This window comes from Aethalodelphis obliquidens, unplaced genomic scaffold, assembly GCF_003676395.1.
Source record: "Aethalodelphis obliquidens isolate GAN/ISIS:26980383/991018 unplaced genomic scaffold, ASM367639v1 scaffold9, whole genome shotgun sequence".
NCBI lineage: Eukaryota > Metazoa > Chordata > Mammalia > Artiodactyla > Delphinidae > Aethalodelphis > Aethalodelphis obliquidens.
The window spans coordinates 39,804,127-39,922,396 of record NW_020837953.1 but is presented as its reverse complement, the minus strand read 5'-3'; the positions used below and the strand labels follow the sequence as shown (position 1 = coordinate 39,922,396).

Here is a 118,270-nt window from a genome sequence, read left to right as displayed (position 1 = left end):
AGGGGAGCATAGGCAGCACAGGCAGGACCAAAAGCCCTGGATGGGGGTGTGTGGAGGGATTAGACGAGGAGGAGGCCTGTTTTCCTGTAGCCCTACTACGCCCATCTTGAAGCATGTTGTCCCTCTCCACTCCCCCTCTCCAGGGGCTCACTCAGGGGTGGGCAGGAGAGGGTGGAGCATGCCCAGGCACTCTGCCCGCCCAACAGAGTTCCTGGACAAAGCAATATGGCACAGTGAAAAGGCCACGTGCCTCGGAGTCAGATGACCCGACGTTGAACTGACACTTCTCAGCTGCGCACTTAACCTCTCTGAGTCTCAGTTTCCTCCTCTGTAAAATGGGCATGATAATTGTGCCTGCCTCACAGAGCTTGAGTGGGGTTTAAGTGAGGTGCCTAGTAGCACAGTGCCTGGCACGTAGTAAGTGCTTGATAAAAGATCACTGTTGTTATATAACACCCCCTGGACCATCCCCAAATGATGGCTCTGCATATATACTCCTGATTTCTGCATTCAGATAGGGGACAAAGACCCTCTGAGACCCAGAGGTCAGATTTGGGAGGAAGGGAAGGGAAGGGAAGGCTGTCCTGGCAACTCGCAGGTCATATCCTGCTGGGCTCAGTTGCATAAGGTTGACCCAGGAGGAGGCTCCTGCCCAGAGAGGAGTGAGAGCCTGTCTTTCTTGTAGAGATTTACAACTTGGGCGGCACTGGGCCCGCCTAACTCATGCTTTATTCAGAATCAGGAATAAGTAACTGCAGGAGGTTGCCCACCCCTGTGGTCTCCTGCCCCTTCCCCGGCAGCCCCGGAGGGCGGGAGTGTCAGGTGGGATTGCTGGGGCTCCAGGGTAGGGTGGCCGGAAAGGAATTCTGGACGACTGGACCGAGTCAATGGAACTGTCATTTCCTGTAGGGTCAATGTCATCCACATCTCCTACAGCGGAATGATGGTGAGTGTGAGCTGTGTGCTGGGCGTGTACCAGAGACACTTTACACGCATCATCTCATTTGCTCTTCATGACAGGCTAATAGGTAGTTGCAATTATTAGCCTCACTATATAGACAAGGAAACCGAGGCACAGAGAAATGAAGGAAACTGCCTGGGTCACAGAGCTATGAAGTGGGGGTGGCAGGTCTGAGCCTGGACAGGTGACCTCCATAGCCTGGGTTCTCAACCAGCCACTCCAGTGGTTCTCAAATTAGAATCACCTGGAAGGCTCTTAAAAACTAGCAGGAAAAAAAAAAAAGAAAGAAAAGGGAATTCCCTGGCGATCCAGTGGTTAGGGCTCCGTGCTTTCACTGCAGAGGGCCCGGGGTTCAATCCCTACCCGGGGAACTAAGATCCCACAGGCGTGGCCAAAAAACAAAACAAAACAAAACAAAAACCCACCTCAAAAAAAAATGAAAACCTAGCAGAGTCCTCCTCCCCCTTGGAGATCCTGTCTGGATGTTGGGATGTTGTAAAAAGCTGCCCGGTGATTGTGCCTTGTGGCCAGCGTGGAGTAACAGCGACCCCTGCCATATTGTCCTCCTAAGCATCTCTGCCCCACCCCTGCCCCGGTACCCCTCCCCCAGTCTGGAATCAGCAGTTTCAGGGGGTCGTGGTTCCCCTTTTGTGGCAGCCACTCAGGCTGTGGTGGCACCTTCAACAACCAGACAGTTCCTGCTACAGTCAAATTTTCTTGCTGGGCCAGAGGTTCTTAAACAGAGTGCACACAAGATTTCCTGGAAGAGTCATTAAAAATACAGATTCCTGGGCCCCCAACCCCTCCAGCCAGGCCTCCCGAGGCCAGATCCCTGGGCCTGGGCAACTGTATATTGTAAAACTTCCCAGATGGTTCTGATGCACACCTGGGTTGAAACCCCAACCCTTTCCTATTCATCGTGGCAAAAACTCCTGGATACAAAGTGAACGTTTATCAAGAGGGTGTCTTTGAACACATTCTGGTATATTTCACACCTTGGACTGTTACACTGTCATTTAACAAGAACCAGTAGGAAGTATCCCAACTGACTTGGAGAAATTTCCACAAAGTATCGAGTAAGAAAGACGAGACACAAAATAGTTTGTGCAACACAAAATAGTTTGTGCATTATGACGTAAGCGTGGTCACTGTGACCTCAGAGCCACGCCCCCCCCGCCCCCCGTGTGTGTATGTGTGTGTGTGTATCGATTGATGATTATACGATCATGGAAAAAAACATGGACCGGTCCACCCCAGATGTTAGCATGGGTGTGGCACGGAGCAGGAAGAAGCCAAGCAGACAGGCAATGGCTTAAAAAAAAAAAAAAAAAAAAAGCTAAAAAGTAGGGTGCGTTTTGGCCACACATGTGATTTACTTATTTTAATTACATTGGTGTGTATATGTATAAAAGCTTTTTATAAAAAAATAAAAATGAGCTGTGTTTTGGGCCAAAGACCGTGGCAACCCTCGGAAATCAAAGTCCAGGTCGAAGTCCTGGAGAGAGTATAAAGGACAAGATAGCCCTTGTCACAGTACAGACCACAGGGAGCCTTTTCCTCCATGGAGCCCGCAGTGACCCAGCACCAAGTGATACTTGGATCAGGAAGGAAATAAATGGGACATGGGGCTGGGAGCCACAGGGGATCTACCTTCAACAAGAGGTCAGGGAGGCCTTCTGAGGAGGTGGCATCTCAGACTGGGTTGGAAGGCTGGGAAGGAGCCAGGTGGAGAGAGGGGACCGTGCCAAAGTCCTGAGTGGGGACTGGCCTGACATGTTCTAAAACCTGGCCAAAGGCCTCTAGGGAGGGAGCGTAGGAAATGAGGAGAGTGGCGTGGGTGATGGTAGAAGAGAAGGCAGGTCCCCATCTCTGGGGTCTGGTAGGCCACAGTGATGAGCTTGGCTGTCACTCTGATGCAGTGGGGACCCCTCTAAGCAGGGTCTACGTTGTTTTAAAGATTGCTCTAGACGTGGAACAGTTTAGTGTGAGATTTGGGGGTAAGGAATGGGATGGGAGCAAAGACACAGGTCAGAGGGCTGCACGTTAGTTCAGCCAGAGAAGTGACCCTGTTCAACTCTCCATTTGTGTGAAAACAGGAAGCAGTAGGCTTGCTGATGGACAGGAGGTGGGAATGGGGAGAGGCAGGGTCAGCTGCCAGGTTTCCAGACTTATTACTTATTGATTTTTTATGAAGTAGATCAAGGGTACAAAACAGTTTTTATGATGTTTCTGAATGATTTAAAGGATAATTAGGAAGTGAAAAGGCTGTGTACTCAGCACTGATTTCCTTAAGAAAGAGAACATTCCAAACCCCTCCGCAGTCCTGTGGGTGAGCCTTCGCACGCCTCTCCCACACCCAGGGGTCTCGCTAATCTGAATTTTGTGTTTATCATGACTTTGCTTCTCTCTATAATTTTACCACCTATCTCAGTATCTCTGAACGACCTTCTCTGGCATTTTGCCTGCTTTTAGAATGTATATGCATAGAACAATATTTGTTGTGTTATCCTGTGACTTGCTTTTTTCACTCACCTCTGTGTTGGTGGGATTCATTCATGTTGCTGGTCACCATAAGCCATTCCTTTTCACTGCTGTGTAGTATTCCATTTTGTGAATGAGATTCATTTATACCTCTTTCTGTCACAGTGTCTTGGGTTCTTCCTACACTTGCTGTAACAACGTGGCTCTCACCATTCTTGGAGACGTGTCCTGGTGTACACATTCATGAGTCTCTCTAGAACACATTCCTAGAAGGTGTTTAGCTTTATTAACTGGGAGAATGGTGATGCTGTGGAGGAAAAAGGGATAGGAGCCGTTTGGGAGGAAGTAAGCATTCAGGGAGGCCAGTTGCTCTAACAAATAGACTATAAAATGTGTAATGGCTCAGACACTGCCTGTGTTTATCTCCTGCTCAGGCCAACAGTCTAAGGTGGTTCAGGTCTGAATGGTAAGTACGCGTGTTGGGGTGGAGTGGGGGAGCTCTGCTCCACACCGTCCCTCAGGGACCTAGGCTGATGGAGGTTCTGTTGGCTTCACTCTGGGCATTGACCTTGTGCCCCCAGAAAAGAGAAGAGAGAGGGCAGAGAAAGCACACCAGTATCTGAACCACCTCAGGCCGGAAGGGCCCCACATCACTTCCGTTTACAGTCCAACAGGGAGAACTCAGTGGCCACGTGTGGATGCAGGGGACTCTGGGAAATGTAGTCGTTGGCTGGGCAGCCACCTCCAGAGTCGGGTCCACGTTATAGACGATGGGGAAGGAATTCCTCGTTGATCCCTAGCCACCCCGAACCCAGAGGAGAAGGAATTCCTCGTTGATCCCTAGACACCCCGAACCCAGAGGAGAAGGACACTGGGCCAGGAGAAAAACGTCGTTCATGGCGAGAAGCTTGCCCGGGCTCATCCTTCAGTTTTCGGACCAAGTCTCATTTCTATTCACTTCGTGTCCTACCCTTAGGGATGCAGAGCCAGCCTTCTTCTCACAGTGGTGGCCAGACAGCCAGGCCCACCCCTGTAGGTTCCTCTCTGATCCCTCACCCCATCCCGGGCCCATTCATGTTGTGGTTCTGGGTCTCGCTCGCTGAGCAAGAGACACTGTAAGCAGGGTTTCCTGGAGAGAGATTAATGAGTCAAGGGTTTCTGCAAGGGAAGCTGACAAAGGGCCTCAGGAAGGGCCTGGGGCCTGATGAAAGCGTGTTGGGAAGTGTCTCTTTCTGCCTTTTCTGCTTCCCTATTTGTGGCCATGGAGCAATTGGTGTGCCAACACAGAAGTAGGTTGAGATTTATCTGCGAAACTGTCCCTGCCATTGCTCATGAGGAAGAGCTCTGCAGATAGGAAGGAAACAGGAGTGGACTCTCAAACATATTTTCATTTAATCCAGTGAATATTTGTTGAGCACATACTATGTACCCAGGCAATAAGTGACAGTGACTGTAGCACAGTTCAGAGCTTGGGCTCCGGGGCTGGGCTGCCAGGGTGTGCATCCTAGCTTTGCCACCACCAGCTGTGTGACCTCGGGCTGATTGCTTAACCTCTCTGAACTTTACTTTGCTCATTGGTAAAATGGGGATAGTGACGGTACCCATCTCAGGGCGGTGTTGTGAGCAGTGTGACAGATCCGGGTAGGTGATTGGCATAGGGCCTGGCACTCAGCGAACTGCAGCTAAGTGACAGGGAGAAAGTAACTTGAAGTAACTTACCCGAGTAAGCTAAAAAGACAGGTATGTTTGGCTCCAAAGCCTCGTTTTTTCTGCACTGCCGCCTAAGGAGTCTCTTGCCTGCTTTTTTCCTTTTTTTAAAATTTTCTTTTTTTATTGGAGTATAGTTGTTTTACAATGTTCTGTTAGTTTCTGCTGTACAACGAAGTGAATCAGCTATGTGTGTACATATATCCCCTCCCTCTTGGACCTCCCTCCCACTCCCCCGCCCATGCCACCCATCTAGGTCACCACAGAGCACTGAGCTGAGTTCCTTGTGCTATACAACAGATTCCCACTAGCTATCTATTTTACACATGGTAGTGCATATATGTCAATCCTAATCTCCCAATCCGTCCTACCCTCTCCTTACCCCCGCCATGTCCACATGTCCATTCCCTACGTCTGCGTCTCTCTTCCTGCCCTGAAAATAGGTTCATTTCTACCATTTTTCTAGATTCCACATATATGCATTAAGATACGATATTTGTTTTTCTCTTTCTGACTTACTTCACTCTGTATGACAGTCTCTAGATCCATCCACGTCTCTACAAATGATCCGATTTCGTTCCTTTTTATGGCTGAGTAATATTCCATTGTATATACGTACCACATCTTCTTTATCCATTCATATGTCGATTGATGACATTTGGATTGTTTCCACATCTTGGCTATTGTAGATAGTGCTGCAATGAAGATTCGGGTACATGTGTCTTTTTGAATTATGGTTTTCTCAGGGTATATGCCCTGTAGTGGGATTGCTGGGTCATATGGTAGTTTTATTTTTAGTTTTTTAATAAACGTCCATACTGTTCTCCATAGTGGCTGTATAAATTTACATTCCCACCAACAATCTTGCCTGCTTTTTTCTGATGATAAATATTTTTTTAAGATAAGCCGGACAAGGACTTTCCCGGTGGTCCAGTGGTAAAGAATCCGCCTTCCAATGCAGGGGACACGGGTTCGATCCCTGGTCAGGGAACTGAGATCCCACATGCTGCAGGGCAACAAAGTCCACGCGTTGCAGCTACTGAGATCGCACTCCTCAGCGAGAGAGCACGTGTGCCGCATACTACAGAGCCCATGCGCTCTGGAGCCTGTGCACCACAACCAGAGAGAGAAAACACACGTGCCACAACTAGAGAGAAGCCCGCGCACTGCAGTGAAAGATCCTGCGTGCCCCAGTGAAGATCCCGAGTGCGGCAACTAAGACCCCACGCAGCCAAAAAAAAAAAAAAAAGAGAAGCCGGACACATAAGAAGTCAGGTGACAGCAAAGCCTTCATTAAGACCACAAGTGTAAGCACTTGCTGCCCACTGGGGGTGGGCAGTGGTGTCTCCCGTTTGCCCACTGCGATGTGTCAGTGGCCACTCCCTTACGATCTGAAGCTGAAACAAACATTGGGCACGTTTTCATGAGGCTCAGGGTGGGAGAGGGGCTGGACTCTATTCCCCCAAGTCCGTCCCATCAGTTCTGGGCACCTGTCCTGGGTCTCCTGGTTGGGTAGCAAGGATTTGGGATGGTTGCTGACAGGATGTCAGGGCGCAGGAGTCCCCCTTGGAGTTCCTAGAAAGGAACGCATGCTTGGAAAGCCGAGGGTGAGCGCTGTCGGTGTGGGTGCTCATCTGACGTGTGTGTCATGAACCAGTGGATGCAAACGAAGCGCGATTGATAACTCCCTGAAGCAGAGCTTCTTTGAAGGGTTTAAGGCCAGCAGTAAAGTTAGTTCCATAGTTTCTTTTTTGAACCTGTCTTGGGTCTTTAAATGAGTCTCAGCATCTTGAGAAACAGCATCTCAGTGTTAATTATAACAATTGGAACATCTTAATTACCTTAATCGCAGAAATTATAGCTGTCCTGGGCAGTTTCCAGGGCTCGGGCGAGCAGGGACCTGAGCAGGGCTAGGCAGGGAATCATTCAGAAAGGAGTTTTCATGTGAGTAACATGACCGAAGAGGCTCCTGGACAGCTCAGTCATTATACTTACTTATTCTCTCTTTTTTTTTTTTTTTTTTTTTTTTTTGGGTTTGTGGGCCTCTCACTTTTTTGGCCTCTCCCGTTGCGGAGCACAGGCTCCGGACGCGCAGGCTCAGCGGCCATGGCTCACAGGCTTAGCTGCTCTGCGGCACGTGGGATCTTCCCGGACTGGGGCACGAACCCATGTCCCCTGCATCGGCAGGCGGATTCTCAACCACTGCGCCACCAAGGAAGCCCCTTCTTCTCTATTTTTAATTTTTTATTTCCTTGACACATTTCTCAAGGGACTCCAGGCCACTTATAATAAGGAAATATTCAACAAGCAGGTGACTAAAAAGTAGAGAAACATAAAGACATCAAAGCAGGAAAAATCTCGGACCTAAAGGCCACGGGAAAGGACAAACATATCTATGACCATGAGGATCGAACTAGCACCTGTGGTTAAGCTCAGAGTTAGGATCTGAGCTTCCCAGCAGCCCATGCAAGAAGGGAACCAGAGTTAGGCATCTGATTCTCATTACTGGAAGGAAGGCAACATGCCAAATGATTCCTGCCACACACAGACCTTTGTAAAAGGGTGTGGAGGAGTCAGGGTCCTCGACGACCTTGTAGCAGCAAAAACCTGATAAGAGACCGCCTGGGGCAGGGCCTCTGCTTACTCATCTGTAGAATGTGAGGACTGCTTGCTTTTTGGGTTCTCTGAGGACTAGGCCAGCCCCTGGCAGGCCGTAAGCACCCAACCAAAATTCATTTCTTTACTTTCTATTCCCACTCACTCCCCACAGGATTAGTGCCTTACTATAGTTATTGGTTCCTTATTATCTAGCTATTTAATCCTCATGCCTACTTTATATGGGCACAAGTATCCCTATTATGTGTCCAGCTCAGTGGTAGATTCTGGAGATATAGCAGTGAATGAGCAGATGTGGACACTGCCTTTAGGGAGCTCACAGATCAGCAAGGAAGCGAGGCAAACAGACAATGGCAACCTGGCAGGGTAAGTACGATTATAAGGACATAATAATACTTATTATTATAAGTATTATTTTTATTTATTAATTAATACTTATTATTATAAGGGCATAATAATACTTACCCTGGCAGGGTAAGTACGATTATAAGGGCATAATAATAATAATCGGCATATAATAATAATAAGTATAATGGCTTCCATTTTTTAGCCCTTAATCTGAGCTGAGTACTATACATGACAAGAACAGCATGAGAAAGGAAATCTATAGACTCAGCAATGAACCCAGAAACAAAAATATTCTAAGTAAAACGCTTAGCAAACTGCATTCGAAAAGGATACAATATCAGATTATACAATACCAGGTTAAATTAAATGGATCCCAGGAATGCAAGCTTCATCTCAGAAAATCAGTTCAATAGATTAACAGGTCAAAGAAAAAAAATTACGGAATTTTCTCCATAAATCAGAAAATAACAGTTGATAAAACTTCCATTTATGATTTTAAAATAAAAAACTAAGAATAGGGCTTCCCTGGTGGCGCAGTGGTTGGGAGTCCGCCTGCCGATGCAGGGGACACGGGTTCGTGCCCCGGTCCGGGAAGATCCCACGTGCCACGGAGCGGCTGGGCCCATGAGCCATGGCCGCTGAGGCTGTGTGTCTGGAGCCTGTGCTCCGCAACGGGAGAGGCCACAGCAGTGAGAGGCCCGCATACCGCAAAAACAAAACAAACAAACAAACAAAAAACTAAGAATAGAAAGGAACTTCTTTAACCTGATAAAGAATATCTATCATGGTGGATCTCAAAGGGCATCAGCATTGCCAAGGAACTTGTCCAAAATGAAAACCCTCAGGGTTCACCAAGACCTACGGAATCTGAAACTCTGGGGTTTGGGGTAGGGGAGTAGTCTGTTTCAATAAGCTCTCCAGGTAACGCTAGTGCTGGTAGAGTTTGACAACCAAGAAACCCACATCAAAAACTATACTTAATGATGGAATATTGAAAGCATTCCTTCTAGGATCAGAATAAGACAAGAGTGTCCGCTATCATCACTTTTATTCAGCACTGAACAAAGAAAGTTCATGTAGTAGGTAAGGCAAGAAAAAGAAATAAAAGTTTTAAGGATCAGAAAAGAATGATTATATATGTAGAAATCCAAAAGAATCTACAAGCTGCAAGAATCAATAAGAGGGTTTTGCAAGACTATCATTATAAAACCAATACAAAAATCAATTGTATTTCTATATACCAACAGCAAATAGAAAAAAATTTTTAATTTAAATATATCACTTATAATTGCAATAAAAAAGAAAAACAAAATAAAACAAAGAGCAAATCTAACAAAAGATGTGTAAAACCTTTATGGAGTATACTATACAACTGTACTGAAAAACATTAGAGAAGATCTAAATTCATGGAGAGAGTTACCATGTTTATAAATTCAAAGCTTAATATTGAAAAAAATGCCAATTCTCCCCAAGATCTGTAAATTAATGCAAACCCAATTAGAATAGCTACAGTGTGTGTGTGTGTAGAACTTATAAGCTGATTATAAAATGTATATAGAAGTATTAAGAACCAAGAATAGCTAAGTCACTCCTGAAGATGACAAGGTGTGAAAACTTGCTCTACCAGCTGTTGACTTATTATAAAGCCATAGTAAATCAAGCAATGTAGAATTTATGCAGAAATAGACAGACCATTTACACAGAACAGAGGCCCAGACATTTTATTATTGCATGGGAGAAGTTTTTTATAAACCCTATATACTGATCTGTCACCACTTACATGTATTACAGGTATATTTTCTCCCAGGCTGTGGCTTTTCTTTTTACTCTCTTAATCTGTCTTTTAGCCAATAGCAGTTCTTCACTTTAGTGTAACTAAGTTTATCCTTCCTTTCCTTTATCATTTTGTTCTTTGTGGACCAGTATCTAGGATGTATAAAGCACTCCTACCATTCAGTAAAAAACAGAAAAAGAAAAAGGGAAACAAACTGCTAGAAAAATAGGATAAAACTATGAAGAGGGCCTTCACAAAACAAAAAACACAGATTTCCAATAAACAGATGAAAAAGATATTCAACCTCATTAGTAATCAGGAAACTATGAAGGAAAGCCATAGTGGTATAATAGTACATGCTCACCAGATGGGCAAAAATAAATAAATACATAAAATAAAACTGTTAGTGAGGATACGGAACAACAGAACCCTCGTATATAAATTGCTGATGGGGATAAAACTGGTACAACCACTTTGAAAAATAGTTACTACCCCGCACGTTAAAAATGCCCTCACCCTACGCCAGAAACTTGACTCCCTAGGTATATACCTAGAGAAACTCTTGCACTGGTACCTGAAGAGACATGAATATTCATAGCAGCATTTGTCAAATTATCCCCAAACTGGAAACAATGCCCATCTCCAGTAGGATGGATAACTCAATTGTTGTATAGTCATATGGTGGAATATTAGAAAGCAATGAAGATGAACCATTTACGGCTCACGCATCAACATGGATGCATCTCACAAACACCACGTTAAGGGAAGGAAGCAAGTCACAGAGGAATAAAGTGTGCTTCCATTTACGTAAAGACCAAAAGCAGGCAAAACTAAACAATAAAGTAAAAACCATAAAGAAAAGCAACAGACTGATGATGGCAAAAGTTCGCATCATTGTTTGCTCTGCACCTGGGGGAAGGAGTGAGGGAGGTGTCCTCAAACAGTTTCAAAGGTGCTGAAGGCTTTCTATTCCTCAACCCGGGTGGTGTTTCCACGGTGTTCTCTTTGTTGTTATTCCTTAAAATGATTGCATGTTACAGGCTCCTCCAAATGCACGATACATTGTGCAGTTTGAAGACGTGCACACGGATATAAAGGCAACCACGGAAAGCGTGCATGAGTGGCTCAAGTTCATCAACACGTCTCACACTGGCCGGAACAAGAGCAGACCCCGCCTCCAGTGGCAGATGACGGATTTGCCAGCCCTCGGGAAGGGCTTCTGGGGGTGGGCTGCAAGCAGGCCAGCTGCTCCAAAGCTCAGGGAACAGGAGGGCGTCCACAGACGGGTGGCCAGACTACAATGTCATCACTGAGCCCCCTTTCCCCGGAAGAGTCCCTGAGCGCGTGTAGAGGGCAGCTGTGTCATTAAAGCCCTGACCATCTCCGGGTCGGGGAGGGTGCGGGGAGTGGGGGTGGGGAGAGAGGAAGAAAGTGTCTCTGGAGATGGAGATCGTCAAGCAGAATCCCCAGGGGTCTGTGAACCCATCAAACTGTGGGCAAAATATTCCATATACATTTTTCAGGGGAAGTGTGTCCCCAGCTGTGCCCTGCTCCTTGAAGGGCTGAGGACACGGCTCCTGTAACAGATGCTGTCGGTGCCCCCCTACCCCGTCCCTCTTCAGTTCATGGAGGTCCAGCCCGCGAGTGCCAGCACCTGCACTCTGCTTGAGGTTTTCTCTGGCCACCAGAGCCCGCCCATCAAAGTGCAGGGAACTAACGCCCCCCAGGAGCAGCCCTTAACCAACGACTGATGGGACTGGGTGTATTAATACCCTGGCCCCGCTGCTCCTGGGAAGGCTCGCTCTGGAGCCTGAGCTCCGCACCACTTCCCAGGGCTGCCCGGTGGGTTAAGCTCCAGTTACCCGCAGGTGGTGACCAGCTCGCTAATATGCCTTCACTGATTCTTCCCTCCCTGTCTCACTTTCCCACTCCCTCCCAGTGTATCCGGCGCCTCTCAAATAAACAACTTACACTCAGATCTTTGTCTTAGAGTCTCCCCTGGGGTAACCCAAACTAAGAAGCCCCAAGAAGATGAAGAACGCTCACAGGGAGTCAGGAAGAGAAACTCCCATCTTGGTTCTGCACCCACTTGACCATGACCCTAGGCCAGTTACAGCTCTTCCCCAAGCCTCACTTTCCCCATCCGCAAGGGAAGGAAAGCTAAGGGCATCTCTATTGCTTCCTTTAAATGCTCAAAAGGGTAAGTGACCATATGCGTTAAGAACACCCATCCTACTTTCAAAATGACAAAATTGTGATGATGGAGAACAGATAGCTGTTGCCAGGGGTTTGGAAAGGTTGAGGGGTAGGTGGGTGGGTGTGACTATAAAGAGATAGCCCCAAGGGATATCTTTGCAGTGAAGGAATAGTCTGTATCTTGACTGTGGTGATAGCTAGAGTAATCTACACGTGTCATAAAATGACGTTAAATACACACACATTGTGCTCATGTCAATTTCCTGGTTTTGACATTGTGACTATCAAGATGTGACTATTGGGGCAAACTTGTTTAAGGGTAAATGAATGGGGCTTCTCTGTACTATCTTTGCAACTTCCTGTGAATCTTCTATTTCAAAATAAAAAGTTTAAAAAAGTAAAAAAAAAAAAAATGGAGAACACCTGTCTTAAATACTGGATGGTATCACATACATGTGGAATCCAAACAACAGAAAAAAGTCCATTGCATAGAAATGGAAAATAGAATGGTGGTTGCCAGAGATTGGGGGAGTGGAAAATAGGATGATTTAGGTCAAAAGGTACAAATTTTCAGTTATAAGAAGAATAAGTTCTGAGGATCTAATATACAGCATGGTGACTATAGTCAGTAATACAGTATTGCATAGTTAAACGTTTCTGAGAGTCGATTGTAGGCGTTCTCACCACATACACACACACAAGAGTTAACAAACGTTAACTGTGTCGGGTGGCGGATGTGTTAATTATCTTGATCTTGGTAATCATTCTACAATGTATATGCACATCACATCCTCATGTTGTGCACTTTAAATGTATACAATTATATTTGTCAATTACTGCTCAACAAAGCTGTTTTAAAAGATACGGAGAAAAAAGGAACAGCTGTCCTAAACTATGTGTTCTGTGATGGTTAATTTTACGTGTCAACTTGACTAGGCCATGACACCCAGATATCTGGCCAAACTTCAGTCCAGATGTTGCTGTGCAGGTATTTTTAGATGAGATTAACATTTAAATCAGTGGACTTTCAAGTAAAGCAGATCGCCCTCCATAATGTGGGTGGGCCCCATCTAATCAGTTGAAGGCCTTAGGAGAAAAAAGACTGACATCCTCCAAGGAAGGGGGAATTCTTCTAGCGGACTGCCTTCAAACTCAACCCACAACATCAGCTCTTCCCTGGGGTTCTCTCCTGCCTGCCCTGCAGATTTGGGGCTCACCAGCCTCCACAATCATGCGAGCTGATTCCTTAAAATCTCTCTCTCTCTCTCATGTGCACACAGTGTATATATATATATATATTTTTTTTTTTTGAGAGAGAGAATCTCCTATTGGTTCTGTTTCTTTGACTTTTGTTTCATGTCCCTTGAAGGCAAGGACCCTTCTATCTTCTGTGTCCCTAATAACTAACACAACACCAGGCACAGAGGTGTGCTCAGCAGATGTCTGTGAATGAATCTAAGTCAGCAGACCAGTGTGTCTGTGGTCTTTTAATTTCCCTCCTAATTGGCCAGTAAAGCCTTGTGGTTAAGGCTTTGCCATTGCTCGATCTGGGTTTAGGTCCTGATTTCTTTTACCACTAGTGTGTGATCTTTCAAGTCCTTCAACCTCTCTGAGCCTCAGTTTACTTGCCTACACAACGAGGGTGATAACCCCTTCCTCCTGGGGTTGATATGAGGATCACGTGAGTTGGTGTGTGTCAAGGACTTCACCTGACGCCTGCCTGGAGCCCGGGACCTGCTAGTTGATGCTATTGGTTGGAAGCACAGGACTGGAACATTCTCTGCACAAAGGCAGTTAAGAAGACGTATATTGGGATACCATACTTGAAAGCAAGATATCCCAGAAAAATCGAGGCTTTTTCCCTGGATTCCTTAAGACTTGGGAAGGGGACTTGGCACATAGTGAATGCCTAGTAATTGCATGAAAGGATGGTGCACAGGTAGTATAATGCAGCCACTGGAGGCCCTGCTCAGTGAAAAACAGGACGAGAGCCCTAAACGTGAGGACAGTGGCAGCCCCAGGTCTCATCATCCTGCATCATGGCTTCTGAGCCCTGGACTTTATAGGACAAAGAGGCATGTTAATGTTATACTCACAGGGCCCTTGAGTGGCAGCTGAAGATGTCCCGGCAGCCCTCCTTAGTAAGAGGGATGCACAGTGAGGTCTGGAGCACCCAGGATGAAGAGAGCTAGAGAAGGCAGCCACCAGACAGGCAAGCGCTACCTAGACCTCGGCAACACCATTCTCCAGCCCTGCCTGTCAGCCTCCCATCTGGGTGTAAATCCACTGAGCAAACAAATCCCGGAAAAGATCGTCACCCAAGCCTGGCTGAGAGGAATGTGAGGCATCAGTGTTATTTTAAACCAGCGCCTGGTTCAAGTCTGTATGGCAGGGCTTCCCTGGTGGCGCAGTGGTTAGGAGTCTGCCTGCCAATGCAGGGGACACGGGTTCAGATCCCTGGTCAGGGAAGATCTCACACGCCGCGGAGCAACTAAGCCTGTGCTCCACAATTACTGAGCCTGCACTCTAGGGCCCCCGAGCCACAACTACTGAGCCCCCGTGCTGAAACTGCTGAAACCCGCGTGCCTAGAGCCCGTGCTCCACAACAAGAGAAGCCACCGCAACGAGAAGCCCGTGCACCGTAAAGAAGAGTAGCCCCCGCTCGCCGCAACTAGAGAAAACCCACGTGCAGCAACGAAGACCCTTGACCCAGTCAAGAATACATAAATAAAAATAAATAAATTTATATTAAAAAAAGTTTGTATGGCAGTGTTATTTTAACGTAGCTCCAGGTTCAAACTTCTAGTTGCTGCTGGAGAGATGCAATCATAATCTAATCAGAAAAAACAAAGCGATGAATTTGTGAGGTGATGAATTGCCTGCAGGACTCCGGCTCCTGGCTCTGGTCCTTTCCCTTCCTAATATCCTTCCTGAACAAAATTGCTCTAAAACAACGAGAACATGGGTGGCAGATTGGATGGCAAACATCTGGAACATTTTTCAGTCTCATTAAGAACTAAACACAAAATACCACAATCGAAATAGCAGAAATGAAAACAAAAACAAAAGTTGCTGGGAAAGCCAGGATGAAGTGAGCAGTTGCGTGAATTGCTTATATAGATGTGATTTTATATAATCCTTTGGAGAGCAGTTTCACATATTAGGAATTCTACGTCCAGGAAAATAGACAAGGAAGTAACCCTATTCAGAGACAAATGTTTATTTGGAATTCATAATAACAGAAAATGAGAATAACGCTTGGTCAAAATGTAAAAGCATTTGGGAATGGGTAGGAAAATTGTGGTACCTCCATTTGATGGATTTTATGAAACTTGCAAGGTCTTTACGGTAATATGATAAATACCTTTTTGTTAGGTGAAAAAATCTGGCTACGAAAGGAAGTGACCTGTGAAATGGCAAAATGCCAAATGGGTAAGTGGGAGTGGTTGTAGCAATCATTACCTATGGAAATGGTTTAAATTGGGCACGATTTGCTTTGAATACATCTTTTAAATGTATGAAAAAAGAGGGAAAAATCAGATTTATATGTACAAGATAGAAAGTTGTCTGAGACCTACAAAGTGAAAAAGGTTGAGCAACAGTAGGTTTGGCATAATCTCATCATCTATAATGCTCTAGAAGAAATTCTAGAAGGATCCACACTTAATTGGTAACAGAAGTTACCAGTGGGGAGTGAAATGAGGGGGTGTGGGTGAGGAGGAGTTTCTCTTTCTATTTAAAAAATATTACCTTTGGTATAGGAACTGGAAATTTTAAAAAAACAAATAAATAAAGCTATATAAGAACAGAAAAGGATCCATAAGATATGAAATTAAAAATTCTATATATGAAAAAAATGGAAGGAAATAAAATTATTTGCTAGAAGTGACTGATGGAATCAGGGAATATTTTTATATGTTTCCTCCAACTAGACTTTTCCCCCCCAAACTTGTTATTATCAGCCACTTGTAGTAAGAAAGGGGAAATGTCCCATGAACTTTTTAAACGGAGACTATGGAACTCGGTAATCCTGCTATGTGAAATACGGTAGGGCATCTTGGGGGTATCCATCAGCAGGATACAGAGCTCCAACCCTGGAGGCATTCTGAGTTTCTTCCAGCAGCTACAGAGAGGACCTTGACTATGGGGGTAGGGGAAGTGTCCATTTTAAACTCTCAAATAATGACCTGGTTGCTTTCCCCAAAGATGAGAAGAATTGATCCTTTGAATGAGTCCCTGCCAAGGTGGGGAAGCCTCCTCCTCACAAAGAGGGAAGCAGATCGGGCCCTTCTTCTCCACCATCCAGACCAGATACTTGATTGCTGCCAGCACCCAGCAAGCCCCTCTTACATGTCTGCTGCATGCCCCTTACATCAAACCATCCAGTGCTGAAGGAAAAATGGCTCGAGCACTGAGCCTGCCTGGGTCCAAATCCCTGTTCAAATCCCTGGCAGTGCCAGACAAGTGCTTCAGCTCTGCATTATCCAGCTGGATGTAATGTAAATAACTATAAACCAGAAAGGAAGAGAATGAAAGAACGTGGAATTCAACGAGGCAGCAAAGCAATTAGTTGAAAAAAATTAGCCTCAGTCCCACAGAGGGTTCCAGACTCAGAGCAAGTGAAAGAATTATCTTGAAGGTATAACTTGAAACTGGATAAACTGTCACCCCCCTAAATGACATGGACTTGGAGTCCCCTGTTGTCATAGTGACTAAAAACCATGGGCTCTGTGGTTCTTCTATGGCAAGGAGAGAATCATTTTATGTCTCATGGCCCTGCCCCCAAAACACATCTGGTTGATATTTTCTTGAGATAGTAAAACTGTTCCTATATTTTACAGGAGGCCAGCGGGGGAGTCAGGACTTTCATGACTACCCAGTGGCAATGAGGTTACCCATTTACACACACAGTGCTAGTGGAGACCGTATGGAGAGTAATAACAAGGTATCCTTATGCCTTCCAGCCAGGATGGTATCAGCTGAGGTCAGAATTCCCACTATCATCCTCCACTACAAGAGATATACTTAAGTGTACTGTAGATAAATCAAAATGAAATCCGCAAAAATATTCAGGTAACCCTCAAGAAGGCAGGAAAAAGAAAACAGAAACAAACAAATAATAAAATGACAAATTTAAGCTCTAATATATCAATAATTACATTAAATATAAATTGTCTAAATGCACCAATAAAAAGACAGAGATTAGCAGAATGAATTTTAAAACTATATGCTGTCTACAAAAAACTTACTTCAAACGTAAAGAAATAAGTAGGTTTAAAGTGAAAGAATGAAAAAAGATATACCATGCAAATACTAACCAAAAGAAAGCAGGAATAGCTTTATTAATATCAGATAATGTAGACTTCAGAGCAAAATATTTACAGGAGACTGAGAGGGACATAAGATAATGCTAACAGTTTCAGTCCACCACAAGGCATAGCAATCCTAAACGTGTATGCACCAAACGAAAGAGCTGCAAAAGGTGTGAAGAGCTGATAGAACTGAAAGGAAAAACAGACAAATTCACAATAATAATTGGAGACTTCAACCCTCCTCTCTCAACAATGGAGAGAACAACTAGATGACAAGGATGTAGAAGACCTAAAAAAACTCCATAACTAACAGAATTGAGCTGACATTCATAGAACACTCTACCCAAGAACTTCAGAATAAACATTCTTTCCAAGTACCTACAGAACTTACACCAAATAGATCATATCCTGGGTCATAAAGCAACCTCAACACATCTAAAAGAACTGAAATCATACAGAGTGTGTTCTCTGACACAGTGGAATCAAACTAGAAATCAATGACAGAGAAATAACAGGAAACTCCACTTGGAAACTAAACAATGAACTTCCAAACAATCAATGGGTCACGGAGAAAATCTCAAGGGAAATTTAAAAATACACTGAACTGAGTGAAAATGAAAAGACAACATATCAAAATAGGTGATGCTCAGCAGAGTTGAGAGGGAAATTTATAGTACTAAACGCTTACACTAGAAAAGAGGGAAAATCACAAGTCAATACTCTAAGCTCCCTTCTCGAGTAACTAGATGCAGAATAGCAAAAGACACTCAAACAATCAGAAGGAAGGAAATAAGATAAAAACAGAAATTAATGAAATTGAAAACAAAAGTAATAGAGAAAATCAATGAAAAAATCTGGTTATTTGAAAAGATCAATAAAATTGTCGAACATCTAACAAGAATTGACAAATTAAAAAAGAGAAAAGACACAAATTACCAATATCAGGAATGTAATAGAGATATCGATACAGGCCCCGAAGACAACCAAAGTATGATAAGAGGATACTACAAACCATTCTACACACATACATTTGACAACTTAGACGAAATGGACAAATTTCTTGAAAACACAAATGAATACAGCTTACCCAATATGAAACAGAAAATTTGAATATCCCTACACCTATTAAGGAAGTTGAATTCATAATTTTAAAACTCCCCAAAAAAGAAATATCTTGGCCCAAATGGTTCGCTGGAGAATTCTACTAAACATTTAAAGATTAAATAACACCAATTCTACATAGTCTCTTCCAGAAAAATAGAAGAGGTGGGAATATTTCCCAACTCATTTAAAGAGGCAAGTATTACCCTGATACCAAAACCAGACAAAAAACAATACAAAAGAATCCCAAACTACAGACCAATATCACTTGTAAATATAGACATAAATTCTTAACAAAATATTAGCAAATAGAATTCAGCAATATATAAAAAGAATTACATATTTTGACCAAGTGAGGTTTATTTCAAGGATGCAAGGCTGTTACAACATTCAAGACTGTTGGTACAGGCAGTCTCATGTGCACAGTCTTTAGGCTCCCCCTAGACCACGTAAGAAGAGGCCCTGGGCCTGGAATACGTCCTTACTAAGAGATAATGAGCGCACAGAGCCTGTGCCAGGCTTGTCACCTTGCTCAGGAATATTTTCCCTATTTTAGGCTCAATGAGCATTCTGTTAAAACATGTGCCCAACGGCTCTGAGGCGCACCCTCAGCTTTCAGTATTTCAGACTCCTTGAGGGAGGGGGAGGTGTTCTTCTCCTGAGGCACAAGAGGGGTGCACTCAGGCCAGTTGCCCTGTCATGGCTGCCGGGGGCACCTGCTAACCATGAGGGACTGATGAACACTATTGCAGCCGATCCCGCTCTCTCTTCTCTATGTGAGTAAAAGCATTTCCATCCAGTGCTTGACTCGGTTGTGTTTCCATGGCAACTTTGATACCAAGGTGCAGTGGACAGAAGTGTTTGGACTTCTCTTCCTGGTGCCTGGCATTGTGATGATCTTGCTATCCTCCAAGTAGTTGGAGTCTTCTCCCAGCATTGGTTGCTGGTGTCTGGTGTTCTGTTCGACAATAAGTAGTGTAACCCACCATTTTAATAGGCTAAAGAAGAAAAATCATATCAATGGATGAAGAAAGAGCATTTGAAAAATCCAATAGTCATTCATGATTAAAACTCTTTGCAGATTAGGAATAGAGAGGAACTTCCTCACCTGATGAAGGGCATATACAAAAAATCTACAGTTAACAACATACCTAATGGTGAAAGCCTGAACACTTTCCTCACAAGACTGAGAATGAAACAAGATGACCGTTCTTGCCACTGTTATTCAACTTAGTACTGAAAGTTCTAGCAAGTGTGATAAACCAAGAAAAGAAATAAAAGACATACAAATGAGGAAGGAAGAAATAAAACTGCCTCTATTTGCAGAAGACATGATTATTTACATAGAAAATCCCAAGGAATCTACTGAAAAACTCTCAGAACTAATAAATGAGTTTAGCAAAGTCATGGGATACAAGATTAATACCTAAAAATCAATTGAATTTTGATATACTAGCAATGAACAGGTGGACAAAATTAAGACTACAATACCATTTACAATCGTTCCCCGAAAATGAAATACTTAGGTGTAAATGTACAAGACTTGTATGCTAAAAGCTACAAAAGGCTGATGAAAGAAGATCTAAATAAATGGAGAGCCATACCATGTTCATGGATTGGAAAACTCAACATAGTAAAATGTCAATCCTCCCCAAACTGATATAGAAATTTAATGCAATTACTATCAGAATCCCAGAAAGATTTTTTTGTAGATATAGGTAATATTACTCTAAAACTATATGAAATTATGAAGGAACTATAATAGCTAAAACATTTTTGAAAAAGAAGAATAAAGTGAGAGCAATTAGTCTACCCAATTTCAAGATACAGCTTTAGTAGTCAAAACTGTGTTTGGTTGGTGGATAGACACATAGATCAAGTAAATGAAATAGAGGACACAGAAACAACCCACACAAGTATGGCCAACTGATTCTCTGACAAAATTGCAAAAGCAATTCAATGGAGGAAGGATAGTCTTTTCAACAAATTGTGATAGAGCAAGGATGTATCTTAAAATAAATGGTGTTTTCTATTTAATAAAATACAATATTTCTTGTACACCTACTCTGAGCCAGACACTATTCTAAGCACTAAGGGTATAGCAATGAACAAAGGAAAGTTTCTGCTTTTGTGGTGCTGACATTCTCATGGTCATTTTCCCCAGGAGAAATCCTGGATGCTAGAAAAGGAAAGTGGGCACCTGGGGTCAAAGATAGGGTAGGAGCCAGCTCCAGAAAAGGAATGCAGGGGCATTGACCTTCCTCTTGCTAGGTCCCCTTCTCCTTCTCAAAGATGGCATAGTGGAAGGTCACAGGCTTTCAATGCAGACAGAACTGTAGTCCACCTCCTGTCTCTGCCCCTGAAGTAATGCTCACTGTCAATGACTAACAGGACTTCCCTTTATCACGTTGTTGTGGGGTTCACATGAGTGGGTGCAATAAAAACAGTGCAGGGCAGGGCCTGGCACATCTTAGAGTCAGATGTTGCTCTTGTGTGCCCAAATCCTTCCAGAGCCTGCATGGGTTATATGAAGGAGAGCAGGGAGAGGTGCTCGGGGCAGGGCAGGGCTGTGGGAACAGAAAGAGAAGAAAGTGCAGACACAGGGCTCTTAGATGAACACCTTAGTAAGAAGGGGAGACTTGCCAATTTTGGCCAGTCTGGATGATCTAGATACACTCCCAATTTTCTACTTGAAGTTATGGAGAGGCTGGGGTTCTTTGTGCTCAAAGGGACTTCAGAGCTCATTGGCCAAGGGACCTGACCAGGAGGCAGCTGCACATTGCATGGAGTGGGACAAGGGGTAAAGTTCAATCCAAATGTCACCACTTCCTGTCTGTGCAACCGTGGGCAAGTTACCTAACCCCTGCAAGACTCAGTTTCCTCATCTGGAAAATGGGGAGAGTATAATTCAGACAAATTTTGCTGTGAGGATTAGAGATGATGCAAGTCAGCAGCCTGGCACAGGTAAGGGCCACACCAGAAAGCAGAGCAAGTTAGACAAACCTGGGTTTGAAAGCCACTTAGAAGCCATGTGGCCTTGAGCACGGTGCTTCCTGCCTCTGCAGGAATGAGACTATAAGCCCGCCCACTGGTTTATGGTGAGAATTAGAAGTAATACAGCCCAGGGACTTCCTGATGGTGCAGTGGTTAAGACTCCATGCTCCCAATGCAGGGGCACTGGGTTTGATCCCTGATCAGGCAACTAGATCCCACATGCACGCCACAACTAAAAGTTCACATGCCACAACTAAGGAGCCCACATGCCACAACTAAGGCCTGGTGCAGGCACTTCCCTGGTGGCACAGTGGTTAAGAATCTTCCTGCCAGGGGGAAGGGTGAGCTGTGACAGGGCGAGAGAGGCATGGATATATATACACTAACAAACGTAAGGTAGATAGCCAGTGGGAAGCAGCTGCATGGCACAGGGATATCAGCTCGGTGCTTTGTGACCGCCTGGAGGGGTGGGATAGGGAGGGTGGGAGGGAGGGAGACGCAAGAGGGAAGAGATATGGGAACATATGTATATGTATAACTGATTCACTTTGTTATGAAGCAGAAACTAAAACACCATTGTAAAGCAATTATACCCCAATAAAGATGCTAAAAAAAAAATCAATGAAGAAAAAAAAAAAAAAGAATCTTCCTGCCAATGCAGGGGACACAGTTTCAATCCCTGGTCCAGGAAGATCCCACATGCCGCGAAGCAACTAAACCCGTGCGCCACAACTACTGAGCCCGCGTGCCACAACTACTGAAGCCTGCGTGCCTAGAGCCCGTGCTCCACAACAAGAGAAGCCGCCACAATGAGAAGCCTGCGCACTGCAATGAAGAGTAGCCCCCTCTCACTGCAACTAGAGAAAGCCCGCATGCAGCAATGAAGACCCAATGCAGCCATAAATAAATAAATTTATTTTAAAAAAATAGTATACAAATGTATGCAATAAAAACGGTTTAAAAAAAAAAGACCTGGTGCAACCACATAAATAAGTAAATAAATATTAAAAAAGAAAGAAAGAAAGAATAGAGCCCAAGGACCTGCTGGCAAGTGTGGCACGTGGTGGGTGTCTGATAGATGGGAGTCTGTGTTATCACCTTAGTCCTTGTAAATCTGTTTTAGACAAAGCCTAATTAGCCTCTAAGAGAGAGCCATGGACTTGAGAGGCATTGGATGAATATTTGTTGGGTGAAGAGCTAAATAAATGAATCTGAGCGTTATCTATGAATGAAGAACACTCAAAGAATGGCCCGGCCATCTCCTCCAAGCACAACTTTGCAGCATACTCAGTCCTGCAGCCTCTGGGAACGATCCCTGATGCCAGTTCCTTTGCCCAGAATGATGTCATCACATTCACCTGGAGGAGGATAGCCAGGCTGGTCACTGGGGCATCAGTTCAGGTGCCCAGTGACCTGGCCCCAAACGCCCAGAGAGCATCAGGCAACCCTCAGCACAACCTGGCTTCCTCCTGGCGAGCAGCTGGGCTGGCGTTTCTGCCTTTCAGCAGAAAGAGAGGGCCCCTTCCTCTGGGGTTTCTGGCCTGGATTCTGAGCCAGATACCCTCATGTGCAAAAGGATTTGCTTCCCAAACCCCAAAGCCCCCTTCAGGCTCTGAAAGGGTAATGTCTTCTGTGAGGGTAACGGCCAGGCCAGGGCCAGGCCAGGTTCTCAGGGATCCTCACAGGAAACTGCCCTCAGGGGTCCCACCGTGGGTCAAGTGCTGGGCTGGGTGCTGGGTGCTGGAGAACACCATGGTCTTCAGCCACAAGGGTTTAGTGAGCACCTACTACAAGTCAGGAGCTGTTCTAGGCACTGAGGGTGCAGCTGAAACTGGCAAAGGCCCTGCTCTCATGCCTAGTTGGGGCACAGACATTTAAACACACACACACACACACACACACACACACACACACACACACACACACACACGATGACAAGCTGTGGCAAATTTCAGGAAAAGAACCAAATGCTCTGCAAGAGAAAAAAGAGAGACAAAGGTAAAGCCACAAAGTCCCTGCCAATAACCACAGACACGGGCACACGGAATGCATCACAGAGTGGTTTATGATACAGAAGATCTGTAAACAGCCTTCACGCCCAGCAGTGCTATGGACTGAATTGTGTCTCCCCACCCCCAATTCATGTTTTGAAGCCTCGGTGGTCTCACTATAATGTGGGCATTGTGATAGGACCCACTTCATGGGGACGTTGGTATGAAGCAGGATTGGAACTCAGGCCTGTCTAATCCCACAGCCCGGCTCTTAATTAATGAGGCAAATGCCTTGTTTCAAAGCCGGAGAAAACAAAAAACACACATGCAATCTCCAACCCCCAAGACACACTCTGTTCACTCCAGATCCCTGTGCGCGCCTCCTCTGGGTGTCCCCTCTGGGACTTGTCCCTCCAACCCCTCACCCATCACCCGACAAGCAGGCAGAGCCTAGCACCAGTGGCCCACACCCACGGCTCTGCGGCTGAGTAAGCGTTCCCATGTGTGCAGGGAACTCTGGCTTCAAGCTCTGCCACATACTAGCTATGGTGCCTTGGGCCCATCACCTTTCTTCTCTGTGCCTCTGTTTTCCCTTCTGTAAAATGGGTAGTAATAACAAGCCCATACAGACCTTGTACTGCCATAAGAAGTAGATGTGTTAAAGTCTGAAAAGCTCGTGTCACGTGGACAGGCAGCTGATACATCTCATACCCCCAAGAGCAGGATGCCTCTGGTTCAAATCCTGGCTCTACCACTTTCTAGCTGTGTAACCTCTCTGTGCCTCAGTTTCTTCTTCTGGAAATTGGGGATAATAATTGTACTGACCTCAGAGAGATGCTGAGAGAATGAACTGAGGGAATTATAATAGTACCTACCTCACAGGCTTGCCTTATTGAGTTATTCCACAAGACGGCCAGAGAAAGGTGCCTGGGACCCAGAAAATACAGAAGGGTGGGATGTCACGTGGGTGACCCAGCCCGGTGAGACCTGGCCCAAGCCAGATCAGTCTTTGAATGTGTAGCCCGGTCTGTGACCTTGTGCCTAAAATCTCCCAGCCTCCCCACTTTTCTTGTCTTCTCCTCTCTGATACCCTGTTTGGCACAGTGAAGCAAGGTTGGATGAATCCAGGAGTTCATGGTCCCAGGCAGGGATGGGGCAGTGGGCATGAGGCCTCAGAATTTCACCCCTACCCCCTGATCCCTCGGCTCTTCCCAGGAAACTAACGATCCAGGCTGCCACTGATTCTGGCATCAACACCAAACAGGGTCCCGGTCTGAGGGGGAAGCTCCAGGGCAGAGGAGGGGCTGAGAAGACATGCCAGGGACCTGAGTGGGGAGAGGCTGGGCCACAAACCACAGGTGCTGACTCATGGCCTCCGCTGGGCACTGGGCGCTGTGAACGAACCAGCCCTGGGGCTTTCTACAGCCGGAGGGACGAGCTGGCCAGATGATGGCCCAGGGTACAGTGAGCCAGTGGCCCCAGAGCAGCCCACCTATGCCGTGTGTGTGCTGGGCACCGAGACGCAGCTGGATGTCTACGGGTGAGCAGGGGACATTCTGGGGTTGGGGGGAAGGTCTGGTGATGCTGGATGAGCAGGTTCTGCTGACACAAGACGTGTGTTTGCCTCAAGCTTCAGGCTCCAGCCTCTGCAGCCACCGGCAGGGGAGAAGCTAGAGAGCTTAGACCTGAGTGGCCCTGGGATGTGCGTGGACTCAAGGCAGTGAGTTCATTGCCATGAACAAGTGGGTCTTCCCCAGGGCCTCACCACAAATGCATTATTTTTATTTTATTTTATTTTTTTAAAGAAGATGTTGGGGATAGGAGTTTATTAATTAATTAATTAATTTTTGCTGTGTTGGGTCTTCGTTTCTGTGTGAGGGCTTTCTCTAGTTGTGGCAAGCGGATGCGCGGGCCTCTCACTGTCGCGGCCTCTCTTGTTGCGGAGCACAGGCTCCAGACGCGCAGGCTCAGTAATTGTGGCTCACGGGCCTAGTTGCTCCGCGGCATGTGGGATCCTCCCAGACCAGGGCTCGAACCCATGTCCCCTGCATTAGCAGGCAGATTCTCAACCACTGCGCCACCAGGGAAGCCCAACACAAATGCATTATTATAGGGCAAACAGGACCATATCCTTTCACCATTGAGGCAATGGGAGCTCAGAGAGGGTCTGTGACTTACCGAAGGTCACACAGCAAGTGTGCCCTGGAAGCAAGGCTGGACCCTGGACTTCATAGCCCAGACCTGGATCCCCCTGCAGTTGTTGCCCTACACCTCTTGGCCAAGCCTCCCTCCGTGGGTGGGTAATAGCGTGGGAGTGATGAGACAGGCTGTGGCATGGAGAGGCCGAGGAGGAGACCAGGCCCTGCTATTGGCTAGCTGGGCTGCCTTGGGCAACTGAGCCTCAGTTTCCTCATCTGTGAAATGGGGATTATACTCACTTCGTAGGGTGCTTGTAGGGATTAAATGTGAAAACCATAAAAATGTTTGTTAAGTACTTAGCACAGTGCTGGGCCTACCCCTGGTAGTTGTTCATTCATTCATCCATTAATTAATTCATTCAACAAATACCGATTGAATATCTATTATGTCCAAGCCCTGTGCCAGGCTCTGGCTAAACAAGATGGTCTAGAAACGCTCTTGGTGGGCGTGGTTGGGGTCATTGCTGTTGTCAGTAATAGTGGTGGCAGCCCCTGGCTTCCTCCATCTGTTGCTCCACAGATGCTCCAGGCTGAGCGTCTGCGGTCCTAGAATGGTGCCCACAGGGGTGTCTGGCACATTTCCTTGGAAGTGTCGCTCGCTTCCAGCCCCCAGCCAGCAGTAGGAGAACAGCAGAGACTGAGAGGGTGAGGAGTAGAGGAAGAAGAGGCTGACGGTCATCGGAGGCCACCCGACTCCCAGGAGACAGCCCTTCCATCAGTGAGGCATCGAGCTCTGTATTCAAGCGCCCTTGTGATGTGTGGTTTCTCACACAATAACGGCTGATATTCACATCACACTTGGTGCACACAACTCATTCAGCCCCCTTAGGAGGTAGGCAGTGCTGTAATTCCCATTTTGCAGAAGGGAAAGCTGAGGCTCTGAGAAGTTGAGTAACCCACTGAAGCCACACAGCTAGTTAGTAAGGGAGCCAGGATTGAAACCCAGGCAGCTTGGCTCTGGGACCCTCCTCTCTGCCGCTCCATCCCTGGACCAGCCCTTCCTGTCACTTCTTGCCTGCCCTTCACAGCAGCTCCCTGCCAGCACCCACGTCTTAAGCAGCCACCACCCTCGCTCGGCCTGAATTTCCTTCCAAAAACACAGATGGGCTTGGCAACCCCCCCGCCAGCACTGCCTCCTTGACCCCCTCCCAGCACAAGCTTCCGTACCTTTGCTCAAGCTGTGTCCCTGCAGCTGGGCTCAGAGGTCCCAGGGCTTAGAAAGACAAGGTTGTAGAGGAACAGACCACAGGCTATGGGTGCCTTTCCAGAGCTGCTCTGACAAGCTCTGCTTACGATTTTCATTCTGAGTTTGGAAGGTACTTTGTCTGCAATGGGAAATACACTGATTATATTCAAACAAAATTCCGCTGACCTGAGATGAATACTGAAACCTGTCGAGGGCTTTCTGTGATGCTTGCAGCTGGAGTCAGGGAGGGATCATGACTCCAGCTACCACGTGCCAGGCCCTTCTGTTCCTGGTTTCTAATCCTCACAGAAGTTCTGCAAGGTAAACACTATCGGCATGCCCATTTTAGAGAGGAGTAAACTGAGGCCTCAAGAAGTGAAAACACCTACCCAAGGTCACCCAAATTAGAGGTGTCCAAGCCAGGAGATTTGAACCCAGGACATTCTGACCCCCAAACTCCCCCTGCTTCCCCAGCACACGCTGCCTCCCAGTGCTGTGGGTCTGGCCTTGCTAGGCACTGCTGCCTGGCTGGTAGAGCTTCCAGAGCTTCCAGAGGGCTTGAGAGATCCAGAAGGGGTGGGGGGTGGGTTCCAGGAGGTGGCAACCACGGAGGACCGTGGGCATTCTGGAGCTGCAATCACTGGGGTACTCCTTTTCCTCTGGCGCCTCCTTCTCAACAGGAAACCACTCAGTGTGACAGTGGGGAGCAGGGCAAGATTGTTAGTGTCTCTGAGCCTCAGTTTACTCATCTGTAAAATGGGGAAATTAACACCCACCCTGCTGAGTTGCAGTGAGGATTAAATTATACAACGCCTGCCGAGAGTCTGGCAGAGTGGTCCCCCTTTTCCGTAAGGATTGCATGTGTTGTTGAAAGTGACAATGTTGCAGACGCCGCTGCCCATCTGGTGGTCGTTGTAAGGAAATGTTAGACGCAGGAGCTGAAGGAATGATGTCATTTGTCTGGGGCTCAAGTTCTTGGTGCTCCCTCTATGGAGGCTATTGGAAGTGACTAGAAGATTCAGCTCTGGGTTATCTTATAATAGCACACACGGGTCCCCCAGCCCCCAACACAGTAAAAACCCTTGTGTGTTTATGAAAGTCCCTTGTTTGGGACCTGAGAGGGTCTGGAAAACATCCTAAATCAAATCCCGGTGGTGCCACTTCCCAGCAGGGCCTTACCTCTCTGAGCCTTGGCTTCCCATCTGGCAGAGAGGATGGGATGGCTGTAGAGCCCCAGCAGGTGGCAGACCCATCTGTCCACGCCCTCCTCTCGGTTCTGGAGAGGAAGCCATGCCAGGCGGAGCAAGCCGAGGGGAACCGCCCCGCAGGCACGTCCTGCGTCCCGCTTTGTCCCCCACTGTCTCTGTCTCCAAGTCTCTGTCTCCCCCTTGTTCTTTGAGCCGCTTGCTCGTTCTCCTGTTGTAACAGACACATGGCGTGTCCGTCTCCCATCCCCATCCTCCTGCCACGGCACCTGGGCGGCTGGGGGCGCCTGGCTTCCCACCCCGGCTTTGTGAGCCTAAAGGCAAACAGCTGCGCGTGGAGCAGAGAAGGAGCCTCCGGGCTTTGGCAGAGAAACCAGGGCGAGGAAGGTGTAGGGTCAACTGAGGCACTTGAGCAGAGGGGCACTGGTTCTGCTGTACCATCCCTTGGACGTGAACTGTTCTCCAGCAAGGGCCACGCATTCCTTATTATTACTGTTACCATCATGTCCCTTCATTTCTGATATCATTACCTAGCTACTGAAGAGGGGCGAGCACCACACATGGGCCCTTCAATCTGCACAACATCGTAGAAAGCATCATCGGAGTAAACATTATTCCCATTTTACAGAGAAAGAAACTGAGACCAGAGAGGGTCAGTGCCTAGGCCAAGGTCACACAGCCTGTCAGAAGTGGCCCAAGCCCATCGCCACTCTCCAGCCCTTTGAGGCTGCCTGCTGTTCCCGGGCTGGCCTGGGAGAGGTTTCCCATGGGCAGCTGAGCCCCTGCGTCCCTGCTAGTCTGCAGGCAAGTGTCTGATCCCAAAGAGCCCAAGCCGGCTGCAGACACCACATCCACAGGCACGTGCCGTAGCCAGCTGGTGTAGACAGACTGGCCCCTGGGCTATTTGATGTGGTGGCAGGCATAGTTTGTATACGTCGTCCACATTGACCCTGGCTGTCTCCCCGACCCAGACAGTCAGTGCCTCCCAGGGACGACGACCCAGCCATCCTGCTACCGGGCCACTATTGTGCTGGGAGCAGTTGGGGGCAGGTAGGAAAGCCAGTGCCGGCACCAGGGAGCACACAGGGACGCCTGCTGTTAGAGTTTAGCAGAAGTGGAATGGTGTCTTTGTCAAGGACTGATCCTGTATTGGCTATCTATCACCATGTAACAAGTTGCCCCGAAACATGCTGGCTCAAAACAATAGCGTTTATGATCTCACAGTTTCTGTGGGTCAGGATCCAGTGTGGCTTAGCTGGGCCCTCTGCCCTGGGGGCTCAAAGGCTGCAGTCAAGGTGTCAGCGGGGCTAAAGTCACGTTGAGGCTTGACCAGGGCAGCCCTGCGTCCAAGCTCAGTCATGTGGCTCTTGCAGAATTGTGCTCCTCGTGGGCTTGTGGACTGACGGCCTCAGTTCCCTTCACGTGGCTGGCAGGAAGCCTCCCCCAGTTCCCTGCCATGTGGGCCTCTCCATAGCTCACAGCATGGCAGCTGGCTTCATCAAGGTGAGCGAAGGTGAGAGAGAGAGAGAGAGAGAGAGAGAGAGAGAGAGGAGAGAGAAAGAAAAGGAGGTGGGGGAAGAGGTCTTTTGTAACAGCCCATCACTTTTGCCATTTTCCATTGGTTGAAAGGAAGTCTCTGGGGAGACTTCCTACACTCAGGGGCAGGGAGTTACACAAGGGCATGAACACCAGAGGTGGGGATCATTGGAGACATCTCAGAAGCCTGCCCGCCACGTACTTTTCCCGTATTTCCCTAATTCTCTATAAGGGATACCTACAGCTTTTGATATGGAGACAAAGAACTTTATTACAAAAACAAAAATGAAAAGTGTAATCATAAAATCCACGTCTTGTGACATTGTGGAGTGAGGGCCGCCTCTCTCAGTTGTTTCCACTATGGTTTGAATCTGCCCCAATTTATCAGCCCTTCTGTCTGTGAGGATTTCACTGTGGGTCATTCACTGTCACAGAAAGGGCTGCTCTGAACATCCTTGAACGTGTCTCCTGGTGTACGTGTGCAAAAGATTCTCCAAGAGTGGAATTGCTGGGTTTGGGGTGGGCTAATGTTTGACTTTACAAGATAACAGCAAGTTCTTTTACAAAGTGCTTAACTTGACACTCCCATGAGCGGTGTGTTAAAGTTGCCGTTGAACCATATAGTCTACGATGTTGTTTTTTACCAATCAAATAGGTGTAAAACCCTGTCTCAAGGCTTTAATATTTCATTTCCTTACTTATTAGTGAGGTGGAGCTCCTGTTTAGATGTTTATCATCCACTTGGGTTTCAATTTCTGTGAAGGCCTGTTTGCATCTTTTGCCCTGGGCTGTTTTTTCTACTGAGTTGTTTGTCTTTTTCATGTGGAGTAGCCTAAGCTCTTTAAATATTACGGATGCTAAGGCTTTGTAGGTTTTATGCTGTGAATATCTTCTTCTCAGATTATGCTTGCTTTTTCACTGTATAGAGTCTTTTGATGAACAGAAGTTATTTATTTTCATCTAGTTGAATTTATCAATCTTTTCTTTCTTGTTTATGGATTTTGTGTCTTGTTTAATTACGGGCATTAAGATGTCTCCAACAACTTTTGAAAGATACAAATGCTCATTCATGATAAAAAGTCTCAGTAAACTAAGCATAGAGGAGATCTTCTTCAACTTGATAAAGAATATCTACAAGGGCTTCCCTGGTGGCACAGTGGTTGAGAGTCCGCCTGCCGATGCAGGGGACGCAGGATCGTGCCCCGGTCCGGGAAGATCCCACATGCTGCGGAGCGGCTGGGCCCGTGAGCCATGGCTGCTGAGCCTGCATGTCCGGAGCCTGTGCTCCACAACGGGAGAGGCCACAGCAGTGAGAGGCCCATGTACCACAAAAAAAAAAAAAAAAAAAGGAATATCTACAAAAGACTTACAGCTCACATCACACTTAATGGTGAGAAGCTTGAAGTTTTCCACTAAAGTCAAGAACAAGGCAAATGTGTTCCCTCTCCCCACTGTTTTCCAACACAATATGGAAAGTCCTAGCTAATGGTTAAGACTAGAAAAGGAAATAAAAGGGATACCTACTGAGAAGAAATACACTTTTTTTGTTCACCTATGACATGATGATCTATGTAGAAAAACTCAAGGAACTGACAAAAAAACTTCTGGAACTAATAAGCAACTATAGCAACGTTGCAGGACACAGTCAATTGCTTTCCTGTATACCAACAATGAACAAATGGAATTTGAAATTAAAAACACAATGCCATTTACATTTGACCCCTCCCAAATTAAATACTTAGGTATAAATCTAACAAAATATGTATAAAGTCTGTACAAGAAAAACTTCAAAACTCTGATGAAAGATATTAAAGAAGAAGTAAAAAAATGGAGAGCTATTTCATGTTCAAGGGTAGGAAAACTCAATATTGTCAGTTCTTCCCAACTTGATCTGTAGATTCAGGGCAATCCCAATCAAAATCCCATCAAGTTATTTTGTGGATATCAACAAACTGATTCTAAAGTTTATATGGAGACACAAAACAAAGAAAACAAAACAAAACAAACAAAAAACCCCAGAATAGCCAACAGAATATTGAAGAAGAACAAAGTTGGAGGACCGACACTACCTGACTTCAAGACTTACTGTAAAGTAAATCAACTATATCCGAATAAAAATTATTTTTAGAAAAAGACTTAACTGTAAAGCTACAGTAATCAAGACAATGTGGTATTAGCAAAGGAATAGACAAATGAAACATGGAATAGAATAGAGACCAGAAACCGTGCATAGATATAGCCAACTCATCTTTAGATGCGGCACAGAGGATTTTTATGGCAGTGAAACTACTTGATATGGTACTATAATGGTGGATATATGTCATTACACATTTGTCCAAATCCACAGAATGTAAAACACCAAGAGGGAACCCTAATGTAGACTGTGGACTTTGGGTGATAATTATGTGTCAATGTAGGGTCATCAATTCTAATGAATGTACCACTCTGGGGGAAGAGGTTGATAATAGGGGAGGCTATACAGCAGTTGGGGCAGGAGATATATGGAAATCTCTGTAACTTCCTCTCAATTTTGCTGTGAACCTAAAACTTCTCTAGAAAATGAGCTACTTTTTTAAAAAAAGATGCAAAATTCTGTCTTTCTTAAGTCTTTAGTACATGATGTGAGGATGGGATGAATTTAATTATTTATTCAATGTATTCATTTTCCATATGGATAAGCAATTGTCCCAGCACCATTTATTACACAATCTTCACTTTCTCCAGTTATTTGCAAGACCACCTCTGTCATAGATCAAGGAGAATCTCTCTTAAGTTGCATCTGTCATTTTCTTTACCTAAGCCATTACAATGCAATCCATGACTTCACAGTAAGTCATACGTGGTAGAGCAAGTCCCTCACCTTTTGCTTCTTTTTCTTACAAGGTACTTTGACTATCTTAGCCCCTTGGTTTTCCAAGTAAACCTTGGAATCAACTTGTCAAGTTCAAGTAAAACCCTGGAATTTCTCTGACCACATGAATCTATTTGGAGAGAATTCATACCATGATGATATTAAGCCTTCCTAACCATGTTCATGGTATTTCTTTCTTCTAATTTGGGTCTTCTCTAATGGATTTCAATAAGGTTTGATCATTTTCCTCCATAAAAGCCTTACACATCTTTTGTTAGGTTTATCCTAGGTACTTTACAGTATTTCTTCCTAATGTAAATTATATGCTAATAGTGTGGTTTTTGCCTAAAAATTAATTTTGTCTGATATTACTATATCCATCCCAGCTCTCTCCTGACTAATATTGGCTTAATGTATCTTTTTTCCTTTTTTTTTTAAAACTTCATCTTTCCTGGATCCTTGTATTTTAGGTTCACCTCTTATAAATAGCATGGAGCTGGATTTTATTTCTTTATCTAGTCCCAAACTCTCTTTTAACTAGTAACATTATTTATATTTATTTTGATCATTTGTATATTTGAGTTTGCTTTTACCATTTGCTTTTTAGTTTTTGGTTGTCTATTTTTTTCTATGTTGTCTTTTTCTCTGTAATCACCGTTTTGAATGGAATTATCCATTCTTTTAAAAAATTATTGCATTTTCTCCATGTATAGAAATTTATAAACTCCATTTCTTTTCTTTTGGTGAATACTTTTACATTTCTAGAATTCAACACTATCTTAATTCTCTCTTCGGTTGAAGACCTCATACCACTTTAACTCTCATTACCTCTCCCAGTTTACATTCTGCTCTTTTTTTTAATCTCACAATTTTGATATTTTTATAAACTTTTTTTTATACAGACAATATTTTTTAGATTTACCAAAATATTTACCATGTTATTTGTTCACCATTTTTATTGAATCCAGATGATTCTGACATTAGGTATCTTCTTAAAGAATGTCTTTAGAAGTTGCTTTAGTGAAAGTGTGTTGGTTTTAAAACATCAGTTTTTCTTCATCTGAAAATGTTTTTATTAAAATATAATTTTTTATGTACACAAGTCTACGTTAATAGTTATGTTTTCAAGATACTTTGAAGATATTATTCAACTCTCTTCTGGATTTCATTACTGCTGTTGTGAAGTCTACTTTCAATCTATTGATAATTATTATTCTTTTATAGGTGACCTGACTTTTCTTCTTTCTGGATACCTTTAAGATCTGTTTGTCTTTGGTATTCTTTTTTTTTTTTTTTTATGCGGTACACGGGCCTCTCACTGCTGTGGCCTCTCCCATTGCGGAGCACAGTCTCCGGACGCGCAGGCTCAGCGGGCATGGCTCATGGGCCTAGCCGCTCCGCGGCATGTGGGATCCTCCCGGACCGGGGCACGAACCCGTGACCCCTGCATCAACAGGCAGACTCTCAACCACTGCGCCACCAGGGAAGCCCCATGTCTTTGGTATTCTTAACCACAGTGAGATATGTGTGTGTCTGTGTGTGTGTCTGTGTGTGTGTCTGTGTGTGTATGTGTGTGTATGTGTGTCTGTGTGTCTGTGTGTGTGTCTGTGCGTCTGTGTGTGTATGTGTCTGTGTCTGTGTGTCTGTGTGTGTATGTGTGTGTCTGTGTGTGTCTGTGTGTGTCTGTGTGTGTGTCTGTGTGTGTGTCTGTGTGTGTATGTGTGTGTGTGTGTGTATGTGTGTGTGTATGTGTGAGTGTATGCAGAGAAGGGAATTCTTGGCAAGTTCCCTTACTTTTCACATCTCAGCAATGTTTTGAAAAGTATATTCTAGGGCTTCCCTGGTGGCACAGTGGTTGAGAATCTGCCTGCCAAGGCAGGGGACACAGGTTCGAGCCCTGGTCTGGGAGGATCCCACATGCCGCGGAGCAACTAGGCCCGTGAGCCACACCTACTGAGTCTGCGCGTCTGGAGCCTGTGCTCCCCAACGAGAGGCCACGATAGTGAGAGGCCCGCGCACCGCAATGAAGAGTGGCCCCCGCTTGTCGCAACTAGAGAAAGCCCTCGCACAGAAACGAAGACCCAACACAGCCAAAAATAAATAAATAAATAAATACAAAAGTATATTCTAACCATGATCCAGTTGTTTTGTAGGGAAGGTCCTTCAGAGTCCTGTTTGTACTGTTCGTGCGATTCTTCGTATATGCACAACACTGTGTGTGCGTGTCTGTGTAATATAAACCTCGGGTACACACGTCACTCTATGCATACATCTGTGTGTGTGTGTCTTTTCCTAGTTCAAGCGTAACCTCTCCAGGTCAGGGGATTTTCTTTCTGTTTCTCACTACCTCCTGACAACCTACCAGTACTTACTCCCAGGGTCAGGGTCAGTCTGGCTGCCTTCTGGTGTCCACACTGGTGGGGAAAGGAAGAACAGTGGGGAGAGCAGTAGTGGGCCAGGCACTGCCTCACCGTGTCCCCCTGTCCTCCCCATCTGTCTCTTCCACAGCTCTGCCCCCAAGGACTGCACATCCCTTAGCATCAATGCTTCCCCAGGAGTGGTCGTAGATGTTGCCCACCACCCTCCAGCCAAGAAGAATCTCACAGGTTCCTCCAAGTGGCCCCTGGACCCTGGGCTGGAGGTGAGCCTGAAGATGAGAGCTGCCAGCGATAGCACAGGTGACCGGAAGGTGAGTGTGGCAGCCGTGGGCTGGGATGTGTAGGAGGAGGTCAGCAGGTCATAACAGGTCAGCCACTCAGTCGACCCAGAGCCCCAGCCCTCTGCAGGCTCTGGGGAGAATCAGTTCTTTGTCTCTCCCAGCTTCTGGTGGCAGCTGGTATTCCTAGACTTGTGGCCACATCGCTCCAATCTCTGCCTCCGTGGTCCATTACCTCCTCCTCAACCTGTCAAATCTCCCTCTGCCTCACTCTTATAAGGACACTTGTCATTGGATTTAAGACCTGTCTGGAAAATACAGGATGATCTCATTTCAAGATTCTTGATTACATCTGCAAAGATCTTTTTTTCCAAATAGGGTCACATTCACAGGATCCAGGGATTAGGTGGTGGACGTATCTTTTGGGGAATCACCATTCAACCCGCTGTAGCCGCATTGACTATAGATGGACTCAACAGGACCCTCCAGGATTCCCACAGGGATCTGGGACAACAGCCACTTGTTCCCAGCAGGACAGGCCAAGCAGGATACTTCCTGGGGCAGAGTTGTTGCCTGCTGTAAGAATACAGACCTTGGGCATCAAAGCCGGTCAGCAAGGGTGCAATCAGAGAAAGCTTCCTGGGAGAAGTGGCAAGCTGATGGATGGTATCAATGACCTGCTTAAGAGAGGAAAAGAGAAGCGAGAGCTCTACACAGGGGATGTGGCCTGTGTGCACGCTCTGGATAAGAGAGGGTGAGATGTGTGTTGGAGAAGCTGAGGAAGAGCTGTATGGAAAGAAAGGAAGGTAGGAGGGAAGGTGAGGGAGAGAGGGAGCCAGTATTAGAGAGTTTGGCATCAGAGACCTCATTCTCTTAGGACAACAGGAAGCCAATGAAAACCTTTCATCCAGGAGTAACAAGACCACATATGTATGTTAGAAAGACCCACTGGCTGCAGTGTAGTGAGTCAGTTACATCTAGGCAGCAGACTGGGGGCAGGGCAACCAGTCAGCAGGCTGATGCCGTGGTCCAGATGCAAGGTGACAGTGGCTGTGACACTTCCCTGGATTCCCACTATCTGCAGGAGAGGTCGAGACACCTCAGTGCGACCCTCAGGAGCTCCCCTTCTTCTGGTGGCAGCTCTTTGGTTTTGCTTTGGGGAACTCCCCTCCATCAACTTGCTTAGAAGTGTGGTTCCTGACACTCTGCCCTCCTCTGGCCAGGCTGGGCCAATCAGATGGGTTCTTCCTGGATTTTTAACCTTGGGCAGTGGGAGTTGGTGTTGCCACTCTCCCTCCAATGCCTCTTCCACCACATCCCCATCTGCTGAACTCCTGACACCATACAGGCAGAGGAAGCCGCTGCCTCCCTGGTCTCCCAAAGGACCCTCTTCTGTACATCATAGTCACCTGAGTGTTTTGCTCCCCTTCCACTTCCACCAGCTGGGGTGCTCCTAACAGGCTGGGAGCCTGATCCTTGTCTCCTCAGCACGCTGCTCTGAGCTGGAACATAGCAGGCCAGTTAGTGTTTGTTGAATGACTAAGGGAAATCATTAGTGGTTGGCTTCTGTCCTATAGGTTCAGATTTCATACTATGGACCCGAGACCACTCCAGTTGAAGTCCTGCTCTACATCCCTGGGGTCGGTAAGTGACGCCAGGGACCTTGGAGCACCACCCCTCTCCCTCCACACACACACCCATGCAAGGCATCTCTCCAGGAGAAACTACACCCTGAAGCTTACTTTAGGCTGAGCAGAGAAAAGGATAATTTCTAGCCAGTCATGCATCTGGTAGTTCATAAGTATTCCTTCCCCAGTCAGTGAACCCAGAATAGAGCTGGGGAGAGAGGGCATTTGCAGGAAGCTTCAATTACATCTCAATATTTGATTTCTCAGCTTAGGAAGTGGTACGTGGATTTTCAACATACGAGTCTCTATACCTTTTTGAAACCTCAAATATTTATGAGAAAAAGTAGATGATGAGACTGTTTTTTTTGTTGTCGTTGTTATTTTTTGCCGTACGTGGGCCTCTCACTGTTGTGGCCTCTCCCGTTGCGGAGCACAGGCTCCGGATGTGCAGGCTCAGCGGCCACGGCTCATGGGCCCAGCCGCTCCGCGGCATGTGGGATCTTCCCGGACCAGGGCACGAACCCATGTCCCCTGCATCGGCAGGCGGACTCTCAACCACTGTGCCACTAGGGAAGCCCGTTGAGACTGTTTTATGCAATAATATAGACCAGTGTTCCCCAAATTCCATTATTTACATCCCATCTTCACCATTTTTGCCACATCAGTGATCTGCTTGTACTCGTATTTATTTATTCTTCTTCTTTAAATAAAGTACATTTTTAACTTGACCTCATCTGGGACAATAGTATCATAATATTATTATTACTATTTAAACATACGTTAAATATATGAACAGCATGTGAAAGCTCCAGGTTTCTTTTCATTAATGAATTTCATTCATTTATTTCATTAATACACATTTTCATAATAATAATTATTATTGTTGTTGTTATCATTATATAGCACTTACTCTATGCCAGGCAGGGTGCCAAGACTTTACATTTAAACCTTACAACAATCCAATGAAATTGGCACTAATATTACCACATTTTACAGATGAAGAAACTGAGGTACAAGAGGTAAAGGGACTTGCCCAAGATTCCACAGCTGGTTAGCAAAGGAGCCAGGAAGTTCTGGCCACCAAGCGCTATGCTCTATGGCCCAACATCGATACATGGCTATGGATATGTTTAAAATGTCATCTAGGTCAATCTCATTCTGTGAGCTCACGGGGTCGCTACACAATGTCATTGGAACGACCATATAGTCATGCGCTCTGATGAGAGGGGAAGGATTCAGAAGCGAACATATGCTTTCTCAGCCATGCCATTTGGACAGAGCAGGGTACGTTTGGGGCTGTGGTTTGTCCCCAGTGCAGTCACGGTACACAGAACGAAGAGCCAGGTGGGGTTGGAATAACCACTGTGTCCCCTACTCCAGTCACTGGGGCTGGAGTTGGGGCCAGAGGCCTTTGAGAGCCTGGCAAGGTGTCCTTGCAGGGGCTTCGTACCATACATCCATTGGGGTGGCCGGGAACTCTTTCTGAGACCCCTGGGGATGGCCAGACATGCAGGGTCTGGTTGGCAACACAGCTGTGGCAGGTCCTCCATGAGAGGAGAATGTGTGTGGTTAGAAGCCCCGGCTCTGCTGTCAGAATTGCAGCCAGACTTCTTCTTGGGAGACTTGGGGGTGTCTTAGAACCTGTGTCTCCTCTGAACCAGTGAGAAAGAAGCCTTTGCGCAGATAGGTCTCCTGGGGAAAGGATTGTCCATCTGGGACCAGACTGAGTGCTCCCACCTTGCACCCTCACTATCCCTCTCCTCTTACTCCCCGGGATTTCAGAAATCTCCTTGAGCGCGGACTTCACTCGCACTGGCAAAATGAAGTCCACCGGAGGCAGGAAGGACCAGGTATGGCTCGACCTTGTCCGGCGCCCCAAATGCTCCCGTAACTCCACTGGCTTCTCCTAGCGCGCCCCCTGGTGGTGATGAGGTGAACAGCGGTCTGTCTCACGTATCCATGTTAATAGTAAACGAAACAAATTTAAGAACAGGAAAAAAAAGAAAATTAAAATCACGAATACCATTACCGTTTTGGTTTACATAGGTCCCATCTATTCTACAAAACTAGATTTTCATGATTGTGGGTTCAGAGAATGTGTTGTCCCACAAACTGGAAACTAGACTCACCCAGTTCATGCACAGCAGAGAGAAAATTTGCAGGCAGGTCTCAACTCTGGCTCAAAAATTCCCTATACTATGGGGAATTCCATGGCGGTCCAATGGTTAGGACTCCACACTTTCACTGCAGGGGGCACGGGTTCGATTCCTGGTCGGGGAAATACGATCCCGCAAGCGCAAAGCGCAGCCAAAAAAAAAAAAAATCCCCTATACTAGACTTTAGCTACTGGTGGGAGAGGTTCACATGAGGTGAATAATAAAGAAAAGAGGCAGGGGATAGAGGAGGGAAGGAGCCAGGTGGGGAGAGGGAATGTATGTTGCAGAAATATAGGGTGATGTCGTACGCAGGTGATGAATCGTCTTAACTGGGGTCCATGGATAAACCTCAGGGTGTCCCTGAAACCCCAAAGCTGCCTGCACATTTTTGTGCTGGTGTGCACTGTATTTTATTTATTTATTATTTTGGCCACACTGTGTGCCTTGCCGGATAGTATTTCCCCAACCAGGGATCGAACCCGTGCCCCCTGCAGTGAAAGCACCAAGTCCTAACTGGACCGCCAGGGAATTCTCCATATGCTGGTGTGCACTTTAAGATGATATGACCTGTCAAAAATTAATATCCCTTTGTGGGGTCAGTCAAAAGTGGGGGGAGGAATTACAGCTCTGGGAGTGGAATTCATCCTTGGGTCCCTCCCAAAACACAGTCATTCCCCGGGGGAGAATGCTCTCCTACAAACAGAAGACGTCATCACTATTAGATTCCTGCTGGGAGGGGCTGCTAAATTTGCTTTCATCTTTGGGCAGACAGTAACCAACTGCTAGGAATAGTGCCCACACTTCGGTGAAGGAGTAATTAAGAGTTCTCAGAAGAGGAGCTATTTAGATTTGAGTCTAGACACAAATATTTAGCGCAGTTTTGTTTGCTAATCCAACAGTTTTTAAAAGCTGTTGAAATCAATTTTACTGTCTTGGACTCCTTTTTTTAAGTGGATGAGTGGAATTTGTTTATGACTTTCGGGGCAGGCAAAAATCCACTCTTGGGACCAAAACATTACCTGATGTGGGAACAAAATGTGTAAATCACAAAAGGCTATTGAGGTGCTAGGGCAAGGTGGCTGGGCTTTCCCAGGAGTTGGAGGGACATACACAGGTTCCTAAGTGTGCCCCGTCTCTGCTGGGTGTCCACAGAGGACCTGGACCTGGGGCCCTCATGGGCAGGGCGCCATCCTGCTAGTGAACTGTGACAGAGACAATCCCAAATCTTCCACTGTGGACTGCAAGGATGACCAGCTTGACAGCCAAGGTAAAGACCCCCCAAGAACCAATGGGAATAGAGCATTGCCTTTTTGTGAAGCTTTTGTCCTGAGCCTTGTAACAACCCTCGGAAACCAGGGTTATTGGAAGCATGTTCTTTTTAGCATGACTGTTATGTAGGTAAAGGAATGGACAGGGGTCCTGAGAGGGCAAGTAACCTGCCCAAGGTCACACAGCAGCCAGGGAAGAGCTGGGAGCAACGCTCAGTCTCCCAATGCCTCCTCCAGGGCCCAATTTCCATCCCCAGCCCTTAACCAACCCAAACTTCTGCTCTTGGGTCAAACCTGGGGCCCAAAATAATTCAAAATGAAAGCCTGACTAGAGCCCCAAATTCATGCCAGAGCAGCCCTGAGCCCCAGCCATAGGCTGGGCACTGCTCGGACCAGTTCAGAATTCTTAACTCATTTGATCCTTCAGCTCAAGTTTCAGAAGTATGTATGGTCCTCAGCCCCACTTTACAGATGGAAAAACTGAGGTATGGGGAAGTGAAGCAATTTGCTCTGGGTCACACAGCTAGTAAGTCACAGGCTCAGGATTTGAACCCAGGCATCCCAACACCAGGGCAGGTTTAGGGGCACAAGTTGGGCGCAGGGTCCCTGCTGGCACACCTCTGAGGCATGGCCAGGGTGGAAGACCTGCACTGGAGGAGGGCGCCGAGGGGGGCAGGATTATTTGGCCCGGGCAGCAGCTGCCGCCTTCCTGGGGAGTTGCTAGAATGGCCTAGAAATGGATGCATTTTAAAGTTGCATGGAGTTGGCCTGGCCTGATGCCAGGGAGCAGCCTCTACACGCTGCCTGGCACACAGTAATTATCAAACAGCCCGGGCGCTATAATACGCACTTTACACATACGACTGCACCCTTCCCTCCGTGTGGGCTCTGCGCTTAGCCCTGTGTATTTACGAGGAAGCAGAGGGACGGAGAGCTGAAATACCTCCCCAAGCCCACAGAGATCCAGGGTTCAAACCCCGCCCACTCCAGTGCCCTTGACCACGTGACTCTTGTCCAGCCTCTGACTCTCGTCCATCTTCAATCTCCCCAAGCCTTTGCCGGCCACTATTCAGGTTGGCTCACTTCGCACGCAGGCCCCGGGGAGAAACCTTTCCACTCATTCACCCCACAAATAATTATTGAGCACCTGCCTTGTGCTAGGCATTGTTCTAGATGCTTCTCGGAGCTGGGAACAGAGCAACAAACAAGATAAATGTGATTTCTGCTTTGGCCAGCTTACATCCTAAGTTCATCCTAGCGGGAGAGGACCAAAACCTTGAATTCCTTTAAGTCTAAAATGAAAAATATTGTTTAAATACTGGAAAGAGCATAAGGAAAATAAAGCAGGTGACGTGATGAAGGGTGGTCTTGGGTGGGGGGGCGTAGTCTCAGGGGCCTGCGTCTCAGGCCATGCCCTTCTCATTCCAGACCTGAAGGACATGTCCTTGGTGACCCTGAGACGAAGACCCCCAGGGACTTCAGCAAGCACCAGCTGGTGCTCCATGTGGCCAAGTCTGAGATGGATAAAGTCAGGTGTTTCGAGCCAATGGTGAGTCGCCCTTGGCCATCACCTTGGTGTTCCCTTCCCACCCCAGCCAATGGGACTCAGCCCCTTCACACACACTTCAGTGAATAATTCCCGAGCACCTACCCTGTGCCAGGTTCTAAGAACTGAGGATGCAGCAGTAAGCACGATGGACATCTCTGCCCACTGCCTTGTAGAAAGGGCACAGACAAAATGCAGCAAACAAGATGATGTCTGGTGCTGGGTGAGCACTGAGAAGGAAATGACCTCCCTCCCAAGGACTGTTGTAGCTGTTCTTTGTGTGTCTGTCTCTGTCACACACACACACACACACACACACACACACACACACACACACAGGACTGTTGTGTACAGAGGTTTTTGAATCCAAGCTGACTGCACATCAGAACTGTAATATGTAATAATTTGTTCCCCAACAACCTGGTGATCAGAGACATCAGTAACTTCTCAGCGGCTTGCGAGCACCTGCCACTGAGTGCCGGGCTCGGTTCTAGGCAAAGAACAAAACAAAGTCTCTGCCCTCATGTCACTTTCATCTTAGCGGGTTGAGAGCAATGATATGTAAAATCATTAAGTAAAGTGTCTAGTGCCTCAGATGGCATTAAATGCTACACAGAGGGATGCAACAGTGAAAAGGAAGAGAACGAGGGGTGTGGGGAAGGGGGGCTGGGGAAGGCTTCCCCCAGAAGGTGTCATTGAGCAGACAGAGGTGTGGGAACACCCAGGGGAACAGCACTCCTGGCAGAGGGAACCACAGGTGCAAAGGCCCTGAGGTGGGATGTGCCCATGGGCTTGAGGAATGTAGGGAGGCTGGCTCGGCTGGAGTGTGTAATGCAAGGGTTGGGGGGGGGGGGGATGAGGGTGGAGAAGAAAGGCCAGAGGGGAAGGGGCTGGGTCAGGGAGGCAGGAAATGACTGTGGCTTCTAGTCTGTGGGAGGTGGGGGGCCATCTGAGGGCTGTGCAGAGGCGCAACTTGATCTGACTTCCATTCAAACCTCAGCGATTAGACTGACATTGGTTTGGCCACAAACCAACTCCTTGCCTCTATGGAGGTATCACCTCCTCCAGGAAGCCTTCCCTGACCTCCCAGAACTTACTACTATCTGTAATTTTGACTGTCTTTGCTCCTCCCTACTTACCCAGGAGATTGTGCACTCCCTGGGGACCAGGACAGTGACTGTCACCCTGGTCTTTCCAGGTGTCACCTGAGAGCAGGTGATAGGGAGTGAATGGATGGATGAATGAATGAATGAACTATAACGTATATTGGACTTTCTGCAAAGTTGTGAATGACTCAGGCACCCTCATCGCTCCATTCCTGGACCTCCATCGGGAGGGCGAGGGCGGGGCCTTTAGTCCCTTCCTCCTAAGGGGAGGCTCCTGCCAGATCCCGCTGTGAGGGATCCTTAGGGGTGAGATGCCACGGCCTTGGGAAGGCATCACACACCAAGAAGACAAGGTCTCAGAAGTAGGGACGCAGACCTGAGCCTCCCTTGCTCTCTCCCAGCAGACAGACAGCCCTCCAGGTACGGCATGATCCTGGGGCCACGGCACCCCTCTCACCCCCTGGAGCCCCAGGGTGGCCATCACAGCACAGACTTCTATGTGGAGGGCCTGGCTTCCCCAGACGCCAGCTTCCCAGGGCTCGTTTCCCTCAATGTCTCCCTGCTGCACATAATAACTGTAATATGTAATAATTTGTCCCCTCAGAGGGCAGCCTGTGAGTCTTCTGCACCGGAAACCCCTGGGCACTCAGTTAAAATGCACGTTCTGGGCCAGCCTCTGAACCGCTGGGTCTCGACTCTGGGGACGGGACGAGTTGCCGGGGAGGCTCCTGCAGTCTGAGAGCCCCTGCTAACAATGCGGGGTCACAGGGGGACCTTCCCCTCTCCTCTTCCCATTGCTTTGGGGCAGAAGGGGTGAGAATGTAACCCCATGGTCAGGACGCAGGCTGGAAGCCAGCAAGGCCTGGGTTCGAACCCAGATGGCGTGACCTTGAGCTCTGACCTCCTCATTCTGTCTCCTCCTCGGTGGAAGGCTGCCCACTAGCTCCCCTCCTGGGTTGTTACCAGAGTTCAGTGAGCTATGCTTGCTAAGAGCAGAGACACAGGGTGAGCTGTGGTCTCTGTCCAGGCTCCAGGTGCCTTGGAGCACCCACCGTGCCCCTCCCCTCCTCCATCCAGCCCTGAGGTCCTGCTCCATCCCTAGAGACACCCCAGGGGGTCCAGCTTGCCCCCTCAAGGCCAGCCAAGGCCACTGGCTGCTGAGTCAAGGGCACTAAGGAGGTTGTTTTTTCTGTTCTTTTTAGGTTATTTGCAAATGAGGATTTCCTGAAGTCAGTGGCTGCTCTGGCCAAGAAAGCCAGGTGCAGGCTGAGGGTCTGTGCCAAGGAGGAGAGCACGAATGACCGGTGGATGCAGGTGCGTGGCCCGGGCACACAGGAGGCGCAGCCCTGAGGGTCAAGGGACACGGGGACCTGGGCTCCTAGGGCTCGGCCGAGCACCTGGCTGGTCACCCTTCCTCAGACAGGCGGGGAGTTAGGAGCCTCTGAGGGTCCTCACAGACGGAGCGCTCAGGCAAGTGACTCCACTGACATCTACTGTGGACACGTCACGCCCGCCGTGGTCACCAAGATGACCACCTTCCTGCTTGAAAACTCTCAGACAACTTCAGGAAATTGAGGAAATGCTGCAAAGCTCAGGGGGCTGGAGCTCAACCATTCCCCCTAGCAGCCTCCCTCCAAGCCAGCCTTCCCGGGCTCGGCCACCAGGCCAGGCCACACCCCTGCTCCAGCACTTTCCATGGCTCCCATCTCCTCCTTCTCAGCTTGCCTCTCAATCTGGCTGTCCCACACCGGCCACACTGGATCACCATTCTGTCTCTGTGCCAGGCTCCCCCTCCACCCCGTCGTGCCATGAGCCCCCTGAGGGCAGAGAGGGAGTCTCATTCAGCTCAGCACCGAGAACCTGGCATTGGGTGGTGCTAGTGGGCAGTTGGCGGGCTGACCGAGCCTCCGTGCCTCTCCTTCCATGCTGCCCGCCCTGCTCCCACCCCATCCCATAGCCCTGTTCCTTCTCTCCAGCCGCCCTCCCCATTCCCACCCCCACGTCCAAATCAGTCCCGTCATATCCCAGCTCGAATCGCCTCCATAAATGTCCTCAATCCTTCCAGCGGGAATTCATTCCTCTTTCTTCTAAACCTCCAGATAATACCCTCTCTTCCTTTCTCATCCTTCCATCTGTGTTAAATCAGGTTGAACCAGAAGAAATGGCTGATATGCCACCATTTTTTACCTCCAAGAATGGCAATTTCGGATGGTTCAGCTAATAGTGATGTGTCCAAGATCACGCCTGCCTGCTAAAATACAGGCAGGATGTGTACCCCATTCATTTCTGCACCCTCCCCGTCTCTGCCCCATGGGCTCGGCTGGGGCCTCACCTGCCCTCCTTTGGGGCGGAGCTACTGCTGCCCTCCAGCCTCAGCTCAGCAATGCTCTTTCTCTCTTTTTTTTTTTTTGCGGTACGGGGGCCTCTCCCTGTTGCGGCCTCTCCCGTTGCGGAGCACAGGCTCCGGACGCGCAGGCTCAGCGGCCATGGCTCACAGGCCCAGCCACTCCGCGGCACATGGGATCTTCCCAGACTGGGGTACGAACCCGTGTCCCCTGCATCGGCAGGCGGACTCTCAACCACTGCGCCACCAGGAAAGCCCTCTTTCTCTTTTTTTAAAATTAATTTTGACTGGAGTATTGTTGCTTTACAATGTTGTGTTACTTTCTGCTGTACAGCAAAGTTAATCAGTTACGCATATACATAAGTCTTCTCTTTCTTAGATTCCCTTCCCTTTTAGGTCACCACAGAGCATTGAGTAGAGTTCCCTGTGCTATAAAGTAGGTTCTTTTTAAGAACTCTCCTCTGACCCGTCCCAACTGAATCAGGAGTCCCTCCTCCGTGTTCCCGAAGACCCCTCACCTCCCTCCCATCACCTCCTAGCACCGGGTGGTGAGTGCCCAGCTCCTGGATCCCCCCTTGAGGACAGGCTCGTACACCATGGGTCCCTGGCATCTGGCCGGGCACTTACCAGGAGCGAGAGTGAAGGGCACGCCATTGATTCCACTACACGTTGGTTCAAATACAGGACAGTAAGCTCTGCTTTCCCGGAGCCCCTCCTCTGGAGTTGAATGTCCCACGTGCGTTTGCCCTTGACGGCAAGGGGGAGCGTGTGGATGGTTCCACACCCCCATCCCTGCGCTGGGGGTTGAGACCCAGGCAGCGCACGTAACAGCCTCCCCTGCACTCTCTCTTCACAGGATGAGATGGAGATCGGCTGCATCCAAGCCCCACACAAAACGCTGCCCGTGGTCTTTGCCTCCCCAAGGAACAGAGGCCTGAAGGATTTCCCCATCAAATGCATGCTGGTACGTACTAGGCGGGGATGGGCACCAGTGCTGAAACCCTTGCCTTGAGGCCTCCTTCCTCCTTTTCTGTCTCCCACCCCCGCCTGCTGCTGAGCATCCTGCAGGTGTGCGTCCTGCCCAAGCAGCCACCACACAGGTGGCCGGGGCGTCCTGCCCAAGCAGCCACCACACAGGTGGCTGCGGGGCATTTTTGTGATGTGATGAGATCTGGCTCTTCCCTTCCCAGAGCACTTTCTGGCCATGAGCTCACTTTGTCCTCAGGAAAACCCTGCCGAGGACATTAGTCCTCTCCATAGATGCTCTTGGGACTTCCCTGGCGGTCCAGTGGATTAGACTTCACGCTCCCACTGCAGGGCGCACGGATTCAATCCCTGGTCGGAGAGCTAAGATCCCACATACTGTGCAATGCGGCCAAAAAAAAAAAAAAAAAAAGATGCTCTTGCTGGAAGGTGAGGGTAGGGCCAGGACCAGAACCTTCCCCAATGTCCAGCTGGAGGCTCTGTCTTTTGGGTGGGAGGCTGGTCTTTGGGGGGCTCCCTCTGGGACATGGGGGTGTTCAGGATCAGAGTGGTCACTTCCTCGGTGTGACTTTATCAGCCAAGGTCTCTACGTGTGTTTGGGGGGTGGGGCGAGGGTGACATATTAGTGAGTCATGCTTGACTAACCTGGCAGTTTCGGGCAAACTCAGCAAAGAACAATAATAATAATAGTAATAATAATGGTTACATTTATTGAGCACGCGTTCTGTGGCATTCAAAGGGCTAAATTCTTACATGAGCTGACTCATTTAATCTAACAACCTCTAAGGTAGATGCTATCACTAGACCCATTTTTTTTTTTTTTTTTTTGCGGTATGCGGGCCTCTCCCTGTTGTGGCCTCTCCCGTTGCGGAGCACAAGCTCCAGACGTGCAGGCTCAGCGGCCATGGCTCACGGGCCCAGCCGCTCCGCGGCACGTGGGATCTTCCCGGACCGGGGCACGAACCCGTGTCCCCTGCGTCGGCAGGCGGACTCTCAACCACTGCGCCACCAGGGAAGTCCTAGACCCATTTTATAGATGAAGAAACTGAGGCTCAGAGAGGTGAAGCAGCTTTCCTAAAGTCACACAAAAAGAGAGTGAAGCTAGAATTCAAACTGGGCCATGAGCACCCTGCTCCCTGCTTTCCCAGTAAGACCCCAGGCCTGCGATCTGAGCCTGGACAGCCCCCTAACCTCAGGCACCAGGGAAAACAAAGGAAAGAGTGCGGGGTGCAAGGTTTGCTGTGGTGAATGGCTTTCCAAGGAGCACCCTGTGCCCCAAGGGGAAAGGAAGCAGCCCTGCCCACGCAGGAGGCTTTGAAAAGAAACTTGAGTTTAACTCGCTTGTTCTCCTGTGCTGAGTGGTGACAATGAGGGAATTTAGTTGGGGTCACTGGTGTCTCTCTGCCACAGAATCAGGTTAATCCTGTTTCAGGAGCAGCAGGATGAATTTGCCAGCTGTGCTGAGACTTTGGCCCTTCTCGCTGATTTCAGTCCTATTGTGTTCCGTGGCCATGTCTCCAAGAGTGAGGAAGGCTAGGCTCTCTGACGTCACAAGCCAGCTGCCAGGCCCACAGACAGACACCACAGCACAGGTGTCCTCACCCAACCCACAGACAGCCTCGGAAGAGGGGGGCTGCGACGGTCTCTTAGCCACTCTCGTCTGGGGTATTCAAATCACTCAGGAAAAGAATTGGGATCAAAGTCAAACTCCTCGAAAAGGGAACCCTCTTGCACTGTTGGTGGGAATGTAAATTGATGCAGCCACTATGGAGAACAGTATGGAGGTTCCTTAAAAAACTACAACTAGAACTACCACACGATCCAGCAATCCCACTACTGGGCATATGCCCTGAGAAAACCATAATTCAAAAAGAGTCATGTACCACAATGTTCATTGCAGCTCTATTTACAATAGCCAGGACATGGAAGCAACTTAAGTGTCCATCATCGGATGAATGGATAAAGCAGTTGTGGCACATATATACAATGGAATATTCCTCAGCCATAAAAAGGAATGAAATTGAGCTATTTGTAATGAGGTGGATGGACCTAGAGTCTGTCATACAGAGTGAAGTAAGTCAGAAAGAGAAAAACAAATACCATATGCTAACACATATATATGGAATCTAAAAAACAAACAAAAAAAGGTTCTGAAGAAGCTAGGGGCAGGACAGGAATAAAGATGCAGACATAGAGAATGGACTTGAGGATATGGGGAGGGAAAAGGGTAAGCTGGGACGAAGTGAGAGAGTGGCATGGACATATATACACTACCAAACGTAAAATAGCTAGTGGGAAGCAGCCGCATAGCACAGGGAGATCAGCTCGGTGCTCTGTGACCACCTGGATGGGTGGGATAGGGAGGGTGGGAGGGAGGGAGACACAAGAGGGAGGAGATTTGGGGATATATGTATATGTATAGCTGATTCACTTTGTTATAAAGCAGAAACTAACACACCATTGTAAAGCAATTACACTCCAATAAAGATGTTAAAAAAAAAAAGTCAAACTCCTCGGCAGGCAACGGCCCCATCTGCTTCTCCAACCCCGTCATGGGCCACTTTCCCTGTCCCTCACCTGGCTCCAGCCCCACTGGCCCCCCACTGACCTCCTTCCTGTTCTTCAAATGTACCCAACTTGTGCTTGCCCCAGGGCCTTTTCATATGCTGTTCCCGCTTCCCAGTTAGCTTCCCGGTTCACATGTCTGGCTGCTTCTCCACCTTCAGGTCTCAGCTTCAATGCCCTCCTTAGTGAGGCCATCCTGGTACTGAAGGACACATCCATGCCCCTGGCATTCTCCACTGTAGCACTGCTGGTTCCTTCTGTTATAAATCACCGGACTGTTTACTCTCCATCCTCTGTCTCCCCGCTAGACTGGAAGCACCACAAGGGCATGCCTGGGCCGTAGTGCCCATCACTGTACACCAGGCACTTAGCATGCAGCTTACACGTGGTGGGTGTTCTCCCACAAGACAACATCAGTACATTTTAAACCGGTCAGTGGAACACCAGTAGCACTTGCCATAAGTAGAAGCATTGAACCTTGAAGTTAAAGAGAATGAAAACAAAAGAGTGCTATTAAATCCAGCTCCACACAAATGACTGCAGAAACTCCGAACCAGGTTTCACCCTCCGCTTGTTAAGACGGGAGGTTAGCGGGTGTTAAGGGTGGATTTGCATCACCCGCTCTGGGACTTTCATCTTTGATGAACCAGAAAGACTGGAGGAGAACTTGGCCACATTCTAAGCCTGTGCTGGAATCTGTAGCGAGTAGCACATGTGAGCATCTCCTGCACATCTTGTTCTGGGTTGGGGGGCCCTTCTCCAGACCATGGATACCGCTTCATTCGCCTGCAGAAATCCAAGCCTGCAGCCTAGGTAGCTTTCTTCTCATGGCGACAGCCAGGGCAGTGACTTGGATGAATTTGCTATTCATTCATCAAATGTTCTTTGAGCACATACTCTGTGCCCAGCCCTGTTCTAGGCACTTGGAATCTATTGGTGAGCAATGCCAAGGCCCCTGCCCTCATAGAGCTGACATTCTAGCCCAGAGAGATTGACAAGGAACAATATGTTTAATGAATAAATACATTACGTTATATGTTGGGAGGTGAAATCAAGTACTACAGAAAAAGAAAGAGCAGAATCAAGGGGCTCACAGGTGCCAGAGTGGTGGGGGGACTGGATTGCAATTTTAAATAAAATGGTCAGGGGAGGCCTCTTTGAGAAGCTGACACTGGAGCCAAAACAGGAAAGAGGTGAAGAAGTTGACTCTGTAGATATCTTGGTGAAGAGTGTTCTGGGCGGTGGAACAGCCAGTGCAAAGGCCCTGAGGCAGGGCATGCCTGGCATGTTCACAGAATAGCGAGGAGGCCTGAAGGGGTGGAGCTGAGTGAGCAAGAAGCAAAGTGGTAGGAGAGGCAGAGAGGTGACGGGGATGAGGTGTAGTGGGGAGACGGATCCTGTGAGCTTCTTGGCCATCGTAAAGCCATTTGTTTAGAATCTGAGAAACTAGGGAATCATTGCAGAGTCTTAAACAGGGGACAATTATGACCTGATTGATGTTATTAAAGAGAACCTCTGGCTGCCCACTGAGAATGGACGGCAGTGGGGCAAGGGTGGGAGCAGGGAGAGTGGGGATGAAGCTGGTGCTGTAACTGGAAAGATGATGGGGCTGCAGACCAGGGGAGCAGGGGAGGGGGTGAGAAACAGCCAGATTTGGGACATGTTTTGAGGACAGAGCCAATGGGATTTCCTGATGCTGTGAGGGAGAGACAAGCCTAGATGACTTCAGGTTTTGACCCTTGTGAGTGGCAGGTGTCATCCCTTGAGATGGGAGGACTGAGGGAGGCACAGGGAACAAGGAGCTGGGAAGTGGGGATCAGCAGTTCTGCTTGGGGCAAATGTGAGATATTTAGTCAACATCCAAGTCAGACATTGTACCACATGTACGGCGTTTGGGAGGGAAATACAGACTGAGATATAAACGTGGGCGTGGTCAGCACGTGGGTGGTATTTCGTGAGACTGGGTGAGATCGTCAAAGGAGGGAGTGAATCAAGGACCAGGTCTGGGGCCCCCAGTGCACAGGAGGCTGAGAGGGAGCAATGGCCGAAGCGAAGTGCAGAAAGTGTGGGAGGGACATGGGGGTGACCAGCTGACTCGGATGCTGCTAATGGACAAGGAAGCCTGGGCACTGCCCTTGGGTTTAGCTGTGTGACCACGAAGACCTCGAGGGAGCAGTGTTGACGGCCCAGCCGGGGAGGAAGTCAGGTTGGCATGGGTTTTAGAGAGAAAGGGACGATTTGGAAATGATGGTTTTTAGACTTATGCTATCACAGACCTCCTTGAGACTAGTCATCTTCCCAGAAAAATGCACCCAAGCTCACTATTTGGAATCTCTTTTCAGGGAGTCTGTGGCCCCCATGAAGCCCCAGGGTACAGACCGTCGACTTGTAGGAAGCCGAGCTATAGGTGCAGTAAGTAGACCGAATGATGGCTCCTCAAATGTGGCCTAATCCCCAGAAGCAGATGCTGTCTTACATGGCAACAGGGGCTTTGCAGATGTGATTAAGTTGGGGATTTTGAGATGGGGATTCTCAGGATCTGGGTGGGCTCTATGTAATCACAGCGCTTCTTGTGAGAGGGAGGAAGGTGGGTTGCGGTGGGAAAATGCATGTGATGACAGCAACAGAGGTTGGAGTGATGGGCATTGAAGAGATGGAAGAAGAGGCGACCAGCCAACATGGCCACTAGAAGCTGAAAAAGGAAAGAAGATGGATTCTCTGCCGGAGCCTCCAAAGGAACCAACATGCCACCCCTTGATCTTAGCCCAGCGAAACTGATTCCAGACTTCTGACCTCAGAACCGTAAGAGAGAAACGTGTGTTGCTTGAAGCCACGAATTGGGTTACAGCAGCAGCTGGAAACTAATACGGGATGAGAGGTGTGTCACCTGCCCGGTCTTCTCATGAAGATGGAGATGTAATAAAAAAAAAAAGGTATCCCAGGGTCCTGAATCCCTTCCCTGAAGGAGAACCTTGACCCCTTCGCCAAGTCCCAGTCCCGAAGAGACTTCCTTGTTAATCCCCACCTTTGTTGGCTCCCCCACCCCCATCTCCCCATAACACTCCTTTAACCCCGCGTTGGCAGCAAGGAAAGCCAGGAGACGCACCAGGACCTGCAGGATTTCCTCAGTGCCCAGCAGGTGCAGGCCCCTGTGAAACTCTACTCCGACTGGCTGTCTGTGGGCCACGTGGATGAGTTCCTGAACTTCGGTCCAGTGCACAAGAAGGTGCAGTCCGGGGGGCTCCCTGGAGGAAGCCACATGCCTTCTTCTTGGGTTTCCAAACACAGCTCTGCCTCTGCCTGGGGGTGACTGACCTTACCTTCCTGACTCTGTTTTTCCCTCACCCCCAGGAGGGGGCATGTAAGAGGCGGCCTGCCCAGGTCCAAACCCACACTCCCCGTACCCCCAGCAGAGCCTTCCTCCTTAGGAGACCCAGGGCAAAGCTGACCTCTGACCCCAGGGTTTCTGCCTCCAGGGCTTCTGGCTGCTCCTGGCCAGCCCCAGGTCCTGCTACAAACTGTTCCAGGAGCGAATGAAGGAAGGCCATGGGGAGGCTCTGCTGTTCCAAGGGGTCAAGAGTAAGATGGCTGTGCCTGTTCTTTTACCTGGGAAACTTCCTCTGCCTTCACATGGTCTCCTATTGCCAGACGGAATCATTCAGGCAACAGACGTCTGAGTAGCCACTGAGCACCAGGCTTTGTGCTAAGTGCTGGGGATGCTGTATGAACAGGGCAGAATAGCTCCCTGCCCTCAGGACCCAGAGTCCAGGGCAAAGTGAGTCAAGGAAACAACTAAACACAGGGGCATTGAGGGGTGTCTGAGAGGAGCTCAAGGAAGGCTTCCTGGAGGAGGCGAAGATCAAGCATGAGCGTGAGAGATGAGCAGGAGTTGGCCAGGCAAACGGGGCAGTGGGATGGAAGGAAGAGAGATATTCCAGACAGAAGGAACAGCAAAGGCACAGAGGCAGGAGAACGCAAGATGTGTTTGAGGACCTGAAAAAAGTTCAGTCTGGGTGGAGCACAGAATAAAATATTTTTTTCAGTGAAATCCACAGACACTGGTCAGAGTCAGAGGTTGAAGTCACCATGGCTGAGAGTTTTCACCTAATATCTGTATATGTCCTGTAGCATCAGGCAATGGTCAGACCTCTGATTGCCCCTCCAGAAACGGGATCCCTTTGGAGATAAGAGAATTTAAGGGAGCGAAGTTAAAACTCTTAATGAGAACTTACCCTGATAGATTATTTTATTAAAGTCATCTGCCTCCCAGATGCTCATAATAAACCTATATTTTAGGAATCATTGCTGCCCCCATTTTATAGATGGGAAAACTGAGCCCCGACTGGACCTGCTGGGAAGAGCAAAATGGACCTCTGAATTCATCTGCTTTTTTTCTTTTCTTTTTCTCCATGACAGACAAAACCCAGCAGAAAATAAAGGACATTCTGTCAAACGAGAAACTGAGAGAACATAATTCATATGTGGAGGTACTAGCCTGGCTGCCCAGGAGATGCCATATCCCGGGCAGACCCGACACTCCCACCCCCACCTCCAGCCCCCTTCCCTGTGGTTAGAGGCCCAAGGCAGAGCCTTCCACGGGCTCAGTGATGAACAGCCCTGGGATTTGGGTCAATGTGTGTGTGAGAGAGAGAAAGAGAGAGAGGAGACCTTGGTCACCACTACAGGAATACACACAAGGTGATGCAGGGAGGAGAGAGAATTGGCAAAGCTGGAGCTGGAGAAAGATGGGGGAAACTCTCAGAAACAGAGGGACAGAGGCAGGAGAGAGGCCAAGCGTTGGAGTGACTGGAAAGGCAGGGACACAGAAGCAGAAAAGAGAGGCAGAGGGACTGAGCAGAGGGAGGGAAGGAGGGAGGAAAAGGAGGTGCCCATCACCGCCTTCCTGACCCTGTCCGTGGTCCTTCCCCTGGCCGGGCCTCAGCCCCACCTGCCCCTCCCCAACGGCAGTCCGCGCCCCGCCCCGTGCTAGCCCCGCCCCGCCCACCGCCGTCCCCTCCTCCCGCCCCCCCAGAAATGCATCGACTGGAACAGGAGCTGGGCGTGAAGGAAGGGGACATCGTGGACATCCCCCAGCTCTTCAAGCTCCAGAAAGGCTTCAAAGGGACCCTCAAGGTGGAAGCCTTTTTCCCAAACATGGTGAGGAAGTGACCTTCTGAGTAGCCTTAAGTCAGAGAGGCCAGCTGGGCACTGGGTCCAGGAGGCTTGGTTGGCTCCTCACCCGTTGGGGTTTGCACGGCCCTATCCGCCTTACAGAGGCTTTAGGCAACCACCTGGGGGTCAAAGACTATCATCGCCCCCACTTTACAGATGATGCCCAGGGAGACCAGGTCCCTGGCAAGAGGTGGGATTCAGAGCCTGGGGTCTGGCTGAACTGCCCCCTGTGGACTTTCGGTGGCAGGTGAGGTAGGAATGGGGCAGGTTCTGGGGGGCGGAGACAAGCAACAAGCAGGATGCTCTCAGGTCGAATTAAGTACCATGAAGGGAATAAAGGTGGGGCACCTTTTCAGACTGGTCCAGGAAGGCCTCTCTGAGGAGGTTAGGCTGGCACTGCCTGGCTAAGTGGGATTCACCTGTCTGAAGGGTGAACTTGAGGGAGATCCACTTTTGTCGAGAACTTTTAACTGACCCCAGCAACATCTTGAAGTCGCCTGGTATATATTTCCCGTCCCTCTGCCCTCTTGCTGTGTCTCTTCCAAGAATACCCAAAGGCCAGGCAGAAACCTCACCCAATTCTACTGGGGTCCTTCAGCCCCCTCTCCCGCTGCAGCTGCGGATTACAGTTCAGGGAAGAGCCTGTAGTCCCTGGCACAGTGGTCTTCAAACTGGGTTCTCCAGGGCCCTGGGGTTCCAAGGTAGGACCTCAAATGCAGTGGTTTAGATTTTGTCTGTTTCATGCACTGAAGTGCTGCAGAAGATTTTGTTTAGAATAAAGCTTCCTTGGCTAAAATGAGACAGGAGGGGGCACCCTCCTCTTAACCCCTGGAATAAAATTGGCCCCAAGCATTTCATGTTTTCTCCAGTTTAGCCCAGCCAGGCAAGAAAGCTGATGCTGACAGATGGGGGATGAGGCATCTCAGATGAAGTAATCAGCTATGCTGAGGGCCGACTTCGTTCCTCCACTGTGCGCGGCTCCAGAGGGAGCTGGAGCCTGAGCCATGACTCTCCCAGGAGCCCCGTGATGGGCGGTGGGGGCGTGGGCCTGGGCATGGAACAGGCGGAGAAATGAGGAGTGCCAGGCACTTGGCATGGGCTACATCTGAGCGGTGAGATGCCCCTTCGGTGACTCGTAAGCCCTGGAGACTTACTCCGTGCTTACCACGAGCTGGCACAGACTCTGCATACAGGTTCTTCTCCAATTGTCACAGCAATGGAAATGTGTTTGGGTTCTCTTTGCTGATGGGGCCCAGAGAGGCGAAGTGACTTGCCTAAGGCCACACAGCTATATAATAGTAGTGCTGGGATTCAAATCCATGTTGGCCTGGAGCCCAAATCCTCATCCTTTCACCTCACCAGGCCACCTCCCAATATAACGGAGGAAACATAGTCACTTACATAAGGTATAACATATGGAAGGTGCCCCAAAATAGGTAGTCACTTATTCACCAGATCATATCAACAGATATTTATTAAGTGCCTACTCTGTGCCAGGCACTGTGCTGGGAGCTATGGAAACACAGAGGAGGATGGCTAACTCACCGGCAGCTTCACGGAGGCGGTGGTACTTGAGCTGGGCCTTGAGTAATCGAGTTTGCCACAGGGTGGCAGTGGGGAAGGAGAGAGCAGTGTTAAGAATGTGGACCCCGGAGTCGGAGAGATTTGAGTAGAAGTCCTAGACTCGCTGGGTGGCCTTCAGTAGCTCACGTTACCGGCCTGGGCCTCAGTTTGCTCATCTGTGAAGTGGGGCTGTTATTTCCAAAGGTCAGAAGAGGAAGGGGGCACTCAGATGGTGCCGCAGGCTGCACGCTGCTGCCCCTGACCTGGGCTCCCGCTTCTTTGCAGGTGAACATGCTGGTGCTGGGGAAGCACCTGGGCACCCCCAAGCCCTTCGGGCCCATCATCAACGGCCGCTGTTGCCTGGAGGAGAAGGTGCGGTCCCTGCTGGAGCCTCTGGGCCTCCACTGCACCTTCATCGATGACTTCTACACCTACCACGTTCAGCAGGGGAATGTGCACTGCGGCACCAACGTGCGCCGGCAGCCCTTCTCCTTCAAGTGGTGGTGCATGGTGCCCTGAGCCCATTCTGCGCCCCCGTCCCCCAGTCCCCGGAAGATCCTGGCCAGAGGCTCTGGTCCCCTGCAGTGAGGCACAGCAAGAGCTCTTGGGGACATTTTGGCTCCCGGGGAGGGGTGGAGGATCACCCCTCTGGGCAGTGGCTTGATTCCTTCCCCTGTGCCCCAGCCCCTGAAATCCTCACCGAGGACCCCAACATGGTCATGGCATTGAAAACTCACTTCTGCTGTGAGAAGCTGCAATGACTTTTTTTTTTTTTTTGCGGTACGCGGGCCTCTCCCTGTTGTGGCCTCTCCCGTTGCAGAGCACAGGCTCCGGATGCGCAGCCTCAGCAGCCATGGCTCACAGGCCCAGCCGCTCCACGGCATGTGGGATCCTCCCGGACCAGGGCACGAACCCGCGTCCCCTGCATTGGCAGGCGGATTCTCAACCACTGCTCCACCAGGGAAACCCCTGCAATGACGTTTTACAGTCACTTTGTATGTGAGGCCAAGCTAATGCTCCTGGCATTCATTCATTTATTCATTCACTCACTGTCATGGTCGAATTGAATATTACAAACTTGAAGGTTCGACCGGGATACATTGAAGGCCAACATTCCTGCATATGTCTTTCTTTACCGGGCATACATTGGGTCTATAAAATTTTCTGTGATCTGAGCCTAGTTAATTCTAATCTTCCCAAGGAGCCTCTGAGGGAGACTGAGGGGGGAGGAGGAGGGCTGAGCCCCCCCCCCCAGGGGTGCAGCACATCCCCAGAGCTGCACTGAAGTCAGTTTCCAAACAGCCAGCCAGGTGAACTGCCTGAGGTGTACAGATGCTCATTTGATTATTTGCTTTAATGTGTGTGTATGTTAACTGCACTCCTCTGTATTTCAGGATTAAAAAAATAAAGTTATAAAAAGTTGACTGGATCACAGGGACACTCGGCAGGAAAGAGCAGCAGAGATGAAGTCGTGGCAGCCTCAGGCTTCGGATACCACAGAGCGATATTTATCAGGTTCGAGGGCAAAGGTGCAGCCTGATTCCTGGTCACATTGTCCTTTGGAAAAAAGGCAACAGACATGGAATGCAAGAACCCAAGGGGGACAGGAGAACTGACTGTCGTTTCAAACACGCAAACGTTTCAGACATCAGCAAATTCTCATTGTCTCTCCCATTTGTCATTTCCGTTCCACCAGCTAGAAAGCCCTGTAAAGCAGAGTCTTGTCCCTCTTGTTTTCTGCTGTGCCACACTCCGTCTAGCTGGACGTGGCGCAGAATAGGAGCCATGGGTTTCGTGGAGTGAGGTTGTTAGTCCCCCCTGTGTCCTTTTCATATGTTTTCTTTTATGGCCCTGACATTAGGACGTAAGATTCCCCTGAAGAAAATAAAACTTGGTGACTTGAGGTCTTGATGATTGAGGCCAGATTTTGGCTCCATAGAGCCTGAGATGCTCAGAAAACACCCAAAGATGCTGTTTTCAGGTGGGTCGTGGAGAACATGATGGTGGAAAAAGATGGTCATCCGGAGTGTCTGCCCTCACACAGACTAAGGAGAAAGGGATCCATAAACCCGGTCACCATGTGCTTCTTTCTCTGAAGAGCATCAGCTCCCCCCACCCCCACCCCGCTTGGAATTTGCGGAGGCAGAAGATGCACAAGTGTTTCTTGTGGACAGAAGGGGCCGTGCACAAGGGGAAGCTGGTGTGAGGTTGTCCCCAGACCTGACCAATAGGGCAGCCTGGAGCAGTGAATGAGCTCAGTGGACAAAAGCGGAAGCCCTTGCCAGATTCCTGGAGCTGCAGAAGGCTGGAGAGATGAGCTGACGGCTAAAGCGGCCCTTGTATCAGCTAAGTGCAAGCGAGCCTCCTCCAACCGCTCATGGGGGATGCGGGGCATCAGTAAAGGAGCCAGGGGAGCCCGAGTGAGAGACAGCACCAGTTTAAGTCCTGCCAGCCCTGTAGAGCATCTTGTGATGGCGCTCAGGAGCAAGAACTTTCCTGCTGCCTCCCTCCCTCCCTAACACCCATCTCCCCTCCCTTCTCCTGCAATCACGTTAGTTTTCTGCAGCTGCTCTAACAAATTACCACAAACTCGGTGGCTTAAAACAACAGAAATTTATCCTCTCACAGTTCTAGAGGCCAGAAGTCCAGAACCAGTTTCACTGGGCTGACATCAAGATGTCCGCAAGGCCGGGTCCCTTCCGGAGCCCTAGGGGAGAATCCACCCTTCGCCTCTTCCAGCTTCTGGTGGCTGTCGGCGTGCCTCAGCGGGTGGCTGCATCGCTCCAGTCTCTGCCTGTGTGGTGGTTGCCTTCTCCTTCTGTGTATGTCACTCCCTCTGCTTCTCTTATAAAGACACTGGTGATGGCATTTACGGCCCACCCAGATAATCCAGGATAATCTTAGCTCAAAAATTCTTAGTCACATCTGCAAGGACTCTTTCTATATGAGATAACACAGGTTCCAGGGATTAGGGCCTTGATATCTTTCGGGGGCTATTATTCAACCTACTACCGGTTAGGAACCACCACTTGCCAGCTGGACAGATAGAAGGGGAAGAAAGAAGCCAAGCATCCCCTTTCCAGAGTTCTAAGTTTTGCAGCTGCATTAAATCCTAACGGGAAAGACTTAACTTTTTAAAAATTGAGATATAATTGACATATACGTTGTGTAAGTTTAAGGTGTACAAACGTGTTGATTTGATACATTTATATATTGCAATACGATGACCACTGTAGTGTTAGCTGATACCTCTATCCCATCACATAATTATCACCTTTTTGGGGGAGGATAGATTTAATTTCATAAAAGCAAATTAAGGGGTTTTCTTTTGTGTGGGATTCAACTTTCAAACCTCTGAATTGAGATTGTTTGGTGACTGTTTTATGTCTGGTTCCCGGAAACAGATTCTGCCCACAGGAGGTTTCTGGGCCGGGGGTGGGGTGGGGGGAATGGTGGGAGGGTGCTCTTAGGAACCATAGGTGGGAGGGAGTCTGGGGGGCAGTGGGAGACGATGAACTGGGATGTAGTGACCACAAAGGTTTTGGGAAGTCCCCTGGCATGCTCTGGGGCTGGGCCCTCGGAGTTGTCCTGAATTAAGACAAGCAGCCTGCCCTTTGTCTCCCCACATTGGATGTCGCTGCCCCCAAGGAGGGACTGTAACCTTGGGAATTGGCAGTAGACGATTCCAGGAAAGGGACTTGCTGTGAGCAGCCGGAAGCCAACACTCATAGCAGCTGGGGAATTAATGCCTCTGCCCTGAAGAGGGGGTCAGGTGGCATACCATAATGTCCACCAGTGACCCAAAGTGACCATGGGAGTTGATTATCTCAGGAAACGTCACTGAGGAACTGAGGGAGGACTTCCTACACTGAGTCAGCATGTGAGGAAACATGGGAATCCATGTAAAAATTGCCTTATAGTTACAAACCCCTCGCTTCATTGGAGAGACCTGGGGAAGCCCACTGGGTTATCTTTTGAGGGGACTGGGGGTCATTTAGTCATTTGGGCCACAAAAACTTATTAAGTACCTACTATGTCCAGGACTCTTGTGGATGCTGGACTGTCAGTGGTGAACAGGAATCCCCCTAGAGGGGGTGCAGGACCTGCTCTAGATCCCTCCAAGCCCCTCTCATGCCCTGAGGGTTCTCCATGCACCAGGCCGAGGGTGCCCCTCCCCACTATACTCAGAGCCCCGCACAAAGCAGGGCTGCCCAAAGGCGGGAGAGACAGAACTCCCATGCTCTTCTGCTCCAGAACCCTGAGCCCAGCCCTCTCGACCCCTCCCAAGTCAGACCATCCCTTTCCTCCAGCCAGGCTCTGGCTGGCTTGTGTGTGAGCAGATGGGTGGATGGGTGCGGGTGAGCCATTTGGGGTGAGAGCATACACACGATGGGCTCCTCCTACCAGAGGGGCAGTTAGGGTCTTCCTGGCCACCCCCTGCCTCCAAGAGCCCCCAAAAAAGCCACTCCTGCAGTTATGCTGCATGCTTAAAGCCTCCAAGGAGGGCTAGTTTTCTTTTTAATCTCGAATTCACCAAGCCTGACTCACCGGCAGCCTTCACACGGTACCCAACTCATGTCCCCCAGGCAGTTACACACAGGTTACTCATCACAGCATCGTATGCCAGGGCAAAAGACTGAACACAAACGCTTATATATGATTGCACAGCCTTCCTCAGAATACTGCACAGCCATAACAAAGGCTCAGGATGCTTTTTACCTACTGATACGAAGAATGTCTCTCTGAGTTACAAATACAATGAAGTGAACAGAGCGAGGTACGGAACACTGTGCAGCATGTATATTACCATTTATGTAAATGCAAGAAAGGGGGGAGGAGATAGGTTCACGTTGGCCTGGTGACGCATAACATTTATTTGGGAAGACTTAGAAGAACCTGATGCCTCTGGCTGCCTGCACGTAAGGGAACTGAGTGGGTGAGAGACAGGAGGAGGGAAACTGTTGCTAAGCCCCTTTTGAACTTGGACCCATGAATGTCATAGCTATTCACGAATAACTATAACCCACACTTAAAACATAAAATGAACAGTTTTAAAGTTAGCTGGTAAGCCTCATGGGCTGGAACAGGTGTTCTCATTTCTTTGCTCAGTGAACTCAGCAGAGATGGGGAGCAGCTGGTGACGCGCTCAGCGGGGCTCTTTCAGACATTCATTCCACCAATACCTGCTGGGAGCTGGTGACACAGCTATGGTCAAGGATCCCCCTAATCACCTGGGGAGGGGGGGGCAGCTTCCTGGACCACACCCCAGGAATTTGCAACTTTAAGAAGTCCCCAGGGCTTCCCTGGTGGCGCAGTGGTTGAGAGTCCACCTGCCGATGCAGGGGACACGGGTTCGTGCCCCGGTCTGGGAAGATACCACATGCCGCAGAGCGGCTGGGCCCGTGAGCCATGGCCGCTGAGCCTGCGCATCCGGAGTCTGTGCTCGCAGTGGAAGAGGCCACAACAGTGAGAGGCCCGCGTACCGCAAAAAAAAAAAAAAGAAAAGAAGAAGCCCCCATCCCCGGATCATTTTTGCAACCACCAGAGTGCTGAGGACCACTGGTCCAGCACTTTGTGCCTTACCTCATCAATTTCCAAGAAACACACACCTTAGAATCCAGGCCCCAGAGCCTAGAGGTGCTGCCACGTGCCCCACTCCTGACCACTGCCCCATGCACCCCCCTACAGATATTTGCTCCTAACAGCTTCCAGCTGAGTTAAGCCTCCAGCGCCATGGCCAGGTTGACCAGTCCCAGGCACCAGCTTCCCAGAGCCCCTCTTGCTCCCAGCTGGAGGCTGGAGACGTAGGCAGCCAGCCTCAGCCTCCGAGGGTCTGCAGGCACTAGGTGCTTCATAAATTCGTGATGCGCGGACTCTGACCCCAGCTGCTCCTTGGCACCTCCCTTCTTCCCAGCAAACCTGCATGGAGAAAATCAGTTACACTTGGGTAGCTGCTTAACAAGGGGGCGGGCTGGAGAGGCCCTGAGCCCATAAGAGGGCAGGGCGATGGGGGAGCCCCGGGGTCGTCCGAGGCCACTGTGTGAGGGCTGCTGAGCAGGTCTGGGGGTGGTCAGCTTGGAGGGCCGTGCCATGTCCTTCCAGAGCACTGTCCATCTGTCCTTGGACAGCCCTGCCCATGCCATTTGTGTGCAGGGCATGGAAATCTACTTGGATGTCAATGGGTGAGGAGCTGGGGGCGGGGCCGGGCTGGTGCCTCGTTGCCCTCCTGAGGCTGCCCTTGGGTTATGCGGGAGTTGGGGGTTACCTCCATTCTCCGTATATTACCCTGCTGTCCTGCCTCATCTCAGGGAGCCTAGTTTGGGTCTTTAAGGGTCCCCCAGTCCTGCTTCTGCCCCTCATGGGCTGTGGGGCCGTAGAAGCAAGAGCCTTGCCCCTTCTTGGTCCCCTTACGTGTGAAATGGGGGTAAGGTTGGCTCCCAGCGCAGCCGTGAGGATTGAGTGAGGGAGGCTCCCGTGAGCTGGAGCTTCGGTGGGGAGGTGACTCACGAGTCCATGTCTTCCCCAGGTCACGGCACAGACCTCCGAATGTTTTTCCCCTGTAGGGATCCCTTGTGGCTGAGACAAGTGGCTCTCCCCACCTTGGAAGTCAGGAGTTTATAAATAAGATGTATTGATAGCTTGGTAACTTCTAGAGTGTCAGTGGGAGGATGGGGTCTGGGCTGGAGCTTGTCGGAGGGGGGACATGGGGGTCCTTGGAGCAGGGCATGGTAAGAGTAAGGCTGAAGTTGTGTTAGGACCCCAAAACTGCCCTGACCATAAGTTAGGGTGTCTCAGCACCTGAGAGGCTGGGGGGGCACTCCCCTCCACACCAGCTGCACTCTAGGCCGAGGAGGTGAGGCTCTTGTGCCCCAACTTCTATCTCCTTGCCGGGCTACCTAGGTGTGCCCCGCAGCAGTGCGAGTCCTTCACCGTCGATAGCTCTCCGGGAGTCATGGTCCAAATCTATGGCACAGACCCAGTAAAGATCGGGGAGGAGGCTGCCATGAACTGGTGGCCCCTGTCACATCCCACGAACGTGCTGGTGGGGATGACATCCCCAAGCTCTGCCAACGACAAGGGCAAGGTAGGTCCTGGGGGGAAGATGAGGGGGACTCCCCCGGGAGATGGAGCTAACACGACCCCTGGGGTCTCCCTTCTAACAGCTGACGTTTCCTGAGCTCTGAGTCTATGAGAAATTCAGTGCCAAATGTTTTGCACATCTGACCTTAGTGCTTGCAGCAAACCTGTGAGGTGGGCACTCCGTGACCCCATTTTACAGACGAAGAAACTGAGGCACTGAGTGAGGGAAGTGCTCTGCCCAAGCCAGTAATCAGCTGAACAGGGATGCAAGCTCAAGCATGTCTGTCTCCTCCATGTGTGCTTCGGACCAGGACACCAGCTTCCAAATTAGCTGCTTTTGAAGTCTGGCTTAAAAGGTTTCAGCAGCAGAACTCAAATGGGCTTTTTGGCTAAGACTGATCTCCCAGCCTCTTGATGAACCTCAAGAGCTGCGCTGAGTTCAACGCTGAGCACTAGGTGTCATGAGTTGAATTTCCAGAGGCTGGCATTACCTCCTTTTACATAACAAGGAAACAGAGCTAGAGAGACCCCTGTAAACCTAAATAGCATAACTACCGTGGGACAGGTCCGGGATCTAAGCCCAAGTCCGTGCCCTTTCCCCTGGGCAGGCTGTCACCCTAACAGAGCCCCTGTGAGGGAGAGGTGCCCTTCCACCTCGTAAAACAGGCTCATCAGAGTCTGAATGGTTAGTGGTGGTTCTGAGTGATTAGAACCACTTGATGCCCAGGCCACACCCTCTGCCAATCAAATCAACCTCTGGGGCTTCACAGCTCCCAGGTGACTCCAATGTGAAGCTGAGGGTGAGAACAGCTGAGGAAGCACTTTCAGGACCAGGGGACTCGTGTTGGCAGAACTTTCTGGAGGGTAGTTAGCAGAGGACTAAGCAGGGCTGACTGAGGGCAGCACACCCCTCTCTACACTGTGCGCAGGGCAGGCAACTCCCTAACAGGCAGGTGGTACACTTAGGTAAGACTGAGCATCTCACAGATAAGGGTGGAGGCTGTGATGTGGCCCAGCTGAGCCTAGAGGAGCTGAGACGTGTTCTCTGCCCAGGGCTCAGCCTCCAGCACCATCGACAGTGAGATGCTTACTCCTGGCCCCAGCTAATGGCTAGTTCCGTGGTTCGTGGTGAAGGCCTGTGGTCAAGGCCAGTGGCTGAAAGGCAGGTCTTTGTCTGAAGACTCCTCTGGAAGCAGAGCTTGGTGTGGGGCACAGGAAAGACTGTCCCGCCCCCAGTGTCCTGCTTCCTTCTGGGCAGCTTAACCCATTGGAGGCCCCACATCCTCATGACCCATCTCATGGGGCAACAGGTGGGGTCCCAGGAGGGGCAGGTAGAGTGGGGAGGATGTATCGTGTGACTTAAAGCTTGACCTCTAGAGCTGGACAGCCAAGACTGTAAATTCTATGCCACCCCTTTTTCTGGCTGAATGATTTAGTCCCTCGATCTCTCTGCCCTTGCGGGTAGAGCCCACCTGGATGGGTTGTTGTGAGGCCTCGGTGTGGAAGGGCCTGGAGGGTCACATCTTGTTATACACGGGGGTTATTACAGTACGGTGACTGTACTGGCTCACAGCAAGGCACCGGAAGCTCAGAAACTAACTCAAGACCAAGGTCAAACGGCCAGACACAGGTACATGGCTCAGGGTCCTGCTCTGGCCCCCCTGCCCTCTAGTGCTCCCATGGGTGCTGGGTGCTGTCTCCACAGGTTTCGGTCTCCTACTACCAGCACAATGAGGATGTCCCCATGGCCACAGCTGTGCTGTACCTCACGAGCATTGGTGAGTGTCCTCCCAGCCCTGGAGAGGAGGGGTGGGCTTTGCAGAGGCCAGAGGAGCTGAAGGGGGCTCTCCCTGTAACGAGATGCCTCCTGTGGGTCACAGGTGGATTCACACAGTACCCGTTCCCATGGTCCCTCAAAGCTCACTGCTGACCTCATTCTCTGACCAGAACAGAGGCCATCGGGACCCCATGTGTTCACATCATCCACCTACCTGTGTCAGGGTCCTACATTCCGCTTCCTCTGTTGCAATGGATGATGTGTCTGGTCCCAAGTTAATCTTAACCATACCAGACTCTTTCCCCTCTCATTCAATAACATTCCTTCAGCAGTTCTTACTGATGTAGGAAGCCACTACCCCTCCTGCCCTCCTCTTTAGATTGTTCCAGAACAAACTATATCTATTCCCTTAATAGGAACAAGTTATTATGCCTATTCTCTTTTTTTTTTTTTTTTTTTTTTGGGTTTCCGGGCCCCCACTGTTGTGGCCTCTCCCGCTGCGGAGCACAGGCTCCGGACATGCAGGCTCAGCGGCCATGGCTCACGGGTTCAGCCGCTCCGCGGCATGTGGGGTCTTCCCGGACCGGGGCACGAACCCGTGTTCCCTGCATCGGCAGGCGGACTCTCAACCACTGCACCACCAGGGAAGCCCTGTGCCTATTATCTTAAGGAACCAGCTATAATGTCTGTTCTTAGACCTGATTCTATGTTGTCTTCAAACTCCACTCCCCCACCTCCCTGCATCCTTAGTTTTTCCTCACTTTCCCTTGAACCTGCTCAGACCAGACCCCTACCACCAATGCTGTCCTCATCGAACCCCTGAACACCTTCTACTGCACTCAGTTCAGTGGTCTATGCTCTTCCTCTTCCTGGACCTGTCCTCAGTGTTCACGACACTGGTGGTCCTTTCTTGAGCCACTTAGGGACCCTGCGCTCGGCTTTGCCCCTCTGCAGCTGGCCTTTCCTTCTCAGATCCCTGTGCTGGATCCTTTGGCCACACCCCCCGACCCCGCCTGTCAGTGCAGTGCTGCCGGGCTCAGGCAGCCGGTCACGTGGCTCTGCACACAGCCCACAGGTGACTCGCAAAACTCTCTAGCCCAGCATCGCTCATAAACTTGGGGGGTCTACTCACCAACATAGCTTCCTGAGTGTCTGACCAATGTCTCAAACCTTTTTTTGTAATAACAGGTAACATTTGTTGAATACTTAGAGTGATAGGCAGTTTTCCTATATGTCAAACCAGATCAAATTACCCTAGGAGAGTGTTTCAGAGAAAGCGATATGCAATTTTCAGATCAACATTTCTTCTTTTAATTTTATTTATCTATTTTTTTGGCCCTACCCTGCTGGCATGTGGGATCTTAGTTCCCTGACCAGGGATCAAACCGGCGCCCCTGCATGGGAAGCGTGGAGTCTGAACCAAACTTAATACACCCCAAATTGAACTGATTCCCTCTACCCCCAAGTGCCTCTTTCCTAGTAGTCTCCCACATGGTGCTAGAAGCTCCATCCTTCCAGCTGGTCAGGCCCAAGCCCTTGGTGTCGCCCTTACTTTCCTCTTAGCCCGTGTTGATCATGAATCTTGTCGGTGTTGCCTTAAGTCTAGCTTGAATCCAGCCACCAGCCACTTCCAAAGCTCTCAGCCTGGTCCGAGGCATGGTCATCTCTGCCTGGGTCACCGACAGGTCCCTAGTGCGGTTCCCTCCTCCATCCTTGATCCTCTACAGGTCCAGTCTCAATTCGGCCCCCAGAGAGGCATCTCTCTAAAAGGCTATCAGATAACGTCTCTCCCAATCAAAGCCTCCTACCGCTTGCCCACCCTCAGATTAAAGCTGGCATCACCGTTACCTACACAACCTACCTCAGCTGGCCCCTACGCTACCTCTAACCCACGGCCTCTTTCTCTTCGTTTGTTCATCCTGTCCTAGGCACACTGGCCTCTCTGACCCTTGAAGTTCCCACCATGCACTTCCTATTCTAATTGCTTTTACCCCAGATACTTATACGGGTCACTCTCTTGCCTCCTGCAGGTCTCTGTTCACACTTAGAAGACTTTTCTGATCCAAAACTGAGACACCCCCTCCACCCCCTTGTTCCCTGCGGCATTTTACCATTGGACATAATATGTATTTTACTTATTTCTTCACCCCTTGCCACTGGCGCATGTGTGCATGGGTACGCACACATACATCCTAAGATCAAAGGAGACAGGGCCTGTCCTGTGCGCTGCTGTATCCCCAGGACCTAGAACAGTACCTGCTTGGCGACGGGCATCCTTGCCAGGTGCTGAGTGGACAGCAGTAAACGAGGTCTGTGCCCTTGGCCCTGACATTCCAGTTGAGAAGTAGCACGCTGAATGTCAAGAGTTAGGAACAAAAATACGACCGGGGTGAAGCCACGTGGTGGTCAGCAGGGTGGGGAGTGGTGGAAGGTGGGATGTAAAGACCCAGAAGGAGCCTCTGTGGTGATACTTGGGCAGAAGCCTAGATCCTCAAGCTCTGAAGGGGCTGGAATCGCCGTGTATTGAGCCCTGGCTGTGTCCTAGGGGGCCAAGAGCTCTCCCAGAGGCTGGGGAGGAGGGCCTTCCACGTAGGAATCACCTGGGAAGAAGCCAAGAGGCACAAGTGGCCTCATGACCACAGTGGACTTGTGTTGTGGCCTCCCAAGAGGTTGGGGGAGATACATGAATACCTGGGCCTCTCCAGGCTTGCTCACGAGACACTGTCTGCCTCTGAGGAAATTTCTTCCAAGCCGGCAGCATGCCCCAGAGGCTGGAGGACCCTGATACCAGCCTTAGGCAGCCCTGGGGACTTACCTACAGCTCCAAGGCTGCATCCAGCTGGTCTAGACGGTTGAGGCCTCTCCCTCCTGTTGCAGAGCTCTCCCTGGACGTGGATGTCTACCGCAGTGGGCACTTCGAGACCAATGACAAGCAGGCTAAGGTGAGGCTGCCGGGGATGGGAAGCAGGCCAGGCGCCCAGGAGCCAGATCTGGCCCACAGACTCCATTTGGCCTTCAGAGTGTCAAGTGGCTACAATACAAATCAGCACTGATGACGTCAATTTCTAGCTCTTCCAAAAGATTAGAATGTCTGGTGGCACTAGTCTCCCATCTTAGCCTGGTCGTGTAACCAACAAGGCCGGAGGGTCAGCTGCCCCCTTCAGATGGGACATGTCTCCTCCAGTTTGCCCCGGACCCCTCCTCCCCTGACACTGAGCCAAGGTAGGAAACTGGTAACCCACATCTAGATCTCCGCCTTCCTCTCAGCCCGCTTACCTGATGTTACTGTCCTGTCCCTGTAGGTACTTGAGTGAGCAAAGTCTGATCTAGAGGTCCCTGTCGCCCTGGAGAAAGGCTTGACTCTGCCCCTGAGGTGGAGTAGCATCTGCAAAGCCAAGGACTTAACCTGGCTTCTGCCTGAACCAACATTCCTGTCTTCTTTACAGAAAAACTGGGTCTGGGGCCCCAAGGGCTGGGGTGCTATCCTTCTTGTGAACTGCAGCCCTGCTGACGCTCACCAGCTCGTGGACAGGAAGAGCAAGGTGTTCTCTACAGAGGGTGAGAACTGGCCGCTGACCAAGGACCATCACCCACTTTCCTCCCTGGGCTCTGCCTCCCCTGGGGCTTCACTGCTCCACCCCTCAGCAAACCCAGATTCCAGGCTGATGTCCCTGCTCTGGGACCATCAAGTCTCTTTTCAATGGCTTGAAAGCGTGTAACTGGGCAGAAAGGGGCCCCTTGACAAGAACATGGGCTCTGATGTCAGGTAACAAACAGTTACTTCCTGGCCATGAACTTGAGTATGTTAAGTTCCCTGGTCTTGTTTTGCCATCTGTAAAATGGGAATGATAAAACGGACATCACAGGTGGTTGAGAAGACTAAATGAAGACACACAAGGGGTAGGCAAGACCCTTCCTAAAAACCCTCTTGTAGCCTGGGGCAGGACCCTGAGTGTCCTAGCCAAAGCCCTCTTGGATCTGGTCCTGACTTGTGGTCTGGACGTAGATTCCAGGTCCCAGCAGTAGAATGGGATTTCCTGGTTCACACCAAGGCTGGGGGGGAACGCACGCTGAACTGACCATGCCAGGCCCTGTTCCAGGTGTTTGTGGGGACCATCTACCCCTTACAACTGATGGGGTAGATGCCACCCTCACTCAGAGTGGGCCCCAGCCGCGGCAAGTTGCCTGTAGCCATACGTGCAGCAAGTAGCAGAGACAATGATGCAGGCCTAGGCCAGAGCGGGAGGCACAGGGTCCTCGGTGCTCCAGGATACAAGCCCCTCCACCCCGACCCTACAGCTCCCTCCATCCCTGGAGCGCTGGCCTCCAGAAGCCCCTGAATCTTTGCCTTGTCTTTTGCTCAGAAACAAAGAGTCTGTCCCAGATGATACTGAGAGTTCAGGGACCCAGCTGCATTTTAAAGAAATGCCGGGTGGTTCTCCACACCTCCAAGGAAGAGTCGGAGAAGGCAAGAGTCTACCGGCCACAAAGTGAGTGTTTCTCCACATGCCAGGGCCAGTTGTGGCCACACCTGCTCCCGGCAGGGTCCCCGTCAGAAGCCAGCTGGGGACCGAGAGCAACAGGTCAGGGTCTATTACAGCCGGACTTGTGTCCCTGGGATCTTCTGGCTGCCACCTTCACCATGGAGTAAGTCTATACACGTGGGTGAGTCATTGTACCTCCAAGCCACTTTCCCCAGTGGGGGCGATGATCGTGCCTCTCCTACAGGACTTTCATAGCCGTATGAAGAGAGGTGGGCATTAGATGAAATGGTGGCTATAGCCTTGTATAGATTAATGTCTTTTCCCGAGTATTCCTGCCAGGTGAATCCATCTGTTTCTTAACCGAGACTTGGCTGTATTAGGTTTTGAGAATTCAGAGGCTGGGAGGCCAGAGTGGCAGGTATGCTAGCACAACCGGCCCAGGTACCACACAGCCCAGGTGCCACGTGGCAGGCAGGTGGTATGTCCTTATTCTACAGATGAAAGCAGGGAGGGCTGCTGGCTTAGACAGTGGATGTGCCCAACTCCAGCAAAATACCCTTCAACACACAAGTCTTTGGATTTCCCTAAACGGGTTCAGTATTCAGTGCCTCTCAATTAAGATTTAACTCTTTGCTACTTTCTTTAAAAGCCAAGTCTAGCTTCAGCTGGGCAACTGGGGAGCATGTGGTTTGCGGTGGGCCACCTCTGTGTCCAGCGTGGGGGAGCGTGCCGCAGCTCCCTCCTTGCCCACGCTCGGGGGCCTCAGCTCCGAGGCAGCTGTTCCCTCTCTTCTGCAGACCTAGGTCACAGCTGGATTGGAAGTGACCTTGGACTAGCAGAAAAGGCAGCCCAGGTTGTATGTGGTCCTTTGACATGTGGGCTAGAAATGAGCCTTAGAAACTGTGGCTCTAGGCCTGGTTCAGGCCACGAGGGCTGTTCTGGTCCTATGAAGCCCACTATGTCCAGGCAGCTCTGAGGTGGGCTGGGCTGGATGGGCCTTGGACCCTGCTCAGGAGGCCAGGGATGTGTGTACCCGCCCAAGATGCCATACTTCAGGCTACCTACCTGCCTTTTAAAGTATTCAAAAATTTAGGGTAGGGCAACACAGCACACTGTGTTAACATATCCTCCAGGTGAAGCTGAGTTGAGCTGAAGTTGGAGAGCCATAGTCTAAAAGATAGAGCAAAGGAATTTAAGAAATTTCCAGAGAAATTGAAAGCCAGAGCATAAGGTTCGAGGAAAGAAAGGAAAACACTTGCATGAAAGCAGTGATCAACTATGATCAGCGCGGTTGAGTGACTAAGATGCCCAGATCAGTGGGAAAGTTGGTTTTCAAAGCTGGTCATTAGTGACCTTGATAAGAACAGTGGGGATAAAAAGAACAGTGGGGATAAACAAGAGTAGGGAGTTCCCTGGAGGTCCAGTGGCTAGGACTCAGCACTTTCACTGCGGTGGCCCAGCTTCGATCCCTGAGGGAACTAAGATCCCACAAGTTGCGCAGCGCAGCCAAAAAAAAGAGTAAAATGGGCAGGCACAGCGAACATAGACCACGGAAGGAGTCTGCCATAAAGGGAAGTATGTGGCGGTAATAACTGGGTGGGGCATGGGGTGGGGGTGGGGAACAGTGTCTGAAGATGGTAGAACACAGCATATCCATGTGCAGATGGGATCCATCCAACAGGGGTGGTGAAATAGATTCAGGAGAAAATTATAGGAATGGATACACAGTACTCAGAATATGGGAAGAGGGAGAGTTAATGGCCACAAAATAGTGTTTCCAAGTACAGCGGAGGCCCCCTCTGAGGTTTGATCATATCCTAAAAGATCTTTCTTTTAGGAAAGATCTAAAAAGATCTAGAAAGTGTGGCTTTCTCCAGCTGCTTGAATGCCAGGGTTGAGGTCTTGGTGTGGGAGCTGACGGCATGTGCAGGGTAGTGGGTCAGGTAATGTGTCTTGGAACGTGAGGAGGGTGCAAAGGGGAGTGAGGGTGGAGGGTGGGAATCGGCCGTGTAGAAAGGTTTGGGGCTGGAATGAGACTGTAGATGAGCTGGAAAGACTGAAAGAAGAGACGCCGCATCTGTCTTGGAGGTGGTATCCGAGCCATGAGCCTTGACATTGGCGTCTAAGATGATGCAGAACTCAAGTTCATTGAAATGAGGTCGCAGAAGCGGACTGGATGGTCTGGTCTATGGTGTAAATGGTACCCAGCAGCCTAGTGGTGGAGACAAGCCAGTTCTAGAACAATCCACGGAGGATGGAAAGGGTGGTAGTCAGGTACAGCGAGGAAGGGGGCAGGTGGCATTATCTGATAGCGTGTCCCTCAAAGGGACAGGATTCTTGAGGAATGAAGAGATGGTCTAGAAGTACCATTGAAGATCAAAGGGCAACTGCCCTACCTCTAAGCCCAGGGGCACATAGGAGGTAGAAGAAAGGAGCACAGTTCAAGGGAGACTTTCCTCTGTGCCCCGGGGCTCCTGCTCTAGAAGGATAAGGATATTACCTGCCCTCAAAGCCTAGGGCAGATGGACAGACAGCCGAGTTCCAAGCAGGGGCTTGGGGAGTGGAGGTGGTGAGCGCTCAGGTAAGCTGAGCGAAGGCAGAAAGGGCCTCCTGGGTAAAGGTAACTGTTGTGGTAACCCTTTGCTGTATAGTGGGGGTGATCGTTACAGCACCTGCCCCAAAGGATGGTGAGGCCGCAAGTGAGTCCGAGCCCCGACCCCAGGTGCCGGCATGTAGTAAGTCCATGAGAAACGTTAACTGTGCCTAAGCGCAGGCGACTAGATACTAGAGAAGGCCCCCAGCAGCTGGAGGGAGACCAGGTGGTGGGCAGTCACCGTCCAGCCCCACAGCACGCCAAGCACGCCTCTTGCGAACCCTGGGCGGGGGCCCTGCAGGGACGCAAGGGGTGGTCATCTGGTCTCGCCCCCTCAAGGTCTGGCTCAGGGCAAGCGAGGAAGCCTCCAGGCAGACTAGAAGCAGGAGGCCGCCTAGGTACATCCCCAGCGCTGGAGCTGTCCAGCTGGCCGTGCCACACGCTAAGGCCAAGCCTGCAGCCAGCACCCCTAGCCCTTGCGACGAGGTTCTTCTGCAGAACCGCCTGGAGCCAGTCTGCGAGGCGAGCCACAGCCCCACTCGGGTGATCACTGTGTTGCAACCCAGAGCAAGAGGCCGGTGAAGCAGGCCATGGCCCCAGCTTGTGTCGGAGTGTTTGGGTGAGGCTTCCAAGCCTATCTCTGTACAGCTTCTCATCTTGAAGACTTACGATATTCTCCCCAAGGCTGGCCAAAGCATAGGCCCATCATGAGCCTTCGCCTCTTGAAGGCAGGTGTTTTTATCTGAGTCCCGGCTCCCGACAGGTCTTTGAAGAGTGAGTAACTGGCCCCCGTTTGTGAACAAACACCTGCTGTCCACTAAGCCCTAAACACCAGGAACCTAGGGGCCGAAAAGCCATCTTGGCCCCCTCTGTCCTGGGACTCCCGGCCCGACTTCTGACCTGAGGAACGTGCCATTGGGTGTGGTGATGGGCACCAGGCTCCTTCAGCAGCCGATCTGTCCTTCTCTCCTTCCTAGAAGACAGCTCTAGCACCTTCGAGCTGGTGCTGGGGCCTGACCAGCACACCTACAACTTGGCCCCCGTCGAGGATGACTTGGAGGAAACCTTCTACGTTGAAGCCTTAGAGTTCCCATCCGCCAGCTTCTCGGGCTTGATTTCCTACTCGGCCTCCCTGGTGGAAGAGTCTCAAGACCTGGTACATCCCCGGGTAGAAGAGCGGCCCTCAGAGCAGGGACTGTGGGGGAAGGGAGACCTGTCACAGCTGGGCAGAAAATGGGAGCATGGTGGGTGGAGCTAGGGTGTCATGTCACCTTTGGGTAAGAGCCTGTGGAGGACAGGTAAGGGCCCGGAGGTGGGCTGGGCTGAGCAGCTCGAGGCCCAGTGTGGGGGAGGGGGAGAAGGTGGACGGGGAACCAGGTCACCAGCAGCACCTCGTCTCACATCGCAGTCGATTCCAGAGACCGTGGTGTACAAAGACACCGTGGTGTTCCGGGTAGCTCCTTGCGTCTTTGTCTCCAGCACCCAGATGCCTCTAGAGGTATACCTGTGCAGGTAAGAAACCCTCCGGCTGCCTGGACCGAGTCTTTTCTATAACTGGCAGGCTCTCCTGTCTGTCGGCGGGGTGGGTAAAGATGATTAGACTTCTCACCAGGAATGTGAAATCCTTCCACCTGAGGCAGCCACCCAATGCTTGTTTGGATACTTACAAGGCTAGGGCTGGAGCCGTGACCACGGCAGTCCCCCTCTGGTCTTAAGGGGAGACAGACAAACAGCATGGTTTCAGGTAGGATCCAGGGCTATAAAGCCAGGTAAAAGGATGGAGGGGTAAGGATGAGATCGTTATAGGGACAGCAGGGAAGCCTGCAGAACCAGGAGAGAGCAGGCAAGAGGAGGGGGAGGGGCGACAGGGCAAGGTGAGCAGGGCCTCAACGTATTAGGGCGTAGCCTCCGGGACTGTAACGGACCCCTGGACAGTGGTTTAAAGTCAACTTTCTCCCACCTAGTTGCCCACAGTGGCGGTCAGGGGCCCTGGTTCCTTTCAGGCTGTGATAATGCTTTCCCCTGGGCCGGCAGCTTCATCTTTATGATGGAGGCTGAGCACAGGCACTTCTGAGGCCCGGCCCCTAGGAAAGGGGAAGAGCCAAAGTCCGGGCAAAGCCACCCATTTGTCGCTGCTGGAGTCTGGAAGGCTTCTGAATTGCTCTGCTCACGTGCCAATGGCCTGAAGAGGTGCAGGCCACACCTAACGGCAGGGAGGCCAGGAACGATCTCTAGCTATGCGGCTGGAGGAGGGGAGAAAAGACTCTGGCAGGTAAAACCCGTGGGAAACCATCCAGGGTTCTGCACAACCACTCCGGCCACGTGGAAAACCAGAGGTACAAATAAAAGGAACCAGTTCAGCCATTGCGATCACGTGGGCCAGACGCAGCCATGGCTCGGGCCGGGGCGGTGGGAGCGCAGTGATTAGATTCAGGATTGCTTGGAAGGTAGGCTCCCCAGCCCCCAAGTTAGCTGAGGGATGGGATGCAAAGAAACAGGAGTGTCCCCTGGGTTTGGGGTATGCAACGAGATGAATGGTGGTGTCCCTGCCTGGGGGGGGGGGGTCAATTCGTGCTTTGGCTCTAGAGACATAAAGCTAGAGACACCCGTTACGTTTCTAAGTGTCTGGAGCTCAAGGGAAGGTCTGGCAGCTGGAGATGGGGGGGCCCTGGCACGTTGTGGGTATTCAGAACCACAGGCCTAGCTGAGCTCAGAGGAGGAGGGAATATATTGGGAAGATGCCTGAGAAGTGAGCTCTAGAGCCGTCGAACCCTCGGCTCCAGACAAGAACCTAGCAAAGGAGCCTGAGAAGGAAGAAGTTCAGATGAAAACCAGGAGAGCGGAGACCCAGAGGTGAGGGGAGGGTGATACCTGGTAAGAGGCCAACCATGGGAAATTCCGAGGAGAATAAAGTGCCCACTGGGTTTGGCAAGATGGAGGCCACTGTGCAGAGCGTGATCCTGAGTGGTGGGTTTGAAAGTGTGGTGGGGTCACAATTGCGTCGAAGGAATGAATGGGAGGGGAGTACTCTGCAAAACGCCAGAGAAGTGGTCTGAAGGGGATTTGGGAAAGGGAAGGCTGTTTCTTAAGGGAAGCAAAGAATAATGCTAATGGATGTGATCCAGCAGAGAAGGGGGAAACTTGGTGGGGAAAAAGCGAACAGGTCACATTGGCCTTAATAGATAGGACAGCTCACCCACTTTGTAGGAGCAAATTGACTAGAGGAACTGTTAGTGGTAGGATGCTGTCTGGTGCTAAGGACCTGTTGAAGTTGCCAACTTAGAGAACCGTCACTGTGGTTTTTCTCCAACTATTTTTGGTAACGAGCTCTAGGGAAGAAGAAATGTAGAACTGAATCTAAGCAGGGTTGTAGTTTTGCCAGGCAGATAAGGCCAAGGGGAAGGATAAGGGTATAATTATTATGATGCGTCACAGACTCAAAGTTAGATAAGGAGAAAAGAAAAGACACGGGGTGATGGGAATAAAAGCAGTTGAGGGCCAGGCATCACAGTGATATCAAGCTGCTGGCCCAGGGAGCAAAGTGAGCAGGGAAGATGGAGGTGATGGAACTGGACAGTTGATCTTGGAGGTGGTGAGACCATTAGGATGGGAGGGTAGAAATAAGACCTTGTCAAGTCAAGGATCTGAAGAGGTCACGGTGGCCTGGCTGTAGCACCTCATGGCAAGGAGTACGTCCATCCCTCCTCCAGACTCAGTGGAGGGAAAGAAGAAAAATAGCTCTTCCACGGGAGGGCTGCTAGGAAGTTGGGTCCACAGAGGAATGCCAGGCTTCAGAATGAGAAGGTAAAAGGGAAGAGCTCGAGGGATTTTGCTGACAACTGATATCCAGGTATAAGATCTTTCTTGTCTTTTGTATCTGAAGACAGTTCACTCACAGGAGGCATCTACTGAGACTCTGATCTTCTAAGACTCTCCCATAAGGGTGGTATTCAGGCACGGCTTGATCCAGCTTTGCCACAGATGGTGTACAAGACTGGGGCTACACTTCCTCCCCCAGCACACATCTCAGACTGTTTCAGACCTTATCAGGCTGGCCAGTTCCCTGCAGTCTTGTCTGTGTAGAATTGAAAAATAGGTTCTTTGGAACAGTAGCATGGAATAGCAATTCAAGCTTTGGACCTGGATTAGAATCCAAATTTTTCACACTTCCCAATGGTGACCTTGCTGGCATTCAGCTCATGAGGACCTGTTGGTAAAATGGGTGGTCTCAACGTCAGCCCCAAACATCACTGTTTCTCTCCAACAAGGAATGGATGTGCACTGTGGACCTGTAAGCCTGGTGCTATACATGATGGCACTAAGACCTCAGGGCTCAAGACCCACCCCTGCCAACCATATGAATATGACAACCTTGCTGGCCATCTCAAGGGGGCACTAGGCTTCTTGGCTTCTCGGGAGAAAAGTACAGCCCCCTTGCGGTGAGAGGAGTCAGCCCTCTGGGTAGATCAAGGCAGGAGAGCCTGGGGGCATTTCCTAGATCACTGGGGCAGGGAGTGGAATGTGACCGCAGAGTAGGGACAAGCAGGGTCTTAGGACATGAGAGTGGAGACTGACACTAGTAATTTTAAAAAATTTTTATTGGAGTATAGTTGATCTACAATTTTGTGTTAGTTTTAGGTGTACAGCAAAGTGATTCAGTTATACATATATCCATTCTTTTCTAGATTCTTTTCCCGTATAGGTTATTACAGAATGTTGAGTAGAGTTCTCTGTGCTATACAGTAGGTCTTCATTAGTTATCTATTTTATTTATAGTAACATGTATATGTCAATCCCAATTTATCCCTCCTCCCCTTTCCCCCCTGGTAACCATAAGTTTGTTTTCTACAACCGTTGACTCTACTTCTGTTTTGTAAATAAGCTCATCTGTACCCTTTTTTTTTGAGTCCACATATAAGCGATATCACATGATATTTGTCTTTCTGTGTCTGACTTACTCCACTTAGTATGATAATCTCTAGGTCCATCCATGTTGCTGCAAATGGCATTGTTTCATTCTTTTTATGGCTGAGTAATATCCCATTGCATATATGCACCACATCTCCTTTAACCATTCGTCTGCTGATGGACATTTAAGTTGCTTCCATGACCTGGCTATTGTAAATAGTGCTGCAATGAACATTGGGGTGTATGTATCTTTTGAATTATGATCATAATTATGACCCATAATCATGGGTCATATGGTAGTTCCGTTTTTAGTTTTTTAAGGAGACACTAGCAATTCTTGACCTGACTTTGCCATGAGGTAAACCAAGTGATTCCGGGCAAGGCACACCCTGAGCTTACCAATTGGTGCTCCATGAAGTGGGGGGACAGCAGCTCTGCTTACCTCATGGGCAGGGGCATCATCTCTCCTGACCAGGAGGAGGTTCCCCCTTCCCCTGTGACAGAGAGGTCATGACCAGCTGGGGAGCCTTGGAGGCCTTCCTAGAGCCGGCTTATCTCCCGTGGCAGAGAGCTGCAGGTCCAGGGCTTCGTGAACACAGTGATGGAGCTAAGCGAGAGGAGTAACATCCAGGTGGCATCTGTCTACGAGGACCCCAACCGCCTGGGCAGGTGGCTCCAGGTAACCCCCCACCTGTGGGGGAGGGGTGGGGGAGACACCATGTGCGGCACATACAACAAACTTCACCAGCTTCTGTTCAGGCTTCCAGCAGAGCTAAGACTAACCAGGGGCGGCTTTGTTCTTAGGAGGTCAGTGGTGGCTGAGATGAAATGACTTGCCCAAGTCCTAGCCACTAAGGGGTAACGCTTAGAGTCCCACCTCCTCCCATACCAAAACGTACACGTTCGAGACCACAGAGCACCTAACCCTAAGGCCCAGGTGTCTGAAGGGCTGATGCCTCCAGCTACAGGCTGGCAGGCCTGGGGCACTGCCCCAGGGTCCAGCTTGACCCTGGCTGAGCAGGAAGTGTCGAGCCCAGTCTTTTGACGTCTGGTCTGTAGTCACAAATGACGAGGACCTAAGTAGTAGCGATGAAGGAGAAAGGGGCCGACTTCTGCCCTTGATCTTGCCGTGATAGAACTCTAAGTACCATGAAAGCAAGAAAATGATATGATCTAGTGAGTTACTAGATTTACCTTGGCGCTTTGCGTGGTCAGGAACGTCTTTAAACGTGGGAGGCAAGGAGCTGGCCATGCAAAGATTGGGGTTGGGGGTGGATTAGAAGTAGGAGCCCTTCAGGCACAGAAACAGCCGACTGAAGATCTACCACGTGAGGAACAGAAAAGCCGGTGTGGCCAGATCAGAGTGAACTACCGTCAGAGGTAGGTAAGAGCTAAATTATCTATCGGGGACCTTTTACACAAAGGTAAGGAAGAGAAGAAACCAATCCCAAGCAAGACAAGGGGAATTCCCTGGCAGTCCAGTGGTTAAGACTCTGTGCTCTCACCACCAAGGGCCCGGGTTTGATCCCTGGTTGGGGAACTAAAAGCCCGCGAGCTGCGCTGGTGCAGCAAAAACAAAACCAAACAAGATGACGTTGAATGGTATGAATCAGGGGAGTTGAATGTTCTGAATTAGGTTTTTTTGTTTTTGTTTTTTTTGCGGTACGCGGGCCTCTCTCTGTTGTGGCCTCTCCCGTTGCGGAGCACAGGCTCCAGATGCGCAGGCCCAAGCGGCCATGGCTCACGGGCCCAGCTGCTCCGCGGCATGTGGAATCTTCCCGGATCGGGGCATGAACCCGCGTCCCCTGCATCGGCAGGTGGACTCTCAACCACTGCACCACCCGGGAAGCCCCTGACTTAGGTTTTAAAAAGAACCTCTGGCTGAGAAATAGAGCGCCAACCTTAGGAAGGGGCAGGAATAGAAGAGATGCCGATTGGAGGGCCTGACAGTCACATGGGGAAGAGGTGGTCTTCCCCAGGTGGCTTCCCCTGAATAGTACCAGAGAGGAGTCCACTCGGAACATATTTTGGAAATAAAGCCAACAAGGCTTGTTCGTGGATTCGGTGCAGGGGACGAGTGGAGGAAGAATCTTAGGTGACTCATCAGGTTTTAAACCTGATGAACAGAAGGACAGGCCAGGGAAAATCCCCAAGAAGGGGGGGATGCCTGTGCAGGGTTTTGAGGGCTGAGCAGGAGGTGGCAGGAAGAAGGGGGTTCTCCCTGCACCTGCTCTCTGGAGGTGGCCCGTGTACAGGGAGCCCTTGTGGCTGGAAAACTGGATGCGGGAAAGCAGCTGATGGAGCGAGAGAAACTCACAACTTGTTTCCCTGTGTCCTCCAGGATGAGATGGCCTTCTGCTACACCCAGGCTCCCCACAAGACTATTTCCTTGGTCCTCGACACCCCTCGGCTCCCCAAGCTCGACGATTTCCCCATGAAATACTCACTGGTGGGGGCTCGGTTTGACTGATCTGAACTTGGTCCAACCTCTCAGGCCTGGTGCCTGCTGGAAGTGATGGGTGCCAGGGGAGAGGGCCCAGGTGGCCTCTGGGGGAAGGGGGTGTGGGAATCTACTGAGTCTGGAATGGGGTAAGACTGAGGCTTAACGCCTGTCCCTCCTAACACCCTGCCCCTGCTGGGTCTCCTTCCAGAGCCCTGGGGTTGGCTACATGACCCAACGCACCCAGGACCATACGGTGGCCAGCATAGATTCCATTGGGAACCTGATGGTGTCCCCACCTGTCAAGGCCCAAGGGAAAGAATACCCTCTAGGCAGGATCCTCATTGGCAGCAGCTTTTACCCCAGGTGAGGCAAGAGGCCAGGTAGTGGCCAGATGCCTTAAAACCAAAGGGAGGGATTCTTGTAGTTCACCTGGACCCACCTGATTCCCAGAGGACTCAGCAGGTCATCTGCTCTGGACCTTAAACCGTCAAGTCAGGACCTCTGAGTCTTTGATTCATGTAGGAGACTAGAGGTAGAAAAAGCAGGCAAACCACTCATTGAGTGGTGATTCCAGGGTTTAAATTGAAGCATGCTAAATCTGGTTGGCCTATTGACCCAACATGATGTTGCTGCCACAAGATGTGTGGCTAGATTTCTCGGTGCCCGCTCATCTAAATCCAGGAAATACTTGTGTCCCAGGGTTCAGTCTTCATCCAGAATCCACTGGCTCAGTCCTGAGTTGAGCCAGAGTAAAGGATTCTTTTTAAAATTTCTATGGAGGTATAGTTGACTTACAATGTGGTGTTAATTTCTGCTGTACAAAGTGACTCAGTTATACTTGTCTACATATTCTTTTTCATAGTCTTTTCCATTATGATTTCTCACAAGGTATTGAATATAGTTCCCTGTGCTCTACAGTGGTAAGGGATCCTTCATAACCACCCCAGCCCCCTATGGACCAGCCAATGGGTAGAGCGGCCAGTTACCCGAAGGTAGCCTGGCACTCACCGAGTTGCTGGCAGCCCACCTGGGCCATGCCAGCTCACGGGCTGTTCTTTCCGTCTTCCCTTTAGCAAGGACTGCCGGAACCTGAGCAAGACCCTCCGGGACTTCCTCTACGCCCAGCAGGTCCAGGACCCAGTGGAACTCTTCTCCGACTGGCTGATGACTGGCCATGCCTATGAGTTCATGTGCTTCATCCCCACACAGTACAAGGTGGAGGACAAAAAGGTCTGTGTTGGAGGCTGGAGAGGATGTCTCCCACCCTCTTTCAGAGACTTGGGGAAGGGAAGCTAGAATCTGACCCTAGTTCTTTGATTCCCAGGACTTCTGGCTGCTCCTGGCCAGCCCCAGCTCCTGCTACAAACTGTTCAAGGAGAAACAGAAGGAGGGCTATGGAGACGCACGTCTGTTTGAAGGGATTAGAAAAGATCAGCTCCTTTCTAATGGTAAGGGGACCCCCCCGCCTCCGCAATAGAGGGCAGCTCCTCGGTCCCAGATGTCCTTTCTAGAGAACCATTTCTACTTGGTTCCTCCTGATAGAAAAGGATGCTAGGGAAGCATAAAAGCATGAAATGTACCATATTAGAACATCTTGTTCTCTTTCAGGGTAATTCTGGTGGTACTAGGACAGGACAGGCAGATCAGCCAGAAATTCGGGGATGGCTGAGAGGCTGCCAGGATATATGCAAAGGGGAACTTAACACATGGATGGCTCCACGCGGTGGGGGACAGACCAGATGCTACCAACACTGGTGTCTGGATGTCTTCGGGGAAGGTTGGGTTAAGTACCTGGGTGTTGGGACTTCAGGGTCTCCTGGTCACCCTGCAGGAAGACGTAAGTGGACAAGCAGAGATTGTGGGGCCTGGTGCCACAGCAGTTCTGTTCTAAACCTTCTGGAAACCTAGAAAGGGAGTGTGGGGGAGGGGGTGAAGTTCTCGACGTGTGGCCTGAGGACCACCAGCTTCAGTATCACCTGGGAGCTTGTGAGAAATGCAGAATTTCAGATCAAATTCTGAGGTGGGGCCCAGGATCTCATGGTTCTAGGAGGGCTTATGGAAGGCGACCTGTCTTATGAGCCACCTGTCACACACCAAAGACCTTGTGTTATCCCAGCTGATGGCCAAGTGGAGCAACTGAAGAACAAAGTTAAATAACCCGGGCAAGATCATACGTGGCAGGTAGCCAGGCTGTACCCAGAAGGCGTGGAGGCGCCCAGGTGAGTGGGGGCCGATAGCCCTTGCTCACCTGGTCCAGGCTGCCCGCCTCAGACCCGATCCCAGGCTCCTCCCCTCCGACCCGGGACCGAGTGGCCGGTTGTGGCAGTGGAAGTCCTCCTGCGCTTTCATGGACCCTGCTGAGTCCCCACATGTGACGTTTGACCTAGAATGGGTCCCTGGAGGCCAGTCAGGCCACCCACCGTCGTCACTGGCCAGAGAATATACCCAGCCATCTGTGCCCAGGACTGGAGTCTGCCCAGCCCTGGACCACATGGCCCGCCCCCCTGGCCCACAGGCCTGCCCGCCCTCTCCTCCTTCCTACAGGGAGGGAGGCCAATACCATCAATCAACTTCTGGCTGATGAAAACATGAGGAAGCAGAACGCCTATGTGGAGGTAGGGGCCCAGGATTGGGGACCTTCTCCAAAAGGCAGGGGGAGGCAGGGACCACCTTGGCAACAGGTCCCTAACTGAGCAATAACTATGACCAAGCATCACACACGATACCTTACTCTAATCCTCAAAATAACCCTATGAAGTAAACCCACCTTGTCTATGAGGATAGCAAGGCTCAGAAGAAAGCCACCAGCCTGAGCCGATGAACTGGGGAACCAGGTTTGAGCCCCAAGTCACCTAGTGTTGGACGCGAAGACAGTGCTCCTGACAGAAGACCTCCCCGACCCTGGCTTCTCTAGGAAGCTCTGGGCACCAGAGAACACACCAGGGCCTTCTCAACACTCCTGGAGGAAGCGGCCCTTCAGCTCAGAGTCAGAATCACCCAGCACCTCAGGTCCCTTAAAATGTGAATCACAGGCTGTGAGAAGCAGACTTTCCAGAAATTAAATACCTTCTAGCGGGGAAGCCACGGCCTGGAGAAAGGACGATGACAGGCCCAAGGTCACCCGTCAGCACAAAATCGCTTGGTCCACTGAGTCCTTATGGCTCCCGGCCAAGGCAAGCTCTGTGCCCTGACCTTTGCTGAAACAGGGGAGGCCTCCAGGCACAGCAGGGTGGGCAGCAGCCAGGTGGGGGTCCAAACAGCATCTCTGAGCCCTGGTGACATGCACCGTGGGTGTGAGGTCATGAGCACTATGTCAAGACCTAGGAGATGCTCAGGCATTGGGTATTAGCTGGTCTGGGCAGGGAAGTGCCCCGGGAGTCCACTGCTGGTGTCCCTTCCTAAGGATGGGAGCAAGTGCCTGGCTTTGAGGACCTATTCTTGCCCTCGCCCAGGTCCCCCACTCTGGCCAGGACTGAGGGCTAATGGGCCCCATGCTACTGCAGAATTAGGACTAGGGGCTGCCCTGGCGCTGATGAGCTGAGGGATCCCGGCCTCTCGAGACCAGGCCTTTGCTCTGAGCCCCGACTTCAGAGCGCCGGCTCCCCGCCTGCAGTCGGTGCCGAGGAGATGCAGCTGCTTCGGGCTGGCAGCCGGTACCCGACAAACTCGCTGCCCTCCCGGCCCTTTCCCGCCCCGCAGAAGTGCATCGACCTGAACCGCAGTATCCTGAAAAGGGAGCTGGGCCTGGAGGAACAGGACATCATCGACATCCCGCAGCTCTTCTGCCTGGAGCATATCGCCAACATCCCCTCCAGCGAGCAGACCGAGAAACTCTACGCGAGGCCCTACTTCCCTGACCTGGTGAGGGGTGCAGGGTGCTGGCTGGGTGTCCCCGGGCTGGGGCTGGGGGCAGTCTGGCCGACTCTGGCCAGTCTCTTGACAGACACGGTGCTAGACTACGGAGGCGGGGTCCAGCAGACAGTGGCGCCTGAGAGGGAGAGAGGTGAAAGCCCTTCTCTCCCCCAGTTAGAGAAGACCCCTCCAGGGAGCAGGTGGGCGGGGGCCCAGGCTGGACGACTTGCCAAACAGGGACCAACTTCAAGGGCCCACCTCACAGACGGGGACGCTGGGCTCCACCAGAGTGGAGGGGGTAAAGCTGTCTGCTGGCCATGAGACCATGGGCAAGCTCCCTGAGCCCATGAGACCATGGGCTCAGCTTCCTGTCCATGTATCTGGGCAGCACCCTATTTAGAACAGGAATTGGGAATTTGGGGGTGTGGGTATATGCGAGACCCCTGCTAAGGCCAAGCCTTCCAACCGTGGCCTACATCTGACCTTTCTCTCACCACTGTGCCCCATCACATAGGTGCTTAGAATGAATTGAGACACTTGGGCTCATCAATTCCTTAAACACTTCCAGGCCTCTTCTCTGAGCCCCAGGGACACAGGCCCTGCATTCAATCACACGGGGTTCTTTTTTACAAGACCAGTGAGGCCCTCTGGGCATGCAGTAGGAGGCTACATAGGCCCTGGGAGTAGGGAGGTATGGGTAATGGTGGGAGAAGCTGCTTCTGAGGAAGAGATGCTAGAATTAAGACGTGAAAAATGGACAGAAGTCCAATGGCAAAGCCGGGCGTAGAGAGCATTCCAGTAGAGGTAGGCAAGATTATGGCACAAACAAGACTAGAAGGCCAGGACAAGAGAAATGCAGTAGAGGACGCAACAGGGAAGTTGGCAGACCTCAGCTGGGCAAGATTTTGGTTTTGCTATTGAGAAATATATCAGGAGTCATTGGAGGGTTAAGCAGAGTGGGGTGGAGTTTGCTCGGATGGATTGGCGATGTCTGTCTGAGCACAGGCTTGGAGAAGGGGTACCCTGTGCTTGTCTTTCCTGGTCTAGCCCAGCCACAGAGGCAGCTGGGTTTTCCCTTGCAATAAGCCCAGTGGCCTTCCTTCCTTAGAAGAGGGACAGGGGCCTTTCCTCCACGGCTCTGACCCCTGTTCATCCTAACTGCCTCTCTGACAGCTGCAGATGATCGTGATGGGCCAGAACCTGGGCATCCCCAAGCCTTTTGGGCCCCAGATCAATGGTACCTGCTGCCTGGAGGAAAAGATCCGCCAGTTGCTAGAGCCCCTGGGATTCCAGTGCACCTTCATTAATGACTTTGACTGCTACCTGACTGAAATCGGAGACTTCTGCTCCTGTGCCAACATCCGCCGGGTGCCCTTTGCCTTCAAATGGTGGAGGATGGTGCCCTAGACCCACCTTAGCGCTGCCAGCCCTGCCCCAGCATGAATGGCCCACTATCACCACTCAACAGTGTCTGACCCTTGCCCTGCTCAGGGGCCTGGAGTCAGGGTACTACACCCCTTACTCACCCTGTCCACCCCCGTCCCTCAGCATTCAGTGGGGTGGCAATACTGGCAGCTTGAGCCCCTTGGAAAAAGATGGAAAATGGTCACTGAGAAGTTACTGAATGTCCATTAAAGCTCTAGTCGTTCTCACTGCATTTTGGCCACGGCCTCCTCATTTCAGGGCAGGGGGTAATGGCTAAGGATGGAAAGCGGAGCAGCTGGGACATCTGTGGTCAGGCTGTCCCACTGGGAAGGGCAGGAGACCAGGCTACCATGGAGTTGCTGTCCCTCGTCTTCAAGGTCTTTGCGTGTAGTGGGAAGTGGTTGGGCTCCGATCACGCAAATTCTTCTCCAGTTCAAGCATCTGATGAGCTGGACGTAGGTGCTTGAGCTGAATACGACAGACTCTAGGCTTGGGGAAGGGAAAGGACTCCCCCTCGGCCTGGCAGGAGCTGCAGGAGGCCAGGCCCGAAGAAGAGTGACCCCCGTGCCTTGTGGACAGCGGGCATCAGCAGGGAGAGGCTCTAGTGTCCTTGGTCAGCAGGTGTAAGACTCTGAAGGCCAAGCTGCGACAGGCAGGCCTGCATGGACCTTTGTTAAGCCTGAAGTGTCCAGGGTAGAGGAAACGAACACCCACTCTAGGACCCAAAGCTGCCTATTGCCTATCAATCATCTCTGCCCACCCCTATGTTTATGGCACAAAAATGCTATGAAGTCAAATGATCCTGAGGTTTAACCACAGCTGCTCCCACCCTGCCCCTCCTCCTGCCGACGGGAAGCTCCAAGCAGTCCAGGTACGTGGAACGGGGCAGTGCCTGTGGGCGGGGCTGATCTGATGACATAAAGCAGCCGGCATCCCAGAGGCTCCACAAACTGGACCGGTGTCGGCACGCTGGTGGCTGGTGACCTGGAGCAAAGGCTGTCAACTTGGGTAGAACAGAGAAGGCCTGGGGCCTCTGAACCCACGACTGGCTGCTTGGTGCCCCCCGGTGGACAGCTCGCCACACTGCCAGTAAGGGGCCAGCACGGCCTGGAAGGGGCACATTTGTGACCAGCGCTGAAGTGACAACAGGGCTCCCTTACGAGGAGTGGGTGGAGGAGGGTGGGGAAGGCACACGTTGTACAGCCCTCTTCAGGTGCTTTCTGCGTCTCCTCCTCTCAAAGCCCCAGGAATATGACACGCGATGAATAGGAAAAACTCCACGTTTTGAGTTGGGCCAATGGGGTGCTAAAGCGTCCCTGAGGGTCACACATTTCCAGGAACAGAGCTGGGAGCTCCACTCACCTCCCAACCCCAGCAGGGCTCAAGCCTAGAAGCTAAAACGACCCGCGCTTCCCCGGGGCCCAGAGTGGGAGCCCGGGCCGGGGCAGGAAGGGCTCACACAAGATGCCGTTCCGTGTTCTTACGTTCATTCCGCTGAAAAAGAAGTGCAGAAGCCAAAACAGAGTAAACAATGATGTCGTTTATTTAAAATGTTTACTCCAAGAAATATATATATAAAAAAAGACAATTACAGCACTAAACCAGGCACCTTCGACCAAATCACAACCTCTCCTTGGACTCTCCCCTTCGCGCTAAGCCGTCCAGTCTACCTTCCTGAGCTGGAAGACACGTCTGGAGCCCGAAGGATCAGCGCACCCCAGCCCCGCTGCTGTGTCCCTTCCTCCAGGAGCGCAGGACCGTCTCCCCCCACTCATTGTTCTAAAGGATTTTCCCCCTTAGGAAGTTCATTTAAAAATTCTAAGCCCAAAGGAGTGCTCGTGGGAGAACAGGGCAGTCTCCACGTGGAAGGGACATCCCTTTCCTGCTCCAGCCCCTGGCAGGGGGCCCGAGAGCGGGCTGGCGGTGGGTTTCAGATGAGTCCACTTGAAGATTGAAGCCCCACTTGGCCAAGGGCAGCTCCTGCAAAGGCCAGGACCCAGGCTACTGCTCCCTTGACCCTCTAGTTGACTGCGCAACCCAAGGGAGGCTGCACGGGTACAAGGAGCACGTGCGCCGAAGCCCATTCCAGGAAAGAGGTCTGTCAGGAAACCGAGGGGTTCTATGCAGGGAAGCTTGAGTCAGCAGTGGTAGTTGGGGGGTGATTTGGACAAATCAGGTTAGTTTAGCAGAAGCTCTGAAGTTGCAGAAGCTTCTCCCCTGGACTATAAACACAGGACAGTTGAGACGAGCACAAAGTCAGACTAAATCTTAGAAAGAGGCAGGCCGGCCTCCTCCCGCAAGGCCTTGGGACTGGCCAGGACAGATACCGTTACACGCCCTGCGAAGGCATAAGCCACCGCCCCGAGCGACAGGGCAGGGCGGACGAGTAGGGAAAGAAGCAACAACGACTAGATCATTTTTGGCATTTTAACATGGAGACAGAAGTGGTAACAATAGCAAAGCAGAAAATAATAATAAAAAAGACCAATATTTAACTTTCCCATCACCCAAGTCTCACACTGAAGTTCTATCCCCGTTTCCCCCATAAGCACCACTGAACTAAAAAATCTATTTTAAAGCACCCAAACCAGTCCAGACCCTCTCGAAACCAAGAGCCCCAGCCAGAGCTGTCGCCTCTCTTGGGTCCAAGCGAGAGGAGGGTTCCGGGAAAGGCACCTCATAACTCACGCAGCGCGACGCCGGGGACGGGTTCGGGCACAGGGCACTTGGCGGGGAGCCGGGGTGGCAGTCACAGCCTCTGTGCTGACACGCAGGGAAGGGGACTTCTTCCGTGATCCCAATTATTTGGTTACACAGCCAAGCAAACGTGACTAGAGAGCTGGGTTAGCGGAACAGGAACCCGGCCCTCAGAAACAGACCGGGCCCCTTCCAGCAGGATCCAGCGGGGGGAAGGGGTTCGGAATAAAGACAGAAGCACAAAGGCGATAAAGGCTGGTACACAAAGGGCTGATCCTTCTTTGCAAGGACTCCAGAATGCACTTTTTACTGCTGGCTGGTCAGTCTCTAATAGCGAGTGCTGGCGAGGCGGCCCCGGCTCAGAGGAGCCTTCGAGCCGGATCTGGAACCACATACACTGTCCCCACACCTGCCCACCCCCGCAAGTCCCCACTGGTTCCACCATCACCTGCTTTTCATTTGGACTTCTTTTACAGCTAAAGCAGATATAAATGGCTACACACAGATCCCCCACCAGGGGGGAAAACGGCAGATTCTAATAATGTTGCGGCCAAAAGGCGGCGGGGGGCTTAGAAGCAGCCAAGGGGAGAAGCAGAACACACACGGCCTGAGCCGGGCTAGGAGGAGAAGCAGGAGAGAAGCGACCCAGATGCTTCCGAGCACACGGGCGCCATCTTGGATGGAGACTGACCACCAGGGATGGTCTTTGCCTAGATGCTGCCGGCTCCCGCAAGGGACACTGTTTTCTGAGCGTGTGGCGACTCCTCTCCCAGGTAGCACCCGCTGGGCTCACCATGCTAATCACAACCGGGAAGGGGTGTTTTTGACAAGTGTATGTAGGAGAGGGGGGTAAAAAAGGAAAACTTAAAAACAAACCTAGATTGCTCAAAGTTTCTGCCTCTTTTGTAGGAATGGTAAGTCAACTATGAGCAAATATTTTAATTAATCATTAAGAGGGAAAAAAAAAAACACTTTGGAAAGCATACAGGAAAGGTAGTTGACGTTGAATCGCTTATAAAAACGGAACCTCAGGGAGTCTTAACAAAAAATGCACCTTCGGTCAACTTTTGCTTTTGAAAATTCCTCGTGTGACTTCCCGTCCCAGTGCACGTGGAAATGACAGCTGCCGCGAGAGGTGTGGAGCTGGAGAGGCTCCGGGAGCATCAGAGGGTCCGGGGGTTGTACTCTGGTAGTTTCTTGATCTTCTCCTTCTCCGTCTCACTTTCGTCTCTCGCTATCACCAAGGAGTGTGAGTAACCCATGGCAACCTGGGGGACAAACCAGCGCTGGGTGGGCAAGGGTGCTTCGGCTAGGCAGAGTTTGGGGCCGACAAGCCCAACGCAGACGACGGGACACAGGGAAGCTGGGCTCGCCAACGGGGGTCAGTACAGAGGTCAAAACAGAGGCATCCTGAAAAGCTCAGAAAAGCCCTCTGCTGAGGACCACCAGTGTCAACGTGACCTGCCACCAATGCCCTGCTAGCCTGCCTTCTGGGCGGCCCCGGGAGACAAGGTGGAAGGAGGCCCCCAAGCAGCGTTTGGATGCCGACTGCCTGCAGAGGCTGCGGGGACTCAGGACCGTGCTCCCTGTTCCCTGCGCCTCTCTGGACCACAGCCCTGCCTTGTGCAAGGGCACAAGCCCCACGTGCGTATCGGGGACAAGGGCTGGCAGCCTGGAGAGGCCTCGCCCCACCAGCTGCCCACAGCCTAATGGTGCATAGAGTCTTGGGTGAAGGTACCAAGCTGACGTGAGCGATGCACTCGGCCTGGAGCAAACCTGCTGTGGCTGGACTCTGGCCGGTGTCCCTCAGGCTGACAGCAGCCGCGGGGCCTAGCCGGCACACCTCTGTGCCTTCCCCGTCACCCAGCAGAAAACGCTAGCACGGGGCACAGGAAAGCTACACAAGGAGATGTCAGATGCGGCTCAAGCAGGCTGCAAAGAGCAGAAGCAGGAAGAGGCACGATGCAACTCTGCTCTTTTCTCTCTGCTCCCGCGGCCGCCCCCCGCCCCCCCGCCCCGGGTCTAGGGCTCCTCACTCACCTGCTCCGTGAAGATGCCGTCGAGCGTCTTCACCTCCTGAGCTGCAGTGGAAGACTTGGGCTTGTGATCCCCATAGCCCTGGTGAGGCAAACAGAGGGATGCTCACAGAACCCGGGTCACTAACGCCAGTCAGAAAGAGGGAACCTCACCATGTGGCTGGACCTCCCACGGGCCCGGAAGCCTCTGTGGCCGAGCCCCGCCGTCTCAGACCCAAAGCCAGGCCCGGGCAGCAACAAGAATCCACAGGTGCCAGCAGGTGACCGGTTCCTAACCCCAGGCCCGAGACGCTAAGACGTGAGCTATAGGGGTTTATGTGATGAGGACACCTTTTAGGGAGAGTCACTGGTCAGATCATGGCGAGGGCAGGAAGAAATGGCAACTGCGGCCCTTCAGGGCCACCAGGTCACAAGGAGTGCTGGCTGTCCCCATCCCCACCTGTGTCCATGATCAGCAATGACTCCAGGACACCGGAGATGGAAGGGACGGTCAAGGACTGCTTGGGGTGGGGGTGGGGGTTCTGTCACGTGCTGTGGTGTGAAGATGGGCGATTTCAAGGTGGACAGGTCCCTCAGCTCAGCTCAAAGAGGGGCCCACATGGCAGATGAGCTTCAGCTGCCACCGGCCAAGTGCCAGGCCAACCCCTCACCCGAGAGGCTGCCCCCCACGTCCCCCTCGTTCCCCTCTAGTCTCCAAATCGATACTCAGAGTCTATTTCTGATGGGCCCTAGGAACATCTGTCCTTCTCTAAGGACAACCCATAAAAACTGGGCAAGGGGGCTTCCCTGATGGCGCAGTGGTTAAGAATCCACCTGCCAAGGCAGGAGACACGGGTTCGAGCCCTGGTCCGGGAAGATCCCACACGCCGCAGAGCAACTAAGCCCGTGCGCCACAACTACTGAGCCTGCGCTCTACAGCCTGCGAGCCACAACTACTGAGCTCGCGCGCCACAACTACTGAAGACCTCACACCTAGAGCCTGTGCTCCGCAACAAGAGAAGCCACCGCAATGAGAAGCCCCTGTACCACAACAAAGAGTAGCCCCTGCTTGCCGCAACTAGAGAAAGCCCGCGTGCAGCAACAAAGACCCAACGCAGCCAAAAATAAAATAAACAAATAAATTTAAAAAAAAACAAAACTGGGCCAGGTTCTCAGTCTCTTTCAAGCTTCCACATATGGGGCCACCTCTGAAGGGCCCCCCAGCGTGTGCGACACATGGGGCCCCCTCTGAAGCCACCAGACTGAAAGCGGGCACACAGCTCCGAGGAAAACGCATGTTCAGGCCACCAGCCCTGGAGATGGCGCAGGGGGTCAAGAAGCACCCGCCTCCTTCCATCACCCCATCAGCTCCTACCCATGAGAGCAGAAGGAAGGGAAAATAGGCCGAGTTCCCAGCAGGAAATAAAAGAGCCAGGCTGACGATCAAATTGCAGGTAGAACAGGTAGACCGTCAGGATGAGCTCCATAGCCCGGCTGTTCTTGATGAAGACGTTAAAAGTTAAGGACTCACCACGCCCCAGAAAGCTAAGAATCAGACGTTTGGTTGAGGAGGCCAAAGGTGTGGGGGAATCCAAGGGCCATGCATGGGTTCTAGTCACTCAAGTGACTGAGATTAAAAGCAGGAACACAGACAAACTTATTTGGGAAAAATAAGAGAAGAATGTCCCCAAAAGACCTAAGAGGCTGGAAACCAGAAAGATTCAATGCATGGTCACAACTGACCCCACCCGTTTAAAAGGACAAGCTGCTCCTGTCGATTGAAACTCTCCTGGGGAGAGGGAAGAGAAACCATCCTCTTTCCTACTGACGTCATCCCACAATAATGGTTTACAAAACATGAGGGGAAATGGGATCTGAAACTTCCCCATTTCAACTTAACAATGTGGATAGAAAGAACTTTCACAATTATTTGATGAGCAAACTCATTAAACCTCAAGTGATCTAAACATTAGGGAATATCGCAGACCTTCAAGCAACAAGGAAAAACACACACACACACACACGCACACACACGCAAGCGAGCGCACACACGCACGCACGCACACACTCTCCTCCTGCGAGTTTTCAGGGGTGGTTCAGGGAACCCAGAGAGGGCTCTGCCTCCGCCAGGTGGACCAGCTTACCAGCTCCCCAAAGGTCGGCGACGGGCCCCAGCTGATCGTGCTCTCGTCCGCGGCCACGATGATGCTGCTCTTCCTGCAAACGGGCAGAGGCTGTCACCGCCGGGGGCGGCAGCCCAGCGCTGCACCTCACCCACCCAGCAGCCCAGGGCACTTCCCATGGGCTCCCTTCAGGGTGTGACCTACTAGCATTAAAATCAAGCTGAGCCTACTAAAAACTCCATTCCAAACAACACAGCACGGGGCCAATGGGCTGCTTCTGAAGCCCAAATGCTGTCCCGCGCAGGCCCAAACTGCAGAAGCCCTTAGAGCCAGGAGCCTCGGGGCCCCAGATCTCCCCGCCCCACCCCACTCGGGCTCTAGGGCTCTTGGGGTGGGGGTGGGGGTCACTTTTAGATGAATAAACACACTGGGAAAAGGAGAAGAGAACAAATCAGGATGAAGTGAGAGTCTATTCCAAAGGGGGCGGAACTTGCCAGACAACTTGGGCGGGGCTAGAGGTTTCAGATTAAAACCACACCGAACCCCCAACAACTACACTGTCATCTCCCCAAAACCCGGCAGGTGATGAACATTATAAAACTCCTCATCAAGAAGTGCTACAGAGTTCAACAGGTGTCCTCAAAATAAACGGAAAATCACTGACTTGAGGATACTTTCTTGGTCCCACTGTGTCACAGTAACTAAAATTTCCTAACTAAATATGATTTGAACCTGCAATACGAACAGAGCACACCAAGCCTTCGAAGAACGAAACCCTCAGAAGCAGCAAAGCGAGTCACCTGTTCTAAGACCTCCCAACCCCTCTTGCCCCAAGCACAGTCCCTCCCCTTCCTGACTCTAGAATTTGGTGCGCCCTATGCCCCATGGGAAGAGTGGAGCCCTCAAGGGACAAGGCGCCTCCTGGGTGTGTCCAACCGGGAGACACAGCCACGTACCCACAAGCCAGGCTCCGGATTCTCCAGCCGCAGAGGTCCTGCACGGCCTTCGGGTACATGGTGGACTCCCGGGACGTGTTTGTGGCCCCCCAGAAAAACAGACCACCTGGGAAAGACAAACGCGTCTCCATTGTCATCATCATCTCAAGAGCTGGATCCTCATCTCAGCAACGGAGAAAGGGAAGAGGACTGGGACCCGCCAGGCACGGCGCTTGGCACCGGTGACCACAAGCGGCTCTGTCCAAAGAATCCAGGAGGTCGATGAAGTCAAGGTTCCCTGGTCTTGAACAGGGCAAAGGTCACGGGACACCCCACCAGGGCACACAGCCAGGGAGGGAAACCCATGACTTGGCCCTGGATGCCTTCTTCCCGAGGCCCGGACGGGGAAGCACTGACCCACTTCGCTGACGGCAAAGGAGCAGGTGTAGCCAGCGTAGATCTGGGACGCCCCGCGTCCAGGGAAGTCGAACAGCTTCACCAGGCGGGGAACCATCTCGTCCTTCTGCTCGGCGTGGCCCAGCCGGCCGTAGCCACCGAAGCCCCAGGAGAAGACGCGCTTCTGGGAGTCCAGGACCAGCTGCAGGAGAGAGAAAATGCAGCGCTGGGACAGGGGACAAGCGGGGTGGCTGCTGTTCTGAGAGCCTGTGGCCAGGGCTAAGGGCAAAGGGCAGAAACACCCAAGACAACCCACACCGGCCTCTGACAGGGGAGGCACCAGCAGCGGGTCCACATGGCGAGGATGTTTTCCCGGGCAGGGACACCATTTTCCATCCCTAACAAATTATTATTATTAAAGCCACAAGTCTTCCCCTTTCCCTCATCAGAAACACAAGGGTGATGTCTCCAGAGCAGGCCACTGCACTCCACTTCCTATTTCAATCCTGACTAGACTGCAGACAGAGCCCAGAGGAAAAGCCCCGCCCACCTTGGATTCTCCTTCAGGCAGGTTCACACAGGTGACCTCCACCTGGTCACAGGTGCAGTGTGCACGGTGACATGTCAACAATTTAAAGTCCATCTTCTTACATGCACCCTTATGTTCACTGCAGCACTATTTACAATAGGCAAGACATGGAAACAACCTAAATGTCCATGGAAAGATGAATGGATAAAGAAAATGTGGCACATATACACAATGGAATACTACTCAGCCATGAAGAAAACCAAAATAATGCCATTTGCAGCAACATGGATGGACCCAGAGTGTGTCATACTAAGTGAAGTAAGTCAGAAAGAGAAAGACCACATGATATCGCTTATATGTGGAGTGTAAAATGTGACACAAATGAACTTATTTACGAAACAGACTCACAGACATAGAGAACAAACTTATGGTTACCAAAGGGGAAGCAGGGAGGGGATAAATTAGGAGTCTGAGATTAGCAGATACACACTACTATATAGAAAATAGATAACCATCAAGGACCTAGCATATAGCACAGGGAACTACATTCAATATCCTGTAACAAATCATAATGGAAAAGAATATGAAAGAGAATATGTATAACTGAATCATTTTTGCTGTACACCAGAAACTAACACAACATTGTAAATCAACTATACTTCAATTAAAAAAATAAAAAATTAAAAAATAAATAAAAAATTTTTTAAATCCATCTTCTTCACAGCATCCCTGATGTCTCATGTTTGAATCATGTGAATGTACAACTTATTAACATGATTTGACACCAGGGGCCTAAGTAAGATCTATTTCTCCTGACTACGCTGTACAAGGGAGAATCAGTCGTTGGACCTGAAGGGACTGAAAGCTCCCAGTCCTGAGGTCACCCAGCCAGTCGCCTGCACACAGGAGACCGACCTGCCTCTGAACTCTCAGCCCCGGCCCTGCTCCTTCAAGCGAGACGAGAACCAAGTCTGACTCTCAGGCATTTTCAGGCAAAATAACCACAGGAACGCAACTAAGATAAAAAGACGAACATATAGGGACTCCGCTGGCAGTCCAGTGGTTAAGACTTCCACTGCGGCGGGCACGGGTTCAATCCCTGGTCGGGGAACTAAGATCCCACATGCCGAGCGGCCAAGAAAAAAAAAAAAGATGCACATACAAAATTTTATTGCCGTTTATCTAGATTGACCTTTAAGGAAAGGAAACACCCTTAATGACTGAGTCTGTTCAACACCCCGTCTGAGATACTGTCTATCGACCTGGAAGAACATCCATGATGTTCTATTAGACAAAAGACAAAAGCAGAAACACTCTTACTGTATGATCCCAACCCAAAGCGTCTGCACGTTCAGCTACATCTGTGGACGCCACGGAGGAGCTGTCAGGGGAGAATGACGCCCCAGGACAACTGAGGGTGTGAAGCCCTCGAGGAGGGCGGGATGTCGCGGGGGCCAGGGTCAGTTCCTGGCTTTGCAAAGCCAAGGGTCTCCACTGACGTGACACCCTGGAAGCCAGAAGAAAGGCCAGAAACGCTCAAGCCTCACCGTGTGGTTAGCGCCGCAGGCCACATCCCGTACCACCACGTTCGGGACCGGCAGGATCTGGCCGTCTTTCGTCTTCTCGATGAAGATCGCCACTCGCCGGGGCACCAGCTCGCAGTCGTACTCTATCCGCTGCGCCCGGGCAATGAACTTGCCATCCGAGTTGTGTCCTGCAGCGACCACAGGGCCGGCCGTCAGCAGCGGCCATAGCACAGAGCACCTGCCCAGCCAGGCTGGGCAGGTCCTCGTGGGGACTCCTGTCAACCAAAGTAGTGTCCTCCAACCTGAGGCGCGACCCAACTTGTGGGGCACAGAATCGGTGCTGTGGGTTGAAACCAGTTTTTTCCTTTTTTGAAAAACGAATAGAACAGAGTAAGAAACACCCGAGGACACCATCTGTAACGAGGACTTTTGTGAAAATTCTTTGCGAGTCTACGTTTGGGCTGGGCTGTGGACAAAAAAGTGGGAAGCTGCAGATCCAAAGGAATGGGCTTCTCTGTGCCCCACCTGGGGGCCTCAAGGAGCCCCGCGTGGGCCGAGAACGGACAAACAAGTTCAAGCCACTTTCCCAGGCTTGCTTTTTACTTTATTTTTTGCGGTGCGCGGGTCTCTCACTGCTGTGGCCTCTCCCGTTGCGGAGCAGAGGCTCCGGACGCGCAGGCGCAGCGGCCATGGCCCAGCCGCTCCGCGGCATGTGGGATCTTCCCGGACCGGGGCACGAACCCGTGTCCCCTGCATCGGCAGGCGGACTCTCAACCATTGCGCCACCGGGGAAGCCCCCCAGGCTTGCTTTTTTATGAATTACCAGTAACCTAATACATCATCGTGGTCGTTAAAGCAGAGTTAAACGTACGTTCTCGCCTCTGCCTTGCCTGACACGTCGTGGGAGCGAGCGCGGGGGTGAGTGCGCGCTGGGGATGCACCTTCCGAGGTCAAGTTCTAGTTCTGAAAAGGGATCTCTCCGGGTTTGGACAATCACACTGAAAACCGGTTTTAAAATAAACTGGGAAGATTAACTGACTCTGTAGATATAAATCAAGCCAACTTCTCAAAATACCTTTAAACAAGTGTAAACCAAGCAAATGAGATTCGGTATAAAGTGCTGCGATGGGGACTGGTTCGTGGCAACTGCTCACTAAATGTTAGCTGTCATCCTCATTGCCAGGGGCATTTCATTTCCCTGTAGGAAAACCTACCTGCTGCGACCAGCTGCCTGTCTGCCAATCTGGGGCGGCCACAGACAGCAGGGGGGCTGCGCACGTTTCCGGAAGCAGACCAGAAACTTGCGTGGAGACGGTCTCTCCAACAGTCTCTGGCAGCTCCCTGGCAACCAAAGCTGAATGTGCATGGGGCTGTTCTCTCTTATTCACTTCTGACTTAGGTATATTTAGTTTCACAAAGTCACTGTTCCCTAAAGTCTAAAGGCCAGCGAGATGCTCCTCGTTCTATTTATACTATCTTCCATCTGCCTGCTTTTAATGACGTGGAGACCCAGGCAACCCAGATCCAGGGGCTGCAGAGGATCCGGAGCAGCGTGAAACTCAGGAGCCAGCAGAGGGCGCCCACTCCTCACCTCCCACTTGGAAGGAGCTGGAAGGTGGGAAGACGCCAGAAAGGGAAAAAAAACTTCGGTGTCAGATGGGAAAAGAAAATGGAGACCTTGTAAAGTCAGGATGGAGAGTCATTTTCCACTCGCTGAGAACTGATGAGAACTACCTGCCGAGTTTTACTTTTCTACTCAATGAATAATAAGTAAATTTCATCCCTTCTGTTTAGGGATGAAAATCCGGAAGACAATCCCACTTTTTCATGATATTGGGCTCTTCATGTGTATACCTGAAATAATGGCTCAGGCCGAGGTTTTCAAAACAACCTTATTCTTGTATAATTTCCTCACTTTCAATGAAGGCAAATCTTTAAATATGAAAATGAATGAAGGTGGTTTGATTAAAAAAAAAAAGCTTTGATATCCTTTTATACAAAAATGAATTCCCAAATCAGAAAAAAAAACCTTTGTCAGACTCGAGCCCTGACTTTCATTAAGGCAAGTCACTGTCAGACTCCACAACCCCATGAATTACGACATGCTGGTCCACTAACCAGGACATCCACTTAATGGATCAAGGCTATTATCTGCGATCAATTACCCACATTTCTACCACGTGTGTGCAAGCCCCACACTGACTTCTGGTTCTAAACATACAGTTAGATTACAGAGCTTTTAAAAAATGTACTTTGCATACCCAGCTGACCATATTCAGGGCACCCAAAGGAATAGAGGTTTCCTTTGCAGTCCATTATCATACTGAATTCAGCCCCACAGGCCATTTTGGTAATTGGCTGCCCGTTGTACATTATCTGAAAAGAAAAGACAGCAGACTTTTAGACTTTTTTTTTTTTAACGATTGATAAAGTCTCTACCTCCTCACAGGTTGGTGTGAAACAATTACTAGGCTACAAAGGACTTCTAATGGACCCAACAACGCTGGCAACAAAGCTTAGAATGTAGGTAAAGAAATACGTCCCAGTATAGAGTCAGTTCAGACAAGCAAATCATGTCCCCGGGTCTTTGTAACCCTCAAAATGCACAGCGCTGTGCCTCACACATCCTGGTGCCCAGTGAATGCTGAATTCAACTGACTGGCGTGGGCACGAAGGTGTCAGAAAACAAAACTAATCACATGTAGTTCCCAAATCCCACTCTAGTCACTAGTTTTGATGTCACGCAACTTTAAAAAGAAAAGCTTTTATAAGCGTTATTGCCAACCAGTAAAATGAACTGTTTCACACTCTCTTCTACTACTGTTAAGAGCCGCTTGCTAATTAGCCTTAATTGAAGGTGTGAAGAAGAAATATAATGGTTCGAAATTAGGAACTTGGAAGACAGCAAAGGCCTTGAGTAATTTGGCATGAGATTTGGAAACAAATCTGAGAAAGTGCTTAGAAGACTCGCTATTGCAAACTAATCGGTCTGGGAAAGCCAGACTGGAGGAACTGGAGGGCGTGAAGTACCGACATCCCGGGAAATCGCGGGGAAAGGCGACGAGACTGGGGAGGGGATGTTGAGTGCCGGGCTCTGTCCCGGCCCCGGCTCACTCTGGGAACCGTCACATTCCACTGCAGAGCAAATGGCTAACAAAACAGCAACACCTCGAAAATCCTCCAAACTATAGGTACGTTTGGCCGAGGTCAAGGTCTCTTTTTAAGACCAAGAAAACCAAGTCCCTTCCCTCGTCAGACACTCACTGTAGCATCCTGCCGCCTTATGTCAGTAGTTCACTTTTTAGGTATAAATCCCACGCCTCCAAATGACTCCAAAGTTTCTCAGGAATAAGAGACGACCGACCTCCTATTTGTGTTCTAAGTACCTGGCCGGTGACTTGTTACAAAGTCAAAACTCAGAGTATTCTCAGATAAAGACCAGTCACATCCATGTAACAATTCTCACTTTGGAATAGAACAGGCTGCAAACAGGCCTCTGGAACAAATTATTTCAGTCGGAATGAAAAACTGTTTCTAGAGATGTTCTTCACCTGTGAACATCTACTAAACCTGACCCACTCAAAGCATCGAGATCCTCCTTTTACAAGGGACCCAGTAACTCAAACAATGGAGAGGAATGTCTGATCTCACCCCAGAAAATCCAACCCCAAAGCAACGAGAAACAAAGGCCCTGAAGGCGGAGGAGGGTGGGCACCTGTGCGGGGCTGGGCACGGCGTCCGTCTGGTTGCCGAGGCCCAGCTGCCCCATCTTGTTCTCCCCGAACGCAAACACGGAGCCCGTTTCTGGAAGGAAAGAACAACATTCATCACCAAAGGGAAAATAATGCTGAGTATTCAGAACTAGGCTTGGAATCAAAGGCTCTAAAATAATAAAAACAGCTCCTTTGCCAGGAAGAATGCAAGAGAGACAATTCTCCATAATGGGGTGGGGCAGATACCTCAGAGCAGACCCACTCCCCAGCAGAGACCCTCCCGCTGCCCCAGCCACTGGTGCCCGTGGGCGAGGCTCCCGATGCCTCAAGCAGCTGCCCAGCGGGCTCCCTGGGCATCTTTCTGATCGCGACCATGGGTCACGGGGGCAGCCCCACCCCCCGCCCCAGGTGGACCATTTGGCCTCTGACCCCATTTTGAGGGAAGCGGCCCTTCCTTACCCGTCAAGGCCAAGGTGTGGTTCCGCCCACACGCCGCGGACACGATCACCTCGTGGCTGAGCCCCTCGATGAGTCTGGGGGCTTCAACTCTCTTGGTGTCGCCATGGCCCAGCTGGCCCTTCTCATTTCGCCCTGCGGGTCAGGAGCAGGATAGATAAAGCGGGGAGGAGGAGAGAGGGCGGCTGGAGCAGCTGCCGGGCGAGGCTGGGTCTCCCAGAAGGCGCCCTCCAAACCCACAAGCCCGGCTCCGCAGGCAATGCCAGCCTTTCAAGGTTGCCGGTGGGGTCGGGTGACTAGATGAGATACGCAGGGCTGTCCCCAGAGTCACCTTGGCGTGCAGCTACCAGCCACCACCTCACCTGCTCTGACCCTCTTTTCTGGGGCAGTGGCTGGGACAGATCGGAGCACTTTCGCCAGCTCTCTGCCCCCGAGGGAAATGGAAGAAAACCAGGTTCAACCTGGATGGTACACACGAGCAGACGAGCTCAGGGAAGCTCACAGCTCTCACTTCTCACCACACCTGCTGGACGCCAATTCCTTCATTCGCTTCACTCCGAGGTATTTTAAGACGGTAACACCTGCCTCACAGGAGTCTGATTCCCTCAGCGCCCCAGGCGTCTACCGTGGACCCTGTATTTCTCTCCTCTCTAAGCCCACCTCCCACGGACCAGCCTTCGCAGGACGCTTAGCCACGTGAACCCCAGCGACGGCCAAAGGCCAAGCCTGCTCTGAACACAGGCCCTCCCTGGCCACGGGCTGACCTCCACCTCCGGGGCTGTGCTGGCGTGGAATCGGGGGGTGCCGGAGGTCGAGACCTGCCAGGCCCTCTGCACCACAGTCCTGCCCCGACACAGCCCTGCAGCTCAAAGCAGGTGTGGAGAGCTGGGGGGCCGGAAGGCTGGCCCCCCTAAACCGTACTTAGTTTTCAACACAGGCTACAAGGGTTCCAAACTCAGCACCTCGGTGGGCCTCTCCCAGGAACCTCTAAGAGAAGAACCACACTTGTTACCGAACATTTCGGGAGATTTTATGGGGCCAGAAAGCCAGGCAATTCGGAAAGCGGGGGAGGTTTCCACATCCTTCCCCAACAATGAACTTTGACCTTGCAGTCATGAAAGAGGGGGAGCAGAGCCACAAAGATGAGCCTCAACTGTCCTGGACAGGGCTCGAGAAGGGGTGACCAGCCGCCGTTACTACAGGAAAACCGTCCTCAGGCTTTGATTACGGTGCTCCAGCAGGACAGGCGGACACCAGCTTCTAGTGGAAAGTGCCCAAGTTCACTGTGAAAGGCACGAACGAGCACCGGACGCGGTTTTTCGGCTCGAGAGGCCCAGGTGGTCAACGGGTGCAGACCCCGTGAATTCTGGGCCGCAGCACCGAGGCTCTCGGGCGCTGGACTGGGCCCTGAGCCTTCCAGGGACTCACTGTGGACTCATGACACTCCCACTGGCTCATCCCCCCTACAGCGGCGAGTCTGCTGATGGGACACGTCTTTGTTCTGGGGCAGGTCAGACGCACAGCTTTTAGAATCATTCCCTGCCCAGGGGGTCGGCAGAGGGGACGTTTTTAGAAGCAACACGAAAGTGACATTCAGCAGAGAGATCAGAAAGAGGACACCTGAAGTTGGGAACCCCGACGTAGGAGGCTGCGTTCAGGGTTGGCGCAATGGGCAGAAGGGGGTTTGTTGGGAGGGACACAACCCTGCGCCAACTGGCAGCAAACGAAAATCGTGGCAATGTCAGCGTGTCACCAAGAAACTATGAAGTTTAAATTTGGGCCAGACACACTTGTTAGCTTTTTTTCAACAGAATTACAAAATTAGCAGAGTGCAGGGAAGACGACAGATGTTAATGTATTTGGACTTTGGTACAGCCACTCATGAAATTGCAAAAAAAAAAAAAAGGGTTCAAACATCCCAAAATAAAAATGCAGTCTTATGGACCCAAAGCTAGCCAAAGGGCCAGAAACAAAGGGTGAGGACAAACGCCAACACCGCCTGCGGGAAGAAGAGCCCAGGAGGCAGCAGAGGGCGTGGGGGAAACTGAGCCCCAGCCGGGACCTGTGTGAAGGCTCTGGATGAGGAAACAGGGCAGGCGGCGTAGAAGCACTCTGCAGGGGACCCTGAAAGGGAAGGGAGGCTAGAAGACAAAGACAGCGCCCCCCAGCACCCAGGCGAGGGAGTCCAGCGGCAGGGCAAGCAGATCACCTTGGAAAGAGCAAACTCAACTCTCTGGGGCGATGGAACAGGAAACAGAGGAACAGAGACTCGGGCTGGTGTCACCACGTGGCAGATGTCAAAGCTGGTGGCATTTAAAGTGGCAAGAACAGAGGTCTACGTCACACCGTGCTGTGTGCTGGGGGGACAGCACACCTAAAATAGGAATTCGATACTAGGCACACCTCAATATCAGATCCAGAGTCAGAACGTTCGGGAAAAGGCTGCCTAAAGAAGAGGATTCAGAGAAATCGGGGGTTACGTACAGACCAAAACCTGGCAGAGGAGGGGAGGAAGCGATGTTTTCACGGGGCACAGACTAGCCGGGCATCAGGAAGAGAGGAAACGCACAGCAAGCAGCACAGCCCCGGAGGGCGGACGAGGGTCTCCCCTCCAGGGGATGGGGGACGGGAGCCCACCCGCGGGCCGGGCCACGGGTCTCGCCGTGTCCCCGTGGTACTTACCCCAGCTCCACAGCTTCCCTTCCGTGGTGATGAGGAGGCTGTGGGCGGCGCATGACCCCGACACCACCGTCCGTACCCGGACCCCCGAAAGGCACCCGTACCTGTGGGGCCCCCATAAGTTCTGACCGAGGTTGCGGTAGGCGGCTGCGAAGGCAAAGGGAACACACGTCAAACGGCCGCAGAGCCCCGGTGGGTGCCGAGAGCTGCCCCAGTGTCACCAGCCAGAGGGCCGCCCCCCACTCCCCACGTAAAGCCCACCCTCGGGGGCTCCCGGGGCAGCGCACCAGCGGTGTGGACCCATCGGTGGCCATCTGCACCGACACCGCTCCACCTCCGTCTCTGGCCAGTGGCCGAGAAGCAGGTGCCACCGCCTCCACCCTGCAGCCCCGCTGGGCTGGGGGCCGACCCCGAAGAGCAGGTAGAAGACCCCCAGTCTCCCTCACCCTCCCGGCCCTCTACCTGGGGGTGGGGAGGGGCTGGGGGCCTGCAGCCACGAGGCTCCCTTGGGGGCCAAGCCCGAGCCTGCACCCCATCTTTCTCAGGAGTCCCACCATGCTGGCCGAGTCATGACCCCTAGCTCCGCCCGTGTATCTGCTCCACCGGAAGGCCCTTTCCTGCCCCCTGCCTCTGTTCTTCACCCCTCAGGTCAAACACCCCCTGCTCTGGGAAGCCTTCCTTGCCCGCATCCCCCTTTCAACTCGTTGCTTTCTGGACCCCAGCGCCCTGTGAATCCTGTCACAGCACTTATCCTACTGAGTTCCCGTGCCTCCCACCCCGAGGGCCAGGGCCTCCCCGTGCCTGGGGCAGGGCACTGGGAAGCGTTCGCGAGCATGGGGGGCGGGGAGAGACAGCCGCCTCCATCACACCCCCCATTTCACCTTGTTAGTGGACAGGGCGTGGCCGATCTGGGGCTTAATTTCCTCAACTTGGGGCTCTCAAGGACAGAAAAACGAGCCCATTTTTAGGTCCATGGTGACTATTATGAAATGCTAGCTGCTGCCGAAATCAACTGTGTCAGACTGACCTGGATGCTGGAACGGATTGAGAGGTCAACTTCTCCATCAAGTACCTGGCTCCACGCGAGAAACTCTGTAGAACTGTTCCCGTCCGTCCCCACCCTGCCCACACCCCACCAGCAGAGGGTGCCGGGTGCGGCCTCTCATTGAACTACCTGGGGCGGGTCAGGCAAGAGAGGGAAGTTCCCTACCATGATTCAGGGCACCCCTGAGCTTCTCCACCCGAAGACGCTCCTCTACCACTGAAAGGTGAAAGAAGACCCAGCAATTTCCTGGGAAAGAGCAAACCAGAAACGACAGCCTTCACACCTATGCTAACGTCTGCTCATCATGGTGGCATGACTGCCGTGTGCCATGCCTGTGGACAACACGCAGTGCCAGGAGACGCCACGGGACACCAAGGCTGACCCAGAGTGGCTAAGCGGACCCCCTCACAGCTGAGTGGATGGTCTCATCTGCCAAAGCATCTTCCCTGCATGAGCTCCACGAATGTCAGTGCCCAAGATGTCATCAGCTCATGAGAGGCAGGGATTCTCGGGGCCTCCCAAGGAACCTTCTTCAGAGGGATCCTAGTCATACGAAATGCAGAGCAGCGGTCCCAGGCCACTCGGCCTGGCTGGAGGTCGTTAATGCCCAGGGCCTGGTCCCGGTCAGAGGTGGAGCACAAAATCACTGTGTTATCTTGAAAACGAAGGAGGCTGCTGACTTTCTGAGATCCAGGGACGCGTACCCAAGAGCCGATGGGCTCTCGGAAGGAAGGCAGCTTCGAGAATGGGACGGACTGGGAAAAGCGAGGGCGGGAGGGGAAATCCTTCTTCCCTTCATGTTTGGCACCCGTGGGAAAACAAATTCTCCCTCCCTTCCCGTTACGTCTACTGGCTAGTTCACAGAGAGCCGAAAGACACTGCAAGACTTTAAAATTTTTGTTTAATTACATAAAACTTCATTCAGAGGGAGAAACATCTGGGAAGCAAAGGTGGGCCTCGGAGAAGACAAAAAGGCACTCTTAAAATGAGCCCAAGTGGGGCAAAATTCCTTCAACTAGAGGCGGCCCCGCTCTGCCACGGGTTCCCCTCTGGAATCTATTTCCCGCTTGGGGCCTGCGTGTCTCTAATTGCAAGTGGGCCACTCATTTAAAGAACAGCTTGGAGAAACAATGCGACACCTGCGCCAGGGCTGGCAGGGAGACTGATGTTATCACGTCCCAGGAGAGGTTCCAGGTGACACCAGCCATCAGGCAGCTCAGGCTGAGAGCTTGGTCCTGAAGGCTGGGCACTTTTCCCAACAGGAAGAAAATGGCTCAAACCCATTTCTAACTCATCTGGACCCTGAGTGCCGCTGAAACCCCGCCCGCTGTTTTCATGGATTAAGGTCATCTCCACTGCCCATCCTGAGGCCCCAGGGAGTGTCAGTGTGCAAATATTTGTTCACCGGGCAATGCCGGTAAGTACTTTGGGAATCTTTCCAAATGAAATCAAGAAGCCATAAAATATGGCAAAGTACCAGCCTTACTTCTCTTGGATGGGCCAGTATTCTCCTGAGAAAAGACACCAATTTTCTAAAAACACTTGGGGGCTAAGATACTTCTTAGGGCTTCCCTGCTTCCTCCACTCCAGACTGCTACTTGCTCTGTCAAACCAGTTCCCGCAACAACCTGGCAGTTTGCAAGGAAACGTGGACTCTTTTGAATGTCTAACAAGTTCGCCATCTGACACGTGACAAATATCGAGGACATTCTGACATTCCACAGCACCAGCCTCTTCATCTTAATGAAAATAAGTGACATGAGAAGATGGGGAAAAAAGTGTCGAGGTTTATTTGAGGCTACTACTTATATTTTTCTGTTTAATCTCAATGGAATTTTCAAAAGCAGAGTTGTACCCAAGTGAGAGACTTGCCCAAGACCTGGGTTCAAATCCAGCCCCATCACTAGAGTGGCTGTGTGGCCCTGGGCAAATCGCTTGGCCTCTCTGAGCACTTCTGTAAAGAGAATACCTACCTGCGGACAGTCACCAGAATCACACTGGACACCTCGCACACAGGAAGCACTCAATCAATAGTAGCGTCTTCTATTCTTTAGAAATTGTTTCTCATACCTTGTTGCTTAGGCACTTCTTTTCGACCAATCAAGTCCCAGTTGGTTGCCCCAAAAATCAAAAGCTGCCCTTTGCACTTAGACCCTTCAAGTTTCTACAGAGACAAAGAGAGAGGGAGAAAGAATTAGCTTGTAATGCTGCTTCTAGCTTCCCAAATCTGTCCAACAACAGCAGGAAACAGAATAATTCATTGTTAACGCTGTCCCTCAGCGGTTCACACAGCGGACAGATGGACACCTCGCCAGCCCCTTCCATACGTGGAATCCCGAACCTGCCCCGGCAGCTCATCGGTTAAGCCCAGGGTCTTTTTTATCCTTTGATTTCTCTTTAAAACATCTTTGGCAAAAGTCTACAAAAGAAGACAAATGCAATTCCTCCCCTCCGCTCTGCAGACTGCCTTGTACAGGTATTTGCAATAGGCCTGCTGTGTCACACAGGGAGTGAGCGTTAAAACCGCTGTCCTCAGGGCCAAGGCTGCATCTTCCCGCTGCAAGCACAGCATACCTCACATGGACCTGAAGGCTTTGGGGGCCCGGGGCATCTCTGCACAGCGATCCCATCGGTTGACTTTCCTATCCTCCCTGTGGACTGCCCTCGCTGCCAGGAGCCTTCCGCGGGGGAAAACAGCAGAGCCCCGTGTTCATTCCTCCACTGGAGGGAGGAAGACCCATGTGGGGCTGGCGGATCAGATGGGGCAGCCTCCGATGGGCTCGTCCTCACTGCTGGCCGAGAGCCAGGGGACCGATGGCCAGTGGCCCCGCCAGTATACCTCAGTCCCCATCCTCCATCACTAGGGCCACACGCTCTCACTGTCACAGGGGGAGCATGTGCCACTTAAAAAGGCCACTGTCTGAGTCCGGGTGGCACTCGTTCTGTGCTCAGCCCTTCCCTTCGATTCTGAGATGCCCCGTACACTCTTTAAAGTCGACTGTTAGTCAAAGATCCACTTCTGAAGGCTCCACTTAGTTCCACACAGGCAAGGGAAGCAGTAACTTCCCGTTCTGCTTTCATCCTTTACATCATCAGCATCCCAGGACGTTAAAAGCAAAGGAGGAGTTTTCCTTCGGTTTACAGAAGCATTCTTGGAAGGCTTTGAGGAAAAAAAGGCCACACAGCTGCAAATCCAGTCATTCTAAGCCCTACACAGTGACTGCCCGGGCGGTACGTGCTGGCAGCCCAGTACATGCATGTGTAAGAGGAACACATCCTTATGGGGGGCATTCCGTTTCTTAGGGAACTCTGGGCAACCCAAACCCGATGTCACGGGCACACCCCGCCCACCACCCGCCGGTCCTGTCATGCTCGCCCGCTCAGCCACGAGTACAGGGCTGGAGGCAGATGGTCCATCTACAGGGCGCACCCACGGTCAGCAATGCAAAGGGGCGACAAAGCAGCCAGGACTGGAGGATGACTTCGCCACACTTCAATTATTCAGAGAATGACCTTAATCGGGGTAGTCCAACCCCACAGCACCCAGACTCCAATTACTTGAATGGGAGCCGAGTTTCCCCTGGTTATCTCCCCTTCTTTGTTTAACTGGCGGGCCTGGCTGGAACATTCTACAGGTCTACTGCAGGAGACAAATAGCATCAGGGGATTGTCAAGTTCCCAGTGGAAGGAGCAGCCCTGGGTCTCTGCCCACAATACTGACTTGCTCTCCACTATTCCTCGGGTCTGCGTGGAGGGGCAGCAGAGACTCAGAATGGACCAAAGCACTGTGGGATGAACTACCAGGCCAGACGGTGGGGAGAGGATTCCGGAAGAGCCGTGACCTCAGGCCAGGCTGCCCCCACCGGCCCCTAGGTGGGCAGATACGGCTAAACCACTCCACACCAAGGGGCGCTCAGCACTGCAACAGGTCGGCAGTGCTGCTGGCTGCCGCGGGACCTGCAGCTCTGCCAGAACTAGCTGCCATCACCCTGGGCACGAGCAGGGGCTCCTCTGTGACCTGGAGATGCCAGCACCTGCACAAGGGGACAAGGGCTTATGTGTACTGGCCCATCGAGCCAGCTGAGCATTTATACAAAACCCCAAGCCTTCCGACACAAGGTGTTTGTGGGAAACGTTGATCAACACTGGTCAACTGTTTCCTCCAGTGACAGTGGTCCAAGGAGGGTGGTAAGCCGTACCTTAACTGTGTTTTTGTCATGGGCCTCATTTCCTCACACGTTAGATGTTATCATCTATATAACTCTTTGCTGTAGGCTGCTTATAATTCAATTCTTCCCTCCACCTTATATGAAATAAAAAATTCAAGTAAGGACCAGAACTCCTAACACCCACTTAAAAATCACAGCCATGGGCTTCCCTGGTGGTGCAGTGGTTACGAATCCACCTGCCAGTGCAGGGGATACGGGTTCGAGCCCTGGTCCGGGAAGATCCCACGTGCCGCGGAGCAACTAAGCCCGTGCACCACAACTACTGAGTCTGTGTTCTAGAGCCCGCGTGCCACAACTACTGAGCCCGCGAGCCACAACTACTGAAGCCCACGCGCCTAGAGCCCGTGCTCTGCAACAAGAGAAGCTGCCGCAATGAGAAGCCCGTGCACCACAACAAAGAGTAGCCCCAGCTCGACACAACCAGAGAAAGCCCACATGCAGCAACGAAGACCCAACGCGGCCAAAAATGAATAAATAAATAAAAATTTAAAAAAAAATCACAGCCCATGTCCCTCTTTGTCACAGAGCTGAACCCGCCCACAGGTGGGAAAGACCCCGGATGCGGGGGCCTCCATCCAGAGGAACCCCAGGGACAGCTGCCAGGGCTGCAAGCACCAGAGGTTACAGGACCCTCCCTGGGCTTCACCGATGGGTCAAGAGATTGTTTTCTGGATGAAATCAGCAGACATACTGCCCGTATCTAAATATCATGTGGCAGAAAAGCTGGGAGAACAGTCTGCCAACAGGATGGGTGAATTTCGCTGGCCGGGACACACGCTCCGAGCTTCTTCAATCAACAAAATGGGGTTTCTGGCCCAAAGCGGTTTTTGAATCACTGCCCAAGCGCCAGGAGCATATGTACGAGGCTGAGAGTCAATCTCTAACACGCATCCATTTAGAAGGCTGTCGCTCTCGGCGGAGGGAAGACCACTCAGAGAGAGGGCCGCAACGCCTATTCCCTAGTGGGCTATCAATAGCGACTAAGACAGGCTTCAAGCTCAGTTTTCAATTGTATTTATTTGGTCCTTTCAGACGGAACAGAGTTGTCTCGGGGCCCACAAAACCTGAGCAACCCAAAACTAGAAGAACTACAAAGACCTGGACAGCTTGTGACACTCACCTGTCTTCTAGGAGTCAGCCAAGGCTGCTCGCTTTACCGACAGGGTTATGAAGTTCACAGGGAATTCGGGCTGCATCAAACCTATAGGGTCGTAAAATGCTCATCTGATACAACTACACGGAAACCTGAGGTCCTTGGAGAGAGCATTTTCCGAGACTGAAATCCTAAGAATGTTTTATAAAAATACACAGCTTTTCCTCAAGGCAACTCTGTCCCCCAACCATACAAGTACTTGGTGTTCATCTTTCACAAGCCCAACATCTGCCGCTTTGAGGTAACTGAAGGCAACACGGCTTCAGACAACTCCTGGCAGCTGCTCTCATACAAACCTCCTTCCAACAGCCCTGAACAGCAGCGAGGCTTGCGAAACTCTCAGTAAAAAGTCTCTTTCTGAAAAGAGCTGGGGACGGCCGCTGGCCTGTGGCAGCAGACAGGATTCTCAGGACTGCTTCCCAGGCGCTTCCCCTGGAGTCTAGGAACCCGGCACCAGGGATTCACCCAGGACTCGGGGCAATGCCCACCTAGGGCAAGGCATTGGGAACGCAATGGGACAGCCTGGGCCTGGCCTTGACCCTGGACCAACGGATGCTAAAAGTGAAAGTGACTTAAAGCTTGAGGTGTGCACTTTCCATGAAGCACAGAAGAGCATCATTCGTTGGACCCTCAGTCTCCTGATGGTGTGCCGGCCAGTCCACTGCACATGCTCTCTCTCCGTGGCTACCTCCTTGGGTGAATCTCAGCATCACGGTAAGAATCTTTTACTTCCTGATAACAAAACTCATTACTCTAAAAGGTTGACTGGAAACACTCGAGAGACAATGCAGCAGAGGCAGAGCCCAGCTGACCTTTCTTTTCAGTTCCCTCTTAACACCAGGATTGGAGGGAAAATGTCCTGAGTCCCGCACAGAAGATCACATTTGTTAAAGAAAAACAGTCCCTGCGCTCCCTTTTCTCAATACTGTGGCCATGGCCATGACCCTGGCCCTGGCCTGGTCCCCAACCCCAGGTGACACGTTTCAGTGATACAGGCTCTCCTTAACATCACCCTCCTCCACCATCTAACACGTTGACCCTTTCCACTGAGATGGCAGTTACAAAGCCATCTCCACATGAACAATTTGCAGAGGCGTTAAGGATGACATCAGAAAAAAACCCTGAGCCCAATGGAAATCTAGCTCCATGTCATCTTGGGCTAGTCCCTTAGACTCTGTGCCCCAGTTTTCTCACCTATAAAGTGGACCTAGAAGTGCAATTATTTTTAACCATTTAAATACTGTCTGAACTCCCCCGGGGGAAATCACGCTGGTACGGACTGAGAAAAGGATCCCTCCAGACCGTGAGACTCTAGACCCTAAGTGCAAGTTCTTAACTCTTTTGGAGTTATCTGAGCATCTGGTGAAAGCTTTGACCCTAAACACATGTCCCACACTAAACCCGTGGGGTTTGAGCATCACTGAACCCACGTAACATCTCTTGCTCCGCAGGGTTTTGCAGGCATATGAATTGGTCACGATCTTAATTAAGATTTGAAGGCCCAACTCTAATGAACAAATTGAAGCCCACTCAGACCACGGGGGTGTGTGTGGGGGGCTGCACCGAGCCCACACCAAGCGCCCGTTCCCTCAGACCACAAGTGACGAACAAAGCCCAAACACCTCTGGGGGTGTGGGGGCCCTTCCCGACCTCCAGGGGGAGGGCTCTCCGGAGCATGCGCCCTCGCACCCTGCCCCGGCGCCCGCCACCCCCGCCTCCCCGGCGGCGCGAGACGGCGCAGGACCGCACGGGGCATGCGCGGCTGCCGCCAAGCCCCGCCCCCCCGGAGCGCCGGAGCCGAGGCGGCGGGAACCTCAAAGCCCCGGCATGAACCGCCGCTCCCGCAGCGCGCTGGCGGCCCCCTCCCCCGCGGTGCCGGGGCCGACCGGCGGCCAGAGGGGGCCAGGGGCGACCGAGGACACGCTGCGCCGCGCCCCGGGCCCGGTGCGCGCCTCCCCTCCTCCGGCCAGAGACAACTTGGAAAAGTCTCCCTTCCCGGGGCGGGAGGGGGAGGGGAGGCGGAGGGAGTCGGCTCGAGCGGCGCCGGGGGCGGGGCCATGACCCCCTCGCGCGGGCGGGCGCGGGCTCCGGGTGCCCCTCCCCCGGCGGGGGGCCCGGGGCGCGCGCCCCAACGGCCAACGGCCGCGCAGGTGGGCGGCGGCGGGGTCGGGTAGGCCCCGGCCCGCGCCCGCCCCGCGCCCTTTTGTTATGCGGTGGCGGCGGCGATGATTCAGCCCGCGGCCTGCGCCGGCCCCGCCGCCCCCGGTCAGGACGCGCGCGGTGACGTGCCGCGGCCCTTGCCCCCCGGCCCCCTGCCCCGGCCCCGCACTCACGACGCGCTCCTTGGTGTGCTCAGGCTCGGTGATGACCACGGCCGCGCCGCCCGCCTTGCCTGCCGCCGGCCGCGCCGCGCGCTTGCCCCCGCCGGGGGCCCCGTCGAGCTCCAGGCCGTCTTCGTCGCCGCTGCTACCGCCGCCGCTGCTGCTGCTGCAGCGCTCGGGCCGCTCGCGCTTCCTGCCGGCCGGGCCACCGCGCTTCCTGGGCCCGGCACGGGCCGTGCCGTTGCCCGAGCTCGGCTCCTCCCAGGCCGCCGCCGCCGCCTTCTTCCTGGGCATGGTCGCGCTGGAGGAGACACGGGGCAGCGGCGCACAATGGACGGGTTATAAACTGCGCGGGGGGAGGGGAGCCAGCCGAGCCACCGGCCTCCACTTCCTCCCCTGCCCTCCCCAAAGTGGCGGCCGCGGGGTGGGCGGAGAGGGGGCGAGCCGGGAGGAAATCGCGCCTCTCCTGGGCCCCGGCGCGCCTCCTCCGGGGAATCCCGCACGGGAGCCCAGGTCCCCGACTGCAATCCGCTCAGGGAAAGAAAAAAATGGAGGACCCCCCCCCCCCGAGCCCATCCTCAAGTTAGGTTTGCCTACATCGCATCATAATTGCAGCCAGGTCCCCAAAAAGTAAAGGGAAAGAAAAAGGAAGTCTCTGATCCCCGAGGTTTTAATTAGAGAAGGCTTTGGGACACTTCAAAGACCCCCTTTTGGCACCTTGGTGAAGGAGCTACCCCCTCCGCGGCGGCCCCACCTGCTGCTTTTGTCTCCGCACCCCCGTCCGCAAGCCCACTCAAATGCAGTTCTCTCCACCCCCCGCCTGAGTCCCCAATTCCGCTCCAGCTTGGGGGTTCCGACCTCGGGGTCTAGCCGAATCCCTTAGGGTTGGCTGCCCCCCACAGAAGGGTGGGAGGGTGGTGGCGCAAATAGAGCCGGCCCCCGGCCCCAAACACCTGCTCGCACAGACACGAAAAATAAAAACTTTAATGGTGCCCGACACTCTTCCCGGCCCCTCCCCGAGCGTGCGGCTCAGCCGATCCTTCCGATCCCGGCTGCAAAGTGCCCGGCTCCGCCGCTACTTTCCCCCAGCGTCCCTGCCCCTTCGCCCTGTCTGCTTTTTTTTTTTTTTTTAAATTGATTTTGAACAATGGGATCTCTGTCTGTCTCCGATTAAACCACGTGGATCCGCCTTCCTTCCCCTTTTTATTCATTCAGTTCCCCCAACCTCCCCCAGGTTTTTTTTCTTTTTTTTTTACCTTTTCTCCTCTTTAAAAAAAAACTTTCCCAGACCCCGCAAACTGATCATTGTCGATTTCATTTTCAGCCCCTACCTGCGTGGAGTGATGAGAAACCGGAGAAAAAAGGAAGAGGAGAGACTAAAAGAACCGAAGGGCTTTTTTTCCCCCAGCCCAGACGAGGTCTCCAGCCCACTCACCAGATACACTTAAAATGTAAATACAAGCTTCCAGAACAAATGCTACAACACAAAACAGAAACACATGTGCTGCCGGGCGGCAAGCGAACGCGCGGCGGGGCAGGAGGCGCGGGTCCCGGGGCGCCCGCGCCCCCTGCCGGCCGGCGGACCCGGCGGCGGCCCGGCCCCCGCCCTCGCCCGCGGGGCAGCCCGGCCCACCGAAGCCTGCGCTGGGCGCCACGCCGCCAGCCTTCACTCCCCGATCCTGCGCGTTTCGCAGGCGGCGCAGCACGTCCAGCGCGTCAGAGATTACTTTGGGGGTTAGGAGAGTGTTAGATTGTTTTTCCTGGGCATGTCTAGACAGGTCACCTGAGGACACTCGCTGGAAAATAGTTACTTCGCTCACGAATCCGCCAACAAGGGACGTGTCCTAATTGAGTGGAATGAAAGATGAATACAATTTGAATAATTTTCTCCTGTGCAGAGAGAAGCTGTTATTTTATTTGCCTATGGATGTGCCCCAGTATGTAGCAAGGTGCTGTTACACGGTAGAGTTACATACATAAAGGTTTGCTGTATTAGCGAATTAATTTGGAAGCCAAGGAGGCACTGGAGGCTAGTTCTAATGGAAATTTTTCTTTTTTTTACAAATATTTACTGAGGCCTCAGTACATGCAAGACACACAGTGCTAGACGCTGAGGAAACAAAGCTAGAGAACAAGATTTGTGCCCTAGTGGAATGCACAGTCTAACGGTAAGACAGATAATTCAACAAGTAATTGCAAGCGTAAGTGATGGGGTTCGAGACACGCTACCCCAAATTACGCCACCTTGGCATATTGAAGAAACTGAAGAAGTTTTGAGGAAACAGCAGAAGCAGGAAGGTCATTCTGACCTTCTTCCCCCAAAACAGTCATAAATCCCTCAGGTGAGAGGTGCCCTCCCTGTTCCAGGAGGACAGGGACATCCTTATCTCTGAAAACAAAGGGAAACCAAGAAGAATCCTGATAAACAAGGCTTGTTAAATTGCCCCCAGTCTACTACATGTAGCCTCAAGCTCCTTAACCTCTCCAAGTTCTCCAGACTGTCCAGGCTTCAGCAAAACTAGCAGAAAGATACACACATCTGTTTCTTTGGGTCTTCATTTCCTTATGAAGTCTCCTGTGTCATGTAAAACTTAGGTTAAAATAAATTTGTAGGCTTTTCTCCTGTTAATCTGTCTCCGTCAGCATAATTTTCAAACCCAGCCAGGGACCAGGTCAAGGAAAGCTTTTTTTCTCCCCTATATAAGCATTACAAAGTGATGCTTATGTAGGGCCATTATGGCAAGGGAATTCATCCTATTCTGGGGTCGGGGAAGGCATCCCTGTAGAAGAATCATCTGAGCTGAGTGACTGACAGGGTGGGTAAGACTCAACAGATGAACAGGGGTGAGGAGACTTCCGGGGCGGGTGGAGGGAGCTGTACACACAAAAGTCCAGGGGTCTTGACATGCCTCCTGGGAGAAGTGTCCCGTGGGGTTGAGAGAGAACAGTATGGCTCGAGCTGGAGACGCAGGCCTGGTCTCCCCTTCTACATTATGACCTCAATATCACTTGGTCTCCTACCAAAGATTTTTACCGGCTTCCTTTTTCCTTAAGCATTCTGCACAAGGAAGTTCCTACTTTAGGCAACTTCCTGAAGATGGCTAGAGTACTAGGATTTTTGCAGTCAATTAATTCCTTAACCACTATAGGAAGAAGCAGGATTCATGGGACTTCCCTGGCTGTCCAGCAGTTAAAACTCCGAGCTTCCATGGCAAGGGGTGCCGGTTCAATCCCTGGTTGGGGATCTAAGATCCCACGGATCCCACGTGCCACGTGGTGCCACAAAAAAAAACACACACAAAAAAAGCAGGATTCAGGAGGCAACAAATGTTTAAAGGAAGACAGAGAAACCAAGAGGCCTAAATCTAAGGTATTTGATCAGAGTCAAAAGTGTATGTGTGTCCAGGGAGCCAAGAGCACTTACGTAAAAGAACTTTGGAAATGAGAAATCATCTGGTACATTTCAGAGATTTTTCAGAAAGGCCAAGCACCCTTTGAAAACCTCTTCTTAATAGTCATGTATTTAAAAAGATCTAGGAGATTAAACCTTGATATTTTGGTATAAAACATAAGTGGAGCCAACCAGACAAGAATTTCACCTAAACATGCCATCAGGTCCCCTCCAGGAAATGGTACGCCGATGCCTGTCAAGCGGCAGTGGTTAGGTGGGTGTTTATTCTCCAAACACCCTGTGTGGCCAATTAGGAGCGGCACTGACAGTACCTTTAGATGTCAGCCAGCGAGTCTTTTTCTTTTTTCTCTTTCCCAATTATAAAGCCTTTTGCCTGCGCAAAAGACACATGCGTCAAAAACACTGATGCAATGAGACGCTAATATCAGATTGCATCATATGATCCTAGGTGTGGTGCCCCGAAACTGGTTTTTCTTGAGGTCACACTGCCATAGAAAAGCGCTTTGGGTAGAACATCCAAGAACTGACCCTACTCGTCAGATGGCAAAAGTAATTTTTGCAACTACATGCCTCAGTTCCACACCACTATTTTCCCGGAGGAAGCCGGTGTGGCTTTCCTGGCTGAAATGGGTGTGCGGTCGACATTCATCAGTTAGGTATGTCATGCTGCAGCTTTGTAACGAATGTCACCTAGGGAGATGCACCTACCAGGCAGGCTGGAAACGACACTTCTGCCTCCAAGATGTGCTCTGAATTCTCTCTCACTTGAATGGAGCAACTTCTCTGGGACAGACCAGTTTGGTGCAAAACTGGAAGAGGAGAAAGGAGAGAAGTTTGCGGACGTTTCTCGGACACTTAACTGGGTGTCTGGCACTGTGTTCTAAGCACTTCACGCACGGAACTACGGAATTGTGGGTTCCAACTGCCAGCCTGCCATCACTGGGACCCACGGCAGGCTATTTTGCTGCCCCGGGTGTTCATAAAATCATACATCAAGTTAAATTAGGCTACTTTTAAGGTCCCTCCCAGAAAAGGAATGCTATTCAACTTGGCCACAGAAAGGTGTACCTCCTGTTGGACAGTTAACTTTCTGGTCCAGTGTCTATAAAAAATAATCACTGATCATGGGAGTGATGCTACTGCCCACTGGAAAACTGGTCTGTGTTTGTACAGTTGGGTTAGGCTAGGACGATACAACTTGGCTCTTTACCATCCAACGTGAGAGCCATGCCGGAAATGTGGCTAGTGCAAATTGAGATGTGCTGTCAGTGTACTTACACTGGATTTCTAAGACTTAGGACAACATAAAAGAGTATGAAATATCTCATTAATAATTTGATTATATTGATCACATGTTGAAATGATAATATTTTTGACCTTTAGGTAAATGTAGTATTAAAATGAATATCACCTGTTTCTTTTTAATCTTTTCAATGTGGCCAGCACAAATTTTTAAATTACCTATTTAAAATGTTGTGGTTCACATTTCATTTCTATTGGAGAGCACTACCTCCAAAAAGCGTAGCTGGAAACCAGTAATTCGCTCAGGACCCAACACTTTCTGCCTCTGTTCTCTAGTTCCCCCATCAGCTAAATGGCAAGATATAGTTTGGGCTAAATTTTCGGGGGGTTACTTCTGGATTAAATGTCCCCTGATTCTAAGAACAGTAGTTGGTGGAGGCTTCCTGTCATGGTGTTTGGAAAGATGTTTTCTAGTAGAGGAAGATCTTTTAAGCCTCTGCTACGAGTGAGCCATGAGATTTTGGAATCCAAGTGGTCTTTAAATATTATCTTTGGAACTTTAGGCTCCCTAGTCTGTAAGCCCATCCTGGGCTGGGCTTGTGACTCATTCATCTTTGTTTTTCCAGCAACCACCCAGGGCAGTCTGACTTGTAGTCAGCTGTCCATAAATGTTTGTTGACCTATATAATATCCAGACGAAGAACCAAAGCCCAGAGAGGTACTGAGACCACCTAAGGCCACACAGAGCCGGCTGGTAGGAGATTCAAGAAGAATACCGTCCTCTTGAACCAGTTCAGGAAACCCTCGGTGTGGTCCCTGGACCAGCAGAAGCTGCAACACTTGGGCGTTTGTTAGAAACACAGAATCTCAGGCCCGGCCCCAGCCCTACTGAATCTGAACCTGAATTTTTATTAAGATTCCCCCCAGGTGATTTGTATGTATGTTAAAGTATGAAAACTGCCGCTTGAAGTCATGTCACCTCTCTCAAGGAAAGCCTCCCTGTCTGTGCCCTGCAGAAGCTATTCCAAGTCTATTTCCAGGGTGAAGAGGTATAGGATGCTAGTCACCAAGACTCACATGCTGGCTGATGAAAACTCAGATTTAAAGATATTCCAGTAAGATTGGCTGAGCCGCTGCTATGCCCAGTACCAGGAGCCAGTGCACTTGCTTCTCTTCCTGAGGGCTTGAGGGGCTCACACTTTTGTAGCTCCAGCCACCTGCACCTCAAGGAACAAGCAGTTTTCACAAGTTTGCCCCCCGTTGGTCCTGCTATCCTGCTTTCATACAAGGGAGTCCAGGAGAAATTTGAAATGAAACCAGGCACACCTTGGGAGTCCAATCTAATTTTTCAGATCCAGGAAAAACAGGACCAAAATCAATTGCATCAATGTCTGTATGTTGTTTATATCTACCAGTGCCTCCCCTCTCTGCTTCTGCACTGGTGTTCGCAATTCGTGGTGTGCTCCTGGCCTGTGATAGAGCCCAGTTGGCAGAATTGGTCTTTTTAAGACTATCTCTCATCCAAGCTTGCAAATAAAAGCTGTCTACTGCAGAGATTCTATTTTCCCCTGGCCGTGGGCAGGATGGATATATGGTTTTGAGGCTAGAGAAGGACAAACAATTTGCAGGCCTTACCGACGTTCGCCCAGCATCGATTGTGTAATGGAGCTGAGAAGCCAGGCAACTTTCCGGTGAGGACAAGAGACAGAGTTTGAATGGACAAGAAAAACCAGGGCTTTGGGCTCAGCTACAGAATCGGGTCATGTGCCTGGAATGTTAGTGATAAAGCTAGAAGGAGTTCAGCCTGTTGAGTATGTCAGGGGGCCCTGCTGGCTGGGAACCCCTGCATTTCAGGCCATGTCATGTCATCCCAAACTACCACAACCCTTTGGAAAATGAACAAACCAAAACAATGGCGGCCCCCACTGTGCTAACTACCCGGAGTGTCTGATTTTCACCTTCACTGAATGGACTGAGTCAGCCGGGTGAGAGAAAAGAGGTCTTCAATTGAATCAAGCTCTGACATTTATTGAGCACCTACTATGTGCCAGAGATCGGGTCACGTGCTCTACGTAGAAAAGCCTGTTTAATCTTTATAACATCCATACAACAATGGCTACTGCTATGGGTCCCTGTATTAGTCTGCTAGGGCTGCTGTAACAAAGCATAACGGACTGGGGGCACTTAAACCTCAGAAGTTTATTTTCTCCCAATTCTGGAGGCTGGAGGTCCAATATCAAGGTGTTGGCAGGGTTGGTTTCTTCCAAGGCCTCTCTCTTTGGCTTGTAGACAGCCATCTTCTCCCTGTGTCCTCCCATGGTCTTCCCTCTGTGTGTGTCTATGTCCTATTCTCCTCTTCTTATAACGCCACCAGTCATACTGGATTAGGGCCCACCCTAGTGATCCCATTTTAACTTAATTACCTCCTTAAAGACCCTACTGCCAAATACAATCAGATTCTGAGGTATTTGGGGTTCGGACTTTAACATAAGAATTTTAGGGGGGTGGGGGGGGACACAATTCATCCCATAACAGTCCCATTTTACAGATAAGGAGACTGAGACAAAAAGTTTAAGTAACTCAGTCACGGTCTAGCAGGTGGAAGTGGAGAAGCCAAGATTTCAACCTCAGCAAGTGACTCCCAACCCATTCTTTCTTGTTTGTCAGACAGACCCGGCCCTGGGACCGGGCACAGGGCAATCTCTGAGAACCTCAGGCCCCAAGTGTGGAAAACAGAGCCAGCTCACCAAAGAGGAGAGGGATCCGCTCAAGGCTGTAGGTCCAGCAGGCACACGCTCCCCAGCGCGTGGAAAGTGCATGATGGAGCTGATTCTGGCCTCCTCCCATTGACCTCTCCAGGACCTGGGCTCCTAGACTCTCAATGGGGCCAACCATTCCTGCCCTGCCTGCTCCCAGGGGTGGCACATGAAAGGGCTTCCTAAACTGTAAAAGGGCTGTTCCCATGTAAGGGAAACTTGGCAACAGGGGACAGTGTGGCTTTAGGCCAACACAGCACCTAAAACCATGTGCGTCTCCTCTTCAGCCCTTCCTGGTGAGGCTCAGCCAGTAAGTCACCTGAGGAAGTCAAGCATCCGCTGAGCCAGGCAGAGCCCACCTCTTTCTGTCTTAGTTTCCCTGTCGTGCAATCACTAGAACACCTTAGCTGAGTACCGTCTCTCTTTTTCTTTTTTGATTGAAGTATAGTTGATTTACAATGTTGTGTTAGTTTCTGGTGTACAGCAAAGTGATTCAGTTATACATATATATATGTATTCTTTTTCATTATAGGTTATTACAGGATATTGAATATAGTTCCCTGTACTGTACAGTAGGACCTTATTCTTTAAACTGAGTACTTTCTAGTGTGTTTTGCAGTGACTTAATGCTTTGTTGTTCACTAGGATTCAATATGAGATATAACAATGTCAAGATAAAATATAAGGAATAATGATATAATACTTACATAACTTTCATCTATTTTCAAAGTCGCTGACTTCAAGACCTCTACCCAAGCCATTCCTCTACTTACTCCACTGTCCCCCACAAGCTCTCTACTTGCTGTCCTCCCCCCATGCCCTCCTTCATTTTCTTTTTTTTTTAAATTGTTTTTTATTTTATTTTATTTTTTTGGCTGCATTGGGTCTTCGTTGCTGCGCGTGGGCTTTCTCTAGTTGTGGCAAGCGGGGGCTACTCTTCATTGCGGTGTGCGGGCTTCTCATTGTGGTGGCTTCTCTTGTTGTGGAGCGTGGACTGTAGGCACGCGGGCTTCATTACTTGTGGCACGTGGGCTCA

General features: G+C 50.9%; 3 protein-coding genes and 1 long non-coding RNA gene across 7 annotated transcripts; 3 read left to right on the top strand and 1 right to left on the bottom strand.

Moving 5' to 3' along the window:
• The first annotated feature begins 23,242 nt into the window (after nt 1-23,242).
• On the top strand, nt 23,243-55,964 carry PADI4 (peptidyl arginine deiminase 4). Its single transcript, XM_027108294.1, is given in 20 exon segments — nt 23,243-23,283; nt 24,697-24,752; nt 24,907-25,021; nt 34,966-35,146; nt 36,691-36,757; nt 38,524-38,591; nt 40,050-40,164; nt 41,594-41,620; nt 41,623-41,718; nt 43,222-43,381; nt 44,020-44,131; nt 46,018-46,125; nt 47,578-47,668; nt 48,872-48,956; nt 51,795-51,936; nt 52,187-52,289; nt 53,127-53,197; nt 53,743-53,758; nt 53,761-53,867; nt 55,731-55,964. Coding segments are annotated over 20 exon segments (1,995 nt in total).
• Nucleotides 55,965-61,535: 5,571 nt separating this feature from the next.
• On the top strand, nt 61,536-84,230 carry PADI6 (peptidyl arginine deiminase 6). The gene is made up of 16 exons (XM_027109999.1): nt 61,536-61,627; nt 62,346-62,529; nt 64,231-64,303; nt 67,180-67,244; nt 67,749-67,860; nt 68,667-68,792; nt 72,357-72,535; nt 72,788-72,891; nt 76,855-76,966; nt 78,629-78,736; nt 78,939-79,093; nt 79,804-79,960; nt 80,055-80,178; nt 81,275-81,345; nt 82,430-82,591; nt 83,756-84,230. The coding sequence occupies exons 1-16, from the start codon at nt 61,536-61,538 to the stop codon at nt 83,987-83,989; spliced, it is 2,058 nt and encodes a 685-aa protein (XP_026965800.1). The 3' UTR covers nt 83,990-84,230.
• A 1,297-nt stretch (nt 84,231-85,527) lies between these two features.
• RCC2 (regulator of chromosome condensation 2) lies at nt 85,528-111,365 on the bottom strand. 4 transcript variants are annotated; one of them, XM_027110003.1, is made up of 13 exons: nt 111,260-111,365; nt 109,837-110,125; nt 104,192-104,285; nt 101,080-101,223; nt 98,401-98,532; nt 97,944-98,032; nt 96,490-96,604; nt 94,250-94,416; nt 92,195-92,375; nt 91,799-91,904; nt 90,864-90,936; nt 88,745-88,822; nt 85,528-87,972 (listed from the first exon to the last, which is right to left on the bottom strand). In XM_027110003.1, exons 2-13 carry the CDS (start codon nt 110,116-110,118, stop codon nt 87,868-87,870), a joined length of 1,566 nt encoding a protein of 521 aa, XP_026965804.1. In that variant the 5' UTR covers nt 110,119-110,125; nt 111,260-111,365; the 3' UTR covers nt 85,528-87,867. The 4 variants fall into 4 exon arrangements, with proteins under 4 accessions (XP_026965804.1, XP_026965803.1, XP_026965801.1 ...); XM_027110002.1 differs by having other exon boundaries at nt 111,156-111,283; XM_027110000.1 differs by lacking the exon at nt 111,260-111,365 and adding an exon at nt 111,081-111,194.
• LOC113622134 (uncharacterized) lies at nt 109,287-112,453 on the top strand. The gene is made up of 2 exons (XR_003433417.1): nt 109,287-109,447; nt 111,149-112,453. It is a non-coding gene; the product is annotated as an uncharacterized LOC113622134 (long non-coding RNA).
• Nucleotides 112,454-118,270: the final 5,817 nt, after the last annotated feature.

Coding starts and splice junctions, on each gene's coding strand:
- PADI6 (XM_027109999.1), top strand. CDS start 61,536: ATGTCCTTCCAGAGCACTGTCCATCTGTCCTTGGACAGCCCTGCCCAT. Junction 62,530..64,230: donor CTGCCAACGACAAGGGCAAG/GTAGGTCCTGGG, acceptor CTGTCTCCACAG/GTTTCGGTCTCCTACTACCA. Junction 68,793..72,356: donor AAGAGTCTACCGGCCACAAA/GTGAGTGTTTCT, acceptor TCTCCTTCCTAG/AAGACAGCTCTAGCACCTTC.
- RCC2 (XM_027110000.1), bottom strand. CDS start 111,142: ATGAAATCGACAATGATCAGTTTGCGGGGTCTGGGAAAGTTTTTTTTT. Junction 98,533..101,079: donor AGGGAAGCTGTGGAGCTGGG/GTAAGTACCACG, acceptor CCTGACCCGCAG/GGCGAAATGAGAAGGGCCAG. Junction 96,605..97,943: donor CCGTGCCCAGCCCCGCACAG/GTGCCCACCCTC, acceptor TTTTCTTTTCAG/ATAATGTACAACGGGCAGCC.